The 138,310-nt window shown below is 38.4% G+C and overlaps 1 pseudogene; it reads left to right on the top strand.

Annotated features, from left to right (window-relative positions):
- Window positions 1–24,319: 24,319 nt before the first annotated feature.
- Window positions 24,320–136,564, top strand: LOC143389380 (AT-rich interactive domain-containing protein 1B-like; annotated as a pseudogene).
- The last annotated feature ends 1,746 nt before the right edge of the window (window positions 136,565–138,310 follow it).

The following is a 138,310-nucleotide window of genomic DNA, read 5'->3' as shown; positions in this document are numbered from 1 at the left end:
TGTGCTTAACTATGCTCAGGTGCTCACTTACCTTCATCAGGAATGCCTATGTGAGTCCTATTGTAATGTGAGGTCAACTCGTTTTCTCTACATTTTTGCCCCCTTACTTATTTAGATTTAAATCTACTTTTACTTCCTTGATATCTTCTGAATGTGGATTTAACCCTGAATTCATGGTCTCCCATAACCTACCAGCCCCTCTTTGTAGGTTAATTCTTGGTTCTGATCTACCATGTCCTGTGATATCATCCCCTAGATCCTGGCATGATATGAAGGAACACTGGGAATTTATTCATGGAATTTTAAAGGTTCTCATTTTGTAATGTATAGTGCTCAGTTAAAAGAGCTCTTTTTTCTATATTCTCTGGGCTGTTGGTGTCTATTCTGATATTGCTCTTCTATTATTCTAACCATCTGTCTCACTCATCCAGCTCCTCACTTAGACTCTAACTTCTATAGGTTAGGGGGTCATGTCAGATATCTATGGCTTAGCCTCAGTTCATAATCAATGCATGCACAGAGAAAACGTTCTGTAGGTGTTTGTTGAATGATTGAATGACAAGGTTAATGTTCTCATATCTTTGATAGCCTTTCTTAATATGGTCAGATATTCACCACTAGGATGAATCATAGCCGCCCACCACAGATGTCACATAAAGCTAAATTTATACCTAAGGGAAAAGTTGAATCAATGAATAAAGCAACTTAAGGCAAACCCTCATTTACTGAAAATGTTCCAACTTATTGCTATTAGCTGAAGTTTGTTGAGAGACTGCAGCCCAATAACATGGATAGTGCTTGTTTGCATTTACAAAATGTTTCAAAAATTGCATTGAAATTAAACCTACAACCATGAAAATGTGAAGATCTTAAAAGAAATATTTTCTCAGTGATTTTATTTTTCACACATGCACATGTATACACACACACATGTGCACACACAATGGATATGTTAATTTACTTAATTTTAGTAACCATTGAACTATGTATATGAAAGCATCATGTAGTATATCTTAAATATATACAGTAAAAGGCCCAAGAAAAAAGTTCTTCAAATGTACATAATTCAATTTGTCAATTACTTCTAATGGTTTCTTTATGGCTAATGCTTATTACTTTCAGCTTAGGAAATCTTTTCCTATACCTTGTTCATGAAAGTATCTTTTTTTCTAGAAGTGTATTCTTATACTTATGTCTGCAGTCCATCTGGAATTGTTTTTTCTGTACATGGAGGGAAGTTGAAGATACACCTTTAATCAGATAGATACCAGCTAACCCAGCACTCTTAATTACAAACCACTCTCTTCCCACTGTATGGCCACAGCATGTTTATTGTAAATGAGATAACAATGTGTGTCTGTTTCTGAATTTTGTCTACTTATTAACTCATCAGCTTAACAAATAGTTCTTTTGCTTTATTTTTTATTTGTTTTAATTAGTTATACATGGCAGTAGAATGCATTTATGCACTTTGTTATGTCATACATATATGTAATTTCTCATTTTTCTGAGTGTACATGTTGAAGAATCATATTGGTCATTCATTCACATATATACATGCAGTAATAATGTCAGTTTCATTCAACTATCTTTCCTATCCCCTCATCTCCTCCTGTTCCCTCCCATCACTTCCCTCTACCTAATCTAAGGTAATGCTGTTCTTCCATAGTGCCCCCACCTTATTGTGAATTATTATCCACATATTAGAGAAAACATTCAGCCTTTCATTTTATGAGTTTGACTATTTCACTTAGCATGATATTCTCCAACTCCAACCATTTACTGGCAAATGCCATAATTTTACTCTGTACAGCAGCTCAATTCACAATAGCTCGACTATGGAACCAACCTAGGTGTCCCTCAATAGATGAATGGATAAAGAAAATGGGGTATATATACTCAATGGACTATTATTCAGCTTTAAAGAAGAGTAAACAAACACTTCTTAATTATCATAGAATTACAATAAATCTTGAAACCTGATGTGAAGTGCTCTACTTAGTTTTTCCAGACTGTTTATAATCATCTTGTCAATTTCTGAAAATTCTGAAAATGCTGAACTTGTTAAATGGAATTTCACTGTATCTATATATCAATTAGAACGAAATTAACATTTAAAAATTTGCATCCTCCCATCTATGAATGTATTATTCCTCTGCATTTATTTGTATCTTTAAGTTCTATTAGCCATATCTGCTAGTTTCCAATGTACAAACCCCAAATGTATTTCAATAAATTAACTTTCCGTATTTGGGGTTTTTCAAAGCATTGTGATTATTATCTCTTTATCTTATTTTCCATTTTTTTTTGCTAATATCTGAAACTATTAATTTTTCTATTTATTTTTGTATCTAGTCATGTTGTATTTATTAATTCTAATAACTTCTTAATTCTTTTAGAATTTATATTTATGTAATGATATCCTGTGAACATTAAAATTCTGTTTCTTTTTTTGAAAAAAAATATACCATTGATTATTGTTGTCTAGGAAAAAGCATCTGATGTATTTTGAATGAAAACAGTGACACTGTACAATCTGGTATGGTGGCAGTGGGCTCACATAATCAGGCAAAATGTCTCATTATTTCATTATGAAGTATGTTGCTCACTGGGAATCTTTTTTTAAATGACCATTATATGAACTATTTTTCTTTTACTCTTAATTTGTTGACTATTTAGAAAAATATGAAGCAATTCTGAATTTAATTTTATACTTTTTCTGCATCTTTGAGATGGTCACCTTTTTTATATTCTATTAATACTGCTCATTGAATATTAAGGTTGCATTCCTGAAAAAAATTTCACTTTTAACAAGACTATGATTCTATTATATTGGTGAATTTGATCTTCTTACATTTTGTTAGGATCTTTGCAAGTATAATCATGAGATAGCTTGTTTCTAATTTTCTTTTGTGTAGTATCTTCACCAGATTATGAAATCAAGGTTATTGGCTTCATTAAACAATTTTGTAACTTTCTTTCTTTTAATTAATGATTGCATATTTTTAAAAATATTTCATTCAAAACATTTCAATATCATTTTGTTTCTTATAATGATTATAGATACATCATGGCTTGTTCCCATTTAGAAATTTTTCCTTATAATTGTTGTATTTAGAATATTTACATTCATTATAATTATTAATGCATTAAGGATTAAGTCTGGCATATAATGTTTTGTTTTCTACTTGTATTTGCTATTTTTTCATTTCCTTCTCTTTTCCTTCACTTTGTGGATTACTTGAACACTTTTTGAAGTTTCTTTACTTTTCTGTTATGGTATTTGGTGTATTTCTTTGTGTATCATTTTAGTGGTTCCTTTAGATGTTGCATTATCTATGCATATGTTATTTCAGTCTATTGGTATTATCTGGCACAAGCCATACTGGGTAAATGTTAGAAATAATAACTTCTTTAATGTCTCTTTATCATCCCCAATTTACAATACAATTTTTCTAAATATGTCCTCTACCTACATTTATACCTCATTAGACAGTGTGATAACTATTTTTTCCATCATCAACCATTATTTAAAATACAGAAGGAGAAGGAAATTCTATTGTGTTTAAAAATTTTTATGTGTGACACTCTCTCTGGATTCCAAGGTTCTTATGGAGAGACCTGTTGTCATTTTTCTCTTATTAATTACGTACATTATCTCTCACACCACTTTTAAGAATATTTCCCACACTAAAAATAAAAAGCACTGTTAATTACAAACCATTAGCAATGACATAAAAAATACTTAGGAATAAATAATTACCGAGATAAAAGACATATATTTTATAAAACATGGATGAAAGAAATTAAAAGACAGAAATAAATGGGTGGGGGAATGGAAATTCCCATGTTTATGAATTCAAAGAGTTAATGCCATTAAAATGCCCAAACTACCTAAAGGAATGTACAGATTCAATGCAATCTTTATCAAAGTCCCAAAGGCTTTTTAAATTTTTTTCAGAAAGGGAAAAATTATAAAACTTAGGAGGAAACACAGGGAACATTGAATAGTCAAAACATTCTTGAGAAAGAACAAAGTTGAAAGTGTTAATTGTTTGGTTTTAAAATATATTACAAATATGCAACAATTAAAATACTCTAGCCCTGGCATAAAGCCAGCCATGTAGATCATACATGTGGTTCACTGATTTTTCACAAAGATTCGAAAAACAAGACAAACAAAAAAACCACTGTGATGAAAAAATAATCTCTCAATAAATGGGACGGTGAAAACTGGTTGGCCACATACAAAAGAATTATAGCAGACCCTTGTCTTATACCACACACAATAACCAATTTAAAATGGATTAAAGACTTAAACATAGGGCCTTAAACTGTAAAATTCCTAGAAGAAAAGAGAGAAACAGCTTTATGACATTAATCTAATTTCTTATATATGACACTGAAAGCTCAAACTAGGGAACTTCGAAGCTTCTGCATGGCAAAGGAAGTAATCAACAGAGAGAAAAGGCAACCTACAGAATGAGAGAAAATATTTGCAAACCACAATAACAAAATAAAATAAAGCAGTTGGCTTAAACATTGGCAAAAGACTTGAATAAACAAGTCTTTGAAGAATATAATATAAAGGGTCACCAGGTATTTGAAAAGATCCTCCACATCACAAATTATCAGGGAAATACAAATCAAAATCAAAAAGTAACACCAACTCATACCTGTTGGGATGACTGTTAGGTAAAAAGAAGCATAGGAAAGTGTTGGAAATAAAGTGGAAAGTTTGGAATATAAAATGTTGTTGTCACTATGAGAAACAATAGAAAGGGTCCCCTGACACTTAGAAATAGAACTATTGTATGACCCAGCAATCCTACTATGGGCATTTATCAAGAACAATTGGAATCAGGATCTGGAAGAGATATTTACATTCTCATGCTTAGTTTAGCATTATTCACAATCACTAAGACAAGGAGACAACCATTGAAGGGTGAATGGATAAATAAAATGTGATTCATACATATAATGAACTACTTATTCAGCTTTAAAAAAGAAGGACATCTTGCCATATGTGACAATGTGGGTAAACCTTAAAAACACTAAGTGAAATAAGCCAGTCACATAAATACACTGCATTAGCTCACGTGTGTGTGGTACTTAGGACAATCAAACCCAAAAAATTAGAAAGCAAAATGGTGGTTCTCATGGAATCGGAAAAGGAAAGAGTAGGGGTTTGCTCCTCAATAAGTTTAAATTAACTTAATTTTGCAAGATGAATATATTTTAGAGATCTGCTCTAGAATTGTGCCTATCTCTAACAATATTATTGATTATACTTTTGAAATTTATTAAAAGTACAGATCCCATGTTAAGTGTTCCTTCTGTAATAAAAAGAAACAACAGAAAACAATTTTTAAAAATATTTTAAGTGTATTTAGGTTTTTAGAAGTTTGACTATAATGGATATATTTTCATTTATTCCTTTCAGATTTTTCTCAGTTCTTGAACCTTTAGTTTGCAACCATTATTTCTTTGTATTTTTCAGTCCTTCTTTGTTTTTTCTCTTGTTCTGTAATTCTGATGATTCAAATAGTTGGCTGCTGAAGTTCCCCAGGTCCCTAAAGGTGCTCAATTTTTCCAGACCCCTTACTCTCTTGGTCAGATGGAGTCATTTCAGCTGCTTCTCTTACGGGTTTCTAATTTTTCCTCTGTCCTCTCTGTTCTTCTCTTGAATTCATCCACTGAGCTGTGTTTTAGTTATTGCAGTTTTTAGTTCTAAAATTTCCATTTGGTTGTTATTTGTGTCTTCTTTGTGAAATGTTTCTTTAGTGCATTATAGTTATATATCACATTGAGGTTCATTTTGACATAATCACACATGTGTGGAATATAGTTTGCTCCATTTCAGTCCCCAGTACTTCCCTTTTCTCCCGTCCCCTCTCCCCCCATTCCCCTTCTTCTAGTCTACTGGTCTTCCTTCTATTTAATGTTTGTTTGTTTTTAATCATTGTTTAATAGCTATCCATAAAGGTGGAGTTCACTATGGTATACTCATGTACCTACATAGTATGATTTTGTCAATTTCATTTTGTCAATTCCTTCAGCTTTTCCTGTTCCTCCTTCTTCCCCCTCAATCCCCTTCCTCTATTACATTGATCTCACTATTTTCATTGCCTCTCCCCTGATATCTCTCCCTCCCCCCACCCTTATTTTGCTCCAGCTTCTACATATAACATAAAACATTCTACCCTCAATTTTCAAAGTCTGGTTTATTTCATTGAGCACAATGCTCTCAGTTCCATTGATTTCCCAACAGATGCCATAATCTCATTCTGCTTATGGCAGAGGAAGACTTGATTGTGTACATATGCCATATTTTTATACCTATTGGTGGGCACCTGGGCTGGTTCAATAATTGGCTATTGTGAATTGTGCTGATATAATCACTGATGTGCCTGTATCACTATAACATGCTGATTTTAGTTATTTTGGCTAACTAACTAGAAGTGAGATAGTTGTGTCAAACAGTGGTTCTATTTCTAGTCTTTTGAGGAATCTCCACACTGCTTTCTGTAGTAAGTGTACTAATCTGCAGTCCCAATGACAATGTGTGGGTATACCTTTCCCACCACATTCTCATCAGCATTTACAATGGATATTTAATGAGTGTCATTCTAAGTGGAGTGAAAAGAAATCTCAATGTATTTTTGATTTGTATTTCCCTGGTTGCTAGGGATGCTGAACATTTTTTTTCATATATTTTCTGGCCATTTCTTCTTTTGAGAAATGTCTGTTTAGTTCTTTGGGTTCATTTCTGAGTTCTTCATATATTTTAGATAGTAATCCCTATCAGAGGAGAACCAGGAAAAGTTTTTCTGTGATTCTTTAGGGTCTCTTTTCATACTGTTGTTTCCTTTGCTGTGCATAAACTTTTTAATTTGATGTTGTCCCACTTATTGATTCTTGGTTTTATTTCTTGAGCTTTAGGGGTCTTGTTAAGGAGGTCAGTGCCTGCACCAACATGTTAGAGTTTCAACTTGTTTTCTTCTAGAAGTTGAAACGTTTCTAGTATAATTCCTAGGTCTTTGATACATTTTGAGTTGACTTGAGTACAGGCTGAGAGACAGGGATCTAGTTTCATTTTTCTGTATATGAATATCCAGTCTCCCGAGCACCATTTGTTAAAAGACTACCTTTTCTCCAATGTATGTATGTTTTTTCCATGTATCAGATGACTGTATTTCTGTGAGTTTGTCTCTGTGTCTTCTATTATATTCTATTCCATTGGTCTTAATGTCTGTTTTGATGCCAATGCAATCCTTATTTTGCTACCACAGCTCTGGCGTATAATTTAACATCAGATGTTGTGATGCCTCCAGTGTCGCTCTTCTTGATCAGCATTGCTATGGCTATTCCGGGTCTTTTTTTTTTTTCTTCCACGTGAATTTTAGGTTTCCAATATTCCAATAACAAATCTTTTGAGAAAAAAAATAACATTATCCCATTCACAATAACCTCTGAAAGTAAAATACAAAAATATCTAACCAAGGATGCGAAAGCCCTCCACAATGAAAATTATAGAACACTGAACAAATAAATTGAAGAAGACTTATAGAAGATGGAAAGATGTCCTATGTTCTTGGATAGGCAGAAATAATATTGCAAAAATGCCATATTACCAAAAGCATGATATAGATTTAATTCAATCTCCATTAAATATCAATGACATTCTTCAGAGAACTGGAAAAAAAATCACTCCCAGAATTCATTTGTTGTTAGTATCCTCTGTTTTCTGGTTCTACTTTCCTACTTGTCAAGATTTCTCTTATTACATTTGTTTTCAGGCATGTTCTTAATTGTTCATTGATGTACTTTTCGATGGCTGCTTTATAGACTGTCAGGTACTTCTAAAATTTATATACCTTGATGTGAGCATCTACTGCTTATCTTTTTTCATTGAAATTGAGAACTTACTGATTCTTGGAATGAGATAGATTCTTGATTGAAACTTGGGGGATATGGCATATGATCTTATGTGAATCTGAGTCATATTTAAACCTTCTGTTATAGCTTAATCTTTCTAACAGGAGAAGGAGGGCATTGCCTCATTACTGCCAGATGAACAGAATTTCCATATGCCTCTTTGGCATCCATGTGGTGTTTCCTCTGATAATGCTGGGTGGTATGGGATCTCTGGCTCTCCACTAAGCCTGTACTAATGTTTTCCTGGTTGGGAGAAGAGTATGACTCCCTGCGTAGCTTTTGATAACTCCTGAGTGAGGGTGGCCCGGTTAGCATCAGACAGTGGTGAAAGCCCCAACTCCACTAAACTCCTCTGGTTCAGGACCCCCATGTGGTATCCACTCTAGGGAGAAGAGTTGCTCATTATTGCCTAATAGGGTTAAAAATTCTGCCTCATCCACTCTCTTATCTAACACTGTAAATTGGCTTCCACTCTTTTGGTGGTGAGCTTTGCATCCCATGGTCCAGCCTAACAAAGGGGCATGTTTAGGCTCCCCATTGAGCCTTTGCTGGGTTTAGTGGAAGCAAAGCCTCTTTGTGGCTTGAGCAATGAAATTAGTAATATAAAAATGTGTGCTTTTTTTTTAGTTGAGAAATTCCATAATTTATTTTTATTTGTTCTAATTAGTAATAAATAATAGAGTGCATTTTGACATATCATACATAAATGAAGTGTAACTTCTCATTCTTCTGGTTGTGCATGATATAAAGTTACACAGTTCATATAATCATATAATGCATAGGGATTAATAATGTCTGATTCATTCTACTATTCATCCTACCCCCATACCCTTCTTTCCCCTCATGCCCCTCTGTTTAATCCAAAGTACCTCTATTCTTTTCTAGGCACCGCCCTCCCCATTGTGAATTAGCATCTACATATCAGAGAAAACATTTGGCCTTTTGGTTTTTGGTATTGGCTTATTGTGCTTAGCATGATATTCTTAAGTTCCATCCATTTACCAGCAAATGCCATAATTTCACACTTCTCTAAGGCTGAGTAATATTATATATATATATAAATTTCTTTATCCATTCATCCTTTCAAGGGCTCCTAGGTTGGTTCCATAGTTTAACTATTTTGAATTGAGCTGCTGTAAACATTGATGTGGCCACATTACTGTAGTATGATGAGTTTTAGTCCTTTGGATATAAGCCAAAGAATGAGATAACTGGGTCAAATGATGGTTCCATTACAAGTTTTCTGAGGAATCTCCATAGTGCTTTCCATAGTGGTTGCACCAATTTACAGTCCCAATAGCAATGTATGAGGGTACTTCCCCCCCCCCACATTCTTGCCAACATTTATTGTTGCTTGTATTCTTGATAAATGCCATTTTGACTGTAATTTTGATTTGCATTACTCTAATTGCTAGAGATGTTGAACATTTTTTTAATATATTTATTGATTGATTGCATTTCTTCTGTGAAGTGTGTTCAGTTCCTTAGCCTATGTATTGATTGGGTTATTTGTTTTTTGGTATTAAGCTTTTTGAGTTCTTTATATATCCTGGAGATTAATGTATCTTTCCTAGTACTTGATAGAAATGACTGACTTTTGTTAGGACTTTTTCTTGTATGGGTCTGTGGGCATTTCTAAGTTGCCATTTATTTTTCAACTCCAAATCTGTAATATATGATGCCCAAAGAAAAGCAGGAACTCACTACCACATTATTCTCTAGGCTCCAAGGTCTCCAGCTTGTGCATTTTCTAATTCTTGCCTTTAAAATACATTTCATGTTTGTCTAATACATAAGGCATAGAGGTCTTAAGTGCCCTACTTGCCATCATAAATACAAAATATATTTCTAATCCATCTTCTCAGAAACTAAAGTTTGTCTTTGAATTATAAACTTTAGTATTTAGTCTTTTATATGATTTGCCATTATTGCATAGTAATATGTAAGAAATGCCTCAAATCATTAGCTTAGAGCAAAAATTATAAGCAACAATATTCCTTTACTCTTAGTCATTCACTAGTAAGTTGCCTGGTGATTGGCTAATTTTTGCTGAATCTACATGGCCTGGCTAATAGAGGCAGTTTGTTTACATCAATGATCTACATGTCTGTCCTCCCTCTTGGATCCTCAAGCTATCTGAAGTATGGTGATAACTAAAGAATCAGAGAGCAAGTCCGGCTGAGAAATTGTATTTCAAATCTGGGTCTTAGATGTTCCCATCTCATTGGCCTAAGCAAGTTGCATGACTGAGTTCAAATTCAAGGATGTAAGAAGCTAACTCTGTCTTCCACAATACCACTGCAAGTCATATGAGTAGTGTAAAGAATAGTACCAGAGTAGAAGTTCATGGTGACAAGATCTTAATTTGTTCTTTATGCTTTATTTCACAATTTTTCCAGTTTAGAAAATTATTGGCCAGTATTTCCAAAAATGTTGCTTCTGAAATGTTTCATCTTTTTCTCTTTCTGGACTACTATTAGAAGTGTGTCACAAGTGTTATTCAATTTTCTGTATTTTCATGCTTTTTCTTTGTAAGCATTAATTTGATTACATCATCCTGATAAAATATCCAGCTAAACAATACGGCTATATTTTTGCTGTTGTAGAATTTGCAATTGATTATTTGTTATGGCTTAGAAGATACTTCAATTTTTATCCATCTTTTATATTAATTATATTAATTTTAATAATTTTAGAGTGCTTATCCATGTTCATTATAAATGATCTTTGTGTCTGCTTCTCTTCTCCCTCCCTCTCTCTATATTTCTCTCTCAGTTCGATTTAATTTCTTGCATGCTTTCTACTTTTGTTTTTGTCCAAGACAAAATGCACATACTAGGAGGCTTTGGATGATGCTGTCTTTATCATAATTGCACACATATATGCCCTCTGGATGTACTGGATGGTTGATAGAGTACAAGGACTTCATGTGGGTAAGATTTGCCTTGAGAGTTTGTTAAAGCTGCTCTATGTCAGTTTGGCCCTTACTACGTGGATATAGTAGTATAGTCTCAACCATGAAAAGAACTGCCCCACCTCAATGGGACTTGAACTCCAACTATTTCTTTCCCCATAACTGTGTGGTACTTGGAATCCCCGTGTAGTTCAGCTCTTTCATCTTAGCAGCTGCTCCTTCCCGTTGCTTTTCTTGAAGTTTTATCCTACTCTGTGCAAATCTTTAATTGCAAACAACTCAAGGAAAAATTTATGAATATTTTTACTTTGTGCATTTTCTTCATGATCTGAAATATGTGCCCTTCAAGTCTTACCTGCTTTTCTATTTGCTGAACTTGAGCTCCTGCCTCTTTGGCCGAATGTGTCTGCTACTTTTTATTAGGAAAATATTTCCCCAAACAGGAATTGACAAATGGACTCAGGAATAAAACCCTGGAAATATGGAACTCAATTCATTGTGTGAAGTGTATTCTCTGGAGTCCTGTATGCATAGTTTATTTCCGAAGGCTTTTAAACAGTTATTTTATGTTACTGCCTAAGTTTTATAGTTATTCTCAACAGGGGATTAGTCTGATTCAAGCTATTACATCTTGGCTATTACCAGAAGTCCAAAATATTGCAATTCTCTTTTGTTTTTATGTATCTACTGACCCTTTTAAGCACCTCACTGGATTTTAGTCATTGTCAACAAGAGTATGACATTTTCGTGTGGGGAATTTATTTTTATTGACAAGATGTTAGAAATTCTTGTCCATCACTTTCACCTATAGCCCTGAGCTCTATCTTGAAAGAACTAATTGTAGTAAAATGGATTACAAGAAGAAGAAGATTGCCAATATATCTCTGGACTTTATTTGGAGGTTTTTTTTTTTTTTTTTTTAAAGAAGATATGTTCTACGCTATTAGATGATCACACTTTTCCTTCAGTTGGCAAATAACACAATGATTCAGATGGATATTTTAATTTTAAATAAAGATATTATTAGTCCTACTCTGGAACACTAGAAAAATGAATGAAAATGTGTAATACAGCAAAAGGATTTAGAAGAAGTGCACACTGTACTTGGTCAGAAACCACTGGGAAATTGTTACAGATGTAAATTCTTCTGACCCACCCAGTACTTTCCAGATTAGAAACTCCAGGTTTAGAGCCAGAGTCTGTTTTTTTTTCTGAACAAATTCAAATTTTTAATTATGAATAAACCAAATTTATCACAGGCAATGAATAGTAGACTGTCTTGAGCCAGAAGCTAAACAACAGCAACAACAAACCCCAAACAACTGGAGTACAAGAATGGACTATTAGAGCTAGTAAAAAAGAGTGAGTATTTTTTTAAGAAAATGTGCACTGCTGGGTGTGGTGGTATACCACAGGAGACTGAAGCCTCAAGCAGCTCAGCAAGACTCTATCTCACATTAAAAAATAAAATGGAATGGGGATGCAGCTCAGGGGTTCAGTGCCCCTGGGTTCAATCCTGGTACCAACAAAACAAAACAACGTGCAACAAGGAATCGTCTTGTTAGCAATATTTTCTTGCTTGGGACCTAACTGGCCCCAGAGATCCAGAATCTCTGGCATGTAGAGTCTATAGGTCTTAAGGAAAACAGCCATGTTTCAGTTGCATTTTTACTAAAGTGGCAGGACATTTCTTCTGGTCTTGGATAAGTTAAAACATCAGGTAAAAGTTTTTTTAAAAAAATTTACATAATTTCTAATGAAATTAGAAATTATATAAATTTTAAGGGGCTGGGGATGTGGCTCAAGCGGTAGTGCGCTCGCCTGGCACGCGTGGGGCCCAGGTTCGATCCTCAGCACCACATACAAACAAAGATGTTGTATCCGCCAATAACTAAATAATAAATATTAAAAATTCTCTCTCTCTCTCTCTCTCTCTCTCTCTCTCTCTCTCTCCTCTCTCACTCTCTCTTTAAAAAAATTTAAAAAAAACTTTAGACTGTAGACTTCTTTAGACTTCTTTTTCTTTTCATACAAACAGGTATTTGCACAGTTACAATTTTCAGTGATGTCATGTGATCCTTGATGTTGTATATCAATTTATCCACACAGCACTTCTGTGTTTCAAGAGAATACTGAAAACAGCCCAGTGTTCTAAGTGTTACAGCTAACTGGCTAACTGTTTAGTCTTATAAGCTCTCCAGTTGATGCTAATGCTGGCAAAAGATTGAGAATCATTTTTGTCTATGTTGTTGTTCCAGAGACCAAACTTTGAAAAACACTATCCCAGAGAAACAATACCTGGAATACAGTAAGTGATTAATAGATGCTTAATGAAGAGTTGAAAAATGGGTGGGGTTAATAAATGAAATTTGTTCATGCTGCTGTTTAGAATTGCTTGTGATTTTGTCGTAGTCTCTCCAAATAGGAGTTTTTCAAAGATGATGGGAAGATGGGTCATATTATTGAATCTTATGTGGTAATGTCACAGTTAAAAATGTTTTATATATCCTAAATGTTAAACAACTCCAAAATGGTACTAGAGGATACTCCTGTATCCTGTTGTACTATAGTGATGATTCTCAATGTGTGATCCCCAAAGGAACAGCAGCAGCAGTGCCTGCCCACCTGTTAGTAATTCACATGGTAGCCAAGTGTGGTGGTGCATGCCTGAAATCTCAGTGTGGCTCAGGAGGCTAAGGCAGGAGGATTGTGAATTCAAAGTCAGTCTCAGCAACTTAGTGAGGCCCTAAGCAACTTATCAAGACCCTTTCTCAAAATAAAAAATATAAAGTAAAAAGGGGCTGGGATGTGGCTCACTAGTTAACCACACTTGGGTTCAATCCCTGGTGGCAAAGAGAGAGAGAGAGAGAGAGAGAGAGAGAGAGAGAGAGAGAGAGAGAGAGAGAGAGAATATATGAATATGAAAGAAAGAAATAAAGTAATTCACATGATATACTCACCTAAGCTCACTTAATCAGAAAGTTTACAGACTTTCATGGGATTCTGAAGCACACAAAGTATAATAAACTCTGTTCTAATTGAAGGCTTAATGAACTGTCAATTAATCATAAGAAAATTAGTTAAAGGTTATATATCACTGTCCATCAAGTTTCAAGAGATTGGAAATTTCTGACTTTTCAAAGTGATATAAGCAAAGTTCAAAGGGAACACTTTAAACTAGTTTGACAAATCTTGGAACATCAAGACTTCCTTTGACAGTACCCTAATACATAAACTTTGTGATTAATATTCACAGTATAACTCCTACCAATGAGATAATGATCATTCTGGATGGGTGGCTTTGTGGTTAGCTTGCAATAAACCTGCATTACAAAAATTGGTTAGTACAAAAACTATATAGGTCTTTCTCTTAGATCAGAGATGAGTCATGTGAGAGAATAATATCCAACCTTAAGTCATTTGAAGTCTAGTTTAGTTGTATCATGAAAATATTTTAGAAGCAAGAATTTCAGGTCTTGGCAACAAAAATTAAGTTCCAATGCTGGATATGTAGGAAATGCTGAAGTCAGGGCAAGCCACTCCCCACAACAGGATACCCTGGGTATGGGATCTTTAGACAGAGGAGCCCAGGAAAGAAATTCCAGAGTCTCTGACAATATCCAAAGAAAATAAATCAGTTTCCAATAGTTGACAAACTCAGAGAATGGAAAACTATCTTTTGGAACTACCCTTAAAATAAAAGGTTACAGGGATGAGATGTAGCTTGGTGGTAGAATCCTTGTCTAGCATGTACCAAAGCCCTGGCTTTTATCCCCAGCACTGCAAAAATAAATAATATTACATTTTTCTCTTCCACTCCATCCTTACTTTTGTTTAACTTTGAAATCAGAACGTACCTGGCAAGGCAGGATGGGAAAAATGAATGCACATAGTAATGAAAAGGAAGTCTACCATGCTCCTCTGTTCCACCACAGACTTTCACAAAAGGTGACTTCTACAGGCTGGGGAGATGAGAGCATTTTAACCCTAAATCACAGCCAGCCTAGGCACTAATGTCTTGAACTGGACATTTCGCCCTTCTTCATGGGGACTTCTTGGTTACTTAAAGTGACTCAGGGTATTTTATTACCAAAGGAAGAAGGAAAGATGTCAGGGACCTGAAGTTTTTCCTTTAGGGGCAGAAAAACATTATCAGAACTGAACACATTTGAAAAAGATGGTCAGAAACAAAAATAAACTTGTGTTTTGATTATGTCAGAAGTCGTGCTTGCTCAACATAATGCTTACACACATATTGAGCCTCCAACAATTTGGTTCAAGTCCAAAAATTCTATAAACCAGAGCTGAGCCAGATTTGTGCATGTGAAGCCCATCATACTGTAAGTCCACAGGTGGACACACACCCAGATGCCCAGAGAAACATGGAGGGTGACTTCTATATTTAAAATAATGTGTAAAGGCATGGGAAAATTTTGCAAAAGCAAAGATCTATAATGAATATAAAAGTTTTCATTTTTTGTTTGTGCTATTTCTTGAAGATTTCATTTGCCACACACTGGAACATGATCTAGAGTAAGACACATTCCAAAGGCCTCCATTTCCTTCTCTATGTCATAAAGGACTGAGCTGGTAATTTTAAATGTTTGTAATTATGATACTGTATCATCATTATAAAAATAAATTCATCTTTGGGATCTTTATTTTGTTCAGATTCTTTCGCTTAAGTTGAAATGTGATATTTAGCAAGTTTCCTAATTTTCTATGTTATAGGTGCTTGACCCCATAATGCCTACCTGGCACTCCTGCAGGACGTCTGCAAAGCTCAAAGAGAGAGTTTTAATGATAGTCAGAATGATGGTTCCCAAACTTGTCCATGTCCTAATTCTTAGAAATTGTGCATATATTTCCTTTCATGGGAAACAAGACCTTGTTTGTGCATGTGATTATGTTGAGGACCTAGAGAGGAGCAGATAGTCCTGTATATTCAGGTGACGCTACTATGATGGTTTCTTAAAATAAAGTGACTATTCCTAGCATCGAGAGAGGGAACCTATAGAACAATAGTCAGAAAGAAGTAAACTGTCAGTTATAGGAGAAAAGGAGCCACAATCCGTGAATGGGGATGCCTTCCAGGGCTAAAAATGGCCAGGGAAACAATGTTTCCTAGCGCACAGTGAGGGGAGTGCAGTTCTGCTGTTGTGAAGCAACAATTTTTGAAGCTTCAGTTTTTGAAACCTACCATTTCTGAAGCATGGTTAAGACCTAATCAGACTTTGACCTCCACATAATAAATCTGCACTGCTTAAATCACAAAATGTGTGGTAATTTATTATGTTAGCCACAGGAAACAAATAAAACTATTCACATTATAGAAAGTTCAAAACCCTGCACAAATGATGGCACTTTGTGGTAAAGGTAGATATTCTAAAATGATATGAAAAGAACATTGATTCTTAAGAAACATGCCAGAATGCAACCAAGAATGGAAAAATACTAAAGATTGCACAGTGCCAGCTCCTTCCTCCAAGGCTCACTCTTCTTATCCAGATGGTATATTCTTCTCTTAAATATCCATGCACAGAAATACAGCAAATACTCTTATTCACTGATTTTAGAATACCACGATTTTTATTACAGAAAAATTCATTACATTTTAATTAAGACAGATTTTAAAAAGTGCATATTTACTTTATTCTTAGTAGTGTTACCATGAAGAAAAATGTTCTCTACTCATGACTAGCAACTATTCCCACATTAAATTCTTTCAAGCTTAGAGTCCCAACGAATATTCCTTTATCTTTGTTTTTAGGGGACACCTACAAATCTTTTTGGATATTGGGATTATTTAGATTATTTAATTTGTGAACAGTGTCTAGGCATTGCCTCTCTTTTCAAAAACCACTCTTCTCATTCAGTTATGATTAGAAGTAAGAAGTTCTTACTTAGCTATAGCTTGATAGGAGTAAGACTTCTAGTGCACCATTGCACAGTAGGGTGACTATAGATAACAGCAGCATACTGTACATTTCAAAAAAAAAAAAAGTTGGAAGAAAGGACTTTGAATATTCTCACCATACAAAAATAATAAATTTTGGAGACACATATGTTAAAATAGGTCGAAGCATTATACAATATATCCATTTATTGGAAGATCACATGAGGCCCCATCAATAGGTATAATTTTTTTGTGTTTTTACATATCAGTTAAAATAAACTGAATTTAAATTTAAAAGGAGTCAAAAACCAAACCAAACAAAAACACCCTTCTGTACTCTGCTCTGTAGTTGCTGAATTTGAAGCTGTGCAAATTTCATTTTTCCTTTGCGGGTCAGCTTGCTGGTGGTTTCAATCAACAAAGGTGGTGGGACATGAGAATGACAACAAGCTTACTGTTTACTGTGTGCAGCAGCATGGTATCTGTTCTTCCTCCCACACATGTGGCTATCTTCTGCACCAGTGGGAAATTCCAGTCTGCCTCTTTGAATTCTACAGAACTAATTCCTAGGTGCCCCTCAGGGATATCATCCAATCTTCCTTAGTGGTTTGAGCTTCACCCTGCTGGGTGGCTCCTCTAAGATAGAGGCACCAACCCACTGGCAGCCCACCTCAGAGGGTTGTGTCTACTCTGAGGGACCCCTTTCTTCATTCTTTTGTTCTCCTAGTACTTGGGTTGCAGCTGCCTGATGAGGTTACTGTCTGGCTGATACCACTTTTGTTCACTCATCTCGTAATAATATCAATCTAACAGCTGGACAAACATGCTATATTAAACATATCAACCATCATCAAGTGGATATACTTTTTTCTCAGCAGCACATGGATCCTTCTCAAAAATAGACCATATATTATGCCATAGGGGCAACCCTCAGTAAATAAAAAGGGGTGAAGATAATACCATGCATTTTATCTGATCATAATGGAATGAAACTGGAAATCAATGATAAAAGAAGGAAGGAAAAATCTTACATCACATGGAAAATGAACAATATGTTACTGAATGATCAATGGATTACAGAAGACATAAAGGAGGAAATCAAAAAAATTCTTAGAGATAAATGAAAATACAGACACAACATATCGGAATCTATGGGACACAATGAAAGCAGTTTTAAGAGGGAAATTCATCGCCTGGAGGTCATTCCTCAAAAAAGAAAAAAAACCAACAAATAAATGAGCTCACACTTCTTCTCAAAGCCCTAGAAAAGGAAGAGCAAAACAACAGCAAATGTAGCAGAAGGCAAGAAATAATTAAAATCAGAGCGGAAATCAATGAAATTGTAAGAAAAAAGAAACTATTGAAAAAATTGACAAAACTAAAAGTTGGTTCTTCAAAAAAATAAATAAGATCGATAGAACCTTAGCCATGCTAACGAAGACAAGAAGAGAGAGAACTCAAATTACTAACATACGGGATGAAAAAGGCAATATCACAACAGATGCTACAGAAATACAGAAGACAATTAGAAATTATTTTGAAAACCTATATTCCAATAAAATAAAAGATAGTGAAGACATCGATAAATTGCTTTGTTAAAATTTTGATAACTTGTTCTGTGTCTTGACTGGAACCTGGATGATACAGGAACTGGAAACAAGAATTCTTCCAGGAAACAAACCCTCAAAGATAGGCATCTGGGAATTGGTTTCTCTACGTCTTTGGGCTCACAGTGTTGTGCTTCTTGGTATAGGAATAAAATGCTAAATCCATAGTAGTTAGTGACATGATAATTAATTAAACTATATCCCATGTTTGTGATTAAGTGACCTCTGAGGCAAGGCCTTTGGGATATGAAATGCTTCTTTCATTCAACTGTGATGGCAGGAAAGTTGATAACACAAGGACTTTGCTGTGAAATAACTGCTTCTGAGTGTTGTAAAGTGCTTAAAGAAATAAATCACCAACTGAGATTACACTTAAAGAAGCAAAGGACATCATTGGTGGCCCTAAAAAAGAATGTCTTATAGCTACAGAGTTAGACTCAGCTAATCTAGACATGACTTGTGAAAATTTCAGAATTGCAATTTACATTTGATTCACAGTTTTGCAAATATCACAGGTGAAAGTTAAGACATTTATGGAGAGCCACAAACCCCCATTATTTTGGATCTCCATCCCCAGGGAAAACAATCTAACTCTCTGGTATCTGAGAAGTCTAGATATCCCTTACTTTGAAAACTTTATATTAAAAAAAAAGATCTTATAATAACTGTATTTGGAAGGTTGTCTTACATACTGACACATGTTCTTATGTTCCCTGTTTTTCACCTGTCCTTACTGAAAGAACGAACAAGGCTTGTCGTCGGAGTGAATGCCCACTTATTGAGGAACAGCTCTGCATATTTATAGAGCCAGGGGTGGTTTGACAGTTGTAATGGGGTGCTTTTTGATTAGAGGGTAAGGATCAGGTGAGCCAACAGGACTAGTCTGATTGGTGGGTAGAATCAGGTGAGCCAGCAGGGTTCTGATTGGTGGGTAACGATCATGTGAGCTAGCAGGGTTCACCACTGGATGGCTATTCTTGGGGGTTGGGGAAGTTAGTCTTTGGAGCCCGGGCGACTCCCAACATTCCCCGGTCTTTGTTATTAAATAAGAATGGGCATCAACTCACTCTGGCTGCTTCCTGCTGAAATGGGGCGGTGTGGAAGAAAGAGGAGGGAAGTAAGGAGCCCCCACAGGAGGGCAGAGAAGACTGGTATCAATGAAGGTTCCTTGCCACTACAGATCCATGATGACATCAGTCTATTTGGCATGGGTCTCGACTGGAGGTATCATCAGTAGCCAGGATTTGGTAATTCCTGGGGAGAAGCTGGTTAAAAACTTGATTAGAAATTTTACCCACCTGAGTTTGAATGAACTTTATGATGGGGGAAGGAACAGGCAGAGGGAGTTTTTATAGCCCCATTATAATGGGGTCTCTGGGTCTGTAAGCTGCCTTGTTGGCCCAAGGGGGGTTAGTGTTCAGCCTTGAGTGGGGGCTTGAGTATTTGGGCTTGAAGCAAACAGGTGATATAGAACCAGACAGAGGGTTTGAGAGGCCAGATCATTCTGCAGCTAAGTTTGTTTGGGATGCCCTGCAGGCCCTGCAGACGAGCCTGTCCTACACCTAACACCCTCAATTCCACTCTTCATTCCTAGTCAAATCTAGCTCTCTCCCCTCTCTATTAAGGCTACTCTTTGAATTTTCTCCTACCTGGGTATACCAGCTACCATATTTCCCTTTGAGAGCAGTCAGATCTCTCCAGGTTTTATGTGAAACACCTCAACTTTAAATACTGATACTTGGAATTCTTTTGAAACTGGGAAGCCCTCTGGAGCCCTGTGTAAACTTGAAGGTGGACACACTAAGTGCATGCTATCACACTTGGCATAGATGCCCCAGCTAACCACTGGTCTGAGCAGCGAGTCTCAGTGGTACTTACATACACTCCTGCTGCCGTCAGAAGATGGTGACTTCTTCCCCTTGGAACTTAAAACTGAACTCACACATGCACACACATTCACATAGGAAAAGCGGAAACTCTATCAAAGCCTGTAACTAGCTCATGACACCAAAGCTTCTCGCTCTTCTATTGGCAAACGGGCAGGACCCAAAGAAGCACCTTGGTTTTTCAGAAGCAGGGCATGTGGATCACCATAACAGGGCAACCTCCATGCAGGATGGAGAAATTGAGGAAAGGAATGATTTAGAGAGTACTTCAGACAGGGAAGAAAGAAGATAGAGCAGGTGGGATGGACCAGAGCACATCCAACGCCTCACCCAAGGAGAGCTCAGGTTGCCTCCCAGGACAGTCATGGGCTCACTGAAGGTAACTGGGTAGTGGTAGATGTAAGCAACAGGAAGAAACAACTTCACCAGGAACCCAGGCATGGGAACGCAGTTGGAGGGTGGTGATGGGAACACCAGCGTGTGCACATGCCCAAACTGTGCGTGCCAACAATGTAAAGGGTCCTGCACACCAGTTACACTTACAGCCATAGGGTCATAACTTATAATCCCAGGGGTACAACTTAGAATCCTTGGGGATAAAAAAAAAAGTACAAATTCTGACCCAGAAGAAAATAGCTAATGGTCTAAACAAATTTTAAGATTTAGCTAACTGACACCAGCAGAAATCTAGGTAATAAACATGAAAATGAGTTTTAATAGCTTTACTGGTAGCCCATTAAAGATAAAGCACAGTAGCATACACTGTGGACTGAATATTTGTGCTCCTTCCTTTCATATGCTGAAATTCTAATCCTATGTGATAGTATTTGGAGATGGGCATTTGGGAGGTAATTAGGTCATGTCAGTGGGGACCCCATGATTGATTAGTGCCTTAATAGGAAGAGATAGAGAAAGCTGGCTTTCTCTCCCTCTCTAGACCATGAGAGGATACACTAAAAAGGAGGAAGCAGGGCTTCACCAAATATCTGATCTTGGACTTAAGAGAGAAATGGCTGTCTTTTTGAGCAAATCAGCCTATGGCATTTTTGTTCCCGTAATCCAAGCTGACTAATGGAGAATATAATCTCTGGTTAGGCTAAATATTCTGATGTGGGTACATTTACAGAAATTCTGGATTTCACCTTCACTATTCTAGAAGAGTTCATAGAAGTTTTGTTGATTGACTATAACTTGAATATAATATTTCCTTCATTAAAGTCAGAGATGCTGAACTTCCTTGGAATAATATAAAGGAAAAATAAACATCCAAAGTTTCTAGGAGATGGAAATATGGGATGAAACTAGTATTCACAACTTTGTGTTCATCTCTCCCCCATTTCATCCCCTAGGAGTGCTCAAAAGACAATCATCTCACTAAGGTTCTGAGATCTGCGTTGGTATTGTCATCACTAGCATCCTTGGTGAGCTGGTGGTAGGTTTTCTTTCTGGGCTGGTTGTGAAGATGGAAGATAATTCTCTGATGTGAGAAGGAATGACAGGATCCCAGAGGAACAAAAGTCTACTGCAAGTACATAGCTGACCTAGACAGGAGAGGACATTTACCTTAATTATAAGCAAGGGTATACTGGAATTTATACCATTTCTAGGGGAACTTCTGAGGTTACTTATTGATTATGATGCTTCTAGGAATAAATAAGAGGCTTGTTTAATAAACACTACATGATTAACATAAAACAAACATATACCATTAGTTCTGGTTTAATTTTTATCATAGGGAATCCCAGAGAAAATAGCTTTCATATTATAGTCAATTCACAGACTTATAGACACTTATTTAATGGGCAAGTCTCTCTCTGTCTGTTTCTCTCTCTCTCTCTCTCTCTCTCTCTCTCTCTCTCTCTCTCTCTCTCTCTCTGCAGGTGGGCCCTGCCACATTGCCACAAGTATGTATACAAACATTTACCTAAGCCTTTCCCAAAGAGCACATAGTACCTTTATAATAAGGGAAAATCAAAATACTTGGCCCTTATCAAGGTCAGTATCAGATTATATTTGATCTGACAATAATTTCTGAGGATCCATAATGTGGCACTGTACCCCAATGAAGTTTTTTAAAAATAATTCTTTAGTTACACATGAATGCAGTATCTATATTTTGTTTATTTACTTTTATGTGGTGCTGAGGAATGAACCCAAGGCCTCACACATGGGAGACAAGCGCTCTACTGCTGAGCCCCATGGAATTTAAATAATAAAAAATGGAACACTAGCTGAAGTTTGAATGACAGTATTCCCAGTAGTTTTATCAATACACTCTGTATATTCCCTACTTCCTGAGGGAGTAATTGTAGTAGACAAGTTTGAAAACCACCACAACCCACATGTGGTATCTTGAATCCATAGATTGACCACTTTATTTTCAAAGGATAGGTCAGATGGAAGCCATTAGAACTTTCCTTCACTTAGCAGAATAATAAAACAACAATGCAACATACCTATGACAATTGCAAAAGTCAGTTCACACCCAAATAACTTTGATATTACCCTTCATCTCTTCCTCACAAACTTGCCTCATGGAAACAATAAATCTTTTGCCATAACTCACAATATAGTCTGCAGAAATCATGACTATCTTAATAATGTCCACTCTGTACTGCTCACATTGTGCCTTTTGGACCATAAGATAGGATTAGAAAATGTCAATTATATCAGTTGCTTTAGTTAGATCCTTGCAAGCCAGATGGTGGGAGATGAACTTTATAAAAATACAGTGGTGTACCATCATTGTGAAAACTTTCAAGATTTAGTGGTCTGAAGTACATTGCGCTTGCCTTTCTAAAGGGAAGAATGAGTTGCTTTATCATGCATTATTACTATTAAACGGGAGGCACAGTGCTTAGTGGGCCGTTTTGGTACATTATTGGCAGTTTATACTCATCTTAGTGTGCTACTCTGACCCTTCTACTGAGAAACCCAGGAGGCTAGGGTAACATCAGCTGTGCACTATGTTCTCCTTTGTACTTGAATTTCAGCTCCTTAGTAGTTGACCTCCTTGCTCCTTAGCTACCACCAATATTCTAGCAGCAAATTCTCATCTGTGGTCTCAGGCTTGGCTCTGCAGGAGTTCCTCTGAGTTTCTGAGCCAGGAGACAGGTCCTTCTCAAAGATCTGAGTTTCACCTCTCTGTAGCTACTTCTCCCAACCAGCGCTTTCAGGAATCCCAGCTCCTTCTTCGTGTTCAATCCATTCCTAGGGAGAGTAATCACAATTGCGATTGTCTACTCTGTTATTTTCTTTGTGACACTTCAAATTCATCATTTTATTTTTGTTTTCCATTCTCTAATACCTGGTTAACAATGCATTCTATTAAATCCTCTTCATTAAAATGATGTTGTTCTGTCTTCTGGTTGGAACCTGACTGGCACTTAAATGGATATATGTTTGCAAAGGATTTTATGGCCTTTCCCTACTTTACAAACTGAAGTAGAGAAATATTTCCAAAGATCAGGATACGATGACTTGTTACTTACATTGTTAAAAGAAACAAATACCTACTAATAATATTATATTTATCTAATTCTCTAACATCTTAGATTATGTATATATAATCTTCTCTAAATAAAAATGGCTTAGCTAATTCATTTACATTTTATGTGATGCTATGTTTTACTATAAAATCTCCTGTATTCCTAAACTTTGAAAATCTGAAGTATTCTCCAGAATATTGGCACAGCAGGGTCTCCTTTGTACCCTTGAATCTGTGACTTCAAAAACTTTTAGCCACAAAACCAATATTTTTATCAACAAGGTACTCCTGTAACTTCTAGGCTAGAAAAATAAAATGTGGCAGCAAACGCTTTTATTTTGATGCCTTAGAATTTCTCTCAAAAGTTCTTTGATTTAGTCAATCTGAGGATTTTCTGATCTCAGGGATTGATGATGGTGACTGGAAGTTGTTAATTTTTTAAAGAATATAATTAGTTCTGAAGGCTTTTGAATATTTCTATGATATGATGTTAGAATTATATTTGTTTAGTGCTCTCAATACTTTGACTTATAAAATATGTGAATATTCCTGTTTTCTTACTGTTTCTTTCAGAAAGATCTATTTTGGCTCATGGTCTCGGAGGCTTCAGTCCATGGTGGCCGGCTCCACTGCTTTGGGCGCAATGTGAGTGAGAAAACCCAAGTGGAAGGGCCTAGCAGAGGAATGCTGCTCAGCCCCTGGCAGTCAGAAAGCAGAGCGTGAGAGCCAGGGAAAGAAAGGGGCTGAGACAAGCAACACCTTCCCAAGGCATGCCCCCAGCAACCCACTTCCTTCATCCAGTTTCTACCTTCTACATTTTCCACAGCTTTCTGGTGAAGGGAGGATTAATCCACTGAGAGCTGAACAGAAATCCACTTAACCGTCAATTGATTTATCCACTAATGAGGCCAGATGCCTGATGATTCAATCCCTTCCTATAAGCTCCACCTCTGAATATTGTTGCCCTGGGGACCAAGCCTTCAGAACATGAGTCTTTGGGGAACATTTCTTGTCCAAATGATAACATATGGTTCTCATGATAAGAAGATGCTGCTGACCACCTTAGAGTGTAAAATTGACAGAAAGATAACGTTTCTCAAGATTTTTTTTTTTTTTTTTGCAGACTTGAGCTTCCGTGCTAATAAGACAGTTGTGCTCACTTCTCTTTTTCTCTAGCACTGGAAGTACTTGGGAGTTATTCCTGGGACAGCTACCAGAGCATTCAGGGAATGTGGATTAGCACACTGGGGACCACTGCTTCATGGAGTCACTGTTTAAAAGAGGAGGATATATAATGAGATACACAGTTTCCTAAAAATAAGATCAAATACTCAGAAATGCTTTTCCTTCCTACCAGTTTTGCCTTACAGGACGATGTGTATAATAAAGCATATGAACATTATTTTTTATGGGAGAATTACAGAGGAATGTAGGCAGAGACAAATAATAAGTAATCTAGAAGAATCATTTTATGTACTGTTCACACAATTTATGTTTTCATTTGGTTTCTTGAAAGCCTGTCAATGACTGAGAAATTCTTACTATTTTTACACAGTAAAGAAGGGGAAGAGGAATTTGAAGTTGAGTTGGAGTTATTTAATTAAGGGACTGTGCACCTTCTTTGACAGAAGGCACAGTACACAGAGTGAGCAATGGTAGGAAATGTTATTCATGTCACACGATTTAGGAAAACACAGTCTGGTGGTTCAGAGATAGACTTTTGAGTCACAGAGATTAAAATCAGAATTTCAGCAAAAATTATTAATAAGTTGTCCCTGTTTACCATTTTTTCTAAGCCATATTTTGTTCTGATGATTTTTAAGGGCCTGATAACAAGATACTAGAGCAATCCCAAATTAGTAAATTCCTCTTATATAAATACTTGCATTTATTCCAAGACCAATAACAATAATATGTTTTGCACTGACAAAAATGACCAACTCCACATTCTGCTTTTGAGATTAAAAAAAAACTCTGTTATAATTCTGTTTTATTTATCTGACAAGTGGAGATTACAGTACTATTTATAAGATTTATAAGAGAATTAGCAGGAATCATTCTTTCTAATTCATGATGAACAAGGTACATCATGCCTGACTCATAGTAACAGCTCAGTAGATATTAACTATCACTATTACCACTTTTAGGGAAAAATAGGCCCCCTTTGGGGGCCTTGCTGGCTGGGGAAAGACCACTCCTCTCTGATCTAGCTAATTTCTGGAGTCAGTAAATTACTGGTCAGTGAGCTCATTTTTCATATGCAAACCCATCAGTATGGAGACCTCCTCCCAATCACTTCTTTTGTCTATCTCACATAGGAAGTCAATTATTTCCCCTTCCCTAACTCAAACTCATGACCAGGTTTCAGATAACTAGGGACAGACCCTATGTCCTAAGACCTACTGGAGTTGTTCAAACTAACCTACTCTTATTGTTTAGATACAAGATTCTCCAAAAACCTCATTCATGAGACCATGCAATAAAGTTCAAATGTGAGATGATTGGTTATTTTAAGGCATTATTTTAATGCCTTAAAATAATTAGGGCATTAATCTACTTGAATGGATTAGCTGGCTGGTAACTATAGGCAGGTAGGGTGCAACTACAGGAGGTAGATCACTGGGAGTGTGCCTTTGGGACTTATATTTATCCTTATGGAGAGGAGTTCTCTATTTCCTGGCGCCATTTCCTTAGCTGCTTTTCTCTGCCATTCTCTTCTTCCATGATGTTCTGCCTCACCTCAGTCCTAGAGCAATGGAGCCAGCCATCTATGGACTGAGACCTCTGAAACCATGAACCCCCGAAAAAACTTTTCTTCTTCTAAAATTGTTTTTGTCAGGTCTTTAATCACAACAGTGAAAAAAACTGAATAAAACACCCTTTTTTGACCCTTTTCTGCCTTGTCTTTCTCAAAGAAATTCCAAATAAGGCTGAGCCTACTCCTCCCCTCACTCTTTTCTGCCTCCGGAATGACACTGGTGGTTCTCCCTGTGGCCTGAGAGGCATTTGCAGCTTTTCATTTCTGGAGGAACTGAGAGTAACAGTGAACTTCTTTGAATAACACTGACCTTTCTAGGTCATCACTCAGTCACCTCTATAATCCAAAATCCAGTGGGTATATTTTGAGGATTTCTAGAGTCTTTTTACTCAGGGTTGGATATGTAGCCTACTTTGGGCATGGGGCCATCGGCAAACAAGGTTTGACAAAGACACATTGTGCTTTTCCTGTTATGTTGCTCCAGACCAGCATGATAAATGGAAGCTGGTCTGTTCTACTGGACAATGAGAGGCTTTGTGGAACAGAACCGAGGCATCCTTGCCACCAGGGAACACAGTGATGGATGGGGAATGAGGTCATTTTAGACCTCATAATCTTTCAAGTGCTACCTGACTTCATTGCATATGTGAACCCCATGGAGATCTTCAGAAATACTGCCCAGTAAAACCACCAGAATGGGAAACAACAATAAATAATTAAAGAAGTAAATCATTGCTATTTTAGATAACTCAATTATCAGATGGTTTATTATACACTGAAGAGTAACTGAAGTCAGGCAGAAAGTGAAAGGGTACTGGAGGGAATAGATCTTTGTGTGCCAGGGGGAAGGAAACTACTCTGGATCATAGTTGTGTTTACATATTGACATCCTTTATATTGTGGGACATGATTTAGGGGACATAAAATTGAAGTTTAAAATCCAACCCTAGTGACTTGAAAAACCAGAGACTGGAAGAAACTCAAGAGGGATAGGATGGCACCTCATTAATGCTCCTACCATGAGGTCTATACCTAATCCCTGGAACCTGTGAATGTGTCATAAATGACAAAGAAGGGACTTTAAACTATTTAGGATCTTGAGTCATAGAGATTATTCTGTGTTGTCAGGGTGAACCTTAAATGCAAGTAAAGGTATCTGTATAAGACAAAAATAGAAAGATATTTGATGTCGACATAGAGAAAAAGGTGAAATGAAGGTAGAACATAAAGAGACTTGAAGATGGTGAACTTGAATAGGCTGATGCAGCCATAAGCCCAGGATTTCTGGCTGTCACCAAAAATTGGAAGAGGCAAGAAATGCTTTCAGTAACATCACCCTGCCAATCCCTTGCCCTTATCGCCATGAAACTGATTTTGGATTTATAAGTTCTAGAATTGTGGTAAAATAAATTTCTGTTGTTTAAAGACACTGTGACATGGTAGGGTCTCACAGCACTCAGAAGAAACAAATACAGGTTTCATTTAGCAGAAAGGAAATTAAAAATCTAGCAAAGAGCCACACATTAGTTCTGTTTTGCTGGTAAATGGATGGAGCTGGAGAATATCATGCTAAAGGTAATGAGCCCCTCTCCCAAACCCAAAGGTTGAATGTTTTCTCTGATATGTGGATGCTAATTCACAATGGTTGTTGGGGGCATGCTAGGGAAGAACAGGGGTATTTTGGATTTGGCAGAGAAGGGGGATGGAGAGGAAGGGTATACAGATAGGAAGGATAGTTGAATACTCTACTTGCATATATGACCACATGACAAGTGTGATTCTACACCATGTACAACCAGAAGAATGAGAAATTATACTCCATTCATGTATGATTTGTCAAAATGCAATTTACTGTCATGTATTAATAATTAGAAAAACAAACAAACAAACAAACTAAACAAACAAACAAACAAAAAAACCCAAGGCAGACACTGGGGTGCAAGCCTGTAATAAAGCAGATCTGGATGCTGAGGCAGGAGGATCGAGTTCAAAGCCAGCCTCAGCAAAAGCAAGGCAGTCCTGTCTCTAAATAAAATACAAAATTGAGTTGGGCATGTGGCTCAGTGTTCGAGTGCCCTGAGTTCAATCCTCAGTATCCAAAACAAAAAACAACAACAAAACAAAATATATCATACCTGAAAAATACATGAGGTTATACAGATGCTATTAATTTAGCCACTTTACAATTATACATATTTTAAAACATCATGTATGTCATAAATCTGTACAATTTAAATTGTGGCATTTGCCAGTAAATAGCTGGAGTTGGAGAATATCATGCTAAGCGAAATAAGCCAATTCCACAAAACCAAAAACCAAATGTTTTCTCTAATATGTGGATGCTAATTCACAATGAGGCAGGGGCACTAGGAAAAAAATAGCATTACCTTAGATGAGGTAGAGGGAAGGGAAGGGGATGTGGGGATAGGAAAGACAGATAGTAGAAGGAAACAGACATTATTACTGTATGTATATATGTGACTACATGATTACTATGATTCTGCAACATGTACACTCAGAAAAATGAGAAATTATATCCCATCTATGTATGATATATCAAAGTACATAAATGCATTCTACTGTCCTGTATAACTAATTAAATTAAAAAACCACTTCAATATAAAAAGAAGAAAGCCACAAATGGGTAAACCTTGGATATATATAAAGTTTTCTCAAGTTCTTAGCTAATCTCTGAGTTAATCAGGAGAACAACTTCAACTTCACGGAATATAGCAAAAAGTGTCAGTTTGAAATTACTAAGCAGGGAAAAATTTTCTACCCTCTAGAGGCTAGATAGAAAAACAATATTCACAGGAAAGTAATAGATGCACATTTTTAAATAATTCATTAGGAATGCAAAGAAACAGGATAACTGTAGAAATAGTCAAGAGAGAAATAGTTAATTGAAAACAATCTCAAGATTATTAATACCTTGGCAATAGTAGAAAGAATCTCAAGAAAGCAACAAACATAAAAATATTTATAGAAAAATATGATAATAATAAATAAATACATGGAGATTAGCATCAGATGAATGAAAACTATTAAGAACCAAATGGAAACTGGGTTGGAGTGGCACATGAGTGTAATATCACCTCCTGGGGAAAGGAAGATTGCAAGTTCAAGATCAGCTTAGACAAATTAGTGATACCCTGAATCAAAAAAAAAAAAAAAAAATGTCGGGGAGATGAAGCATATTGGTAGAGTGTCCTTGGGTTTAATCCTCATTTAAAAAACAATCAAAGACAGCTCATTTGTTATCCAAAAGAATAAGGCTATAAAATTATGGAATTAAACTAATGGAATGATATTAAGTGGGAAAAAAACTCCAAATCCCTGCAATTTATAGTCATCAAAAGTTCCTGCAAAAATTAACATGGGACAAAGATTCTTTGTATAAAATGCTTACAGCATAATCACATGAGAGAAAAGGAATTATGCTTTGGACATCATTATAGAGACTATTAAGAAAACAATTAGATAATTCAGACCCTGAAAAATTAAGCAAATTACTTCTACTGATAATATTTTAAAAATGCCTACAGATCAACAATAAGAAGGCAAACAACCCAAATAAAATGTAGACAATTTTAATAATATTTCACAAAAGTAGATTTCCATCTTAGTCAACTTTGTCTTCCATAAAAAAACACCACAGACTGGGTGGCCCACACGCAGTGGCCACAGACCTGCAGGCTCCCGGTTGGCCTCCAATCCAGGCCAGCTCTCTAGAGGATGGTCTATTGCTTGATCAGCCATTTCAGACCAGCTTCAGCTTGGCTAGATCATGACCTTGCCTGCTCCTGGGGAGCTGAGACACACCTTTCCTAGGAACTCTGAACTCCTCCCAAGTTGTGCTTCTTTGGGTACCCCATGATATTTCCATGTATCTTATAGCTGTACTTTCATTCTAGTTAGTTCTTTATATTAAACCTCTTCTGCTTAATCTCCAGATATTTTGTGTCTCAAATGAGAACAAATGTGTTCTGGAGAAAGATGTGAGGATAAACACATGCACATAGAGCAAGGAGCACATGTGACAATGTGTTAAAAATTGAAGCGTTCGATTTTATCATATATGTATGTAATACATAAAATTTAAATAAGAATGAAACAGTAGCCTAGGTCTGTTGGCAGTGATGACAGCATATATGGGCTCCCCTACTCACCCTGGACAGTCCCCTCTGCCCTTGGCCTCTACATGGTCATCTCTTAACTAGCCACAAAGCTCGGCCCTGCTCCTGCCTTTCCTGAACCCCTATATCTTGCTTTCTTTCTCTCCCTGCTATAAAGTTCTCTTTCCCTCTGATGGTCTAATCCTTATTTTCAAAACCACATTCAAGTCCATATTATTGATACCTGTCAAGGGGCCTCCCCATTTCATAGGTCATGCTGATTTCCCACCCCTATTTTTTTTTTTTACATTCTCTCTTTCATGCCTTGAAGTGATAATTCTAAAATATATCACAAGTAATTTTGTCTCCTTTATTCTGGAAGATCTGATGCTTTGTAATGTCATGTAGCAGAATTCTCGGGTTTGTGAGATTTCATGGCTCACTTTACAATTAATTGTCTTTATGGCCATCTGGGAGTTACCTGGCCTACCTGTACCTTGGTTTGTTCTACAAAAACGGGAGCAATAATTGACTTGAACTCAAAGTGATATTAGAATATTAAAAAGTTTGAGTTTCCGGGTGATATACATAAAGGGCCTAGAAATGACCATTTACATAGTAAGTGCTGTAGAAATAATTGCATTTTTAAAACTGATCACAGGGCTTGGTACTGGAAAGAGTTGTCCATTATATCCTTGTTAATGGGTGGATTAATTTAAGATTAATCCACGCTTATTACACCCTTGTTGATTGGTTGATGAAGACAATTTCTATTTTTCTCCATATGGTAAAATGTGAAAGTCCACATCACAACCCTTATATTAGCTCTTTGAAACAACTATATTACAAGGGAGTTAAAGATTTTCTTAAGAAAATAATAAAATACACTAACCAATAAACAATCAACTAAAGCAAGCACTCCTCCTTTCCTATTGGGGCTCTCTCAAACACACTGACAGCTGGAAAAGAAAGAAGAGATGAAAAAAGAAATCCCTCATATACATACAGTAACTAATACATTTCTTGTATTTTTGTCTATTTTCACAATTTGAACATGTGGAATTGAAATCCTTTCAGCTAAAATCCTCCCTCAGTGAAGAGCCTTGAGTTCAGGTTTATAATCCGCTTGGTGGCTAAGAGATCAAGAAGTGTGTTTTCTCAGAGTCAAGGCCATGTGCGAGGATCCTGCCTCCAATTTAAGGATCTTGTGAAATTTGTCAACTCCATTGTAGTAGGCAGGTAGGACACCCTGCAGTAAATACATTGTGAAGCCAAAATCTTTGCCTTTGTGTAACTGCACACCTAATATGTGTGGGTGAAGGTCACAGAGGACAATGCGTGGCATAATTCATAAGACAGACACCGAAGGATGTGTGAATTCAGAGGAGACAGCCCTCACAGCCACCTGATGAGCAATATTCAGCAATGACTCAACAGATGTGGTTCTGAGGGAAGCTGACCTTGGGGGTTGGGTAGAATTTTTAACTGAAGGAAAGAGTGAGGAAAAAACTAATGAACTGTTTGGATTTATGAATATGTTAGAGCTGGCAAACAATGAGACCCCATTCTCAGGAGACAGTGTGTTCAGTTTAATTAGGAAGACAGAAATTAAGAGTAATAGGCTCAAATATTAATTAGAAAGCCGTGGGTACATAGAGAGTACTCATAACTAAATAATAATCCAAACGTCCATCTCATAAACTCTGAGAAGGTAATTAAAAATCACAAGTAGGTAAGAGTCTTATTTATCAATGATATAATAGATAGTTCTGTCTCATGAATTGGACGTTTAGAGCTGCATTGAGGATCTTTGGCAATATTGCCCCAGATAGTGAGCAAATGGGTAATTCTTCCTTTGAAAAAGTAATGCTATTGCATTCTGTTCAACAAATCACATGCTCAGAGATTCTGTAGGGTTGGTAGCCGTCAGCCAGCTGCCCTCTTATGACAATGACCCACATTCAATAATGGCCATCATAGAAGGAATCTGGAGCACAGAAACAATGTAAAGCTAGTCCAGCCCATGAGGCCACCAAGCTGTCTACCAGATGGCCTCTGAGCTCCAAGTCTCCAGCTGTAGCTGAACGAAACAAGTAATGGCCACTGACATGAGCAGCATCTTTTCAAATAACTAGCAACAATGATGACTTTTTCTTCATTATTTTTTTTCTTTGTTATTTTTTTCTGAAGAGATTATAACCCTGAAGATCAAAAGGCCAGTACAAGAGGTTGATCCGGCAAGAATAAATGTGAGATAAACTTGAAATGATCTCTTCTTTTAGGATTAGATATGACAGTTTATCATGATGGTTGGCGCATAGAGAAAAATAAATAAGCCAGGTGCAGTGGCACACACCTGTAACCAGTGGCCATGTTTATTTTCAAAATTTTCTGTGTTCCCAGGAGGATCATGAGTTTAAAGCTAGCCTCTACAAAAGCAAGGTGCTAAGCAACTCTATGAGACCTGTCTCTAAATAAAATACAAAATAGGGCTAGGGATGTAGCTCAGTGATTGAGTGCTTCTGAGTTCAATCCCTGGTACCCCCCCCAAAATAAAGAGACTGTATTAATATTAATATTAATATTTTCTTTGGGGCTTGGGTTGTGGCTCACTGGTAGAACACTTGCCTAGCATGTCTAAGTCACTGGGTTCAATCCTTAGCACCACATAAAAATAAATAAAAATTTTTAAAAAGTGATTGTGTACATCTACAACTATAAAAACAAAAATTAAAAAAAATAAATTTCCTTCTTCTGACTATGCAATTATGCAATGCATGTGTGTGTGTGTGTTTGTGTGTGTGTATAATGGAATACTACATATATAATATTTATTATATATGTAATATATATATTACATATATAATTAATTAGAAAGAAAAAGGAGGAAATCCTATCATTTGTGAACATGAATAGAACTATAGTATATTATGTTAAGTGAAATGAGCCAGACATAGAAAGACAAATATTTTCTCACTCGTTTTTGAAGCTAACAAATTTGACCCCATAGAAGTAGAGAGTAGAATAGAAGTCACTAGAGACTAGTAAGGGAAAGGAAGAGAGAGAGCAGTGAGAAGATGAACAATGGATCCACAAAATGGTTGGGGAGTGGCATAGCCATATAGCACAATGAGACAACTGTAGTCTTCAACAATTAATTTTAGATTTCAAAATAACTAGAGGAAAAAATTTGAAGGTTCTCATCACATAGAAGTGATACTATTTCTTTAATAAAAATTGAAAAAAGGAAATGACAGTATTTGAGGAAATGAAAATGTGAATTACCTTTTTTTGGTTTTCACACGTTTTATAATGCATATAAATGCCACATTTTATCTCACAAATATATATATATATATATATATATATATATATATATATATATATATATATGACAAAGGAGGAGGAGAAGGAGGAAGGAAAGAAGAAAAAAGAAAGCTACTTCCATAATGGCTTTGACACCTGAGACATTCATTTTGAAATCTAAACTAAACATGTCACTCTACTGCTTTTCTTATATGACTCATTTTGACTCATTTTTTTCCTTTTCTGGTATGATTTTCAAGTGTTTGTGCTTATTTTCATAATTTTCTGTCTTCCAGAGACTACATAGTAATCATGAAACCAGAACTACTTTTGATAAAGCAAAACAGTAGTGAAGAGTCATTTATACCTATGGGAAAATCATATTAAGAAAAATAATTTTTATATTTCTTCAAGATAATTAAATATATAGTATAACTTCATATAGTAAAGGACAGCTGATCACCTAGTCTGTATAGAAATGATACAATCAAAAGACCAAATGTTCTGAAAGAAATTTTTATAGGCGAGGATTATTTATGTCATTTTAGAAGAGTCTGGAAAACAGCATGTTTTAGAATGAAAAACTAAAATTTTTCAAACAAAAACTAACTTTTAAGGAAAGGTTTGTTTTCCCTAACATGCTTAAAAGCATCAATTTGAGTGTTTGTATCCATAATTTACTGAACTGTGGAACAAATATGCTATATGACATCTGCCTGAGGCATTGGCTTGTAAATATTTCACAGCTTCATAAATGTACCATGATTAAGTATATTTTAGTAGTCAACTGAATAAGGTTTTACTGCATCAAAATGAAAAAGGTTTCTTTTTTTGGCTTTATCTGGGCACTTTACAAATGCATCCTAATTTCATTTTATTTCTTATGTATCAGGTTCAAACAAAAGTTATTTTAGTGATACAAAAGAGACAGGGAAAACTATCTCAAATCCCAAAACACAACTTTCTCCTTTTCACAAAGAAAAATTATGATCTTTTTCTATGTAAAAGATATGAATACATATACTCATCTAGGGCACAGCATTTTATTTTTTGATATTCAATACATACAGAATAACAGCCCACAAGGAGACCTACATCCCAATCCCTAGACCTGTGAAAGTATGTTGCTTACATAGGGGAGAGTTTGCACATATGATTCAATTAAGGATTTTGTAACGGGATGTGAAGATGGAAACGTGGATCAAAATCAGACAGAGTTTGGAAGATAATATACTGCTGGTTTAAAATGGAAGAAGAATAGGGGCTCGGTGGATCGTAGCTCTATGGTATAGCGTTTGCCTATCCTCCGCAAGGCCCTGAGTTCCATCACTACCTCCCACTCCTCTCCCACCTCTAACACCCCTCACCCCTGCAAAAAAATAAATAATTAAATAGAGCAAAAACAGAGGAAGATGCCACATGCTAATCAATGCCGGTAATTTTCACAAGCTGGGAAAGGCAATGAATGAATAAATGGGATTCTCTGGAGACTCCAGGAGACCCATCGCCCTTATAATACCTTGATTTTAGTTGAGTGAAACCCATTTCATACAGTGAAATAGACCATAGACCTCCAGAACTATACATAAGTTTTCTTTTTTTAAGCCACTAATTTTATGACAATTAGTGGCAGTATTAATAATAAACTAATAAGAGTATCAAATGACATATAGTTGGTACTCTGTTAATTAAACAATTAATAAGGAGTGAAAGAATTTTAATGCAAAAGCAACCTCAAGCATCAATTAACCAAACATAAAACTCAACAAATGTTTCCAAGCACTTATTATAATCTTACTGTGTTTTCAGTAGTTAAGCACACACATTTAATCAGCATGTCACTTGGGATTCTGGGAACTTGGATATATAGATAAGTTTGTCATGTACCTCTAACTCCTATGTCCCATGGAAGTCTAAGTTCTAGGAAGGAATACAGCATTTAATAAGCATTAAAGCAAGTTCAGGAATTATTGTAATACAGGAGAGAAATAATAAGGCCACAGACGTTTAGAGTGGGAGGAGAAGGAGAGAGAAATATCCCATCTAGTTGTTATAAACCAGTGATTGGTTGTTAGAAAGAAGGCAATTTTAGACATGTCAAGGTGGACAAAGGAAATAGTCTGAGTAAATATACGATGTTAGGAATCCATGAGACCATGAAACAGGAACAAAGAATTCATAGCTGTGTGCATAAGATTGACAAAGCAAAGAAAGTTCAGCCAATGGAAGGTTCTGGAAGCCAAGTTCGGGATTTTATCTTTTTATTCTGCAGGCAGTGGGGGAAATTCTCCAAAGTCATGTGACATCCTCACTCCCTGATGTTGAAACAAGCATGAGTGACTGGAAGTAGATGACCCTGCGGAAAAAGACTATGGACTACCCTGAATGTGACCCAACCCTCACCATTAGGTACAGCCTTGGGTTAGTCATGGAATGAAAACAGTGATGCAGGCTATTTCTAGAAATGGAGTTCAAGGACTCTCTCACACTTGCTCCCACAGGTTCTTTCCTCTGCTTTGGCTGGATGGGATCTACAAAACCCAGGATGACCTAAAAACACCAGTGTTGGAGATGGCAATGCCTTCAACTCAGCTGTGTTCAAGAAGGACCTGGAAACGTGTATTTGTTGGGCATTTAGCAGGCCATGGCACAGGAAATAAGATATTAGTAACCATTTCCAACTCCCATGGCTGCAGATTCCTTGTGTAGCAGAGGACAAAAGGAGGCCTTGGCTTAAATAATCTCTTATTGAGTCCTGAAACAAATGCTTCCAAATTTCTGCAACTATGTGCATAAAAGCTCATGATTGGGTTGTGGAACCTAGAACGTTCATTGATCTATGGCCAGTTACACACCATTGACCTAGGCTAGCTTCAGTTTATTCCATTATAAAACTGTGATAATAATAATGTACTTTTTATTGTTTCCACACTGTGAATGGTCAACTGGTGTGGTCAGGTTTGGCCACAGTATTAAGGATTTGCTGAGAGAAACCTATACATTTTGGGAGGGTTTTAGAAATTATTTTTTTCAGTGTTATTATTTTACACATCAGAAAAAAACAGAACCAAAAAGTCTCTGAAGCCCAGGGACTTGAGCGACTTGTCCAAGGTCACCTGAATCTCAGAAATTGGATCAGAACCTCCAGGTATCTTGATTTTGGATCTGGACATTTTCAATTAATTTTCCCCAAGCCCATATTCTGAGTGTTAATGTAAACCTTTGCTCTTTCTCCTCTTACTAGGAAACAACTAACAGCAAAATCTGTACCTTGGAGTTACTCACTGAGTCACTCAGTTCGGATTTACCTCAAAGGCTTGCTGCTTTATGACTTCTTCATTCCATTCTCCAGGCACTGAAGGGAAGCCATTCCTTCTCAGCCCCAGTGGTTCAAATCACTGTGAGCACTCTTATTTGTATTCCTGTCAATGTCACTTTGAACGCATTGTAGCCTACATTTAGGATAATAACCAGTCTGAAGTTTATGAAACAAAAGATTGATATCAGCTTCATAAAACTCTGGAGAAAGCAATATCTTTTCTATATCTTGCTATGCCTTTAATTCTAAGAAACCTCATACTCAATGGCTATTGGAAAATCTAATTAGTAATAGTCAAGGCAAAAACACAAATAACAACTGGAAATATCCTCCAAGAGCCATATTTTCTATTAATGTTCTTAGCTTCTCTACTGATTTAATGGCAATGAAGGATCACTTAAACTTTTTCTAGGTCACAAGGATATTTTCTCTTTTTTAAGGAGAGGAAACACTTCCAAGTATATGGCTTACATGTTAGCACGTTGTTTAAAAGTCACCTGACTTGTTCATGCATTGGACCCTTGGAGAGCTAAAATGGACAACCACATCTAACTCATTCCTCAAAACCAGGGGTTCTGAGAAAAATGAAATTTTTATGAAATATGATCTTCTGGAAAGTAAGTCAGTCCCAAAACTTACTAAGATTCTGCCCTACTTCATCTATATATTATTGCTCAAGAAGCATGAAGATTTGGTATTTAAAGACAAACCACCTCCCCTGTGACTTAGTACCACAATAAAATTTGGCTGCTTCTCTCAATTCTCTATTTAACAAACACAATATGTTAAAATCAAGATGAACAGGGCCTCAATTTTCACACTCACTTCCTATTTTCTTTAAGAAAAAAAATATTGAGAACCTATTATATGTGAAGTCCAAGTTTAGGCTTTTGAGTTGGGAATGATACCATTTCATTTATCTTGGTTAAATTATGGTCCAGATCAACAAAAAGGTTATTGATGGCCTACTGTCACCCAGATGATCCAGGCCATGCAACAGTGAAGGAGTATATAATTCCTGGCCTGTGTCCTTGCAGTGCTCACATATAGCTGGTTATGGATTTGACAAGGTCAATGTTGTGATGGACACATGCAGAGATGGGTTATAAGGTAGACTGACAAGAGATGGTTTTCTGGAGGAAATAGTCATTAATTGACTCTTTAAAATGGCAGGATTGAAATATCTATAAAAGACACACATATACATATGCACATACACATGTGGAGAGAGCGATAGAGAAAGAGAGAATGAACAGAGATGGAAACTTGATCGGCTTGGAGGGGTGGAGAAGAGAGTTTGGTGGTGCTTGATGGAGGACAAAACTTCACTCACAGACCAACTCCTCTCTCAAGTGTCTTCCAACCTTAAATCCTGATTTCCCCATATGCTATTCCTTACCCTCCAAAGTTTATTAAAGTACTTGATTAAAATATTACTACTCAAAGAAACATTTTCTGATGTTAAAAGTAAAAACTTAATAATTTTTCTGTAGTGAATTAAATGTCTCTAACTAGACTGGAGTGACTTTGAATTGTACCCACATCAATGTCTAACACTTCTACTATATTTAATACTTTGCACACATCCATCAAGTCTTTCAATATCAATTTTATTTTATTCCTTCAAACTCAAGTACCATTTCACTAGGTTTGGGTTAGCCTCACAAACGTTTCTCCAAATTTATTAGGTTTGCCAAAATATCTATTTATTTCCTATCATTATCACTGACCACTTTCAGTTTAAACAATAATTTTCATTTAATCACATTCTAATTATTATTATTTTGTATCTAGAAAACCTAGGCCTGACAAAGAGCTTTAAAAGCATCTAGATTATTAATTCTCAGCCTTAGTCATGTGTTTAAGTATGAAATGAGCCACTGAAATGCAGTGTGAAAACAATAGTCTATATTAATAAGTGGCTGTTTTGATTAGATCCTCATGTTAGAAAAGGAAGGAACTTTGACCCTTTCCTCATACCATGTACCAAACTTTGACAGATTATAAGACCCAAATATGAAAGATAAATTTTCAAACATCTGGAAGAAATCATAGAGAAATAAAAATCATAGTCAAGTGGGCGAAATTTCTTAACTACAACACAAAAAGCACCAACCATAAAAGAGAAATGATTTTAAGCATTGGACTGGAACCCTTTCAAGAAAGGACTTTTTACCTCAGATGCTGAGAGGGCTGCAACAAATCAGTCATCCTCTGGATTTAGGGATAGCCTTGGGTGCAGAACCACTTTACCCAAGGCCTTACTCTTCCAGGGACTGCTGCAACCATTACCTGGTAACATGCTGCCATTTTGGTCCAGTGTGAGGCAACTGTAAGAGCATATACATGCTCTAGAGCTTGCCAGGGTTGGTTGAGACTAAGCCTGCATTGCTACCTGACTTTTCTCTTAGTTCCCTTTCTTTCCATGGCTTTGATCCAAAGAGTAATCTCTGAAACATCAGGTATGCTAGCCTCTTACAGAGCCTGCTGTCTGCAGAGCCTAAATTTTGATAGAAGCCATTCAAATAAGATGTTGTTCTTTGGGGCTGGTTTTGTGGTTCAGTGGTAGAGCACTTGCCTTGCACTGAGTTCATTCCTCAGCACCACATTAAAATAAGTAAATAAAATAAAGGTATTGTGTCATCTACAACTAAAATTTTTTAAAAACTTGTTCATTAATAGATTAAGATTATGAAAGAGCAAATGACTGCTTCAGAAAAGCTATTTGTAACATATATATCTGGAAACTGTCTTACATCTAGAATAGATGAAGAAAATCTACAAATCTGCAAGAAGCTGACACTTGTATTAAAAAGGGAGAGAGAACTTTCAGTAATTCAGAGGCAGGATAGTCATGTGCACATAGGCATGATAAAGGTGCTGAATCCTCCACTTATCAACAAGATTCCAAAATAAGTAAGTAACAGAAAAACCAATGTAATACCATTCTCCATTTGCTAGAAGGTTAAAAAAATCATGGTTGACAGTAATAAATGTGGATAAAGATAGTGACAAGTGGATAAGTCACACACTGCTGGTAGGAGGAAAATTCATTCAACTACTTGGAAATATGTTTTGGTACTAGCAACTAAGGTGAATAAACAGTTTACCCTATACTTGACAATATTACTATTAGGTATATGCCCAAGAGAAGACTGTGTTTATCTTCCAAATGACCTGTGCAAGAATATTTACAGTGGTACTGTTTCAGTGTTGAGAATTTTGGGGACAAACATAGTTCATATCTACCATAAGTGGAATTTTTAAACATGATATCTTCATGTAAGGGAATAACGTGCATCAATTATAAATGAATGACCTACAAAAAATATTGTGGTTAAATTGGACATGTAATTACTTAATATGGAGTGAAACAAATCAGATATTGATATGCACATGAGTCATATAAAAAGATATATGTTTATAAACACAAAATTATGAGATATATAAGCAATGCATGCATAAATTTATTTTCTCATACTCCACTCTGTAGAGAGTGATTTCATTGATCTGCTTTGTTCCCTGGTGCCACCTTACTTTGGAAAGTACCCATAGTGATTCCTGTGTTAAGAAACACACTGGAAACTGGGTGTAGTGACCCATACCTGTAATCCCAGCTACCCATGAGGCTGAGGCAGGAGGATTCCAAGTTTGAAATCAGTGTCAGAAACTTTGAAAGCCTGTTTCAAAAGAAGAACGAAAAAGGGTTGGGGATGTAGCTTGGCAAGAGAAGCAGTAGAGTGACCCTGGGTATTTCAATCCTCGGTGCTGTGGGGTGGCAGGGAACTACAGATAGTGGTTTTTTGTTGTGGTGGTTTGGTTGGTTGGTTTTCACATTATCGAGAAAGTCAGCCCTGAGAGTAGAATGACTTACCCAAGGAGCAACAACAAATGTGATTAGTGCTCAGGCCAGTTCGGTAATCACGCCTCATGGTTTATCCTCACTTTAACCATGACTTTCTTATACTGCCTCTTTCCTCATGTCACCAAGTAAAGACATCATCATTCATTGATTTCTGGACCCTTCTCCAATCCCCACTTCACATGAGAGCAAAGTATATCTTCCTGAGTCCCCTGCCATTGTTTCCACCAAGTTCATCCTGATGTGCTTAGGTTTGTTAAGGGAAAGAATTTGTTTTTAAGCAGAATTAAACCACATTTTATAACAGAAATGCTTTCACTTGTCTGGATTCGATAATCAGCTGGCTGAGATCCCAGAAACATCCACACTGGAAATTCTCCTTACAAGGACAGATCCCTGTTGGATTGTCTCCCTATTGGGGCTTTGTGAGGAAGGAAGAAAGTAAAACATAAAGCTTTTAAACACAGTGTGTGTTCAATGAATAGTAAGAATCGTGATAAGGACAATTATAATTCAAATATGATTTTAACATGACCACAATACAGTTATCAGTTTCAGTAAATTTAATGTGCCATATTTTTTATCCCATACTGTTTGTATTCCAATTTTGTCATTTAAACCAAAGAGTACACTGTAGGTCACCCCCCCCCCTCCAAACAGTCATGTATTGCATTTAGTTCTCAGCACTTTTTAGCATCTTCTCCTCTGGAACATTTCACAGCCAGTGTTGGTGGTTGTTTATAACATTAATGCTTTGAAAAAATAGAGTTGACCTCTCCCCTTGTTAATCAATTGTTACTCATTTTGTGTTTTTCTAATGCAGGCTCATCATTCAATTAGGATATGCATTCTGTGCCAGAATACTGTGTAGGCAGAGTTATGCTTCTCTCAAGGGATCACATCTAAGGGCTTATGATGTCTATATTACTTTTACTGATAATACAACTTTTTATTATTGAGTTTCAATACTGTCTTATATTTGTACTGTATAATTAATTATTTCCCATCCATCACAAGTAATAAATACTTGGTAGAGGTCCCTTTAAGATGATGCAAATATCCTAGTTCTCAGTCAAAATTCCTTCCTGGGTTTAGTATCCACTGATAATTCTTGCCTAATCTTAACTTTACTATGAGGGTTGCAAAATGAAGGCTTCCAAACTCAAATACTACTTCTAGACTTAGTCCTTGACATTTGGCATTAATAAACAAGAGCTTTCCTTTCTCCACCCTCTATTAACCTAATTTTTACCTGTACTAATACACAAGCTCCTAGTCTCCCAGTGCTTTATAATTCATCCATGTATTTATTTTAGTAATCACACTTCAAACTGTCACCTTGGTCATTCTCATACCCTTATATATTTTTTCTTAGTACTTTCTTATAGTACTATCCTTTCCCAGCCTAAGAGTCAAGTATTTCTTTGAGGAGCTATTTGACCTTTTAGAGGACACCATTTAGAAGTATCATTGATCTTGTGAAGTCAATAACCACAAGGGGCAGGAATCATGGTCATCCACAAAAATAAATATTTCTGTAGCACTTGCCAGATGTGTCCAAGGCTCACAGCATGACCCCTCTGTGTGAATCACGTTGCTCCCTTGGCATTGCACGTGTATTAAGTCTGATCCTGCCTCTCTGCATAGATCATGCTGTTCTAAGCACCTGTGATACCCTCTTCAGAGAGGAAGAAATCATAGCTAAGTATTCCTTGCTCCTTTATGCCATAAGTCCTAACAAAGTTCTCTCTTCCCTTGTGAAACCATATTTCAGTGTTGCAGAAGGCTGTGGAGACGTCTGACAGCTTATTCTGAACCACAGCATTTAGCATTATGTTTTCTCTGTACTTTTTTGGGGTAAAAACTTCAGATACTTAGACTAGCTTAGCAAACGAGGATGACTACTAGCTATCTCCTAGAATATAAGGACTGATCTTTCATCTGGACCTAAGGAACAATATCAGCTGGAATTTTGAAGCCTCGAGAACCAGATCTACTATTCTGTCTTCTTTCTCCACTTCTCCATTTTCCTATGCACACTTCCTTTGTTCCATATTCATGGATATGTCTTTTGAGCATGTAATCCATTCAGCAGCCTCTTATTTCTTACATGTTATTCCCATTCAAGGGCTTAAGGAAAACTTTTGGAAATCAGTTTTGAGAGAGATTTTTATTGGCTCAGTTTCATTCAGCTATCTATTTTTTACCCAAAGTGACCCAAATGTGATATCGGACCACAATTACCTAAATGTGATATTCGTGGGTGGTATTGCAGATATTTTAGGCCTTGGGGGTGGGGTGGAGTGGGTAGCATGGGCTGTGTCCTCAATCCTTAAACTAGCCTATTTTAGATTTGGATAGAATGGTGCTTGAATCAGTTTCAAATTTTGTCAAGTATAGTAAGTAATGTTGATTGACCATGAAATTCTAAACTCTACCATGACAGGAATGTTCTCTTTTATTTCTATTATTCCTCTCACAATAGTCAAATCCCTAAGGCTGATCAATTTTTGGACAGATTAGCTGTAGGATCAGGGAAAATGTTAATATGAGACATGCGTAGATCTTAGTAAATGAAAGTATATGTGGCCAGGTCTGCGAACTTTCCCTATGTGGAGGTGAAGTCACCATGAAAGAGAAAAGCTTTGCGTGAAGAGAATGATCCTGCTTACCCAGAACACCATGGGACTCAGTGAACAGGAGGTAGACAAAACTGTTAACCTTGACTGAGTGGAGAAACTTCAGTGGAGGTCATATCAATTCTGCAGTCAGGAGTAAAGTATAATAAAGTTTTCAAAAAGCTATTCAGATCAGAATCAGCTAGCAATATGCATATCAGTACCTCCACAAGGCTTTGTCATAAAAGATTTGAATTGGTGGGTGAGACCTTCATCAGAAGATTTTCTTTCTAAGGGAACTTCTACTTTCCCAGTGAAGCCTTAGTGCTTCTCTGAGGAGAATATTGCCACTGACATATTAAACACACCCTGGGAAAAGAGTTCTACATGTTAGTATTTATGAGGGCCACCAGAATGCTGGATCCAAAGGTGTTTTTGTCTTTTAAAGTTTGTTTGTATATTAGAAACTCTTATTTCACTTAGATCTGAAATTCATTTAATAAACACTCTTTTTCTACAGCTGAAAAACTACTTGTGCAAGGTCAGGCCCAAGGCTTCATTTTAAGATAATTCTAGATGGAGTCAAATCTTCAGTCTCTACAAGCTGTAATTTGAAAGAAAACCCGTACAAGGAAGGGATCTGATGTTGAAATGTATGATAGAGACCTAAGGGTAAATGCAATTGAAAATTTTGTATGGTTTTATTTCATTGAATGCAATCATTCTGCAGAATGGACCAATTCCTTTGTCTTGGTCAATTTTGTAGCAAAACTGTATACTACAGACCAGCCAATCTACATATATTAAAGGTTTATTTAACTTAAGGTTCTGGAGGCTCAAGATCAAGGGACCACATCTAGTTATGGACTTCTTACTGCTTGGAAATCTAATCAAAGTACTGAAATAACACAAGACATCACATGAAGAAAGTGGCACAGGGAAGGGACACAGCAAACTCAGGTTTTCCAACAGACCCACTCTTAAGATAACCCATTGACCCATGAAGGGCTTAATCCACCCATGAATTCAGACCTCTTCTGACCTAATCATCTCTTAAAGATGCCACCTCATTCTACATCTTAATATCTCACAATAGAGATTAAACTTCGACAAGAATTTTGGTGGGGACAAACCATAGCATCCCTCTTGGTAGAAGATAGTGTGGCCTCATCAGTTTTTAGAAAATACTATGAAAAGCAGGGCTTGTTTCCCTCAATATCTGTTCCTAATTCTCCTCTAGACCAGGCTACTTCACCAAGGCTGATTAGCACGCTGCTTACGGAAAGCCAGACGGTCAGCTTCCAAAGTAAACCCTGAGCACTGGATGCGAGGCTCTCTCTCAAGGATATCAAATAACTACTTGAAGTCTGGCTCCTTATGTGTGTCCTTTTCGACCTTACAAAGAGCATCTGTTTATTCTAAACAGGATTCACATATTCTTGGTTGTAGTGTCTTATGGTATCAGGCAAATGTTCATGCACTGTTTAAATCAACAACATTATTATGTACTGGATAGCATCACTTCATAAAGTGGTCACTATATGACATGCAAGGTCTGTCTGTAGGCACTGACCACGGGGTCCACTGCTTCTACTATACACTGCAACATGCCTTTTTTCCCTATGTATTTCCTGAGGATGTTGCAACAGTGCATTATTTTGTTTATTCAGGAAATAAACAGCATTTTCATTTTATTTCACCTTCATAAATTGTAACTGAAACTCGATATCAAATTTATGGCATACTTTCTTCCAGTATTTTTCTTTAAAAAAGCAAATAATGTACCGGTTGTGATACTGTCTGTTTTCATTCCATTATAATCTGCATCAGAAGTGTGTCTACATCTTAGCTGTAAAAGTGTGTCATACTGATTTTTTAAAACTTGAAAACTAATTTAATTATATCCTGACAAAAATAAGAATTTCAATTTAATTACCAATTATGATTCACATAGGTGTCTTTGTAATTCATGCTATCTGCATAAAATATTCAAATAAGAACATTGAAATGCATTTATCAGTGCATAGAAAAAAAATCCGTCCAGTTAAATTAGTCTGTTGATATTGCCTAGATTGGTAATGTTCATGTGTAATACTAGAAAACACACACACTCACCTTCAATGAGCACTGAAACACAGGAAAAATAAGTGAAATAAAAACTCTTTCAATATTAAAGTGAAATGCAACTGGCCCCAAACAATGGGATTGTGTTTAACTACAACAAAAATAGGTAAAATTGTTTTTTTCTACTTTTTAAATTTAATTTTTAACTTAACTCTAAGTAGAGTTAAATTAAATGAATGGTCACATTCATCCCATTTCAAGTGCTCAGAAGTCACATGTGGCTAGGGGCTACCATATTGGACAGTACAAGAGAGGTCCTGAATCCATGACTAAGGGATACGTAACACCACGAGACACATTATGTGTTTCATCTTATTTAGAAGCCCATCTTGCTAAAATATCCTCTTAAAATTTTTTCTCAGAATTTGTACTCAATCATAGTCTTGAAAATGTATCATAGGATACAGACAATCTGATATGAAAAGTGAGTGGATTTTAGCAAAGCTAGTGGTGACATCCATCTGCACTGGTGGTTCTTTCTCCTGCTCCCTCAGAGCCAGGCTATCTGAGTCCCTGAACTCAAATTGAGTGTTTTGCTTCACAGTGACTCACCTGTGGCCTTCTCCAGTAATTGGTTAGCTCGAGAAAATCATGGTCATCTTGATAATAACTCCTTGGTTAGTTTAGGCATTTCCCAGTGTGTTATGAAATGAAAACTGATAAACCCCAGAATTACCATTTTAATATTTATTCGTTGCCCATTACTTACCTAATCTATGGTCATGTTGTTCAGGTATTTTTTATTTACCTCTTTAATCAATACTATCAGTATAATGTCTATGTCATATGTTTTAAAAAACATTCCCAGAAATTTCTAGAGAGCACTCACTGACCACTATTTCTCCCTTGTTGTAGGCACAATGGAACTTTCTCCTTGATTGGAGCACTTTTGACATAGTACTCTGGATTAGAATTACCACATGTTTTCTATGTGTTCTCCTTTAGATCACAACTTTTCAGAATGTATTGAGTGACTGATTTATCATTTCCCCACATACATGTTGAGGGTCAACAAATATGTGTCAAAAGACATCAAAATAACAAATGTAGTAAGCATGTCCCTTTCTGATTGATGTGCTCACATTCTCTCTCTCCCTTTTTTGCCCCCTTTTCTTTCTGTATATATACACACATACATACACATGCACACATACAAACACATGCAGAGGACACTATTGCCTCTCACCATGTCTATCATGAAGAAGGAATCACACTGCCAATTGAGACCTCTTTGGAATATCCTACCCTTGGGAATACTGCACTGACATACATATTGGTCTCATGAAAAGCATTATTAAAGGGAGCTGAAGCCGAACCAAGCAATAATGCAAACAGTTCTGTATATTAGGGGTGATTTTAGTAAGAAAATATTCAGGAGGAATTTCTTGTAAGCCAAAGAATGAGATTCACAGCATGGCAATGCAAGGAGATAGAGAAAATCTATGCAATCTGCAGTCATGTATTAACATTTAAAATTAATCTTAGGAAGGCTACTGGACACCCAGAGATGGGGGGTCTAATGATGGAGCATTGAAGCCACGCAGGCTGGAGTGTTTCTCATGAGCTGGGTTCAGATGGGTTTTCCAAGTCATAAAAGCAGTAAGGCCTAGTAATAATGCATTCTAAGATGGAGGTAGTACACACAGGATTGGGCATAAGCAAGATTAAAGTGTGAAAGTAAACTGTAAAAGCAAGTGATTGAGACTCTTGTATGATCTGCTATTTCATCTTACCAGTCCCCACCTGAGGCTTCATGATGTTCCACCATGATTAGTAGACAACAGAAGCATGAAATTCTAGCTTCTTAGATTGGCATGTTGTGTGGTTGCAAACTGAAAATCGATTGTAGTTTCATTACAACTTAATGAAAGAGGCTACCCGAATCCTTCTGGAATGTTTAGGAAACAAATAAATCTTAATGATTTATGGGGAAAACTCTTGGATGCTGCATGGCCCCTGTGATAATCCCACTGTAGGACCAAAGCCCTTACTGCTCTAGTGCTGATGGTTTGGGAAACAACGAGTTTGCTGCTGAGTACCCTCCAGATCTTGCCATTGTCTGAATAGAAACATCATGCCCCAAATGACACCCTCTTTCCTGGGGGACATGTGGAGATATAAAGGGTCCAGTGCACTCTCATCTCAATTTAGAACAATTCTGTAAGTTCCTTCCAGACTCAGAGCTCCCTATAAAATCAGCTGAGTCCTTGGTTGTGACTGCATCTGAACCTAGTTTTTCCCTGATATTTCTGCTTCCTTTACTTCTTCTGTAGATGTTGTTCCTTAGTTTACTCCTTCAAAAATGTACTACAGACTCTACTTTCTGCATGCCTTCCCGAGTTGAGCAATTATTTTTGACAGCTCTCCTCTGTGAACTGCACAATCACCATCTTTAAATCCATTCTACTGCTCTCCTCTTACTTGTGTACAGATTGACTTACCTGAAATTCCTGGTTTTACCATTACCTCCCCACCATGTGGAGGCTAGTTTTCTACCCGTAGTGCTGGTCCTGCTTTCTTAGTTCAGTATACTTGCCCTCTGCAATTAATTCCAAGATTACAGTTCCTGTGTCCAAGTAAAAACATAATATGTATTATTTGCCTATTCCAATAATGTCAGCCTACTTGTGCCTGATGAGTATGACTGATTCTAAATTGTGAAGCATCTGAATGAAGAAGACCTGAACCTGGTAAGTGTACTGTCACTGCTGAGCCATCATCTCCAATGACTGAGGCTACATAGACGGCATACTGACTGAGAGAGATGAACATGATGAGGCATTTGGAATTGTGTTTTAAGCACTGATATGTAAATAAGCCCAGTTCAGCCTATATGGGGGAGATCCAGGAAAAAATGGGAAAATATAGACTCAAGTCCTCCCTGAGAAAATCCTATGTAAAATTTTGAAAATATTAAAAAATGAGTATTAATGCTCTGCAGCATAGTCAATTACTGTCACCTAGAGCAGGACTACCAGTCACTGTGGCTGACATCTTTTCTCTTACACTATTTAGCAAAATTAAACTGTCAGTCTTCATTTCTCCTGATGACTTTAGTACAGTACCCTTTTCTAAGAGATTTTTTTTCTCTTTCATTAATTTTAAAGAAGGGCTTGTGGATTCAAAGTCCTATTTTCAGATTGACATCTTGAGATGAGACCCAGGATATTTGGAGGCAAAGACATAAGGACAAATGAAGCCTGGCAGCTTTAAAGGAAGAAGAGAGCATTTTTCCTCTTTACTGATTTGAAATTCTCTAAGCAGAAATCTTGGGAGTGTTCCAAGGTTTAGAGATGGACTTGCTATTGTTAAAGTGGTGTGTGGATACTTGGAGGGGACAGACTTGTGAACTGTGACCCACAGTGGTTTCAAACACACTAGGGATGAGGAGGGATCTTCCTACCAGAGAAGCAGGGCTGATGGTAAGATGAAGACTCACTCAGGTGGTTGTCCCCAACCTTCTCTACCAGGTTTGGATCAACCCTGCTCATTTTTATTGCCTGAGCTAGATTAGCATGTGCTTCACAAATTCAGGTCCTGACACAGCCCTCTAATCATCTGGACTTTCCAAATATAACAAGAAAGTAGAAATCTCTCAAACTGCCCATGCACTCATTTTCTCACCCCAGATTACCCATCTGGTTCCATTAAATCACCTAATGGGTAATTTACTCCAAATTTGCTATGGAGGAATTTCTGTTCCATTTCTTGGTCTTCTCTTACCCTCAATTTTATCATTTACACAAACTTGCAGAATACTCATCCTGCATTCCACAAACCTAGCCAAGATACACAATCTGTTCTTCTACTAATATTGTGATCCTTAATCATATTCCTTCAATTCCCTAAAAGCCAAATTTATATTCCCTAAGTATGTTCAGAAAGTGCTGTAGCTATCAGTCAGTTACACCTTCAGAGAAACCAGTTTATTTAGCTATAAGTTAGAGGAAAAAGTCATACAAAGAGATTCAACTGGAGGAAGCAATGAACTTGCATCACTTATGGAATATTAACTTTTTAAAGAAACTACCTACTAACCCAAGATCAAGCTCCCCAAAGACATACCTGTGTGTCTGATTTGTAGTTGTGCATCCCTTGGAATTTACCACAGGGCCTTGAGTAAGTGGGGGGTTCAAAACATGTTGGATTAGCTCCAATCAAAAGAAATTAAAGTTATTCAACAGCTCTCTGTGGATCATACTTCATCTAGCTGCTTAGCATTGTAGTTTAAATCATAAGCTTTTGGGTCAAAAATACTCAGTCTCTGGTTTTGGCCATTACATAATTTCAAGAGTGTGTGTTTTGGCAAGTTGTATAACATTGTTGAACTTCAATTTCCTTGTTAAGTGGACGTAATAAAAATACCTATATTGTAGACAATGTAGAGCCCCTTACATACATCTTACATAATACCTCTAATAATCCTTTGTGTTAAGAATAAGAATAGCACTAAAATAAATAATCCTTTTCTATCTCCTATGACATTGGATTTAGGGTTTCTTTAGTGTATTAGTTCTGAAATATTTATTTGATTTTTCTGAACTGCAAGGACAATAGAATTTCTAATATTTAAACTCCTCTTATTATTATATTTCTATCAATAATGCAAAGATTTGAAATCATTGTGCCTGAAGGTTATTAGAATAGAGCAGGAATTGGAAAATTTTTTTCTATAGAGGACTATATAGTGCATGTTTTGGGTTTTGATGACAGCAGATGACCTATGTCATAACTATTAACTCTGTCATTGAGTAACAATTGAATGGCTATGACTCTATTCCAATAAATGTTTGTTTAAAAAACAGGAAGTAAATCAAAGGTGTCAAAACCCGAAGAAAGCACCAAGTTGGTGAAAGTCACCACTGAGTTCATTTGTATGCCTTTCAAAGATTTATGTTCTATCTAGCATCCATGATATGCTACCCTATCCTTATAATAAGTCATACATATATGATTAGTAAAAAACAGTACATGCACCCACACACACAGAGGTGGCTGGCAAAATTTGTTCCTTGAGCTATTTTACATAGAGAGTGTGGTCACCATGAAACAAGTGAATTATCATAGGTTCACTATTTCCATGAAGAATTGACCTACTAAGCTCTAGAGAAGCCCATCCCTGCCCCAGCCAGTGGTGACTTAGTTATATCAAGAAATATATGCTTAGTACAAAGGTTAGCTAGTAAGTTATAAATTGCTAAAGATTCCTAGGACATTTAGCCAAGGCAAATGAAGTCAATAACTAACTTCAGCTCGTCAATCTAGTTTCAGATTGTTTCTTTGTCAAGAACATCGTTGGTTAGAAAATCAGTTACTGAGGCAGTTTTCCAGTTTCAGTCCATTGGATCTTAAATGGAAATGAGAGAAGAGACTTGTTCTTTTCTCTATGCATAAAAACAAATGAGAAGTCAGGGAGAGAAATATTAAGTCTTCATTTTCTGATATGAGCTTTGGTGCCTCCAGAGTGTCTTCCCTCCTTGGGTTATTTTACAGCATGTGTCCACTGCTGACTCCCTTAAGACACTCAGCTGGCCATCAGGAGGGTCTCACTCCATTCACAATGGAAGAGTAGAAAACCTGGGCTGCACTAAATGGCTTGTGACTTGGGAGATTTCTGGATGTGCCACCAAACTCCCTCCATTTTCCCTCCATTCAGTTTTTCAATCTAAGACAAAGCAATGCAAGTTCAAAAACAAGTCTGGTAACTCCACTTCCAGTCACATTTCACCTTAAAAATTTCTATGGCAGAAACTGTCACCAACTGAAAATATTAAAATGGAGAGAGCAACCAGAATGGAACCATAAAGAATGGACACAATTCTCTAATCTTTGATCAGCCTCAGAAAAGTGACAAAGGACCAAGATGTTAAACAAATTGCTTCTCAAGGGTTATTTATACACAAATTTACATTAGTTCATTGAATCTGATGATGCTAATCGATTGAATATAATTATCAACTGCCTTTTATTGCCCTAGCGGTAGCTTGTATATAACCGGATGAGAGGATGTGGATTGATTCTATTTTTAAAATTTGAGGTTGTGGTTGGAAACACAAACTGTCAGGCAAAGCCAAATTGCAGACACTAGTCTATCACAGCTTTCAGAAAAATCATATAGGACATTAAACTTGAATGAACATTACAAGAGCTAAAATCCAGTATGAATTGATGCACTTTCATTTCAATTGTATTTGATTATTCTTGTTATGTCATTACTGTATTCATCACTGTTGCAATTTATTTGTGCAGGCTGATTTTTCCCTAAAACTAACATGGCTAAAAAATCAAGAAATCCAACAATGGTTTGCTCTGAGCACTCATATTAGAAGCAATTCATCAGAAAATATTTCATTCAGGAAACTCAAAGTAGTTAACTTTGAATGTTGCTAGGACTTTGCACATAGTCTCCCCTCTGTTGAAAATGCTTTCCTTGCCTCCAAGGTCTTCCTGGTGTATTCTTCCTCTTTCTCTAAGCTTTGCCTTTAATTTACCTCCTCTTTGATTCTCCCTTGTAATGTCATTTGTAAAAAAGTTTACAAATAATAACAATAATTTATAAGATTTGCTATTCTCATGCAAGTAAAATTGTTTGGTGTTATTAGGGTTCCTATAATATGAAGGATTTTAATTTTATGTTTATGGACCTACCATCTGTAAAAAAAAACTATAAAATTTGTAAGGGGGGAAATGTTCTTGCTCAACTTTGTATTTGCACTATTTGGAACAGTGACAACACAGAACAGAAACAATAAATATGAATTAAGTTTCTGCCTCTGTAGAATGAGGATAATGGTATCTGTGCTTTGGAACAATTAGAAAGAAAGCACAAGTGTTGTCGGGATCAAGGGAAATAATGTCTTTGAAAATTCTGTGTCAATTAAAGTGTAGTCTTCACATATTAAAAATTATGATGAACTCCCAAATAGAGAAGTGTAATCTATATGGGAAATTATGAAGGTGCCAATCAATACAATTGAGATAAGGTGTGTTAAGGATTCAGGCTCCAGGCTCACTCTTTCTAAGCTGCTCATCTAGAACAGAAAGTCTAACTTAGCCTACATTAAAAGAAGGAAGAAGCATGCATACATGGTTTTTAATAAGATATAAGTTATTAAATAAGATCAATAAATGAAGATGTGAGTGAATAAATGCACTTAAAATGATCTAGACATAGAGGAAAAGACATGACATTTTAAAAATATTTTTAAAGGGACACTAGTAATATACATATTTATATAGTACAGTGTGATAATTCAATTCATGTATACAATATATAATGATCAGATTAGGGAAACTAGCAATCCATCTCCTCATTTCTTTATATTTGGAATCTCTATCTCCTCTCTTCTGCTTATTCATAAAATATACAATAGGCTATTGTAAAATAAGGTCACTGACTGCTGTAGAAAGCCAGGACTAGTTCCTCCTATCTAACTGTAGTTGAGTCTGGAGAGTGTTGCAAGAGGGTTGAGACAGGATAGAAGACATTAGGACTGGCTTGTAAAGGACTACTCAGCAAAATTCACTCAGGGGCTGCTTTCAACCAGAAAGAACATCAGGAGAAACTTTCTTTAATTTAATTTCTTCTAATTAGTTATACATGATAGCAGAATGCATTTCAATTCATTGTACACAAATGAAGCACACTTTTCATTTCTCTGGTTGTGCACAATGTAGAGTCACACCATTCATGCAATCATACATGTACTTAAGGTAATGATGTCCATCTCATTCCACCATCTTTCCTATCCCCAAGCCCCTCCCCTTTCCTCCTACCCCTTTGCCCAATCCAAAGTTTCTCCATTCTTCCCATGCCCCACTCCCATTATGCATCAGCATCTACCTATCAGAGACAGTATTTTGTTTTATGGGATTGGCTTACTTCACTTAGCATGATATTCTCTAGCTCTATCTATTTACCTGCAAATGCCACAATTTTATTCTCTGTTAATACTGAGTAATATTCCCTTGTGTATTATACCACAGTTTCTTTATTCATTCATATATTGCAGGGCATCTAGTTTGATTCCGTAGTTTAGCTATTGTGAATTCATCTGATATAAACATTGATGTAGCAGCGTTGTTACAGTATGCTGATTTTAAGTCCTTTAGATATAGACCTAGCAGTGGGATAGCTGGTGGCTCTAGTCCCAGTTTTCTAAGGAATCTCCATACTGAATTCCATAGTAGTTGCACCAATTTGCAGTCCCATCAGCAATGTATGAGTGTACCTATTCCCCACATTGTCGACAACACTTACTGTTGCTTGTGTTCTTTGTAACTGCAATTCTGACTGGAGTGAGATAAAATCTTTGAGTAACTTTGATTTGCATTTCTCTAATTACTGGAAATGTTAAACATGTTTTCATATATTTGTTTATCAATTGTATATCTTCTTCTGAGAAGTGTCTGTTCAGTTCCTTAGCACATTTATTGATTGGATTATTTATGGAACTCATTTAGAAAATTAAGAGACCCAGAAGAGCCAAAACAATCCTTAGCAAGAAGAGAGAAGCAGGAGGCATCACAATACTAGACTAGTAATCTCATACTAGACAAAGGCACCAAAAACAAACATTAGAGAAAATATAGCCTCTGGGAAAGCTGGGAATCCATATGCAGCAAAATGAAATTAAACCCCTTCCTCTAACCATGCACAAAACTCAACTCAAAGTGGACCAAGGACCTAAGAATTAGACCAGAGACCCCATGCCTAACAGAAGAAAAAGTAGGCCTAAATCTTCATCATGTCAGAGTAGGTCCTGACTTCCTTAACAAGACTCCTAAAGCGCAAGAAATGAAATCAAGAATTAAAAAATGGGATGGATTCAAACTAAAAAGCTTCTTCTCAGCAATGGAGAATCTTTCTTTACCCCAAGTTACAGGTGAGAGCAAGTAGGATCAGGCACTCTGCTACATGGATCTGCCCAGTAACTGCTGATACAGTCCCCTTACCTCTGAGTCTAATTCCTAAATCTTTGATCCAATTCAATTTGACTTTAGTGCAGGGTGAGAGATGAGGATCTGATTTAATTTTTCTACATGTAGCTTTGCAGTTTTCCCAGCATCATTATTAAAAACACTCTTTTCTACAAAATATATTTTAGTACCTTTGTCAAGTGTCAGATGGATGCAAATATTTGGTTTTGCTTCTGTATCTTCTATTCTGTTCCATTGGTCTTCATGTCTGTTTTGATACCAATACCATGCTGTTTTTGCTACTATAGCTCTATAGCTTAATTTGAGGTTGGGTATTGTAATGCCTCCTGTATCAACATTTCTTGCTCAGAATTGCTTTGGCTATTCTGGGTCTCTTATTTTTACAAATGAATTTTAGGACTGTTTTTTTTTTTTGTTAGTTCTTTGAAGAATATATATTTTGATGAGAAGTGCATTGAATCTGTATATTGCTTTTGGTAGTATGGCCATTTTAACTCTATTCTGCCTATCCAAGAACAAGATTGGCTTTCGTTTTAGGAATTTTTTTTCCCATTTCTATGAGCTGAAGCTATGTTTAGCCTCAGGTAGGGTTATATCTTATGTTGGGTGAAATTCACTGTTGTTTTGCTAGGTTGTAAGAAATTCTCAGCAGCAGGGTATCTACCGTAATCTTGTAATCTTGAATTGTCCCAATCCAGCCCCTCTTAGAGGGAGAGGGGAGTTAGGAGTAGCACTAATGCCAATAAATGATGTATAAAGATAAATGTCTGGAGTCTACTTTGACATCTATAACATAAATTGCTACCTATATGGGAATGGTGGGGTCAAATATTAACATCAATACCAGTGATACAAAACTGAATTTTATCTGGCATTTGACATCAAGTATTTACTGTGTCATCAACTGTATAATTATTTCAACATGCATGGGGTATGAATTGCATTAATTATATAATTCTATTATTCAGTGGGATGATAGTTTTATAAATTTAGAGAAAATAGGTTGGAAAGATGAAATAAAGATTGAAATGTTTAAGAAAAGAGGACAGAAGCAGGAGGAGAAGCAGGAGATAGGTAGCAGATGTCAACTGTAAAGAAGAAGTAATAAAAGAGTAACTGAAAGTGATAAATAAAGAGAGAAAGTGGGAACAGGAAAATGTGGCTATCAATGGGGGAAGTGAGTAAAGAAGGAGAGAGAAGAGGCCAGAACAAGGTAAGAACAAACTGGCAACTGTGAGACCTAATCCACTCAAACCCACGCATACTTGAACCCGACATAAGACAAATCAAATCTAAATAATAAACAAGTGCAGAGGGAAGCAACTAATGTGAAGGTAAAATTATAAGAATATACATACATTTTAAAAACTATACACAGCTAACACATCCACACCCATACACGTACATACATATACATCAAATCATGCACAATAGAAAAAGCAAAATGTAATACAATGAAATTATATTTGGAAAAATATTTTTTAAATAGTTAAAATTTTTAAAAAGAAGAAGAAAAAAGTAGAATAAAATGGGAGTATTGTTAAAAGAATAAAAACAGAAGTGAGAAAAAAAAGAAAAAAGCAATTAAAAAGATAAGAGAAAAATCTTCCTGAGAAATAAGGAGCTTGTTTCTGAAGAGGTGGTCAAAACTCTTGGCAGGGATGGGATTTTAATATTCATAGTTGTTTTTGGCTCTGTACTTGGGGTGAGGGTTGCTGCCTGCCTTTGTGGTTGGGAGGCACAGCTGGCTGTTAGAGAGCTCTGCTCCCCCTCTCCAGGTATAAGATGGAGGATCACAATTAGAGAGTTAACAAATTATGTTTTTCTGTGATGGGAGTGGAGAAGGGTTCTAAGTTGAGAGATTCCAGCAATTTGGGTTTTAGTCTTAACTGACTTTTGGGAACTTAAGAATTGGTCCACACACCCTGTTGTTACTGGGGGATGTCAGTCACCTCAGGAAGTCTGTATTTCTAGGGTTTTTAGTAAAATCCACTTTTAGGGCATAGGGACAAAACCTCCACAGGTTTCACCTTCCCCAGTACACATATGAAATGCAAGGTATCTGGCTTGGAGTGCAAATGCTGCTGTCTATCCCCATACAGTGGCAGCACAATGAAGGTACCTTTCTCCCTTGCCAACCAGATCCTAAATGCTTCAGGGACAGTTTTCTTTGTGCCTATGTCAGTCTCTCTGGCTCAGGTGTCTTCTCTGAGTTTTGCTTGGTTTTAAGTTGATTGCAGGTGTTCCCAATTTCTTATCAGTGCTAGCAGTTGACCTGGGTGTGCTCACAGCTGTCCCCTGCCTGGCACGCAGGTGGCAGGGGAGCATGTGAGAGTCGCCTCCCCCCACACACCGCCATATAGTGCATGGATTGAGGCAAAGGCAGTGGCAGCAGTGACAGCGGCAGGGACAGTGCCACCTTTTCCCATTGAACACGTGCGCACGGTGGGTGGGGACTTCTCCTGTGGCCTGGCGTGTGGAATGGGTGGTGGTGCCGGTGCAGCTGTAGATTTCCCTGTGGGAGGCCACGAGGAGGAGCGGGTACAGGTTTTCCCTCTCTGGATGGGCAGTGGGCAGATCTCAGCTACAACCCTGGTGGCCTTTCGCAGGGCGAGCTTGGAGCGCTGCTTCCTTTCCCCTTTCAATGCACGTTTTCTGCGCTTTTCCACCTGGGGAGGCACTAATTGTGAAGTTGCTTACACTAAGCTGCTTCCCCTCTTGACTGTGTCCATTAAAATCCATCACACAGGTTTCCCCAAGCCAACTTTTCTTTCTTTCTGTTTTTATCCGCCAGCGGTCTCCTTGGCCTGTCTGCACCGTCCTCCCATTCGCTGGCCCCTCGGCTCAACTTTCTAACTTATTCTTTCTTACATTCAAGTTTCTGACCTTGTGCGTCTCTATATTTTGATTTAAAAAAAAAAAACAGTTCAGTATTAAATTCCATTGCGTTCCCTTTGGCTACTCACCTCGCAGGGAGTTCATGCTCTTGCTTCACAGAGTGCATGGAGGCGGGGCAGGCTGTGAGTGAGGTGTTTCTTTTCTCTGATGGGCCATCTTCCTCTCTCAGGCCTGTCCAAAATCTGCAGTCCCTGTCTGCTCAACGGGCGCCCAGAGCTGTGGGTTTCATGTTCAAATTAACAACTTTTTGTAGCTCAATGAATTTTTTTCTTTCTTTTCTTTTCTTTCTTTTTCTTTTTTTTTTTTTTTTTGTAACAGCCCAGTATTGTGTTTTGTGAGGTTCTTGTTACCTCTTTAAGGAGCATTCCTCCTTCCCGGGGTTGGAGTCTGGTGCTGATGGACTGCTAGGCTATGCTACCTTTTTCTACTCCACCATCTTGTCCCTTCTCATCCTTATTCTTTCTTCCATGAGCATAGATTAAGTTTGCCTCTTTTGGAATTTATATGGATGAATTATAGAGTAACTACTCTCTTGTAACTATCCTTTTTTCCTTCAACATTATGTTTATGGAATTCAGCCACGCTAATGCATGAAGTTGTAGTTTATTTGTATATAATATGCATTTTGTAAATATACTGAAATGCATTTTTCTGTGATTGGCATTTGAGTAGTTTACACACATTCATTTTAAATAGTGTCTGAATAAACTTTTTATAACTATGATGTTAAAATGCATATTATGTGAGACACACACACACACAATAAAAAAAAACAGTATGTCAGACCATAATTTGAGGGAAAGAACTAATATATGTCAAAGAAAAATTGCGCCAAACAGAATTAAACAGTCAAGGAAGACTTCAATTAGAATTGTTGCAATAAGCAAAGGAGATGGAATTTAACTTCACTGGAGCAATAGGCAGGTGACATTTTAAGCCTTTGAATGAGCTAGTGAAAAAGTACTAGAAGACATTGAGGGGAGGCTGGTTTATGTGATGAGGCCATCACATAATGGCTAATAGCTTTTATTGAAGTTAGACTCTGCCTTTCCCTTGGAGTTAGGGATATAGATAGAGACCTTATCTTCCTGTCTTTCTTTCTGGTTACATTACAAAGATAAATGTCTCAGCTCCTTAACAAACATCCTGACTGCAAAGCTGGAAAGAGTCTAGAAGAAGATGTGCATCTCAAAAGGGAGGTGAAAGATATAATTGCAATCTTTCTAAATAAAGGAAAAAAGAAGGCAAAGACCAAAAGTCTGGAAGAAACCTGTGTAACATTTAGTCAAGCTGAAGGGAACATAGAGGTCACCTTGGTCATAGGAGACATTGAAATATAGCCTGATAACACTATTGTTGTTTGATTTTTTTCATTGTCTTTATTTTATTCTCTGGTTATATTCTATTCTTAAAATCTTCCTATCTGCAGATGTCAGCAAATAACTTGAATTTTTTTAAAGCACTGTATAGGTCTAACAAAATTACCTGCCAACTAGTTTCAACCCACAATCTGCCAATTTACAACCTTTAAATAACATGCATCTGCCACTTTGTGATATCTTTTTTATAACACTCTATTATGATGACATTTAAATCACACATTTTATTATGTAATCTTTTATGTGCATAAATAAAACAATATTAATTCTTTTATTGAGCATTGCTTATCAGGAAATGTGTTGAGCACTCAAATCCATAATATTTTATATAACCTTTACTCTCAGAAACTATACACGGTTATCACCAATTTTCAGACCACCAAATAGAAGCCCTAAAATAGGTAAATAAGCATGCCCAACATTGAAAAATTAGCAAGTCGGAGAGGTAAAATTCAAGGTGTGCTTAAGGTTGAGCTGGATACTGCACCACTAATGCTAGTATAACAACCACTCTCTTCTATGAGTTCGGGTATGCAAAATCCATGCTCAATTAATTCTCCTTGCTTTATAAGGTTAGAATATGAACTTATTGATGACAGGCACTATGCTCCATATAGTTTTTCTAACTAACTTAAAATTTTCTTACACAAATAATATTTTAGCAAATATTTATTCAATTTTTGATGTTTGAATATGGATTCTTTTTTCTTCCTCTACAATAGGAAAGAATACATAGATCTGAGCATATTATTGGCTCTCCATAACTAAATCAACTATATTTGAAAAGTAATATAGAGTGGTGGGTAATGCACTGGTTTCCCTATCAATATCCTTGAATTTGATGTAATTTTATCCTAATGAGCTGCTATAGATTCTAGTCTTTTCATTTCTAAATTAACACATTGGATTCAAAACTCCTAATTACAGTTCTTTTATGATTAATTTATTATGTCTGGAGATGAAGCCTAAAAATTAGCTTTTGGTCCAAGTTCTCATGGTACTTCATCACTTCACACATTTTCCATTGCAAAGATTCTAGTGTGAATCCTGGCTTGGCAGCCCAGGTCTGATAATTTAGCATTCAACCCTGGAGTCTGGACTAGGGCATGCCCATTTCAAACTATAAGTTTAGCTCAGGTAAAAGGTGATTCTGTACATGAATTGGGGCAATTCTTTATCAGAAGATATTTCATGAGTACTGAATATTAATGATGTTGGACTCCACTATTTTGAACCAAATTTGGACTCCTCTTTCTTCCTATAATGCTAGCTTTTTCATTTTTGTATTGACATAAATTGAGAAAGAAGACTTCCACGGGCTTGTACAGTTATGTGGTCTGGTGGGTCAAATAGCCTGAGGTCTGAAAGTTAAAACATCAGAACATTTGGTAGTTACACTCCTCCCTCTTCCTCTCTCTCTCTCAAGAAGTTATTGCCTGCTCACTGGCCATCAGTGAAGGCAGTAAGGCCTTTCCCAGATTTGGATGCTTAAAACATTGTGCTATCTTGCAGATTTACCTATCTGTGACCTTCACGAATAATATTCACATCATACTATGTTCTCTTGAGATTTATTTATTTAGTTACACATGACAGTACAATGATCCTGACAACTCATACATTTGAATCAAATGGGGTATAATTTCTCATTTTTCTGATTGTATAGGTTGCAGAATCACATTGGTCATGCAGTCACCTATATACATACAACAACAATAATCTCTATTTTATTCTGCTGCCCTTTCTATCCCCCCTTCCCCTCCCCTCCCCTCCCATCACATCTCTCTACCCAATCTAATGTGACACACTATTTTTTTTTCTCCTCACAACATCATACATGTATTCTGTATAAGGATGAGGGTCTCCTTCCACCTTCCTTGCAAATCCCCTTCTCCCTCCCTTTTCCTCCCACCTCTCTTTCCTATTTAGTGGTAATCTTCTTCTCATGCTCTTCCTCCCTATCCCATTTTGAGTCACCGCCCCCCCCCATATCAGAGAAGACATTTGGCATTTGTTTTTTAGAGATTGGCTAACTTCACTTAGCATAATCTGCTCTAATGCCATCCATTTACCTGCAAATGCCTTGATCTTGTTATTTATTTTTACAAATAACTGATATGCTCTCCTGAAGAAAATTGCATCCTTAGTTTCATGATAATGCAAATTAGGATTTTTACTTCAAGCTTCAAAGGCTGGAGTCATTCTATGGTGATAAAGCATTTCAGAGCAATATAAAGTATCTATAAAATAAACAATCTGAACCTTAAAACCATACTCAGTACATGATGGCATCTTCCAGAAAATAAGAACTCTAGCCAAGGCCCATGATTAAGGGTCACAGAAATTCTGAAATGCTCTTGGTTTTGAGGAACCACTTTGTTATTTGTTATCCTTTCAGTGCCATAGCAGGTGTTGTCTATGTGAAATAAGTAACTTCACACCTGAAAAGTTAAATGTATTTGTATCTGAAACCCCACCCAGGTTTGGACCCCTAGGCATTTTCACTTGTGGCTTCTCTGATGTTCCTATGCAAAGATCTATCCTCTTTATCATGTCCTCTAGGAAGACTTTTAGAGATATAGTAATGAATGCTATATAATATGAACTCATACCTATGTTATGGCAGACAATGCTCCAGTTCCTCATAGTAAATGATTTCACTACAGTTGTATGAGTTGAGTGGCATCCTAATTCACTTCTAAAAGTAAAGAGTCTGACACAGGGAGAAGTTAAGTAATTGGTTTTGATTTTATATGCCTACCAAGTTGGAAAGTTAGGGTTAGAAATGGGGACATTTAATTATACCAACCTATCCAGAAATCTAATTTCCACATGTATAATCAGTGTATAAAGTTTAGAACTTTATGATAGGAGTGGCTTATTCATCGTAGAGTTCCTTGGACAAGCTCCAGTAGTCAATACACACTAGGTAAATGTTAAAGAATGGATGGGTGAAAAACATGGGCAGGTGGGTGGTGAGGATAGTTTTTGTTATGGAAGAATGTTTGGGCCCCCTACTATTTTAACTCATACTCAAATCTGACAGCTCATGGATCAATGGCTTCTGGATCAACACCAGGGAATTATAAATACCCACATTCCTCTGATGGTATGGGAATACCAGATCATTTTCTTCCCTAGTTCAGCATGGTGCACCACTCTGGATGGATTTACTAAAGAAGACAATACTGCCTTTTTCCTCACTTATCAAAGGATATGGTGTTTTAATTCGTTTATCAGGCCTGCAGAACTTTATACCATTCCTCAACTGCAAATGTCAGAACTAAGTGCCTGGAAAGTATGAGTGAGAGGTCAGGGTAACCCTCCCTTCACTTAAGTCCCAAGTATGAGTTTGGGTTCTGTCTTAGGTGCAAGAGGTTGAGAATACTTGGACTTTTGTTGATTTTACATCAGCTTACTTGAAAATCAGAGGTTGATTTGGAAGGGAAGTCAAGAAGATCAAAAGCTACTAGTCTTGCACAGTTCCCAGTTCTTAAAGCAGGAGTATTATTTTGAAAGAAGCAGACCACTGTCATTATTAGGCCACAGCATTAGAAATTTGACTCAATATTTTTTTTCCCAAGGAGAGAAGCAGTAGGAAAGAATGGAGAAATCTAAATCTCCTCAAAGTGACTGACTTTATTTGAAAAAGTGTGGGGAAGTTGAAGCCTAATCTTCTCTTGAAGATTATAGAAAATTTGATGATAAGTAACAAACATTTGGAAGAAATCATTCCCAAACTGGAACATAGATCAATAGAGACTATGTAAGAACATAAGAAGAACAGGAAGAAAAATGGATGAATAAAAACAGAAAGAAAAAGAAACATGGAGATAAAGAAGAAACAAAAAATAATCAAAGAAATCATATATGAAATTTTCTGATTTTGATAAAGAATTAATCTAATCCAATAAGCTCAATGAGCTTCAACTAAAATTAATACAGAGATTCACACCAAGATTCTTCAACATGGTAAAGGGTAAAAATGTTGAAAGCAAAAGAGAAAGAGAAAAATCCTTAAAGCAGCAAGAACAAAAGCAACTGGTCATACACAACAAATCAGTATAATATGAATAGCTGACTTCTCCCCAGAAACAATTGGAGTCAGAAGACAGTGGGGTGAACTGTTCAAAATGCATGAAGAACAATGTCAAAAATGAATCTTATCTACAACAAAATTAGCATTATTAAAAGGTAAGATAAAGCATTCCAGATAAACAATAACCGAGAGAATAAATAGCTCACAGTCTTTCTTTACAAGAAATAAGAAGTTCTTCACATTGAAATAAAAGTACACACTAGAAAGTAAGTCAAATCTACATGGAAAACAAACATAAATAAAAAATAAAAATAAAAAAAGCAAAAGAACACCAGTGAGTTAGCAATGTCATTTCAACAGAGAGTAAAAGTGCATGTTTATTCTCATATCTTAAATGATTTAAAAATCATTTATGTAAAGAAATGTTTTGTTGGGCCAACAACAGGTTGAAATATAATATATTTGACAATAATAGCACAAAGGAAGTAAAGAAAATTAAAGTGTTCTGAGTAAGAAATTGACATCATTTAGTAACTTAAATCAAAATATTTAAAGGAGAACAAAAGCTGTAAATAAAAAAGTTGGTATAAAAACTCTATAAACATGATTGCTCTTTTTTCTTTCATTAATTTATTTAGTTGACATAAAATTACATGAAGTTATAACAATGTACTTTTGGGTTTGTAACATTTTTAATATAATTTATATTACAAAAATAGCACACAAGTGGAAAAAATGGAATAGAGCTATACAGGAGTAATTTTTCTGGGTATCATTGTAGTTGATTAATTATAAATTTGAAATAGTTGTTGATAAGTTAAAATATTTATGGTAAGCCCTATAACAAATATTAAGAAAACAATTAAAAATGAGAACAAAAGGTAGCATTACCAGAATGCTTGCTGACTTCAAGAGACTTAGAAAAGCAAAAATGATCCTGATGAAAAAGAAAAAGTATGGAGAACTTGCTTGAATTTCAAATCCTACTACAAAGCTGGAGTAAGCAAGATGATTTGGTTCTTACATTAGGATTGACATGTAGATTTATGTAATGTAATTGACAGTTCAGAAATAACGTATATATGTGATCATACTTGTGTATGGTCATGGATTTTTTCAGCAAGAATGCCAAAACCATTCAATAGGAAAAAGAATTGTCTCGCCAATAAATGCTACTGAAATACTTGGATATTTTAATAAAAATGGATGATTCTGGATCTCTGCTATATAAAAAATTAACTCAGAATGAATCAAAGACCCAAAGTTAAGACCTAATATACAAGATGTCTTAGAAGAAAACATAAGCATACATCTTTATGACTTGGATCAAGCAATGGTTTCTTAGTTGTGGCAACAAAAGTACAAGCAATGATGACAAACAGACAAATTTGACTTCATCAGAGTTAAAATCTTCTGTGCTTCATAGGATATCAGAAAATGTTGGCAGACGATCTACCTAATGGGATATAGTATTTGAAAATTATATAATTGTTAAAGGATAGGTATATATAATATATAAGAAGTCATCATGAATCAAAAATAAAAAGACACATCACTCAAAAGAAATGAGCAAAGTATTTGAATATTCAAATCTACAAAGAAAACACATAGTCATCCAGAAAGAAAATTAAAAATTTTACAAGATCATTAACTACAATGAGTTATCACTTTATACCTACTATGATGGTTAAAATAAAATTTAAGATAACAAGTATAAGATGTGGAGGAATTGGAACCCTCATACACTGCTGGTAGAAAAAAAAATATTCAGTCACTTGGTAAAAATGTTTCCTCAAAAGATTAAATACAGAGCTAAAATATGATTCAGAAATTTCATTTGCAGGTTTATAGCCAAGAAAATTCAAAATATAAGTCAATACTAAAATGTGCTCAAGGTTGTTAATGGCATTCATAATAGCTAAAATATATACAGCCCAAATGTCAATAAACTCAATACTGGATAAGTAAAAATCATATATTTATAGAATGGAATATAGTTCAGCAATTTAAAAAAAGAAGTTCTTGTACATGGTATAATGTAGATAAATCTTGAAAACATTATGCCATGTAAAAGAAGAAGGTCACAAGAGACCACATATTTCATGACTTCATTGTATGAAATATTCAGAGTAGAAAAATAACATAGAAAATACATTAGTGGTTGCCTAGAGTATGGGTTGGTAGGGAGACAGGAGAAATATCTCATGATGGGTATTGTTTTTAAATGGGGAGAAGCTGATGAAAGATGTCCTAAAACTTAATATGACCCTGAATGAAAAGATCCTAATATAATTTTTAAAAAGTAAATCTTGAATTATGCATTACATAGGGATGAATTTTAATGGCATGTGAAATGTACCTCAATAAAATTTTAATTTAAACAGAAGAATATGTGCATGTTGTTAAAAAACAACAAGCCAATAGATTCCACAAGTTGATTTAAATGTAGTGATTCATAAAGACACAAATGAGGAAAACTAGGACAAATAGAAAAACAAATCCAAATAGCCCAAAATACAGTAAATGCAATAAATTAATAATTCATTCACTTAAAAAAAACTATAGGTGAAGTTAGCTTTACTGGTCAATCCTGTCAAAAATGTAAGGGAAAAATATTTAGGAAATATAAGGGAAAAATAGTGTAGTATTCACTACACTAACTCATTCAGAGCGCAGAGGAGAAATAAACATTCTCCACCACATTTTATGAGCTAAAATTTATCTGGAGAGTAAACTAACCATAAGGAATAAAAGTTACCAACTATTTTCCTCATGAATATAGAAAAAAACTCCTTTAAGATGGTATTAGAAAATCAAATATGAAGTGTGTAAAGTGTATAATATAATGACTGATGGAATTTATACCAAGAACGTGAGTTGGTTTCAACATTTGAGCAATAATCAATTTTATTTGCCACACCAACAAAATGAGAAAACAAATGATTATTGAAATAAATGCTGAAATAGCATTTGACAAAAGTCAACATACATTCATTACAAACCAAAAAGGAAAATAACTTCCACAAATTGATTTTTATGCGATTTTTATAAAAACTCACAGCTAAAATAATATTTAAAAGTGAAATAATGGATATTGTCTGCCTAAGATGGAAATTATATAAGGTTATGTACTCTCTTCTATCTACTATTGTACTAAAGGTCCTAGTCTTTTAATGGTGGAAGAATAAATTGAAGGCATACAGATTAGAAAAGAAGAAAGAAAAATGCCTTAATTCACAGATGATATGCAAAGGAATATTAAGAATTACTGGACTAAGAAGTTAATGTAGCAAGATCACATGTTATGAATTTTGTAATATCCAACCAATTTTATATCAATCTCTGAATAATAAGAAATTACAAATAAAATTACAAAAGCAATAGCATTTATAATAACATTAAAACATAACATATTTAGAAGTAGGGTGAGTAGAGCAAGTTATTGCATTGTCTGTAGATTGAAAACTATTAACTAAAACTAAGTGTGAGGACATTTAGAAAGGCTTAAGTAAACGGAGCTATATGCCATAGGCATGAATTGGGAGACTTACTATTGCTAAAATGTCAGTTCTGTCAAAATGTATCTATTGATTCAACACAATCCTTGTCAAAAGTCTGAGCAGCTTAAAAAAATATCTGATACTAACATTTTATAAAAGCACAAAGGATTTAAGATATATAAAATAATTTTGAAAAGAACAAGGTGGAGGAACAGCACTACCTGATTTCCATATTCTCTAACTATACAGTTGTCAAGGTGCTATCATATTTGCATTTAAATAGATATATAAAGCAATTAAATAGAACAATGAGGGCAGAGATCAGAGATATGTGGGTGTGTGCATATAGGATTTTTAGTAAAAGTGTCAAGGTAATTAAATGCATAAAAAATCTTTTCACAAAACAGAGCTGAAACAACTGGACATATACATTGGGGAGAAAAATGATATTTGATACTTATACAATGTGCAAAAATTTACCTAAAATGTATTGGAGAACTGATAACGTTCAGTTTGAACAAAGAATAGGAACAAATCTTCTTTACTCTTGAGAATCACAGATTTGGTGGATTAGACATAAAAAAGCAAGAATCTCAAAAGAAAAAAAAAACATGGGTTTATGAGACTTCAGAACATTTATGTTTTATAAAATGTTTAAAAAGCAGCACAGACCATCGTTGAAGGAGGGTAGTAGCTACACTGCAGGGTGTTATGACTGATTTTTTTGCTCCCTGTGGCTCTACAATGCTTCAACAAAAGTGAACACATTTGGGCTCCCATTGTTCAATTCTTTCCAATGCATCTATGGTAATGATAAATTTAAACATTAAACCCCCATTTATTTTGCTGTATTTAGGAGGGCCAGGTGTTTAGAACTCAGTGTTTTCACAATTCTATTTTATGAGGGATGATTAGTGAAGGGGAACAGAGGGACATTCAAACATTCTTCCTTATCTTTGTAAACATGGGTATTAGTTTAGTTCCAATAATTACAATTCATAATTAATTAATTAATTTTAATTTGTATAATTGCAATATGGTTGTGTTCAAACTGAAGAAGGGTATCAATTTACACTGAAAATCTAATATTCTTAGACACTGTGAAAGAGAATTTATACATATAATTTCATGTATTATTTATGGAAAACCTTTGAGGTAGGTAATAGTCTTTAAAGATATTGAAGCTGAAGTTTGACTAGAGCCATTTACCTGTTACATGTCTCACACTATATTTGATCCAATGTTGCCCTTTTCAATACTTTTTTCATCATATCATGATTGTGAAATTAGCCGACTAAATTTACTCAACTTCATTCATGAATCAATAATTAAAATCTGACTCAGTGAGCAATCACATGACAAAAGTCACACAATAAACCAGGACTATCTTATTCTTAGAAAGTTTCAAGGTTAGATAAAAGATCTTTCTCTTTGAAACTTTTTAGGCAAATTAAAATCCCAGAAATATCTTTGATCATAGAGTCATAAAATTAGTTAGCTGGAAGGGAAATTGAAAACATTTTAATTCAGTTCCTCCCTGCTAGAGATGAGGGACCTGATGTTCTGAAGTACAAAATGCCTGCGGTCATTTTGGAAGACTAGAGAATTAATGTTACCAAGTTCCAAATTCTGTCCTTTTGCAGTTATCTCAACTGTCTCTAATAATATGCTCTATCCAAAATTCATGGGGGAGGGGAAGGCACAGTGATTCCAAGGACAGCAGGCAGTCCTGGTGGCTTTCCTCATCCTGGACCAAGGACAGCAGCAAAGAGGTAATGAGAGTCAACAGCACATTTTCAGGAGTCCACAGGGAAGAGGAGTTGGGCAAACCAGAAGGCAAATGTCATTATCATCAGATGTTAGAGGGACAGCTTATTAATTTTCTTTTAACTTTTGTCATGAGGAACAATGGTAAATAGCAGATCATGTCATGGGAGCCAAGCTGGAACTTGGCAACTTCAGGAAGAAGCAAAGCCTTGAAAGAAAGGCTGATTCTCGAGGCAGACATCTCACATCCCTTGGTCTCTCATGTGTAGTTGCTCAGATGAGAGAAGGTAACTTTTTCTGGGATTCTATCAATTGATTCTATCAATTACTGCAAATACTGCAAATACCTCCTCTCTGTAGTTGTATGGTTCTTTCTAATGGTCATAGTTGAATTTAGAGGAATGGGAAAGCTGGTTTTTTTTTCCTTTTCTTTTCTGAATAGAAAAAAAACATGGGGATTATGTGGCAGACAGAGATATAGGATTCTTCCAGTCCCTACCATGACATCAACCCCACAAACTCCAGTGCCTACTGAGAGAAACCAATATTCTGGGTGCTCTAAGTCCAGGGGTCTTAACTTCCAGGCAGCAAGAGTGCTACTAAATTGCCAACGGTATTTTCACCCCAACATTTCAAGCATCTCAAGCCCCCAGGCAAGGAAAGGTGTCATAGGCTATGATCACCTGGAAAAATAAGGCTCCTGTGATAAATGGTGCAGGAGAGCATATTTTTGGCTCCTAAATGACTTACATGGGAATCTCCTGAGTAAGTTGGTGACAAATGAAGAAACCCAGCAATCTCATCTAGAGAAAGGCCTGAAACCACGAAGAGGGTTTGTGTCATTATCTCCACTCCACCCCCGTGAAATGCACCTATAACATAGGAGTCCCTAGGAAGAAGGCCATGTAAAATCAATGGCAGATAAAGATGATGATCACAATCAATTTAGGCTAAAAATCAACTGCAGTCCTAAGGGTTCCAATAATAGCATAAATCTCCTTACAACAACCCTTATCCAGGTGAAAAAAAATAGCCCACCAAAATACTAAAGAAGCTTCTCCCAGAACTGATATAAGTAGATCCAAGTGCCCAAAGGGTAGATTGCAGGAGACCAATGGTGCACTTCCCAGATCTAACCCCTTTGGGGTTGGGATACTCTCTCAGCTGCTGGTAGTAACTGCTGCCAATGATTCAACAATCCAGAGCTTAGTTTCCCTTGTGGCATTTGCCCTGGCTGGAGAGACCCATCTGGATTTCACCCACTTCTTCGGCAGGCCTCATCCAGTGAGTGGAAGACATGAGGGTCTAAAGTCTGTTGCTACTGTCAGCCAGCCTGATTTCTTTTTATGGCTGATCCTGCCTCATTGACTCCCCAAAACATGTGGATTCTGAAAGAGCTCCCAGTGTTCTTCCTGCCCACTTGCTGGGAAAGCTCACCTGACATTGTTATATTTCCCTTCCCTATGCCCTTTGTTCTCTCATGTAGTTCCATACTGTAGGTGGGATGAGTGTTCCTCAGCCTTTAGTATATATTTTAGGAAAATATGTGGGCAATAGACTTTCCAGATTAGTGAATGCATCAATGCCTATAAATTGTTGTGAACTATGGGACATATCCTCCCTAGAACTGAATTTTTAGGATGACAGATTGCCAGCCCCCAAACCTGAAACACTTCAAACACATTATTTAATTGGTTTCTGTTTTTAATCATTTGCATAATTAAATCAGGCATTATCAATGCTTTCTTGAAAGTAATACATCCCCATCTACAGCCCTGCTCCACCTCTGGTCACTTATAAATGATCATTTTCTTTGGTATTTAATTGTCTGTATATGTTGTGTCTAGATGGTGTTATCTTTGCATTTTTCCTCCTTGGGGTTTTTAGAGCTTATTGAATTTTGTCTGTTAAAAAATGGCTTGTTTTTTTTTCTCCTGAGATATCTGAATCCATATTTTGTGGTATCTTTTAAACATATTTCATATTTCTAATAGGTTTCTTTTTTCTATCCAAATCTTAGTTTTAGTGATTTTTCACCTCTAAGAATATAGGGTTGTTACATTTTCATGTATTAAGCCTTTGCTTAAAAATTTCCCTCCTTCCCTCTGATTTTTGAATATATACATTATTATTATTTTGAAGTTCTGTCTAGAAAGTCTAATTTATTTTACTGTTTTCATCTTTCTTTTATTCATTGATATGTTTCTTTGATATCAGTTTTGTCATGTATCATACTCTATTGATTGGAAGCTGAATTTTTGAATGAAAAAAAAATCAGGAATCGTGATGATGTTTTCTTCTTGCACAGATGCTTAAATTTTCTTGTCAGGCAAGTATTGTTGCAGCAAATAAGCTTTATCCTTTCAAAATTGGTTTTTGGCTATTTCATTTTTGTGTTTAGTCCTCAGGAATGGTCCTTATTCCTAAGGCCAGACCCTTCTGGGGTATCAACAGGAATCCCCAGGTGCTTTATTAAGGCCCCTCTTGGCAATATTTGAACTCCAACTACCATCTCCCCAGCACTGAGCAGCTGCTGATATCACTTGCTTGGGTTATTCACTTCCTAGCTGGATTCCACAGAGTTTTCTCAGTGCATAAAAAATTTGGTGATTATTCAATGACTTGAGAATTTGCTATGTAGATTTTTGGACTTGTTTTTCTGTAATTCTCTCTCCCCTCAAATTTTTTCCTAATTCTTTTCCTGTCCTGTGATCCTGAACTTTGTTTGGTTTCTGTCTAATAAGATTTTTAAGTCTACCCAAACTGGCACTTTCTGCATAGGGATCTTTTCCTTGCACTGTAAAGGCTGAAAAAATGCCCTCAAAAGCTTGGAGTGGTGGTGCATGCCTGTAATGCCAGTGGCTTGGGAGGCTGAGACAGGAGAATCTCAAATTTAAAGTCAACCTCAGCAACTGTGAGGTGCTGAGAAACTCAGTGAGACCCTGTCTCTAAATAAAATACAAAATAAATCTGGGGTTGTGGCTCAGTGGTTGAGTACCCTTGAGTTCAATGCCCTGTACCAAATTAAAAAAAAAAAAGGACTAATGTGTGACTCACTTTGCATATTTTCCCTAGTCCATGTATTGTGTCCTCTCAGGTATTGTTTGGGTTGCTCTTAAATGCAAACGTGTAAACATGTAAAATCTTATATGTATGTATGTTCATATGTGTGTATTTATAATCACTTTCTGTGAAAGTGTTAATCTAACCCACATTTGTAGCTGGATCCCTGCCTCTCCTGCTAGCTCTATTCTTTTATTTTCCACTTCAATGCTGCCTACATTTCAGTGTCCTGAAATATTTATTATTCTCTAACACTATTCTTTCTTATGCCCCTGTTTTCACATATGATATTCGCTCACTTCTCATGTCTTTCCTGCCTTATCAACTTCATAAAGGTCTACTTGTCCTTCAAATTAGTACTCAATCATCTTTACCTGTCTCTTTCCCCCACCACTTGGATAAATTGATGGATTTCCCAATATAATATCTCAAAAGTCTATCATTGACTATCTCCATTCCATTTTCATGCTCTATTATAATCAAATGTTTATTTATTTGTCTTTCTCTCTAGATTATGTTTTCTGCCTTTTTTTAAAAACTTTCTTTGTTTTTTGATTTTTTTTAGTTGCAGATGGACACAATACCTTTATTTTGTTTATTTCTTTTTTTCTTTATTTTATATTTTGTTATTGTTGTAGTTGGACATAATACCTTTATTTTATTTTTATGTGGTGCTGAGGATTGAACCCAGCACCCCTCATGTGCTAGGCGAGTGCTCTACCACTGAGCCACAACCCCAGCCCCTATTTCTTTTTTTATGTGGTGCTGAAGATCAAATCCAGTGCGTCACACATGCTAGGCAAGCGCTCTATCACTGAACCACAACCCAACCTCTGTTTTTTGCTTTTTAATTAGGAGGATCCCTGTTTTGTACAATCCCGTAACCTCAGAGACTACTTGGGGGTGCCTGACACATAGTATGAGCTAGGTCATTTCTTGATACACTTATCAATGAATGCTTTTGATCCATCACTATAGAAATCTTCAGTGAGATTGGAAGTGAACTTTAGCCTTTTCACACACCAAGAGAAAGACTTGGTGAGATTGGAATTTTCTTTGACACTATCATTCAGCCAATTTCCCACAAGGTAGCAGGCACTAAGCCCAGGGCTTTGTTGCTTGAATTACTTAGATACACAAATTATTATTAGATTACTTGATCCTAATTTCTACCACTTCCCTTGTTACTTACACATCCTCATAAAAAAAACCACACTCATTTCACCTTAACTAACTTGAGTTAACCTTCCATATTGCTTTCCCTGATACTTCAGCAAATTCAAGGCCCAGGCTATCCCTTTACCATATCACGAAACACCCCTAACTACTTCATGCCTCATCATATGCTCGTGTCTCAGAATATGTCATACCATCTTCTCATATTCACACTCTCTTGAGTTTTACCAATTTTTTTTATGTGTTTTCTCTTTCCCTCTCTACAGATGTGTTTTGAGGACAGGTAGTTGGCATTTTATCTTTTTCATGTTTTGCCAAGAATAAAGAAATCAGCATGTTCGTGAGCTTAAATGGAATCATGAGAAATATTTTTCAATTAAAAGTTTATTGGTCTGAATTTCTTGGTTGGGAATGTTGCAATTATATTACTTACTAAAGGATTTTCCTTGCTTTAAGCAATATTATCATAAGAGCTCAATATTTTTTTACCTTATCCAATTAGCCTTATCTTTACTACTTATTTTATTTACTTGTTGTCATTGCTTTAATCCACATTAAATTCTTTCATCTCTCCATCCATCTATCCATTCATTTATCTATCACCTATCTGTCCCTATCTACCCATCTATCATCTGTCCATCATCAATCATCTCTATCTTCTATCTGCCTATCCATGCTTAGTCTCATCCTAAACATGAAGTTATTGAACATATAACTTGGAGCTTATTTTTCCGTGAAAAACACTTTGTTTGTGTCCATGAAAATAATTTTAAAGAATCTCTTTCTCCATATCACTCAAGTTTTCCTGCATGACACCAGAGCTGTACTGTCCCTAGTAGATAGAAACAGTCTCACTTCCATTCCAGTGGGTCTTCTTAAGTCCTACAGACACTGTTCACTGTAACTAGACACCATTGCTGGTGCCAGTCAACTTGAGGAACTTATCCAGATATTTAGATTTTTTCCTCAACCTCAGCTCTTTACTAGTTGGGCTTATTTTTATATTAGTAGCTTCAAATCCAGATTTTTATACTATTAGCTTTGAATCCAGAATCTTCCTCTTTGTCCAAAACTGTTATACTGATAACTCAGCTTTGCTATCTACCTGGCCTTTTGATTGGGCTTCTCCATTTTGTCCATGAATCTCCATCCACTTTCCAATAGCCCAGTCCTTATGCATCACCACAGTGGTGATCGGGTGGGATGGAATCAGATATGGATAACTCAAAGAAGTCACCAGCAATGAAAGGCAGTCACACATCCTAACTCTTCCCAGCAGCAGTAGAAAAACACTTGATTGTGAATCAAACTCAGCTCTCTGTGCATCTGTTCCTGAGATACATAGTTAATTTCTAAAATGTTCAATGTTCTTATCTGAAAATAAGAGAATGTTAATATTGAATGTTGGGGTTTATGAGATGACTAAGTAAGACTATGAATTAAATGTTTTTATGGATGCATTGCAATAAATATGTACAGTTATTTCATTCTTGCTATCTCAATGTTACTGTTATACTTATTTCTATCACTGGATCACTATTCACAGTAGATCCAAGCAACTGGAGCAACTCCCAAAACTTCACTTCTTGGCAACCCCAGAGAATCCAAGGACTGCTGACTGATGCCTCCTTTCACCTCTCGCATCTGGCCTTCAGCTCTGTAGGCTGTCTGCGCAGAAGGCTTTTTTCCTATGAAGAGAAGTCTTTTCTCAGGGAACCAAAAAAGCAAAAATTGAGAGGAGAAATTATTTTTGGTTAAATTTTTGAAGAAATATTTTCTAAGAATCAGAAGGCATGACACAATAATATGGGGATTATTTAAATGGAAAAAAAAGATATAGAATCTGTATTTCAGATACAGATTTTATGCAGGCAGATTATGAGAATACTTCCTTTTGGGGATAAAAGAGGACTGAATGTGGAGTAGTTCATTATTTAATGGTGACTGAGTAGAGGGCTGGTTAACTATTTTAATAGGTGCATTTTGCTCTAAGCACTACTCATGATGTTCAGAATATTCACTACAGTTGTCATTCTTTAGAATAGAGTTTGAGGTTTTGGTGATTATTTCCAATTGGTAAAAGGGACCACTTAGCTGCAGGAGACAGCAAGCTCTTGCTCTGAACAGTAGTACAATAAACATTTTTAAAACTTTTTGTTAATTTTAAGTTTTGCTACACCCAGATGCTACCTTCACAAAGCCCATGGAAAGGTCTGTAAATGCGCTGGCCTAGCTGATGGAGGCTGAGTTATAAAATAACCAGGGAACACAGAGTTCTGCATAGAGATCACAGTGATGACTAGGTTCAGGGTTCATTTCTTCATCCCAGGAGCATATACCCAAAGTAATTTCCCTGAGAGAGAGTTTTCTTGTGCATGCAAATGACCTGAAAATAGACAAGAAGCTGTTGTGTCTGCGGTAGTGATTGAAACATGGTTATTTTGTTTGGCTATCTGGTCAGGTATCTTAGTCCATTCTGGGTGGCTTCTTAAGAATAGAGTTACAATTCTGGAGGCTGGGAAGTACAAAGTCAAGGTCCTTGCAGACTTATTGCCTGTAGAGGATCTACCTCCTGATTCTTAGATGTTCATTTTCTGGTAGTGTCCTCATGGCAGAATAGAAGCAAATTCTCTGGGGTCCCTTTTATAAGAATGATAATCTCATTCAAGAGTGCTCTAGTCTCATGGCCTAATTACCTCCCAAAGGCCCTCTCTCCAAATATCACCATATTGGGGATTGGGTTTGAACATGTGAATTGGAGGATGGATATGAATAATCATTCAGTCTGCAACCCCAGGCATATGTAGAATACTAGGGTGAGAAACACTGGGTATTTAGCAAACAAACTCATTGGAATTTTGTGAAACCTGAGGTCTCAAAAAGACTTGAAAAGGCCAGATGATGTAACAGGAACAATACATGGCTCTGAGTCCCATTTATATTGGAGTTCTAACTCTGCCTCTTAAGAGCTGAGGAACATCAACAAATTATTTACCCTTTCTGAGCTTCAGGTAAAATGGACAATCTAAAGTTCAGAAAGGGGAAATAATTTTTCAATAACAATAATTATAATAATAATATTAATCTCATGAAGCTGTTTGCAGGATCCAATGGAAGGACACGTGAAAACATTGTTACATTAGCAAGGCTGCTGCAAACACCACAAATGTGTTGGCTTAATACATCAATTTATGGTCTACATCATTGTCGGTAAATATCTGACTCCTGTCAGCTGGCTGAAATCCTGAAGTTAGAGTAGCCGCCTCCTTTCTGAAGCTCTAGATCTGGGTCTTTCTTCTTGCCCTTTCCATTTCCTAGAGGCCCTCAGAATTCCTTGGCCCCTCCTTCTAACTTCAAAACTAAATAATTGGTTTCTTCCTTCTTCAAAATACACTGTGTCCCTCCTCTTCTTCTTCCTTCCATTTTTTAAAAACCCTTGTGATTATATTAGGCCTACCTCAGTCATTCAGGAGAAACTCCCATCTTCAGGTCCTTAATCATATTGGGGAGGTTCAGAATTAGACTGTAGGCATTTTTAGGAGGACATTGTTCTATCCCAGGGTCTCCTCAGGCCACAGGTATGGCCATGGTACTGAAGCATTATTGGAACACAGTGACTTTTAACTGAAAACCCAAAGAAGTGTGAGGGCTATGTGTATCTCACTTTCACTTTTGTCATAGAAAGCCACTTTGCTTTCCTTTAGGCCCAGAGGACAAAGTGATAGGACAGTTGATCTATCTCCATGCCTTGACATGTTTATTTAAAATTCGTTGGGTTAAAAAAAGATTTCTATAACAAATTAATTTTAATTGGTATATATTTTCTCTCTATATATACATATATATATTTATATATTTATATATATTAATATATATAGAAAATATATATTATATATTAATATATATAGAAAATATATATATATATTAATATATATAGAAAATATATAGTGGGTGTCAAGTTGCTGCGTGCAGGGAGAGTGACACAAACTGAAAGTCAGCAATCAAGCCTGGCTTCTGACTGGGATAAGCAAGAAGCAGAAGCAAAATCTGCTACTCCCCTCTTTTCCCAAATGGCAAAGGCTAGCATGAGATGACAGGCAGGGCAGGTGTGGGAACCATCGCACTACTGAGGAGCCCTGGAGGAAAGGCTTCTGCCTCTGTGTAGACCCAGGGAGTGGGAAAGAGATGGGAATTGGAGAGATGTTGTTTTAGTTTTAGTTGACAAATAATGATTTAAATGTTTATGGTATACAATGTAATGGTTTAATGAATGTATAATTGTGGAATAATCAAATAAGGCTATTCAACTTTTCCATCACATTAAATACTTATATCATTGTGCTGAGAATAATTATTTTAATAATTAAATAACTATTATTATTAATGATTGTCATGCTGTTCAATAAATCACCAGAAGTTTATTTCTGCTATATAACTGCAACTTTGTACCCTTTACTTAACATTTCCTCTTACCTGTCCGGCCCTCATACCTACTCCAGCCTCTGGTAACCTCCAGCTACTTTCCACTTCTAGGAGAAGGACTTTTAAAATTTCCACATATAGATAAGATCATATGATGTTTTTCCTCTGTGCCTTGCTTGTTTCAGTTAGTCAAATATCCTATAGATTCTTCCACGTTGTTGTAAATGACACAAGTTGCTGCTTTGTGACGGCAGAATAGTATTCCATTATGTATACATCCCACATTTAAAAAACCCATTCCATTCTTCATGGGTGCTTTAGTTGATTCCATGTCTTGAATATTGTAAATAATGCTGCGTTGTATATGGAGATGCAGATATCTTTTCCACACACTGATTTCAATTCCTTTAATTTCTGAATCATGCCGTCATTTCATCTTTAGTTTTCTGAGGAACTTCCATACTCTTTTCCAAAAGAACTGCACTAATTTATCATGTTACCAAAGTGTACAGGGGTTAATTTTTCTCCAAAAGAATCAGGAAAATATCAAGTCAGAGTGGAGAAAAGTGCCTCAGTAAAGCCCTGGCTCTGGAGGTCTTGGCAGAAGCATCTGGGAAGTTCTTAGAGTGGAGTAGCCAGGGCCAGTGTTCCCGACTGCCTGAAGGACACAGACTTCACCAAGTATATCTCAGGAGGACAGGTTTTCTTCCTGAAGCTTGTCAGGCAAAGGCTTGATTTTGCCTATGGTCAGGCCTGAAGGACCATATGTAGGATTTTGTCTTGGAGTCAGATTCCTATGCTGGTATGTATTAAAAAGTGAATAAACAAATATATATATAAAATATGTATATATTTCAGAGTAGTTACAATACTATTTTACAGTCAGAAAATAGGTACTTTCTTGTTGGAAGAAAGAATTACTCATTTGTGGATAGACATGACATGACCTTGGAATTACAAGAAGTGATGTATTAGGAAAGGCATTTTCATGAAATGTTACATGCCGACCTCTTCCCCTATAATTTGGTTGGGATTGCTGTAGAATCAGGAACAGGCCTCGAAATAGAACTTGTATTCTAGAATCCAGCTACAGGTTTTTGCCTGTAAGTCCAGTCTGATTCTTGATAATTGAAAGAGGACTCTTTTTCTTCTATGATGCAGCTGATGTCAGCAGAAACCAGAGATTTCAGCCTAGAGACAAATTGAACTGAGGACAAAAAATACGTCATTTATGTTTTTTTTCTTCTTTCCTATTTGGCTCAAATTGTCACATTCCTGGTAGCACGTCCTCCACGGCTTTGTCCATTTGGGTTTTAAATAATTCGGATGATTGCCCTCATACTACTTCTCCTGGGATTCCATTCCACATATTGTGGAGCTGACTGTTAAGGAGTTTGGGATACTATATTAATGTGTTCAATTCTGGGGAAATTTTCCTTTACTCAGTTTTATGTCTCTTGATCAATAAGACTTGAAGACAAAGTATAGGATCTTTTTTGTTTGTTTATTTGTTTGTTTTTGTTTTTGATTTTGTTTCTTTCCTAAAGCAAGAAAGAAAATAAAATTGACAGGAGAAAAGGAGTGGGATTTTATTTGTTTTTTTTTTTTTTTTTTGGTTTGTTTGTTTTGCTTTGTTTCACTTGGGCTGGATGGGAGGACGCAAAGGAAGCAGATTGTGACAGGAATACTAAAAGGATGAGCTGAGGAAAAATAAAACCAAGGCATGTCCCTCAGAAAGTACCTTAGGAGACAGTAGTAGTCAAGAATCAACAGTAAATTTCCTGTCTGATTTCTTGTACTTTCTGTGTGCAATGAACCTCAAGGTGTTATTTTAGTAAATTCTATGGATCTGGTTAAGTTTCAGGTTGTTAACTTCAGATTGATATTAAACCATTTAAAAAATGTTAGGAATTTTGATTATAATGTATATTGGAGTTAATCTGTTGTTATTTTTTTATATTTGGAGTTGTATATGTCTCCTGTTAATTTCCATTTCATTCTTAAGGTTTGAAAATTTTTCTGATATTATTTCATTGAAAAGATTGTGCATTCCTTTAGTTTCTGTCTTAGAGACTTCATCTATTCCAAATGAATCTTAAGTTTCTTGGCTTTTACTGTTATCCCATATTTCTTGAATATTCTGTTCATGATCCCTTAACCTCTTTTCTCTATGATCAATGTTATTTTCAAGATTTTATACTTTGTCTTCAAGGCCTGAAAATCTGTCCTCAAAGTGATCTAATCTAGTGGTGAAACTTTTCATTTAATTTTTAATTTGATTGATTGATTCCTTCATGTTGAATATTTCCATTAGATTCTTTTGTAGAATCTCTATCTCTTTATGGTAGAATGAGATGGACATCATTACTCTAGGTACATGTATGACTGCAGGTATGGTATGACGCTACATTGTGTACAACCACTGAAATGAAAAGTTGTGCTGTAATTATGTACAATGAATCAAAATGCATCCTGCTGTCATATATACCAATTAAAATTGATTAATTAATTTTAAAAAGCAAAACAAAATAAAAAAATTTAAATCTACTTCTATCTAGATTAACCTGCATGGCAAATTTGAACATTAGTGCTGGAAGGATTGGGGAACCTGGGTGAGGGTGATAATTTCATCCCAATCTCTTTCAAAACGTCAAATTATATTTATGGCTTTTCCCACTGATAACCACATCACTCCTCATCCTCACCCCAGCAGACATCCCCTCGTCCATCAGTTTGGGAGCTCTGAGTTCTTCAAATACTGAATATCTGCAAATGATAAGAGGCTGGCAGGTAGCACTCCAGAAGGTTCTATCATCCACAGAGATAATAAAGCACCAGATTTGTCTCTACCCAACCTGTCAGGGCAGTTGAGAACATTTTCCAGATTGGTACCGCACAGATAAAAACATCTGAATAATTTTTAGAGATTAAACACACACACACACACACACACACACACACACACACACTCACTCTCACACACACATACACACACATGAAAAAAAGTAAAAACCTAGGAATAGGAAAGATGTTCAAAGAAAACTTTCTCTCTCTCTCTCTTTCTCTTTCTTTCTTCCTTTCTTTCTCTTCCTTCCTTCTTTCCTCCCCTTTTCCTCCCTCCCTTCCTCTCCCTCCTTTTTTCTCTCTCTGTCTCTTTCTTTCTTTCTTTCTTTCTTTCTTTCTTTCTTTCTTTCTTTCTTTCTTTCTTTCTTTCTTTCTTTCTTTCTTTCTTTCTCTATTTTTGTACCAGACATTTATCCCAGCTGCACTTTATCACTGAGACACATTCTCAACTCTTTTGTTTCTTAATTTGAGACAGGGTCTCACTAAGTTGCTCAGGGCCATGCTAAGTTGCCAAGGCAGGTGTTAAACTTATGGTCCTCCTGTCTCAGTCTCCCAAACCACTGTGATTACAGGTGTGCTCTACTGCACCTGGCAGGAATATATTTTTAGAACACCAAAAAGCAGGAAAGTGTAAGTGGAATCCAGACATTCTCCATCTCAGACACATTTAATATCATCATTTTGAGTCCTTTACAATATTAATCTCCTGTGAAATCTCCCCTCAAACCCCCAGTCTAATGACTATCTATCTTAGTATTTGAAATGAAATTCAAAATCCTGAACACCACTCACCACACCCTATCTTATCTGGTTCTGCAAATGTCCTCAGTCTCAGGTTTGGCCATCTTCCCTGTGGCCTGTCCACACTGGCCATCTGAGCTGCTGAGGTGTGCCACACATTTCAATGCTGCAGAGCCCTCCACACAAAATAGCTTGGCTTTTACTGCACAGGCCTATCCCAGCCTCTTTCCTAAGTACACCCCACCACTTTTTGTAGTATTGCTTCAGAGTAAAGATCTCCCATCACCTCACTCCCATGCCAGACCAGCTCTCCTATCACAAGCGCTCACAGTGACCTTCATGTTCCCTCAAAGCATGTTAAGGTCTGTAAACAAGTCAGGATGGCACCTGGTATTATGCCAAAAAAATGTTAGAGTCTGTAAACAAGTCTGGATGGCACCTGGCAAAATGCCAGAGGGAGTGGTTTGTGAAGTAACAAAAGCGAGCCATTAAGTGTGGAGATTCCTTATTGGTTGACTGCTGTATCTATTTTATGCTAATTAGATAAGCTGTGTAGAATGTATAAATACCACTCTTATTCTACAATAAACGGCTTCCACTCCTGCTGTATCAAGATACACAAGTCATTTGTCACTCCCCGGTTATTTTGTTGCAGCCGGACTGCGGCACAAAAGCACAGAACTCTGTAGGTATGCATGCAGGGGCATCTTGTTCCTCTTGAGGGCAGGACCTAGTCCTTTTCTCTCTATTGTACACTGGTCTTTACCTCAGTGTGGGTGCAGAGTATGTAGCAAGTAGCTTTTCCATGAAGAAAGGACTGTTACTAACTGTGATACAATGGAAATACTCCTGTGGAGGTGCAGACTGGATGAGAAAAGGAAGGAGACTTCCTATGAGAGACAAGCCAAGATCCTTAACTCTCTGAAGCTGAGTCTTTGAGAGAGATGAATAAATGGGAATTCGTAAATTTAAAATCCAGTGTTTGCAGGTGTTGATGTAAAAAAGGAACAATGTAAATAATTTTGAGAAATCTATTTCATAGTTATTGCTGGGGTGGAAGGACATGGATATTTGTAAAACTATGAAGGAATAAATAGTATTTGGTGGTATTTTCAGTAAGACTTTGAAGTTTGAAATTATGTCAACAGAAACATAAAAGTAGCCATTGTACTAAGTCTGGATTAGTAATATCCTTTCACATACAGTGGTACATTTGGCTAAAAATACAACCTGAGAAATGAGGCCTCATGGTCACAATTGTTGGAAAACTTTGGACTTTGCATTAAGATTTTAGAAAAGCATGATAACAACAACTGTGACTGGACAGTCCAAATCAGGACCCAATGACCTAATGAAAGATGGCCAAAGAGGAAGTTCAGAGCCCGGCTTGGCTTTGCAGAGCCTGGGTGAATGGACACCACCCCGCTGCCTGTGTGAAACCCTCCTTTGCCCCTGAACCCCGTTACCTCTTCTCTCCACTGTACTCGTTGGCTTTCTGCTCACAAGGCACTATGGTTTTGATGTTTCTGGCGGTCATTGTCATCAAACCATATCATGTTAAGCCATTCTCTGGGCTGCCCTATGCATGGCAGAAAACATTGTTCTAAAGATGCCTCAAGTTTGAAAACAGCCACTCTGTGTCTCTAAGCCATGTTTCTCCACCTGTGTGCTCCTAGCCACAAGGCACATTCTACCAACTGCTCTATTGTATTTTGGTCCTAATGCTGAACTCCTACCTGCATTAGGACTTAGCAGGCCTTGCTACTTCAAGCAGCCTGTCATGGAACCCTGGGGGCTAACTAAAGCCATGGGGTTTCTTTTCTTCTTTCTTTTTTCTTTCATGCAGTTTTTGAACAAACACCAGGTCTCATTGATGCAGGTGGTCTGCTTTGTTCACTGCTGTGTGTTTTATTTAAGTGTGTTTCTAGGTCATACTGTTGGTTCCCTGCTGAGTGTTCCTGCATCCTAAGCTTCACGGGTGTTCTGGTAGAACCCTTATTGGACCCTGCAGTGAACTCTTCAAAGAAACCTATTGATTTGGGGAGATGTGTAAACTAAACATAATGTAAACTAAACTTTATTCAACAGTTTAGTTTACACTATTTTCTGAAATAGTGTAAAGTAACCTACAGTTACTTGTGCTTCTGAAACTTCAGACTTAGTGTATACATACTTAATCTGGACCCAAGAATAAGTGGGAAAAAATAGATCTTGTTCTATTTCATTATTAATATAATTTATTTCTGTTGTAGTTTTGTCTAAAACATTCATAGGAAGTTAACCATAGAAACTTATGACTTTATTTTCAGACCTTAGGTTGGAAGAGAGGGAATAGTCTCATTTCAGGATCATCATGACAGAGCAGATTAATCTATTACCTCATCTTCTTAGGTGTCTGTTTCTTCATCTGTAGAATGAATAAGTCTAAGTTTTCTTCTGGTTCTAATAGTCTCTGAAGACATAGCACAGAAGCCAGGAAGCCCTGGAGAGGGGGGACAACTGCTATAGTCCAGTTAACACTTGGTCAAGACAGAAGCAACTATCAAAATATATTTAAGTGTTGAGAGATAATTCCTTTATTTTTTTCTAAAAAAGTCTACTGTACATAGCATATACATGCAATTTTACTGCAACAACGCTTGATCAGAGAAAATAGCAAGAACGATATAAACAAATCTTACTATTTCTCAGACAAAGGACAGAGCACTCTGCACCTGTCATCTTCTTATAATACACGAGCTATGTGTGATAGGCATTATTATCTCTACCATGTTCATGAGGTTAACTGGCTTAATGTCAGGTCACTGGTTAAAAAAAATAATGTAGACTTATTTCAACCAAAATCTTCCTGAAGTTACTAACACTGCCAACATAAAAGGGGAGAAGACTTTTGCTATCCCATATTTTTTTTCAAATGATTAGATTTAATATCTGGATGCATTCTGGAAAACTCTATAGTCAAACTGTGGAGACTATAGAAATCTGGAGCTGGGTGTGGTGGGTGTGGTTATACCTATAACCCCAGAGACATGGGAGGCTGAGGCAGCAAGTTTGTGAACCCAAAACTAGCCTCAGAAACTTAGTGTGGCCCTAAGCAACATAATGAGACCCTGTCTCTAAATAAAACAAAAAGAGCTAGGGACATGGCTCAGTGGTTAAGTGTCCTGGATTCATTCCCTGATACTAAAAAAATAAAAAATTAAATTAAATTAAAAAATAAAGAAAAAGGGAAAAAAAGAAAGAAAAGAAAAGAAATCTGGAGCATGCCTATTTTTGTCACCAGTGTAGCTCTGACTAAGAGCTACTGTTTGCCTCTTTGCAGGAGGTAGCTGCTGTACCATGCCTACCAGTACTAGCTCCAAAGACATGACTATCCAACTTGTCAACCAGTTGAACCATCCTATGCCCATAGATAAAAGTAACTTCACCCCAAACAGTACTGTACATATGACCATTTCTATCCTGCAAAGATTTCCATCTATAAAGCCAACTTGTTTAACTTTTATTTTTCCATATATCCATTTTAAAAGGCAATAATTATGTAGTTAAAGTACTTTCCCTGGGGCCAGAAAGAAGACACTCAATGGATGCTTTGATAGTCTTTATACTGTAACAGGAGAGTATATACACATTGCATTGTTTGTGAAACATTGGAGTATTCTGAGTTATCTACCAATTTTGGGATGATCTCCACTGACCTTGGCAGCACTTACTAATGTGATGAATATATAAATCTGTCTTGAAGGCCAGATCTCCCAGGGAAACCTCTTCTAGAGCTTCCAAGCTCCCTTTCTTAGGGACAGTCTAGCCATTTTACACTGGCTGGGGCTGGGGTATATTCAGTGGTGATCCAATATAGGATTTTGATCTAAGTAACATCCTTCTGTAGTCATTGGTAAAATTTAGTTTAAATTATATGAAAAACTCTTGAGCTAAGTTTAGAATAAATATATTTAAATGATAAGAGGAGTCTAAAAGAGGCAGAAGACAGCTTATAAGTCTCAGGAAAGAACAGAGTTGAAAAGGAAAAGTAATAGGAATCTAGAAGACCCCTGTGCATCTCACATTTCTGCAGTATGGGTTTATTCTTCTTTATTTTTCTCTTTCTGTAGACTAACTCTTTTCCTCTCCCTACACTCAGTTCAAGAAAGAACTGTTCTCTGGTTGGTTAGATCAGGAGTAGCTGTTCAATGTTTTATTATTGGTCCTGTATGTGTTGGATGCTGGGATATATTAAATCAATGCCTCTAATTTGTTATTCTTCTCCCTGAAGAAGAATAGTAACATTAACACTCTTATATGGCTTTAAGGTGGGTATATACTTTTGGGGCTTTAGCAACAGTTTAAACTGGTCAGGCATGATGGCACATGCCTATAATCCTAGCAACTTGAGAGAATCTCAAGTTTGAGACAAGCCTTAGCTACTTATCAAGACCCTAGGCAACTTATTAAGAACCTGTCTCCCCCCCACACACACACACACATACACAAGCAATGACTGGGGATTTAGTTCAGCTGTAAAGTGCCCCTGGGTTCAATCCCCAGTGAGTGCAAAAACAAAAGAAAACAAAAATTAATAAATACATAAAAATAGAAGTTTGTTCTTTTATATGCCAGTGATCTGCCATTAACAGTACATATCATGGGTAGCTACTGTTCCTTTAGCTTGGACCTTGGTGTAAATATACATGAGTCATACCTGCAGCCAGGAGCTGAACCAATTTAGATAACCCAAACTTCAGCTAATATGCAATATAAGAATAAGTCCTTCTTATAAACTGGAAATTTTGAGATATTGCATTATATGGTAGTATTCTACAATAATTGACTAATAGAAAAATGGGTAATAAAAAGGGAGTACTACCTAAGAGGTGTCTAAAATCTGGTCATTGGGACTGAGGACAGATAGGGGAGAAGGCATTTAGAGGATGATAGGCAACTCATAATGTGTAGTGGCCAAATATTTGGTAAGTCTGCCACTTATTAGGGTTAACGTGGAAGATAGAAAATATTCTTAATGAAACTTGAACATTCAGCTGAGTATTTGTAGAAATAAAGTAGAAAATGTGATCTGATAGCTATTAGGTGAATTGTCAAGTTATTATTAGAAAAAAATGAGCTCAGGAGAAAGATTTGCAAATCTATAGGGAATATATATATATAGCCAGGACATTCCAAAATTTACAAAATTAAAAAAATAAATATTTTTAATCATTTAAATATGTAGTCACAGGCTAGGGTTGTGGCTCAGTGGCAGAGTGCTTGCTTGGCACATGTGAGGCACGGGTTCAATCCTCAGCACCACATGAAAATAAATAAACCTACTGTGTCTATCTACAACTAAAAATTTTATAAAAAATATGAGAGGGAACAAGCTGCTTGAAACTGCTTCCTTCATTACTTTTCAAAGTGTCACAAGCAAAACTGGCACACATCCATCTGCTGACAGTTATGAGGTACACAACTTCTACGTGGATACTGGCCTATTTGGAGAAGTTCCCTTCCTCAAGAGGGTGTATATTTAGGCTTCCTGTTAGAATCATACAGAACCTTGTTGAAAATGCAGATTCCTGGGCCCCATATAGGAACTACTGAGTAAGTAGCATGAGGGCCAGGAATCTGCATTTTTCAACAAGTAACACAAAATATCTGCATTGCGTAGTCTTTCTTATGAAACATCCCCACTCTGCACTGGAAAGTTGTGTTGTCTGAGGAAAGTTGTTTGTCATTTATCAGCCTCAATGTCACAGAACTAAAGGAATGAAGCAATTATCACTCTCTTGAAGGTGCATGTTGATTGCTCAGATGAGGTGGGACCTGACCCAGAGACAACACTTATTAAGTATTATTTATTCCTGTTAGTGGATGTAACTGAATTCATTTCAAGGATTTGAAGGAAATCCAGGGGAAAGTGTGTTCTTTCACTTGCAGAAGGGGCTGGTCTTTAAAATACCATCTCAGTGCTCTTTCCCATCCTCCCTGCTTGTCTCCATTCTTTTCAGAATCCAAACTCTGCAAACTTTAATCTTCCTGGGATCCCCCTTAGAGGATTCAAATTCAGGGGCTTCCAAAAACTCTCTCTGAATGGAATCAAAAGAAGATTCACTGTCCCCAGGAACAATAAGCAAAGTCCTCTGTTTGCAAAGTGATCCAAAATGAGTCATTTCATTTGGGGAAAATGAATACATCTTATCTTGCCAATCTTTCACCTCAGGAAAAAGTAGCATTCATGAATGCAAAAGCAGGCTTCTTCTGAGGAAAAAAAAAATGAGTTCCCAACTACAGATGGAGGCTAAGAAAGCCAACCAGAGAGATGGTAGTTCACATCATTGGAGTCTCAAGAAAAATAACCTCTCTGAGCAGGGAGTAGAGCAGTGGTCCTGTGAGGGTCACATAGGATTTGTGACATTCACATTGAGTGAAAAAGATCAGCTCTCAGTGTCCTTTAGTAACTTCCTTAGGCTGATGATAGCTAGAAAGTTCCTGCAGAATTTCAGTGCAGCCTGACTGCTAGTTTTAGTGAGTTTTTTTAATGTATGGGTCTCCACTGAATAGCGGGAAGGAGAACTTTCCTCTTTTCCTTTCAGTTAATGACCTGAGGACATTGTTGAGTGAGTCCTAAATCCAATGAAACACATGGTACCTGTGCTGTCCAGGGAGCTCATGTACCAAGATGAGGATAATCCAAGAATGCTGCCTCAGAGCCTGCCGGGTGCCTGGTGGGTGCTGAAACCCTTGGCCATGACCCAGGGCCCTCATCTTTGTCCTGGGCACCGTACTCCGTCCTGGATGACAAGTTGGGTTTTCAAGTCACTAGAATACAAAGCAGAAGCAACTGGGATATGAAAAGCATGCACAAAATGCCATGGGCACAACCTGGCACATGAAGCCCAGCACTCTTCATGGCCACAGAGAAGCCGCCCCACTGGGGACTCTGAGAAAGCTGCGGACATGCAGGGTGGAGGATGGAGTTTGATTCAGTTAGAGGAATCATCCTAAGTCACAGACACTGGCCAGGAAGAGGGCTGTAATCACTGGATGCATTTGGAAGGGCATGTGTCACTGTTTGGAAAGAGCATGAGGCGCTGCAGGAAGGAGGTGGAAACCTTGCTGCACAGCTGGTGGTGTTGGGAGTATCACAGGTACAGCATGCATGTGATAGGGTGTCCCTGATGCTCTGGGACCACCTTTCTCCTTTGGACATGATAAAGGAGGCTGAGAGTTCCCATGATCCTCCTGGAGGAGGCTCCAGGAAGCAGGTGATGTCCTCGCAGTCCAACTCCAAAGGCTGGGAGAGAAAGGCAAGGTCAGAGTTATAAGCTCTGCATGCCTATGATCCAAGTGTGAAAATACAGTGATGCCCTCCCCACCCTGCAGGTGTGAATTTAGAACTTCTATTTTCTACACGGCCTTTCAAAGTGGAATTTAGTTAAATAAACTTTTATGATCATCTATGAGTTATTGCATTGCTTATTTATAGTATCTTCATAATGATAAGAAATTTTCAGGTATTTTTGTGCTGTCTTACTAACAGATGATTATTTTAATAAAAATATATTAAATGTCAGGTACGTTGAGAGATGCAGATCTGATTAGGACCCAGTCAATGCTGTCATAGAGATTTTAGATAAAGGAACATCATGCAAGAAAAAAAAAAGATTCATAACATATGTCAAGTTATTTATTTTGTTTGAAGCTGCTTACAGTGGCCAAGTTTGCACACACAAATCTGAGAACTCAATAATAGTAAATACAGCATCTTCACCATCTTTGTAATCTCCCTCATCAAGAGCAGTGCTCCTCAGAGTGTGATTTTGGAAACTTTCAGTAAGCCACTTCTACATCCACGCCTGAGATGCTGGTATAATGGTGGTGCTGGCAACATAAAATGAATTTGGAAGTCTTCCCTGATCTTCTATTATTTGGAAGACTTTGTAAAGAAAATGATACTAATTATTCTTTAAGTGTTTGGTAGAATTCAGCTGTGAAGCCATATGGTCCTGGGAAATTTTTTTTCTATTATTACCACTTTAATCTCTTTATTTTTATTGGTCTGTCCAGGCTTTCTATTTATTCTTGATCCATTCTTAGAAGGTATGTGCTTCTAAAAATTTATCTGTTTCTTCCAGAATCTTCATTTTTTTGGCATACTGTTCATAATTATCCTTTTTATTTATAAGATGTTCTCTATAAGGTCTCTTCTTTAATTTCTTATTTTATCACCTGAGTCTTCACCCTATTTTGTTAATCTAGTTAAACTTTTACCAATATTATTTGTTTATTCAAATGACCAAATTTTAGTTTAGTTTTTTTTTTTCCTATACGTTTTCTATTTGACTTACTTCTGTTCTTGTCTTGATTACCTGATTCCATCTGTTAACTTTGGTTTAGGATTTTTTTCCCTTATTTCTCTAGTTCCTAGAGGTAAAAGTTGGATGTTTATTTAAGAGATCTTTATTCTTTTAATATAGTGTTTATTGCTATAAACTTTTCTTCTGTTATTGCTTTTTCCTCTTCTCATAAAAGTTTTGCAAATTAATTTTTTGTTTATTACTAGTTAATTTTTTTAAAAATTCTCTTTGGTTTCCTCTTTGATCTAGAGGTTGGTCAAGAGTATGTTGTTCAATTTTTACATACTTAAAATTTTCCCATGTTCTTGCTGATACCTAGTTTTATTCCACTGATTAAAGACCTCAACATAAGATGTGAAACTAAAACTTCCAGAAGAAAGCATAACCAAAGTTTCCCTCATTCCCCTGGTAGTTATTTTTTAGACACGAACAAACAAAACCCCTCAGGCTATAAAAGTAAAAGTGAACCTTTGAGACTATATCAAACTAAAAAGCTCATGCACAGCAAGAAAACAGTCAACAAAATTTAAAAAAGCCTTTGGAATGGGAGTAAATATTTTTAAAGCCATGTAGGGTTAATATCCAAACTATGTAAGAAATTTCTAAAACTCATTGGTAAAAAAGAAAACAAAAAAATTAAACTTATTTTTAAAAAATGGGCAAAGAAGTTGGACATGATTTTCTAAAACAAATATACAAATGGCCAAGAGGTATATGAAAAGGTGCTCAACATCATTAAACCAGGAAAATGAAAATGAAAACCACAATAAGATATTTCCTTATACCTGTTAGGAGAGTGATTATGAAAAAGATAAAGAGTTGAGCATTGGCCAGGATGTGGAACATTTGAGCAGCTGATATGGAAAATAGTTTGGAGGTTCTTCAAAAAAAATTAAAAATAGAACACCATATAACCTGCAACTTCTCTGTTGAGTGTATGTTATCATCTATGGGTCTTGGGTTTGTTATTTCCATTCAGCAAAGAATTGAAGAACAGGACACAGAGATAGCAAGCAAACAGTAGGTTTATTGCAAAAATGACTGTAACAGACTTCTCAGAAGAAAAGTGGGGGTTGTGAGTCTGGTGGGGAAGTTTTGTCTTGTTCTTTTTATGGTCTCTGGAATCTCCTTTCTTATCTTCTCCTCTTTCCATGTTCCCCTCACTATTGTTCATTGGTCTCCCCTGTGTCCACTCATCTATTTTAATTTTTCGATTGGATTTCCTGCTTAGGAGCACTAGTACAGAAGTGTCTAGCTAATTGGGTCCCCCATTTGTGTCGACAGCACTTTCCTTAATTCAGAGTTGACCTCATTGGAAGACTCTCTCCAGACTCCTTTAATCTGGTCCTGTCCTGAACTTCCTCACTCACCATCTTGCCCTGGCTACCTATGCCTTTGTACATCCCCTTCACACACATCTAAAGGAAGTGCAATCAGTTTTTCTGTGGTGATATCTGTATTCCTGTTTTCATTGTAGAATTATTCTCAAGATATGAACACATCCTAAGTTTCCATCGATGAAAGAATGAATAATTGTTGTATATACATGTATGCAATAGAACATAATTCAGCCCTAAAAAAAAGAAGATATTACCATTTGAAACACCCTGGATAAACCCGGAGGACTTTAGCTAAGTGAGCTAAGCCAGACACAAAAAAGAAAAATTCTCTATTATCTTTCTCATACTTGCATTAAAAAAAAAAGAAAAATCAAATAAAAAGAAACAGATTTGAACAGTGGTTGTTTGGAGCAGGAAGAGGAAGGAAAGGGTGAAAAATAGATCAAAGAGTAAAAATTTGCATTAAGACAGAAGGAATCAGTCTAGAGATTTAGTGTGCAGCATGAGAACAATAGTTAATAATACTGCATTGTTTACCAAAAACTTACTAAGGGAGTAGATTTTAGGTATTCTTACCATAAGTAAAAGGTTAACTAAAAAAGATTATAAATATGTTTATTTGTTTGACTATCCTTATAGTTTTACTATGTAAAAATACAGTAAAACATCATACTGTATATCTTAATATACATAATAAAGATACATTTTGAAAAGCTGCACAAGTCAGAGTCACTTAATTCATTGGAGGTGGTGAGATGACTCATAATACATAACAATGTAAGACTTTTAAATAAATAGGTCTTTAAAAATATTGCTGAGTAATAGCCTGGACAGTAATCTTGTCTTTTAATCTACATGACATTATGCAGTGTTTTTATGCAAATTCTTGTCAATCATACCAAGTTTGGAAGAAGCAGTCAAAGTTTAAAGAGAAAGGTAAGACTTCTATTTACACCACAGGGTTGATGGACATGAAATTCAGTCTCAATTTACAGATTTTAAAATTTATATTTTAATGATGCTGTATGCTTAGTTGTTTTTTTTTTTAATAGAGCTACCTGAATTTTAACATCTTTACAGATGTGCAGGCATATAAAAATAATATGTGAGTCACACGCATTTTCCTTTACACTTGTTTTCCCTGATGCATTTGCTTTGTTGAATAAGAATGGGGAAAATACCAAAAGTTACAGTGTTCTAAGAGACATAACAAAACCAACTCATAAAGTCTCCAGGGCTGTATTAAAATATAGCTGATATAAGAAGCAAAGAAATGGAGTCATTATTGCCACAATATCTTCACCTGTGCATATTATGGACCCTTTGAAGCAGGATTCTAAAAACTATAAAAGATAATATGGCTTTCTAAAGAATGTGCTTTCCAGTTTCAAACTAAAGTAGCACTTCTCTTTCGTTTTGGATTATGCCACCTGGTGCCAGGGCACCCATACCCACTCTTCCCAGAAACAATGAGTCATTCTTCTTATTATTTCTTCATCAGGGGCTGTCCTCTCCTAGGTTTACTCTCCAGCCTCACAGTCTGGATTCTCTATTCGTTGCGTACCACTTGGATTCCAGCTATGGTTAAGATTCAACTGATCCATGCATTCTTTTGATATATCCTATTCTCCATGCTCTTGCTCTTGGACTTAGTGTCAGTGAATAATTCAGAGCCCAAGACTGTAAGACCTAATTTACACTAATGAGTTCTCTTATCATTTTTTTGTGCACACCTTGCAAAACTTTGATGCCCTCTCATAGAAGCCAAAGTCATGCCTATGTTTTACAATGTTCTTTCACAGATCCCTGTTGACCCTTCTCAGTTCATGGTTTTCTCTTAATTTGGAAGTCCCTGGACACACTGTCCTTCCTTCATTTTCTCATGAGCTAAGCATCAGGATTTATGATGGTTCCATTTTCTCAACATGGAACTAGCACAGACTGTCTTCCTATTCTCCACCTCTTCATTTTCTGTTTTCCCTGGGGTTAAAAGCAGCTGATGAAAATATCCAGTAATTCATACTCTTGAAAAAAATTGATAATTTTATATCTGAACTTTTACTAGAGGTTTGACCTTAAAATACTGCCTAATCCCTAAAGCCCAACCTTCCCTTCCACAAAGTGAGAATAATAATATGAAATAGCTAGAATAGTGAAGAATAATAAATAACTCAAGGACTTTCTCAAAAATGGAAATAAAAGTATAATTTGAAAATCTTTCTCAAGCCCTGTCTAAGCAGCAAGAAAGACACAAATAATATAATTACACCAGAAAATATTTGTATTCACACTGTTTAATATTATTAAAAACATAGACCACAAAATACAGCAATGTGAGGACAAGATTTCACCAGCCACAATACCCATGATGCTGTGAAATCTGCAGGGTGATACCATGGGAAATGACCAGATAGCTAATGGTCAGGATAATTCCTTTAGCAAAACAGAGGGACACCGGCTCACTGGAAACCTCAGAAAGCCAACTTAAAACTGCAGGCTGATTTTGGAAAGGACCTGCAAGCTCTAAAAGTGAGTGAATGCAGAGCGTCGGTACAAGCCCTAAAGAGAATGAAAAGTTTGAGACACATAACTAGGACACCAAAGTTTTCTTTCAGAAAAATCCTCACACTGAGGAACTGTGCATTACAGATAAAACAAGAAGAAATCCTGGAGGAAAGGGAAGGAGAAAAACAGGAGCCATCCGAAAGAAAGAAAACATATTTTGAATATCACACTGAAACAATAGAAGTGGGTATTCTAGAAATACAAAATGAAAAGAAATAACAAAATCCCCTAATTTCTTATATAATAACAGAAATATTAAGATAGAATTTTATATCATCTTATAAGAAAAATATGTGACAGAATATACTTCTCCATCAAAGGAAACATGCTAGAAAAAAGATGACCACAAAAAGATGAGAACTATAACATATTTCAAAGAAAGAGAAACTATATAAAGATAATGATGCAAGGTATTAATTATAACAAGTCATAATTGGACATGTGTTAGATCTCAATATAGCATTATGAATAAAATTCAAAAATAATTTCAGAAATTAAAATTAAGTAGGAAGACACAGAAGAGTGGATAAAATAGCCAAAAAGAGATGAAAAACATAAAAATGATTTGTGAGAAAGTTGTAAATTTAAAGATATGCAAGGAGATTTAGCATGATATAATAAGTGTCTCAAAAGAAGTACAAAACTATAGAATTATAGTGAATAGTAAATTCTAACTATTTTTCCTGAAGAAAAGAGGTTAAAATTACATTTTTAAAAATAGTTTATTACATACTTAAGAAAAATTGTTCCACATAGACCAATTTTTAGACATATTTAATGAAATTTGTAGACTTCAAAGAAAAAAGACACAACCAAACACTTCAGTACAGTTACCACACTGTTCTTAAGTGAAAAAGGTCAATTAATCATCAATATTTTCTTTACTTCATTGCAGATAAAATTGTGGTGATACTTTCAATATCCCCTAGAAAAGAAAATAGAATCCAAGGATTTTATATCCATCCATATGGACTTTCAAGTATAAAGATGGAAAATATATTGGTATATTTAACTCATAACTAAGGGCATATTGTTCCCATGAGTTCTTCTGGAGACTTCTACTACAAACAAGCTTTAGATCATCAAAACAAATATATAAATATACATTAGTATAAAAACATGGATACAGAAAAATAATTTTATTTATTTTTATAAGCAATGTTCACTATTGGGTGTGTGTATGTGTGTGTAACTATGTTTAATTCTTCTGTAGGTGGGGAGAACTTTTAGGCACTTCCTTAGTGTGAGCACTTCCTAAGTGTGTGCCTTTTGTCAAAGGCAAAGTCGAATTGCTGGAGACGCTGGCAGGAGCAGAGTCTGTGGGTACTAGGGATGGCACCAAGTTTGAAGGGAAAATAACAAACAGAGTAACCAGAATAGCCACAAAGAACCATATTTTCAAGTGTTAGGAGAAGACAGGGGGTCATAGGGTCAATCAGAGATTTTCTGTAGGAGACCCAAAGGCCTACTTTCCCCATTTGGGTGCCCTATCAGTCATTTGTTGAGATCCCAGGGGATGACTGGAGTAGAGAATCCAAAATATAGGCAGAAAGCCAAATGGATAGTGGAACAAAGAATATCCAGCAGAGTTTAGGAACTGGGCAAACCAGAAGAGATCTGGTAAGAGTTTCATAAGCAGGTTTGAAGGGTTCTTGATACCCCTTTTCTTTGTGTAAGTGTGCAGAATACCAAGCTGCTTGCAAGTTTCAGAATTAGCTCCAAAATTCTGAATTGATTGGTGTCTAAAAAGAATTGAAGGCATCTGTATTGGCACAGGGTTCTTTAGAGAATCAGAACCAATAGATTTTGTATATATGGAGGGAGGTTTATTGTAAAGAATTGGCTTGTGCTTTCGTGGAGGCTGGCCAGTTCTAAATCTGCAGAGCAGGCCACCAGCCTGGAGACCCAGAGGAAAGCTGCCATCTGGGTCTGAGGGCAGTCAGCTGGCAGTGCACAGTCCTGGGAGGGAGGTCCTGTCTGTTTCTATTAAGACTTTCAAATGATTGGATGAATCCACTCCAGGATATAGAGTGTGATCTGCTTTTTCCAAAGTACACTGATTTAAATGTTAATCTTATCCTTGCCCATCTCCCTCCTAATCTCCTCTCCTGCTGCTTTTCCCTATTGTTCACAGTTGGTGGGTCCTTCTGTTAGCTGCAGTGTACCACACTTGTACCTGAGACCTGGGATAGCTCTTCTTTATATCCAGAGGATTTTCCTTCTAGACATTAAGTTGGAACTTGGACAATAACAAACATCAATCAATCATACCAACTTCAAACTTCCATACTCAAATAACCGATCAAATGATGTCAGTAATAAACAAATGGTCAATGCCATAGGGGAGTGGCACATGGTTCTGTGAGCACCCATCATAGGGAGACCCGACTTGGTTTGAGGTGGCGGGGGAAGATATCAGGAAGGAACTTTGAATGACACCTGAGCTGAAGATGTCCAACTGAGATGGGTCAACTCTGAAAAGAGCAGCAGAAGAGTCTCAAATGGAACATGCGCACTGATGAGGTGGTGGTGTTAGTAGTGTCCCAAGCAGTAAAACCAAAGTCAGGGACCTGAGTTCCGCAGAGGACCCCATAAGAAACGGAGCACCAGCTGTTCTCTGTGCTACCTGGAGCCTCCGGCCCCAAGCCAGGGTCACCTCTGCCAGGCAGAGCTGGAGCCTTCTGTGGCTGTGCACTGGCTTTGCCGGGCCTCAAAGCACCAGGAACCTCTTCCCGTCCCACCCTGACCTCTTATCAGGTGATGTTGGCCTGCCTGAGCCAGGACCCAGGGGGTGCAGGGTAGCCAGAGCCCACCCTCTACTGCGGGGCAAGTCCCCGCCAGCCGCCAAGGAAGGCGCCTCTGTGTGGCAGCGGGCGCTGAGTGGCGTGGCGTGGCGAGAAGCATTGGCGGCTAAAGCCAGAGAGCTGCCAAAAGCTCAGACACTAGGTGGGACAATGGAGCCCTGCAGGTGCGCAGCTCTGGGTCATAGGGTGACAGCTCCATGCCAGTTGGGTGAGACCTCACCTTATCCTGATAACATGGAACTGAGGCTTTAAGGAGCCCACAAGGTGAGCAAAACCCTGTTGACAATGGGTGGACGGTTTGCCACCTTTGGGCCAGTGGTCTTGATTCCATGAAGGAGAGAAAAGAGGGATTCGTGCCACATTTGGCCAATTGAAGATGACCACCACCCTAAGGAGGCACTTACTGGCCATTAATAGAAGGCCTGTGTCTTGAGCAAGCTATGCCTTAACAAAGACCTTGTTAGGTCTTTGTGCCAACTTTCCACACTGTCAGAATTTCCTGAATAACAATCAGTTCACAAGCTACACCACTTTCAGGAGATGCAATTCACTGAATACTGGTGGGTCACTGGGCAATCTCAAATTCTATTATTCTATTCCAATTACAATTTCTGATATCTGTAACACTCAAATTACACATTGTACTTCACACACACACATACGATATATATATATATATCGTAGAAAGATTAAGAAAGGGTTAAGGGAGCCACAGAATGCTGTACCAAAAGCACAGGCAGCTGGCAGATATGAATGCAAAGACCACGTAGGTAGTCAGATAGGGTTTTAATGAACCAGTTCTTCTGAGTTGTTAAGACAGAGGATCTGGACTGAAGGGAATTTCAGAAGATCAGCTTAAAGGGTCAGCTTGATGTGCAGGCTTGGAGTGAGCCATGAATCTTCCTCACAGGCAGGAGAAACCTTACTGTGCTGAACCCTGCAGGGACAGAACCAAAGGATCATTGCTGACACGTTTTTTCTTTCCTTGAGCAAGACTCAGGAGGGATAACCAGGTGACACGATCAGGGAGCCCTCATGTCCAGTTTTGGGGACTTCCTTCTTTCATGAGTCTCAGGTGAGTGGGTTGTATCCAGTGAGGTTGATAAGCTCCTGTGTTTTAGTTCCTGATATGATTTGGGATGTCCATGTAGCCAGGTGCTCCTGATTTAGTTTGATAAATTGGCATGAATAAGTTGTTCATCAGTTTGTACCATATGGTTTTCAGGGCAGATGGTGGTTGTTTACTTGAACAAACAAGGTGTGGAGTTATCCTTCTTTGGCATTTGGATTCAAAGTGGAGTAACTCAGGGCAACCTACTGAGTTTACAAAAATGGCGTAAAGCAGGGTTAGACACAGCCTGAAAACTCCTGTTCTATACCTCCTGGAGGAACTCAGAGCTCTGCTCTCCATAGCCTATGTATATAACATGTAAAAGTTGTTTTTAACTTTACTCCCCACCTTTTAAGAGAAAACTTCCTGTATCTGGACATTGCAGATGTAAAGATGCCTATGTATGATAGAAGTGACACTAGCAGTGTTACTGGCCCACATTTGTTGACTGGATCAGAGGACATGGATTAGAAGCCCTAGAGAAGAATGAAAAAACTGTCCTGTGCCAAGCTGGTCACATGTAAAAGATGTTTTTCATATTAAAACCATTGTTTGTGTGTGTGTGTGTGTGTGTGTGTGTATGTGTGCATTTTATTCCTCATTATCGAATTTATAGTTGACAATGCTAAGTACTCTTTTGGAAATATCAAGCCTTCCTAGATGTTCTGAAGTGCCTGATCTTCATGTTGAAAGTAGAAGTTGTAAATATATAACACATTTTATAAATTTTCTTTTGTTAAAATTCATTTGAAATGTTGTTTCAAGGGTGCATACACATTGTGCACTGGTTCTCTGAAGAGGACGAAATGCAGAGTTCTATGCCAGTGTGCTTATGAGAAAAGAGTAACCATTGTTTCTTATGTCTGTGCATTTTGTTTTATTTTGATTTGTATATAATGTGCACAAGGGACAAATGAGTAATAATCTATGCTATGTACTTTTTCTAGATGTTAATGAGATTGCCAGTGTATGGCAAGTGATAGTTAACTAGTAAATTTTTACATTTTGTATTAAAATTCCTAGAAAAGATTGTTTTCTGAAAATGTGAGTATGAAAGCCCACTGGGTTGGTGAAGTATGGGAATGTTCATAGGTAGACCCTTTAAAATTAAAAGTATTATTACATGTGTACAGTTTTTCAAGATAGTTGTGTGCACATTGAACCAATTTGAGTTCTTGCTTGAAATACCTGGTCTTTCTAGATGTTTAGAAGTGCCTGATGTACGTTAAACTTGAAGGTAGTAAAATGTCACCCTTAAAATATCTTTTTTTCTAAAATTTACATGAAATATTATCTTTTTTGAATGGAATTATTAAACCACTGTTGTGAGCAGTATTGTACCATCTGTACTTGTTTAGTATTTTGAAGAAGGTTGGAAGGAAGCCATTGCAAAAGGTTTTATGCTAGTGTGTTCATTTTCAGACAACATTTTTCTGTATGTTTTATGCATTTTGTTTTGTTGTGATATAAAGGAAAAATGAGTCCCAAATTTGCAACAAGTAGTCTACATATTAAAGAGGTTGCTAGTATTTGACAAAGTAGAAAAATTAGAACTTTTTTTACATTTCTTGTTGAAATTCACAAGAAAGCTTGTCCTCTGAAGACCACTTTTAGATATGAATTTGTTCAACCATCTCTAAGCATCACATATGTCCACTAGACTGGAGGTGGAGATAAGGAAGTAAGGAGGGAATGATTCAAGGTCAAAATGTTCAGATTAGAAGATAACTCATATTGTAACTATTAATATGCATGCTGTATGCATAGCAGACAAGTTCTTATATGAAGTATCAAGTCCTTCTAAATATTTAGAAGTGCTTGATATATTTAAAAGTAGAAGAAGTATAAGAAAATTTTTTGTAAATAGCTTTAAAAACTGGAGTCACTAAATCCACTCCGTAAAAGAGTATATTATCTATGCTTGTTCTTTAGGGGCCACTTCTCATTTTAGTCTCCATAAAGTGATTGCAAGAGAGAAGAAAGGCAAAATTTCTCCCAATTGCTCCTATTTCCCAAAAGTTTCCCAATTGCTCCTATTTCCCAAAGTCTTTCTCCTGTCTGAAGAGCAAAGAACTCACTGGTCAGACCTGCAGGTCAGGAGGCAGCATATAATCACCTCAGACCTGCCTTGATGTGGTCAGGAGAAAAAGTAGGTTTTCAGGCCAGTGTGTCAGGGAATGTCTGCAGAGGCAGGCTGTTCACAAACTACAGGATATAGAAAACAGCTGTTGCTTAAAGTTCCACAATATTTGAAAATAAAAATGATTGTAGATTTGACCCAAGTTAACCAGACTACAATATTATTTTATGATTCTAGATTTAACTTCCTCTAACTTTTGGGTTCTGTTTTAGTCAGCTCTTTTGCTGCTGCAACTAAAAGACCCAACAAGAACAATTGCAGAGGAGGAAAAGTTGGGGATTCACAATTTCAGAGGCCTCAAGGCAGGGACAGTAGGTTCCATTCCTCTAGGCTCAAGGTGAGGCCGAACATCATGGCAGAAGGTTGTCGCAGAGGGAGGCAGCTCACATGATGATCAGAAAGCAAAGAGAGACTCTGCTTGCCATATACAAATATGTACCCTAAAGCCAGGCCCCAGTGTCCCACTTCCTTCAGCCACACTGCACCTGCTTCCAGCTACCACCTAATTAATCCCATCAAGGGATAAATTTGCTGATTGGATTAAAGCTCTCACAACCTAAGCATTTCCCCTCTGAATCCTCTTGTATTTTCTTACATGTGAGCTTTTGGGGGATACCACACATCTAAACCATGACAAGTTCCTTGGTTAGAAGTACAACATTTAAATTTTTTCTTCAATTCCTCCTGTCCTTATTTTACCCTTCTGTTTCCTTCAGTCTGCCTTCTGTTTTTTTTCCATATTCTGAAAAGAAAAGGGATGGGTACTTGATGCTCACTGTGCATTTTACAGTCCCTGAACTAACCATTGACATCATGTTTCCAAATCGTTTTTTAAAAAGTCATTCTTGTTTATCCTTTGTAAATTTATTTTGTTTATTTTTTATATGGTGCTAAAGATCAAATACAGTGCCTCACATGTGTTAGGGAAGCACTGTACCACTGAGCCACAACCCCAGCCCACATTTCCAAATTTTATAGACTATCATTATCTACACGGATAAGGGTCAATTATGTGCTCAGAAATGGCTAGAAGATTCTTTACTCCAGTTATTCCTAGGAAATAGAAACCTCCTTTTACTTCATTTAATCACCTCAGACACTTTTCCAAAACCGTGCTCCTTTGGGCTTTAGGATCATTGATACAATAACAAAACTTATAATCGTGCTCTGAAAGCCAATGGCAGAGAGAAACCATCCCATGCACGCCCTTGGTACAGACCCTCTAGTTCAACTGGATGATCTGGAAGGAGGCCAAGGGCTCACTTTAATGGGTAGGATGTATCTTCTGGTGATTGATCACCATCACCTCCTCTGTAAATTAAGAAGATGACCAATGACTTATTGAGAAGTTTTTCAAGCAGTAAATCCTCTCATTCCCCATTCTCTTGGGCAGTAATGGCATTTCTTAAGACACAGAGAAATACAGCTGAGGTTACACATTCCTAAGAAGCAAAACTTGACTTGCAAAAGGAACAACTGGTAGGATTTTGGGCAATGTCAGCAATGCTGATCAGCAGCCATGCCTTCCTCAGTTCTCATTTATCAGGCAATGCAATTTTTGACAGATATCTTACTTGCACATTCAAAATGCCCATTTTAAAATGTATAATAGAGAATGAAGAAATTTGAGGAGTTTCAAACCAACATATGCTTATAGTCATGTAAGTCTGGTTTTTAAGTCAGTAATTATCACTGATTATCATAATACATATTAGCCCAGTTCTTTATGATTCGAAATTGCTTATGTGTACTTTAACACCTTTAATGCATAAAATATGATATTACTATTCCTATTTTCAAAATAATATTCAGGCATGACTTAGAAATACTGTCAACTGTGAGTAAGCCGTCACCAGTGGAGAAGCAGGCCTTAGCAAAGCCACGTGCCATGGCCTCCTGGCGTTCTCTGGAGCTGGGTGCTGTTGTTCTTGCGACCCTCATGAGAGACAGAGCAGGGTTGTGCAGCTGTGGTGCACAGGGCCCTCTCCTCACCTTGTGCCGGATTTTGACCCTTCTGTTCTTCTGGAAGGAGTGTTTTTCAATGTACAGGTTCTTTCTTTGTTAGACCTCAGAGATGAAACTGCATGAAATCACTCCAGCACTTTGAACAAGGCTGTCTTCCTGGTGTAATATCTCTCAGCTGCTTTTTTGAGGTTTCACACATTCACAAAAATAACAGCATTTTTAGCTGATCCCTGCTGGGAGCCATCAGCCAAGTAGGTATGACAATCTTCTTGCCAGCTTACTCCCATGCTGTCTAGTGGAAGGACTTCTGAAAGGTGACCTTGCTCAAGGACCAGGGCGGTTTAGCATAATAGGAGATTAGGGTGTTCTCCCTTTAGAATAGGGCAGTTTAGCATAATAGGAGATTAGGGTGTTCCCCCTTTAGAATAGGGCAGTTTAGCATAATAGGAGATTAGGGTGTTCCCCCTTTAGAATAGGGCGTATCCTGCTGCTGAGTTCCTCTTGAGTTCTTAGGGTCAGACAGTATATTTTGGGAGACAGAAGCCCATGTGTAGTGGATTTGGGCAAAGTAGTGGATTTGGGCAGAGTGTGGATTTGGGCAGAGAACGTGGATTTCCCCAGAACGTGTTTGTAGACGGCCAGTGTGAGTTCGGGAATAAAGAATTGCTGTTTGAATCTACAAGCTGTGTGGAGACTCGTGATTTGTGCCCAGCCAGAGACTGCGGCAGATCCCAATAGATTTTTCTCTGCAGCTGCATCACTTGAAAAAGCTTTTTGTTCCAGTTCTTAAAGTCTTAAGTATTGAAAGTAATTTGAAAAAAAAAGAAAAACATCCCAATTATGATTTGTGTGTGTTGTGATGACTTTAAGGGCTGACAGACTGACAGAGCTTCGAATGGGCTTTGAAAAACCAGCCAGTGTTTCCATGGTGGAAAATACAGGATTTCAGAGTGCATTATTGAGTGTGCTGTTGTAAACTCGTGGGCACATGGCACGGTAGGCTTTTTTTGGCAGGACCTATGGTCTCAACCTGCAGCGATGCTAATGATATTAGCAAATTAGCAACACGGAGCTTGCCAGCTAATTCACCAGAGCTTGCTCACTCTCTGCTATAATTAAAACTAATTATTTTCTAAAACATAGTAATATATGAATATGTGCAATAATCATTTTGTAGTGGGCAATCTGTGGAGTCTTTTTTTAAAGCTGCCACCCCCACCCTTGGCACATGGTGCCCTGTGTGTACGGCCTGGCTGAACCAGCACTCTTGCCTTTGCAGCATGTGAACCGGGTCCTGCCCATCAGACCTCGGGTTCATGTGATTCTGACAGGGATCATTTTCTGTTTTCCCCTCCTTTATAAGGCTCATGCTCTCTCCCACCCCCTCGCCTCCCCGCCTCACTGTACTCTCCAAGCATCTGTTTGATGTCTCACTTGAAGCCCCTCCAGTCAGGGTTGTACAGATGGTTTTCACAGCGGGTTTCTTTGGAAGTTCAGCTGTGATTCCCTGGATAGTTATACCAATTCCCTGCTGAATCCTTGTTCTTCCTTTAGAAAGAAATCAAAACCCATAGTTTTAACCTGAAGATGTCCGTTAGTATCTGTGATAAAGGTGTGCAAATTAAGTGTTCTCTGGTGAAGCTGTGAGGCCTAGAAGGAGCCCATTGCATGGGTGGCTTTCCCCCTGCGGTGGTGATCTGAGCTGGCTGTCAAGGGGCTGAGGATTGGAAGTAGTGTGCCAGGCTGCAGGGACACCCCAGCACCTTGCAAAGAAATGCACAGCCTTCCCTGCAAAAGGTCTTTTCCAATTATTGTTTTTGAAGTCATTTGGCTAATCATCTTCCCTTATTATAGACTAGACCGTGTGCAATAAATAAAAAATTTGAATGAAGCAATAAGAAGTTTCAGATAATTTCCCAAACTATAGATTATTTGAACTGAGGATATCAGAAGTCACTAAGCCCTCTGGCACCCAGGTAATAGATGGATATACATACCTAGTGTTTGCTTCCAAACCCTGATGAGCATGTAAACAGTTGCTTATTCCATTTGTCACCTACTCTGTTATAACTAAATAATATTGATAATAAGTTGGCCTTCGGTGGGTAGGTCTTCAACACACAGAATGGTTGTCACTTTTCTTTTTTTTTTGTGGACTTATCCAGCATCCAGCAAACTTACCAAATCATACTAATTAAGAATGTTGTTTTAATACCTTATACATGTGTTTGTGTGTGTGTTTGTACATGTATGTATATATATATATATATATATATATATATATATATATATATATATGTAAATTAGTCTGTTAAACTGGATATACTTTTTGTTATTTTAAATAAAGTTTGCCCTACCTTTGTTATTTTTTTTATTCCTCTACCACAGGATAGCTACAGCTCTCAGGGTATTTCTCAGCCCCCAACCCCCAGCAACCTGCCAGTCCCTTCCCCAATGTTCCCCAGCTCTGCTGGCATCTCCTCCTTTCATGGAGATGAGAGCGATAGCATTAGCAGCCCAGGCTGGCCAAAGACTCCATCAAGCCCTGTAAGTGGCTCTGGTTGTTTGTTATTTTTGTTTTTTGGGGGTTTTTGGATAATTAATTAATTCTACGTTAATGCTTCCTTGTTGGTTTGTTTTATAAGACTTTTTCTTTATTATTGATCCGTGAAAAGGTTTTCTTTATAAATGATTGCATTGGTAATAAAATGAGTACTGTTTATGTGCATTGTAAAAGTTGGTTTCTGGTAACAGCTGTTTTGTGAAGTGCCCCCGCACAAAACGTGCTGGGTCTGAACTCAGGGGGCATTCTCCAAACAAGCTGTTTCTCCATTTACATGGGAACTGATGACAGCTATGGACTAAGTGATACATTTGGCCCAGCTAAGTCTGTCCGGGGCTGTTCCATCTGAAATATTTCAAAACTGCCTACCTAAATAAATAAATATACAACCTGGGTATGGTGTGGCATAACATCAGCCTTGCTTCATTTTAAAATCATATGTCTGAATTAACAAACTTACAGAAATGTTAGTGCATGTGAATTTTTAGATTTATAATGTGTACCTATATTGCAATCAGTTGAGGTTGAAAAATGGTGTTCTGCACAAGACTGCTGATAATCTTGAAATATGTGTGATTTCCATATGATATATAAATAACAAATGGTATTGTGTGTATCAGGGACTTCTTTTAGCCTTAATGTCCTTAGAGTTGGGCCTACTAAAGAAATTAATTCAATGTCATTAAAAAAAAAGAGAGAGAGTAATGTGCTGTAGTAACCTTTGTTTTACATTCATATAGGGAATCAAAAGATCTTTTTGAAATATCTTTAACATGTAATTAGTTGCCAAGAAGGCTTAATTAACAGACTAATTTTGTAAGACAACGAATTGAAGAGCACAGCCCAAGCAAAGTGAGTCAGAGGGAAGACCATTCTGGCTATGAGGGATCTGGCAATCTAGTCAAAACCCAGAAGGAGTCTGCTATTGATTATCCACTCACTGGGTTAAATAAATAGAGCTTGACGGGTTGAAGAGTTAGTCTTTCTAGTAAATGTTTGTGAAATTCACACGGGGCTGTGGTACAACCAGCGTTTCCCTTTTCAGAGGAAGAAAGGGCACTTTGTTCTTGCCTTCCCTGGAGATGTGTTTCCATTGCAACCTGAGATGAGACATGCAATGCTTCCAGGATGTGTGAAGCAGGGCTGAAGAACAGGGAGAGTTGATTCCTTAGTTTTGGTGTCTCTACGTTATTTGCTTTGAGTCTCAGAAGGCAGCAACATTGTGTGGGGTTTTTTTTCCCCATAATCCACCCTGGTTATTTTTTCTTCCTCCCTCCCTCCCTCCCTCCCTCCCTCTCTCCCCTTTTCTTTCTTTCTTCCTTCTTTCCTCTCTTTATATAGGAAACGGCATTTTCGATCAGTAATGCTTTTAAATGAAAAGGTAAAATTCAAATAACGTTCCAAACACACTCGCACATTGACTCAGAGGAAAAATTTCAGAGGTAGAAAATAAAAACCTTTAAAACTTCAGACAATAATTAAGAATAATAATTTACTGAAAGCAGACTGCAAAGCTGGGTTTGTGGCTCAGTGGCAGACCACTGCCTAGCAAATGTGTGGCCCTGGGTTCCATCCTCAGCACCACATAGAAATAAATAAATAAAAGGTATTGTTTCCATCTACAACTAAAAAAAAAAAGACACTACAAACAGACCTCGATAATCTCAGAATTACAAAGAATGACTGAGGGTGGGTACTGGCTTCTAGCTTACTGGTCAGATTGTCTCCATCCAGCAAGTCTGTAGGAAGAGCTCATCAAAATCCCACTTTCTACTTAAATGTAAGAAAATCAAATAATCCTTGACCCCATTTTCTGTTTCTAATACAATTACACTTGAAATTGTATATTAACTTTTACTATATATTTCTACATTCCTTAGTCTTCTAAATTGTTTTATGTTTAAAATTTTACAAGCAAACTTTTGGCTCTGGTGCTAGAGAAGCTGTTTGCTAAAGTGAAAGTTGTCATACTCTTGCTCTATATTGTGCAATAACCACTTTTTTAATGAGTTGGTAATTCAGGAAGGGGGACCAAAGGAGGGCATCATGAAGGACCACATGTCATTTTCACTATCCAGTCACTGCAAATATATGCAATTCAGGAATATTTAACTGCTCTGTCTGAGGTACCACTTCAATTTGTGCTTGCAATTGTTCTTAATAATGTCCCTAATAAAGCCCATCTAACAGCAGGACTGAAAGAGGCAAAATAATAAGCCTGCTGTTGCTTTGACAGTGTACTGTGGACCAACATTGTTTTGTTACAAAACATTCTAAAATAAAAATAAACATTTGTCCATACACATGCACATATACATATCACCAAACATATGGTAAAGACTGTGAAAATGTAAATCTGCCTAAAAGGCTTGAGGGAAATGTACTTTTAGGCTTAATTAAAGTATATGCAATGAAAACATTTGTGGCACCATAAGAATGTCTTGCTGTAGTTTTTTAACAATTTGCATTCCTTTCTTTGCCTCCACAACAGTTTCAGAACAGTAAGATGTAATTTTTACAGCACCCAAGCAGCATTAGATGGTCCTTGTTGACCTGGAAAAGTTACCTGGTCTTTCTGAAGGGCCATAGCTTGTCCATTGTTGGGGGCATGGTGAGGGGAGCCTATGGTAAAGACCTTTATCTAGAGGTTTCCTTTTAGACTATTAATTTTTTTCTTTTGGTTTTCTTCAGTCCTAGGGAAGGAACCCAGGGCCTTATACATGGTAGGCAAGTTCTCTACCACTGAGCTGCATCCTTAGCCCATGGCTAACGCCTACAGTCAAGAAGAGGTGTGTTGAGCCTGGTCAGTGGAGAGAGTGATGACACATGTGCTCTTTATCTACTGACCCTTGTTTCTCCTCCTGTCCTTTTTCTATATTCAGACACCCAGATCCTAGCTCTGGTAATAATTTGGCTAGTGAGCAGGCCTTTCAGCCTGCAGTCTTGCTGACTGCATCCACATTCACTTCACACCTTTCTCACTGAAATCCTGTGGACAGGCAGTTTGAATTGGTTCTTGGTTCTTATTTGAATGCTGCCAGACTTTTCACACTTTTTCCTTCCATTGGAACCTTTATACACAAATGTCTATAAGGACCATCAATGTTATGGCCATTGTGCTAAGTGCTATGGATTCAACCTAAAGTCTAGTCAAGAGTGCAGTCAGACCAACAAGCACACGCCAAACAATTTTACCAACTGTGTAATGAAGGACTGCAAAGGAAACATGAAGTGCTGGCAGATTGAAATAGTCCCCCAGGATTGTTGTCACACAGATGGAGGCCCGACTGTGCAGTGCAGTGTCCTTTGTTATGGTGCCATAAAAGTACTTTGGGGGAAGATCTTAATATTAAAAATAAACCTTTTGTCTTTATACATTTTTCTAATTTTAGGAGAACAAATTGAGATAGCACAAGTTAACAAAGAAAGGTGACAAGAGTTAAAATACATATATGCAAACTAAGCAGCTAATCGTACCTCAGGCCTGCTCCAAGTTATAGGCATCACTGCCTTCCGATAGCAGGAGCAACCTGTCTACACCCCAGTCATGATTAGCCACTCCCCAGTTTAGAAAGGACCAATGGCAGGTGGAGGGGCTGGGGTTGTGCCCCAGGGGTAGAGTACTTGCCTAGCACATGCTAGATACTGAGTTCAATCCTCAGCACCACTTAAGTATAAATAAGTAAATAAAATAGAGGTATTATATCCAACTACAACTAAAAAAATTGTTTTTAAAACTAAATAGGTGGCAAATGGATCTTAAATTTAGGGTAAGGATAAAATTGGTCATTTTAAATTGAAATGATTGCTTTTATTTCTCATATCTTTAATCTCAAACTTTACCTCTCAGTTTTTCACAAGTGACATGAAAGAAGGAAGACGTTTTTTAATTTAACTGATTAAAGGAGGTAATACTTTCTTCCTCATTTTCTTATTATTTCAAAACTTCACTTGTGGAAAACACAGGACTTATTTTTTCTAGTGTGTCTAGTACTCAGTACTAGCATGTACCTGGCAGCAGCATCCTGCTGATAACACCCATGTCCTGCATTGCAGTCAATCTGAGAGTCCAGTGTGAGCTGTGTAGACACTTTGTCTTCCACCTCCAATAATCCTGGGGTACAATAGCACAGAAGGAAGGACATATGTGTACATAACCTGGATGCATGTGGGCATACAATATATGGATGGATATGGATGTATGTTTTAAGTTCTTACCTAAAATAATTTCTTGCCACAAGTGGTGGCATATGCCTATAATCCCAGCAGTTTGGGAGACTGAGGCAGGAGTATTGCAAATTCAAGGCTAGCTTCAGCAACTTAGCGAGACCCTATTTCAAAAATTTTTAAAAAGGACTTCAGATTGGCTCAGTGGTAGTGAGCCAACAGGTTAAATTCCTAGTACCACAAAGTAGCAATGATCATGGTAATTTCTAAGTGAGTTGAAGTTTTAACATCAACAGCAAAGTCAGTTCTCAAAAGCTCACACTATTTTTTATCCTATCATTCTACATTTTAATCTACATCAACTGCGTCACCCATAATTATATATTTTATGTAAAGATTTTATGCCTCAGTAATTCTAAAGGTCAAGGCTTAATACTGCAGCCAGATGGCTTTCGACAGTGGCATGGCAGATGGGAGCTGCCACTCTAGAGGCTCTGAGGGTTCCGTTCTCAGGCATTCTTTTTCAGCGCCTGACTTATTACTAAGGGTCATGTCAAGAAATAAGGTGTAACAGCCAAGCACAGTGTCAGTCATGTTATTGACCACCCCCCCACACACCAAATTTCAGCTATATATTTTAAACCATGTTAATGCTAAAAAAATTAAAAGGAAAAAAAAAACAGGACTGTTTCAAATAGTGACTATATTGCCAGTGACAGCCTAGTAAATACTCAGGAAAGAATGAAATAAATTATTTGTTCCAGGAAAATCTTTTTTTTTCTTTTAATTTTTTTAGTTGTAGATGGACACAATACCCTTCTTTTATTTATTTATTTTTATGTGGTTCTGAGGAGCAAACCCAGTGCCTCACACATGCCAGGCCCTCCCTCTACCACTGAGCCACAGCCCCGGCCCCCAGGGAAATCATTATTGAAAACTTAGCAGTGGTTTTACACAATAACCCTAGCATTACAGATATTATAAATACATATACATTATTACAAGGATAGAGACAAAAGATAAGAAGGAATGTAGTAGGGCTACATAGAACTGAAAGAGCCACCTGGCCAGATCCACGATCCAGAGGGAAGGTGAACATTTTTACAGAAGTGCTGAAGGTGAGGCCCACGTGTGGCTGGAGCAGGAGTTGAGAGCTATTAAAAGAAGAACCTGAGAGCCCCTTTGCCTGAGAGCAGCTCAGGCAGTGTTGAGTGGGGAGAGCCAGGAAGAGCTGATCCCTGGCCCGGCACATGCGCCAGCTCAGGGCCAGACTTTGTGTTTCTCAGCAAGTGCCGCTGTCACTCCTCTGAGTGATTCAGGGTTTTCATGAGACACACACTAGCCATTCTTTTATTATTATTGTTTCTTAATTTTTTTTAGTTGTAGATGGACAGGATATCTTTATTTATTTTTATGTGGTGCTGAGGATCGAACCCAGTGCCTCAAAGATGCCAGGTGAGGACTCTGCCACTGAGCCACAGCCCCACACTAGCCATTCTTGGTGTGACAAGGAAAAGTAGGAATAGATTTAGTTTGGGGGCTCTGCAATATGACAGGTAATATTTTTAATTCACTGTGATCCTTCTCTGAGCTAGAACCTTTTCTTTTAAAAAATGCAATGACACTTCATTGGAATATTGCCTTCTGGGATTCAATGCTTATAAGTTAAAGCAGGTTTCTGTTTATTTTGGTTTAGTTTTTTAAGTGTCTAAAAGGGAAAGTTTGGGCCCTTTTATTTAAAGTCAAAGTAAAATCTTAACTAAGAGAATGTGTAGTCTGTGCCTGAACTAGTAGCCTTCATTCCTGACTGTCATGTGATAGCAATAGTTTTTACTCTCGTCTCTTCTTGTTGGTGGGCTCACAACTGTTTCCTCACCTTCTTCCCTCCACCTCCCTGCCCATCTCCACATGCTGTCTCTGGCACTAGAAGTCCAGTTCATCCACCACCACTGGGGAGAAGATCACAAAGGTCTACGAGCTGGGGAACGAGCCAGAGAGGAAGCTGTGGGTGGACCGGTATCTGACGTTAATGGAAGAGAGGGGCTCCCCGGTCTCCAGTCTGCCTGCAGTGGGCAAGAAGCCCCTGGACCTGTTCCGGCTCTATGTCTGTGTCAAAGAGATTGGAGGTTTGGCCCAGGTAAGAATGAGTAAATGAATTAGAAGTGATTGCAAGCAGAATCTTACAGAAGCTTTCATTGAATATGTGAACTCAGGGTGTTTTTTGTTTGTTTTTCTTTTTTGGGGTACCAGGAATTGAATTCAGAGGCACTCGACCACTAGCCACATCCCCAGCACTATTTTGTATTTTATTTAGAGACAGGGTCTCACTGTCTCACTACATGCTTCACATGTAGCTTTTGCTGAGGCTGGATTTGAACTCATCATTCTCCTGCCTCAGTCTACCAAGCCACTGTGATTACAGGAGTGCACCACTACACCTGGTTGGAATCAGGTTTTTCTCTCACAAAGGAAATGCTAAACCTGTTGGAAGGTCACCTTCTGGTTGGGGAAAGGGGTGGCTCTACCACAATCCAGTGTGACCTCAGTAGCTCTAGAATTCTCTGGAATCTGCCATGAGTTCATATAAACACTTTAGAAATGTTTTGTGAATGGCTGAATTACTTATCTGGATCAGATATAAATCACATTCACTGTTTCCCTCTGTCCAGAGCAACTTATCACAGAAATTAAGTCATCCTGGTAAAGCCACGTCCATGACCTCTGGGCAGTGAGGAGGCTGCTGTGTGGTTTGTAGTAGAGCTGGGCTAGAGCGGAACAGGCGAGGTGGCCTGGGTACAGAGCTCCAGGAGGTGCTCATTGTCCTGGTGAGCTACTGCCTAACTCTCAAAATAAGTGTCCCCTAAATCTTATGACCTGGGCACCTACTTTGCTCACCCCAGCCCTACCATTTTTTCAGTAAGGAGCCTAGTTGGTTGGATGTATCCTGTCATAGAAACATGTGAGGGTACTAAATCATGAGCTAGTGTCACACTGTTGCCTTTGTCTTTCTATATGCCCACAAGGTAGAGGATCAACAGACCCAAAGCCTAGATGAGGAGGCCATGTGTCAAGACTGTAATCCCAGCAGCTCAGCTAAGGCAAAAGGATCACAGGCCCAATTTAGGGAAACCCTATCTCAAAATTAAAAATAAAAAAAAAAAAACTGGGGAAGTAGCTTAGTGGTAGAATGCTTACCTAGCACAGGTAAGGCCCTGGGTTCAATACCTAGTACAGGGGATGGGGTAGAATAGATGAAGAAACTCTAATAACAGGATAAAGTACAATAATATAGTGGCCCAGGGACATTCCCACAGTAGGTAGCAGAGCCAGATCTATCTGACTCCAAAACATGCCTTTTTGATCCCCCAATAGTTCTCCACCCCAGCTGTGTGTGAAAATCTCCTGGGTCCCACCCAGGAGACAGCCTCCAATCCTGGTGACCAAGGTGACCAGATCACTATCCAAGGGCAAGTCTTCATTCATAAGTGTCACTGAGGGCCTGCTGTGTCTCATGCTACCACTTTGGGGGACACAGAGGGGACTTTTGTTCTTGGCCTTCCCACTGGACACCCTTTCACCTAGACACCTGACTAAGGCCTATGACAGAAACAATTAAAGCTTTTTCCAAGACTCTGCATCCTTGGATATTAGTTAAGTGACACAGACCCATGTGAGTGATGGTCATCAGAGAGAGTGATCCAGATACCTCTTCCCACCACCTTCTCCCACTCCCCACGTTCCTACACCTAGACTTTTTCCAACAGAGACTTCAGAATCACCAAGACCATCAAACTGGTATCATGTAGCAGTTGTCGGGCTACCTTATTGTGACTCTCTCAGCAGTGCATACCCAGATTGGATCTGCAGACATGAATCTTTGCTAGCTTACTAATGAGAGGGTTACTCACATGTAGCTGGGGACAGCTGCACCTGTGCACCGACCAGCTCAAACTCACCCGCTCAGGCTGCCCCAAACAGCATGCTGACTGGTTTTGAGGCAGCCACAGGCCTGCTGTTTGCAGTCTTGTGTTAAGTGGCAGAAGAGGCTTTTCCTTTAGCATTCCACAGTTGGTTTATTCTGCATCATTTAGTACTAGATGCATGGACGTAAAGAGCCTGTAAGAAAGATGGACTCTAGAAATTCAACATTTCATGAAAAGCTGCTGTCTCCTTGACCCTTCAGCGCTACTTAGCACAGCAGACACCAAAGGCACATCCTGCTCCAAGTCATTTGTAGATCTCCACGTTTCACTGTGTGTCTGACCTTTCATAACCTGCTCCCAGGAGGGAATGAGGTGAAATAGTGCCCTGAATCTTTATGTTGTACCTCAGGACCTCCTTATCATTTGCTCTGTCTGCCACTGCACTTGTCCCCGTCCCTTCTGCAGTGGAGATGTCTCCAGCCTGAGTGGGCTCATCCTGTGCAGTACTTACAAATGTTGGTCCCCACCCAGCCTCTGAGCTGGGGGCAAAGTGGTCAGCCAGAGAGCCACGGCACCATGACGTGTTTTTAAGTTGGGGGCATTTGGTGACAAGGACTCACCACCTTTGCACAGGTGCTGCTTCTGCCCACATCACAAGAATCCTCCAGTGAGAGGTCAGTGGACAGATGGACATGGCCAGAGTTACAGTCTCAGTTTGGGAAGTACTGGCTGTTGGAGAAAAGCACACTTAAATTGAAAAACTGCTATTACTTTTAAAGCCATTCTTTGATGCCCTTTTTGCTTAATTGGCCATGGGGTGGGATGGGTGTAAGCAGGAGTACCCTTCACTGGAGAACCCTGTGCAAGGCCTCAGGAGCTGGAGCCAGTAGAAGGCCTCTGTGAGCGTGCCTTTATGTCAGTATTAGCAGGTTGCTTAATGGCTTCATAACTCTGAACGCTGTCTGCGCTGCAAGTGGGAGTAATGAGCATTAGTTAAAAGAGGCAAAGAAAAAAAGTCAACCAAGATATTAAGTGCTTTTTTTGTCTCCTGGCTTTAAACAAGCCACTTTGCTGCAAACCAGTGATCCTGCTGTTTCTTCTCTTTTTCTTTTTCTGCTAGGTAAATAAAAACAAGAAGTGGCGTGAGCTGGCAACCAACCTAAATGTTGGCACTTCAAGAAGTGCAGCAAGCTCCCTGAAAAAGCAGTATATCAAGTACCTGTTTGCTTTTGAGTGCAAGATCGAGCAAGGGGAGGAGCCCCCACCTGAATTCTTCAGCACCGGGGACACGAAGAAGCAGCCCAAACTCCAGCCACCATCTCCTGGTAGGTGGCAGTGCTACAGCTGGCCGAGGAAAGCCCAGGGTGCTAGAGGCCAGAACTGGAGGCTGCACAGCTGTGGGGACAGGGAGAGAGGAGAGGAGGGGCGTTCCAGACCTTTGAGAGGAAGTGGTGTCTCCTTTTGTTTTATTGTTTAATTGTACCCACTGGCAGTGCTTAGGAAAGTGAGCGTAAGATTTGGGGTGTTGTCCTCTGTGGTCGGCACCTGAAAGGCCTCACTCTTTTGCTTTTACCTAATTTAGTCAAAATGGACTTTGCAATTCTGAGATATATATCTTTATTTCTTATACAAGAATTTTTAAATTTGCCACATAACTGCATAAAATAAACATCACATTCACCTGTTCCGAAATTTAGCCCTGCTGCACCAGGTCACCTGTAGGTATAACAGCTGGCTAGTGCCAACCCTTCCTCTTCCCAGGGTTTAGGTTTGTTTATTAGCAAAATGAAATTCATTCTTGGTTTCTGAAGTCCCCTACCCAGCAGGTTCTCACTTTGCAGGAATCCCGTGAACCACCATCAAGATCCGTCCATCTCTACTTCTGAAAGGGGTTGAGTGGTGAGCTTAGACGGAGTCCAGAGTCAGGACCCTGCATGCGTGTGGCTCTCCAGGCAGATAGGATGCCTGTGGCTGCCTCTCCAGCCCCTGGGAGAGCCTACCCTTCTTTGTAGCTCTCCCACTGGCCTTCATTCTCCCACTTAGGATTCAGATTTGAAGTTACCAAGTCTCTTACTCTGATAGTAAATGCAGTACTTGAGGCAGGAAGAAGCTGGCAGCATGCTCTGCTCTAGGTGACCTTCCCACCAGAGAAAATCCTACCAATTCTGTTTTTGGCCACTCGTCATTACAGAGGACATTTCCAAGCCCAGTGACTTTCAGCAGTGACTTTGCTGTGCTGTTCCCTGTCCCTACACAGGAGACAGAGGCTACACACACTGCTGGTATAAGCACAGCCTACGCTGAGCAAAGCTGTCGCTCTGTTCTGGTTGTATACAGTGGGCCAAGAGCTTTCAGCATGCTCATCACTTTGCCTTCATATCAATCCTGGCTCTTGATGCTGTTAGATACCCCTGAGAAAGCAAAGGCAGGAAGAATCTAAGTTCCTCATAGCCACGCAGCAGGGCCACAGGAGGTCAGATTTGGGGTGTTTGACTCTAGCTCATTCACTGAACCCACCAAATGCCTCAGCTTGTATGACAATGTCTTTGTAGCAGATAAATGGTTGTTACCTAGAAGGCAGAGAAAGGAGTTGTTCCCTTTTGATGATTGCCTCCAGCTCCTGTCTTGCTGGCAAAGCTGGTATCTAAGGTTGCCAGTCAAGCCGTCTCACGTACACACTTTTCAGCCTGGAGTACACTTGTAGAAAATACACCTAGATTTAGACCTGTAGGTTCCAAGTATAAGGAGGAATCCTCCTCTTTGACCCCACCCTTAAAAATCTTGAGCCTTTGTCACTTAGGGTGTTTCTGAAAAACTGGGAAATCTAATTTTTTAAATTGCATGTTACATTGAGTTCACAGAATGAAAGAAGCTTGCCACAAACAGCTCTGAAACTATTTTTCCAAAATAAAAACTCAGTGGGGTGCAGGGAACAAAGTGGTGATGTCTGCAAAGATCCAAGGGAAGGAGCATGTCCCTGAACAGTCTGTGCTTGTGTGAGGATTGCTCTCCCAGCATGCCTCAGCCAAGCACTGAGGCCTCACCACAGTCCAGATCCTCCAGAAAGTGGAGGCCTGTTCTAACCACTGGCTCTTTCCTTCCCCTTTTCTAAAACTGCTGCCTTTAGGATGGCATTACATTTGAGCTAAACAAAAGAGGTTAGATTGTGCATGCACCCTTTGGATCAGATGGAGCTGGGGTCCTGCCTGTGACACAGGAGACAGTGAAAACAGAGCTTCCTGGCCTTGATTGTGAAGTCAGTGGCCAGCCAGGAGAGCACCATGCTGAGTTCTGTGGACCCCACAAAGACTGGCCAGAGGGTAGTGAGCAGTGGCGTCCTCACATCCGAAGTCAGACCTTGCATCAGTTGTCCATGCACCTGTCTGGTGGCCTGTCTGGGCCTAATGCCACCACTAAGGAGAGTATCTCTGAAACATTTATATTGCCAAAGAAGGAAATTAAAAAATCTTCCTAACTATTCTCCATGTCAGTATCTCATAAAAGATTATTCCATAATCTTTCATCTAATTTTCAGCAAAAAAAGTGTTCTTTGAAGTCATTAAGAACACAATTATAGGACTGGGGTTGTGGCTCAGTGGTAGAGCATTTTCTAGCATGCATGAGGCAATGGGTTAGATTCTCAGCACCCCATACAAATAAATAAAATAAAAATCCATCAAATATTTTAATATATTTTTTAAAAATACTTAAAAAAAACCACAATTATAGAAGGATGCAGTAGCGCCACCTGTAATCTTAGAGGTTCAGGAAACTGATGCAGGAGGATCACAAGTTCACAACCAGCCTCAACAACTTGGCAAGCCCTAAGCAACTCAGAGAGACCCTATCTCTAAATAAAATATAAAAAAGGGCTGGGGATGTGGTTCAGTGGGTAAGCCGCATTTGGTTCAATGCCCAGTACCAAATAAAGAAGAACATGATTCCAGTTTATTCCTATCAGCACATCCAGGTAAACTAAACTAAATGATTCCCAAGAAACATTCTAGATTTTTGTCCAAATAGTCTCTGAACCAAATGAAAAAGCTAAATCACAGCCATATGCCTGTAATCCCAGCGTCTGGGGAGGCTGAGACAGGAGGTTCACAAATTCAGAGCCAGCCTCAGCAGTTTAGCAAGGCCTTAAGCAAATCAAAGAGATCCTGCCTCTAAATAGAAACATATAAAAGGGCTGGGGATGTGGCTCAATGGTGGAGTGCCCCTGGGATTAATCCCCAGTACCAAGAAAAAGAAATGAAAAGAAAAAGCTAAATCACTTGGCTGTATTCTAAGAGCATTGCATTGGTACAGCTTTGATTTGATGTGGCTTCTGTGTCTCAAGATATCCGTATAGTCGGTCACTGGAGGCATGACCTCTTCGCCTCTGGGGCTACATTGCATAGGCACACCAGACACCCAGGTGTGCCCACAGGAACCTGGACAAGGCCTTGAACTGTGGTCTGCATCTCTAAAGGCACCAAGGGGTCTCCATTACTGAACCTATAGAGTATCGCAGAGCAGTTCCAGACATCAGCCAGGCACAATGAACCACCAACCAGGTGGCCCCAGCAGGCCAGAGGGTGGAGGGAGCTGAAGGGCTCTATGGAGAACCAGGCACAGAAGCTGTACATTCAATTAGTAAGGCTGTAACCAAAAACCCATCCATTTTTGCTGGCAGGTGGCTGACTGAATTTCTATTATTAGTTGACAGGTGATGTCACAAAACCTGTCACAGATCCAACTAGGGAATCCTCAGTGAAAGATAAATGAGAAAGGGGCTGGGGTATAAACAAAGGTGCCCTCTGGTTGACCTCCAGTCACCAGACCTGGGACACATCAGCTGCTGTTCTCCTCATCCTCCTCCCCACGTCCCTCCCATCAGAACTAGGTTCAGTGCTGTGTAAATTATCTTCCCAGCTAGGAGCCTGGCTGTTCTGTGTGAAGCTGTGAATGTACTTAACCTTCAGTAACCTTTCCATTGTTTACTTTAGAGTGTACATTTGTAGCTTCTGGCAAAGGTAGTGACGTCCTAGAGAGCTAGACCTGCCTCCTCCTAAAGGCTGCTTTTTTCCCCCTAGAAAGGAAAGGGGAAAACCCTGGCAAGAGAGAATTCTTCCTTTTTATTTCTAATTTTATTAGCTGTAAATGTGAGTACTTGTACATAAGGGTCATTCTGTAATCACAGCCTGTGCGCCTGGTTTCAGGAAGGCTGTGGGGAACCTGCTTGCTTTAAGGAGCAGGCGGTTTCTCATCTGAAGCCCTGGGGGCGGCTGGTCTGCAGGACTGCCCTCGTTTGTTTGTTTATTTATTTATTTATTTATTTATTTATTCTATTTCTTTTTTTTATTGTTGGTTGTTCAAAACATTACATAGTTCTTGATATATCATATTTCACACTTTGATTCAAGTGGGTTATGAGCTCCCATTTTTACCCCGTATACAGATTGCACAATCACATCAGTTACACATCCATTGATTTACATATTGCCATACTGGTGTCTGTTGTATTCTGCTGCCTTTCCTATTCTTTACTATCCCCCCTCCCCTCCCCTCCCCTCCCCTCTTCTCTCTCTACCCCCTCTACTGCAGTTCATATCTCCCCCTTGTAAAGGGAAAAATAATGCCCTCGTATATTTATAAGACTGCCTTACCCCTTTTATTATTATGACCTACCTGCTCAATATGCATATCCCGGTTTTGCCAAAATTTTGTTTGTAAGCAGTCATTAATTTTTTTCCTCAAAATGCCTGTGTTAGGGGCTGGGGTTGTAACTTAGCGGTCGAGAGTGCACCTAGTGCGTGTGAGGCCCTGGGTTCGAGCCTCAGCACCACATAAAAATAAATAAAATAAATCCCTGTGTTAGTAGAGATAGTCCAAAAAAAAGTAGAGATAGTCTTCTCTCATGTCCGAGAAATCTCGAGTCTCTGTGTGCCAGGCATGCAGGGTGGATGGCACATAGAGCACAACCTGTGACCAGTCCAACCAAGGGCCAGGCAGGTCTGTAATCCGGCCAGAAGGTCTGTGCTTAGAGAGAGTCTTTCTAACAAGAAATCATCTACTCGATCCCATTTCTGCCTCCTTCACAGTGTGCCCTGTAATCTGGGTACTTGTTTCACCTCCGTTTTCTCGGCAGGGACATGTGAATAATGCTAATCATAGTGAGCCCTGAGTATTTCATTGGAAAGGAAGCAGAAACAGTAACAGCAAATGTTCTCCTTTCCAGTCAGCTCCACCCTGCCTGCCCTCGGTTCCAGTTGTGAACGCCCTGATTGTGGACTCCGAGAGGGCAGGGCTGTTGCCTGCCTGTCAGTTTGCTACACTCTGTACCCAGGTGTAGAAAAGACCGGAGTTCAGTAGGCACCTCACCCGTGCCCAGTCAATATGTGGAACCAATATCTGCTGAACATCCAGCATGTTAAGGACCATGATGCCCGATAGAGCTGGAGCCTTTAAAGTAAAATCTCAGAAGTGCAGCAGCAACATTAAAGAGCTCCAAACCAGAATAACTTGTGTTTTTTCGTGATGAATCTGATTTTATAATTCTAAAAACAACTGAGTTGTTAAGGGCTGTGCTTAGACACCCAGGTGTTGAGAGGGTGTTAAAATAACAGAAGGCTCATTGATACTTTGTATCATTTCTTATTTCTTTTCCTGTTAAAAAATTTCTCATTCCCCAAGACTCTCCACTGTTTTCTAATTTGTTTTTTTTAAAACAACACAATAGTGTGCCAATTGTTGTACTAAAAATTTTATCCTGTTTTCCTTTATTTACATTTAGACTAGATAGATAACACTGGAATAAACATTGCTCTGCCTAAAGCCTTCTTTTTTATTATTTTCTTGGGATAAATGCTTAGGAAAGCAATTACCCAGTCAAAAGGTATAAATGTTTTATGCCTCAAAAATGAAGTATATTCCCACATATTTTACTAAAAAATAATCTTATCAAGGATCAGTATAATTTTCACTATAAACAATGTGAAGCAACTAATTTTACTGACTGTTTTCAGTGGATATTGGTACTGTTTCTTTTTATTGTCCTTTTTTTATTGGTACATTATAACTATACATAATAGGGGATTTGTTGTTACATATCCATACATGGACATTATTGATACTATTTCAATCAATGTGCATTATTTTAAATTGTTTCTTTTATGTACATAAAAAGCAAAAACCAGCCACTTGGCAACCTTTGCTTTCTTTCTCCATTTTCCCTTGCCCACCGCCAGCTAACTCAGGATCTTTGCAAGGCCCACAGACCCCCCAGTCAACTGGCAGCAATTCCATGGCAGAGATTCCAGGCTACCTGAAGCCACCCACCCCAAACTCCACTCCTCATGGACAGATGACCCCAATGCAAGGTGGAAGGTATGTTCAGAGAACTATGACCCATCCAGAATCAGATTTATCTTTTTGATTTTTCAGGAGCAAACTTCACCAAATGAAGAAATAGTATTTCTAGTGAGTTTTATTTTATTTATTTATTTTTTTCTAGTGAGTTTTTAGATGTTGATTATTATTAGCTTTTTTCATGTAATTTATTTTGGATGGTTTTGCATTGGTAAATTTCAAGATTGGTTTAGTAACTCCTACTATTATCATTAAGCTTTCACTTTTTGTTTTCTTTCCACTTTTTTATTGGTACATTATTGTTGTACATAATAGTGGGATTTGTTGTTACATATTCATACATGTACACAATGGCAACATAATTTGGCCAGTATCACTCCCCAGCACTTCACTCCTCCCTGCATACCTCCCATCCCAGTCTCTCTCCTTTACTGATTTCACTTTAATTTACATGAGATCCCCTTCAGCTTTCTTTTCCTTTTTCCTCTCTAACTTCTACACATTAGAAAAAAATTTCATCCTTGGCCTTCTAAGTTTGGTTTATTTCACCAGTGGTCTCTGGTTCCATCCATTTTCCTGCAGATGACATAATTTCATTTTTCTTTGTGGTTGAATAAAACTCCATTGTGTACATATACCACATTTTACATATACCACATTTTCCCTATCTATTCATCCATTGATGGACACCTAGTCTGGTTCCATAGTTCAGCTATAAACATGGGTATGCATATATCACTGTAGTAAGATGACTTGCACCAACTTGTGAAAGTGTTTCTTTTTTACTACATCCTTGCCAGCTTTTATTATTATTTGTATTTTTGATGGCTGCCATTCTGACTGATGTGAGATGAAATCTCAGTGTAGTTTTGTTTTGCATTTACCTGTGCCTGATTTTAGCTTTCATTGTTTGCATCTCTTCAGAAGCAGTACAATCAGTGTGCACGACCCTTTCTCCGACGTGAGTGATTCATCATTCCCAAAACGGAACTCCATGACTCCAAACGCCCCATACCAGCAGGGCATGAGCATGCCAAACACGATGGTAAGAATGCCCTATGAACCCAACAAGGAGCCCTTTGGTGGAATGAGAAGAGGTACATGCAGAGGGGCCTCTGCCCATAAGCAGGCCTAAGGACACTCTTCGCACTGCTATTCCATTGCCAACTTACCTGTCCATTCAGAACAGGTAGAAGCGCGTGCTCTCTGGGTTTGGCAGCCCCCAGATTTCCCACCCTTCTGTTTGTGGGAAACATGTTAAGCATCTTAGTGCCTTATTTTCCTCATCTAAAAATTGGGAAAGTAATAGGACCTGCCTCAGAGGTGTCATGAGGATTACTTGAGTTCCCGTTCATAAGCCTGTAGAGGAATAAGGGACGCCTGGTAAGCAAGCACGATCAGTACTACCTAGCAGCAGTGGTGCTGTTCTGTTAGTTTGAGCCAGGCACAGTGCTAGGTGCTAGGTAGGATAAATCATGCATAGCCCTACCCTCAAGGAACTGACACTCCTAAGAGGGGGGAGATTAGGCCTCAAATGGCTTATAAGATTATGATTGGTAGAAGAAAGGGGAAAAAAAGAAAGGATAGCAAGAGGTTGGGGCAATGAAAGGGAGGGAAAGGTACTGAGATTGTGTGGTTCTGAGGGCTCTGAGATGTCAGATATCTGAGGACAAGGAAGGAGCCCCCTCAGGACATTGCTGGGCATATTTGTAGAGGTGGCAGCTGCCTGGGGCATAGTGAATGTGGGCAGGTTGAGGCATCCAGGTCAGACAGGGACAGGCCCTCCACCTTCATGGCAGATGGAAAGATTTAGTTCTTTTCCATGTAAGGGGTGTTCAATGGGGAAGTGAAATGACTAGATTTTTTTGGTAAAAGTAAATTATACATAAATAACTGACCATCTCATGGTGCATGTATCGAGAGAAGTGAGTGGAGTCAGAAGTCCGTTAGGAGGATGGGGTTGAGAGTCAAAGGCTGGTGGCTGGAGGCACTGGTAGAGGAACAGGACAGTGAGGGAAATCCAGCATCACTGTGACTGTGTCCAGGTGGTGAAGAATGGGTGGTGTGTGCAGGGTGTGACTTTGGAATCCCGAGCACAGGGACAGTCTGTAGCTGTGGGACTGAGAGTAGGAGAGCGGGAAGGTTGGGTGAACCCCTGGAGGAGTCCAGGAGTGCTAGGCGGGTTTCTCCCAGGCTGCGTCCACATAAAGTCCTGGCTCTCCCCCAGCATGTCAGCCCCAAGCAGAAAACCTGGAAGTTTGCTTTTTGTCATCCTTCCAAATACAGCTGGGTCCTGTGAAATTGAGACATGATGCAAACATGAGTGAAAAACATTTCAGAAATAGTGAATAATATTTTTATGGAAGCACTTAACTCTGGGATCCCTTAATAAGGAAATCTGTGCTGTTATATTGTCTAAATAGAGAGAAACATAAACCTTGAAGCTTTATGTTTATGGTTTTCACAAGTATTATGGAAACTGCGCTGAATAGGGATAGGGCTGTAAAAAAAATCTATTTCCTGTGGATTTCCATTTAACGGTTTTAATTTGGGATTAAAGTACAAATTTTTTAGTATTGAACTAGTGAAAGGAAAAATGAAGAATCCCCAAAATTTAAATATTGGGTATATACCATTAAACAACTGAGATTTATGATATTTCATAAAACATAAAGCAAAGATAATTTCTACTTTTTCCTTTCAAAGGTTTCAGGGCTACTTATTCCAAGTAAACATTTTGCAGACCATACAATAATCTGTAGGCTCAGAAATTCAAAAGCTTGGTGCATGTTAAAGGTAGATATGTTTCATAGTGATACAAAAGGCTAGATATAACATTTTGTCAGTGTTTTTGTGTCCGTATCACATTTTTAGACTCTGAAAATATGAGAACAATATGGGGAAAAATTAGTATTGCCAGCAGCTGCGGAGGCTGAAGCAAGAGGATTGCAAATTTGAAGCCAGCCTTAGCAAATTACCAAAGCCCTCAGCAAATTATTCAGACCCTGTCTCAGAATTTTAAAAAGTACTAAGGATGGAAAGTGTACCTGGGTTCAATCCCTAGTATTAAAATAATAATAGTAGTAGGAGTGATAGTAGGAGTGACAGTTAATAGTACTCAATAGTATTCAAAATCTGGCCTCAAAATCTACTGTGGACCATTTCACTCTCCTATCTATCTGCTGTTAGCTAAAGTAGTATTTGTCTTGTTCCTTATACCTATAACTTTTCATGCTTTAAAAATGAATTTGGGGGTTGGGGTAGTGATTTTGGGGTTACCTTGCCAGGCACTAGGTAGATATATAGTGTGCTTCATCAGCTATGTAGACAATGACTAGAACAATCCCTAGTATATTTCAGCTCACTTGCTGAAATTTTGGTGTCCGTATCCCACTTTTAGACTTTGAAAATATGACAATAATATGGAAAAATTTGTATTTTAATCCCAAAGTAAAACAGATATATAGAAAGCCACAGGAAATAGATTTTTTTTTACAGCCTGATTCCTATTCAGTGCAGTTTACATTCTTTACTTGCCTCATTCTGTGAGGGAACTTGGCAGTGAGATGACCAGACCACTCTCAGTGGAAAACATGCTCTTTGTTGTGGCTGCCACCCGGAGACAGCTCCTGTGGGAGTTGCCAACCCATAGTGTGGCAGCATGGTGAACCCAAGTACCAGGCTTTTGCCTTATTCCTGAGGTACCGATCCCGAACAAGTGATCATGGTGTTTGTATGTGGCTTAAGTAGTTATTTTGAGTATCTGTAATATCTGAATACATAGCTCTACTTGCTTTTTGTAATGGAATAGATACACCTAATGCTCTAGAGCTGGATGGGTTAGTTCCTAATATTTTCTGTTGTGAACAGTGATGCAGTGGCTGTTGAATTCGAAGCACTTGTGACAGTGTTTCTGCAAATCTGTCCCTCACTCAGATTGTTCAAAGGACAGGAAGTTTTATTTTGTTTGTTTTGTTTTGTTCCTTGACTAAGTATCTCAGTAATCTATGATCCAACAAACCACCCCCAAACTTAGTGGCTTCAACAGCACCACTTTGCAGTGTCTTCACTGTCTCGTGGCTGTGTTAGGCTGGCTTGCTCTTGGCTCCATATGTTGTCAGCCAGGACACTGAGGTGGCTTCCAGCATCTGACAGCTAGATTGGGAGCTCTGTGAGTGGTGTCTCCTGAATGGCCAGTTTCTACAGAAGACTCCTGAAGCTTTGGGCTTGGGACTCCTCCATAGGAAATTTTTGCCTAACTTCTTGGTCCCCGTGACATGATAGATGGGGCTCAAGAAGATAAGACTCCAAAGGGAGCTTCCAAAAGAACATGTCCCAGTTGCAAGAATTTGCTTGTACCCATTGGCCAGAGTCCCACTGGTCAATACTAATCACGTGATCCAGCTCAAAGTCACTAGGGAGGAGACTTCACAGGCTGAATATCGGCAGATGTGCTTCTTGGGGTTGTGGAAGAGTAGCCTCCCTTAGCAGGTATTGAGAACTCCGGGTACTTCCAGCACGTGTGTAAGAGAGTGGTTCCCCACCCCCACCAGGGATGATTAATATCAGTCATTCTAATGTTTGCCAGTCAGACTGTGGGGAAAAGGCCTTGTGATCGTTTTGACTTGGATTTCTTTAATTATTAGTGAGCTCCCACATCTTTTCACATGTCACTTGTTGATTGTTCATTTGTTTTTCCCTTTTCTTTGAATGGGTTTGTCCAGTTTTGTCTTTTTTCCTATTGGTTTTTAAGAATTTTTTTTTGTGTATCTGGGAATTAAGCTATTTAATTTTAATTATGCTACTTGATTTTTTTGTTTTCACATCTACAAAATGGAAAGTAATCTCAAAACTGGTTCTGCCAGGCTTGAAGTGCAATCTTCCATCAAGTAGGAGGAAGTGCACGGTGCGTGAAGGCCTTGGTCCCGAGGCGGCCTCGGGTTCGCCTCAGTGCCGGCCTAACAGATGTCTGAGCTCACAAACTTAGTCAGTGTCTGCCTCTCCCAGCATAAAAGCAACCATCATAGAATGAAGAAAGTATGATGTATCAGTTAAAGTTTGCATTAGAATGTTTAATTTGCCTGAAGGCTCGTTTCTGGACTTGGTCCCATTTCCTCAGCTGAGCTGATGCAGATTTGCATGCAGGGGCTTATTGGCAGGCTACCTCTGTTAGAAATAGCCAGGGCCCAGCCCATCTGGAGCTATTCTTAACTCTGGTGATTTTCTCTGTTCTGATTTTGGAAGAGTCTGTGCATGGGTGTTCAAGTTGAGGTCTTCAAGTCTTCTCCCTCATAGTGGAACTCACTGAGTATACACATTTCATTGTCTTCCTCACAGCTATGCCATGAGATGTTGAGTGGCCTCTTGTATAGATAAGACTTAGACCTCACTGGTATGGACCTGGGCCCCGAGTGGGTTGCTGGTTGCTGGAGTCAAGGTGTCGCCAGGACTCCCTCTGAGTCAGGCTCTGGGTCCTTTTCAAATTAATTCAGGTTGTTGACAGAATTCAGTTCCTGTGGTTAAAGCCTGCTTGACCACTGGCTTGTTGACTGATCCCTGCCTCCTCTCTTTATGGCAGTCCTCCCCACAGCAGGGCAGTGGCTTCAGGACAACTGAAGGTCTCAGACTGGCTCCATCTCCAGCCTCTAGCCAGGGATTTGAAGGGCTACCTGGATACTCTCCTTCATGGTTAACTCACAGCTGATTAGTTACTTTAATTACACCTGTGAAATTCCTCTTAGCACCTAATACACCATAATCAGGGGCAGCATAAGCCATGCTGTTTCAAGGCTCCGTCATGTTCCAAGCAAGGCAGTCATTTAAGGTACACATTGGGGTGGCAGAGGTGTCTTTGGGGACATCTTAGGGTTCTGCCTCGCCAGGACCCACCTGACTTCAGACCCTGGGTTCTCTCATTAGTATTGTGGTGTGCCATGTGGACATGGGGCAGACTCCTAGAAGGAGTTAACTTGCAGATGCCTCATTTTATACCTTTTCTTCAAATATTGCAGTGCCTGGAAGTAGCGAGCCTTTTATGATGCAAGGCCAGATGCCCAACAGCAGCATGCAGGACGTGTACAGCAAGAGTCCCGAAGGGGCCATGTCCAACCTGAGCATGGTTCAGCAGCAGCAGTTTCCCTATGGGGCCAGTTGCGACCGGAGGTGAGTATTTTTCAAAAGGAAGATGAGAAGAATCAGGAGAAATGCTGTTCTAACTTACTCTCCTGAGCCCTGGCGCTGAGCCACTGGGGGCAGCCCAGTGGCCCTTCCTGTCTAGTTGCCACTGATCCCCAGGTGAGTGTCAGCTGGCTGCCTTCAGGGACAGCCACAGCAGGACCACAAAGAAGGACCTTGTCCCCAGGCAACCAGATGGCTTTGTACTTTTGTAAGCAAATTCATAGCATAAATAAGATATTTGGGGCTTTTCTGGCTGCTGCTAGAGGCTTCTCCTGTGAACTCAAGACCCAAGGCCACTCCTCAGCACACCATGCCACACTGCTGCACCCAGCATGTCCTTCCCTCTCTCAGGTGGTCACTGTCACCACAGTGAGGTGGCCCAGCTGCAGCAAGTGTGACTTCTCTGGGTGCTACCAGACTCCTGGATTTCGCAGAACCAGCTCTCTCCTCCCCCCTCTGTTTCTTAAGGAATGTCTGAGGGTTGTAGTGTCACGCTTCGGGCATTCTGGAAAGGTCTTTCAGATGTTGCTCCTTCTGATGTTTCCACTCTTCCTTCTAAAAAGAGAGTGCATATTACTCCTTGATAAACAGTTCTAAGAAGGCCTGCCACGTGGCCTGCATGAGCCTCTCTAAAGGAAGCCATCTTGTCACTGAAGTGGCCAGTTAGGCCACAGGACCAGCCCAGAAGGAAGAGCGCCATTGAGATGTCAGAGAGAGGTCATCATAAACTGCCCTACAGCAGTGGCACGGGGGAGCTTTCTTTGTGACGAGACCCCTCCCCTGTGCCCCTGGTTCAATATGCCCTCCCCTTTGTGGGAGTGTTCGCTCCCTCCCATCCAGGGAAGCACTCAGGCTTTAATGTCATATTTGATCTTCAAAGGAAAAAAAGAGGAGAGACTGGAAGCAACGAAAGAGTGTGAGTGGAGTGCCACTCACAGAGCAGAGCTGGCTCTCAGGCCACTTCCTCCAGGATCTGGGGGTGCATATGCCCAGGGACCACCTGCTGAGATGGCCCCTCTCGCCCTCCACACACGGGGTGCTCTTTAGTTTAATCAGAGGGAGGAAGTTGGGAAGATCGCTGTTTTACTAGGTAAGGTTTCTCCCTGACATTTTCTGCACATGGGTTCTTGAGAGTATATAGCTATATTGTGCCCAAGTAGCAAAACACTGTCTCATAGTGGCTGAAGAATTTGTTCTTCTAGTTGTTAACCCTGGCCATATATATATGCCTCAGTCAGTTGGCCATTATAATTTTTAGTGTGCCAGATCAGGATTTTCGTTTGAGTTTAAGACCCAGTTAAAACTGACTGACTGATTTTATTAACAAGATTACAAGAACATTTTCATATATTATTAGAAGATTTCCAGTACATATGCTTTTCTGGTTCAACCACATGAGATTTACTTCATTAAGTTTGCTTTTCTGAAAAATGTTACTTAGATTTTTATCCATGTCAATTACATTTCTTTATTTCTAGATAATCATAGTAGTTTAAAAAAATCTGTCGTTTTTACCTGTTGATATTTTAAAATTTATTTTTTTCTTATTCCTTGATTATGTTAGGAATATATTCAATTTTGTTACTCTCTTTCTTATAAGATTCAATTTATTAATTTAAACCAACTTATTTTTCAAGAGTTCAAATCTGTTGCCCTTGAGAACATACTATTTTTATGGTATTCACAATTTCTCTGTATAGTTGCAGTTGGAAATAAATGTATTACTTATTTCCAGGTTATGACTTAATAGGAGTACATTTCAGTCATTGTTGTTTTTTTTTCCGTAGACTTTCAGGTCATAGAACTATGAAATTTTGTGACTGTATCAGCATCATTGGAATTAGGTTTGACCTTTAAAAACTTAAACATTTTTATTCATAATGAGAAAGTAAAAAGTAGACCATTTTGCATGTGGCAGCACTTCTACCAACACTGCTTGAGACCCAGGTTCCTCTGCTTCTTGCTGTCATGGTGCCTCACATGGCGTCCGTGACACTTCCTGGGTGAGCTTCAGTGGGAGGCGGAGCTTCTCCCTCAAAGGCTTGGGCAGGTACCCACAGGTGCTGCCTGTTCAACTGGTATTTCTCTCACACCTATTAGCAACATCCCAAGCCAGGAGTTTGGCAGCACTCCCGAAATGGGTGTTCCCATTCTTCTTGCTAAAAGCTACAGCAGCCGCTGCCCAGGAAGGCTGTGGGGAGCAGTGTGTGACAGAGGAACGGCAGCACCACTGGGGGAAGAGTATCCAAAATGGACTGTTCATGCTGTGCTCATCCCAAGTCCTTTGTGCATTAAGTTTCCTTTTAATGCCTTGTTCCAGGCATGAACCTTATGGGCAGCAGTATCCAGGCCAAGGTCCTCCAGCAGGACAGCCACCATATGGAGGACACCAGCCTGGCCTGTATCCCCAGCAGCTGGTGAGTTGGCAAGTGGGTGTGGGGTCTTGTGTTCTCTATTCCTCTTTGAGAATCTGAAACTCAACTTGTGTTACTTCTGAAGATTTTTAGGAATTATAACCAAAATTATTAGCATTTATTGAACATTCAGGATGTATTTAATACTAAAAAGTACTTCTGGAATTTGGGAGTCAGTAATTAAACATGGCTCTTATTTTATAATATTTTGAAATAAATATAACATGTTAAATGAAGTTAAATACATTAATTCTTACAAACGATGACAAGACCAATGGAGAGTGAGGTGTGTTGTGAAGAGGTTCCATAATGTACAGTTGGCTTTTTGTCTGTGGGTTCCAAATCCATGGATTCCGCCAGCCACAGACCAAAAATGTTTGAAAGTATCTTTAAAAAAATTGTATCTGTACAGAACATGTACATGCTTCTTTGTCATTATTCCCCAAACAATAGAGATAGCAATTTATAAAGCATTCATTAACATTGTATAGGTATTAGAAATAATCTAAAGATGAATTGAAGTATACAGGAGGCAGTATATAGGTTATTTGCAAAGACTGCACCATATTCAGACTTGAGCGTTCTTGGATTTCGGTGTCCACAGGGGTCATGGAACCAATCCCCTGCAGATACCATGGGACAACTGTATACTCTTGTGTCAAAAGCTGTTGTAAAACAGAAATTTGTCAGTGTTTTGAAGAATATATAGAAAAGGAAACTCAAAATGTTATATAGTAAAAGTTAATTTGTCTTTAAAAAACTAAGATATTAATGCCCCATAATCAAGTTGACGGTGGCCATTGCTGTTTAGCTGTACAAAACCCATGCAGCTGTTAGAGTTGATGCTAAGGCTTGGGCCTCTGGGTGGCTTTTCAAAAACATAGGACCTCGCTATTTCTAAACAACCTTTCAGATGGAAGACCTCTTGCAAAATAGAGGATTTTTTAAAAAAATTTTATCACAAAGCAGCTTTTAAACATTTAGGGTTTTTTGGAGAGATATATGTAATAATAATAGAATATATATGTGTGTGTATTTTATATATGCGCGCACACACACACACATACATACAGTGACTTGTATTATTGAGCCATCTGATCTTAAACAGTTTTCAGGTAAAACAAGTACTAATTAAAATCTCAGCATCTCACTCCCTCCCAACCAGAGATTCCCACCCACCCTGACTAGCACTGGTCCCCAGAGTTCCCAGCTTAGTGACAGGTACTGCTGGGGCTGGACACTGGGTGACATGATGTCACAGCCTGGGGAGCTGAATTCTGTCTGGAGACTTTTCTGTAAGACATCTCTTTGGCCCTGGAACTTCTAGTGGCCCTGGGCTCCTCAGTGCTCTCCTGTGGGCCAGCCTTTTGTTTCTCAGTGTGGCTTCAAGCCCCACCCAGCACCCGCCTGTGTGCTGAGGCTGCACTGTCACCATGCTTCAAGGAGAGGAGGCTTTTGTTTCTGCCACAGAAAATTTCCAACGTGTAAAACCAAACTTTGGAAACCCTCTCTGGAGTGTGTGACACAAGGCATTATGTGACATTGAAACAGCCCCAAATTGTTAGTTCTCATTATGTAGGAGCTTCCCATGTTCATCTTGAAATGAACATTACCACCAGGTAATAACTATTTTGCATAATTTGAGCTTGGGTGATTATACCTCTAAGAGCACACCAGCATGATTTGACTTTATATAAATTTCAGAATTAAAAATGCCACATGGATGCACTTGGATGCACTCCAGCCAAGTGCCACAAGGGAGACATGTATAACATGCAGTATGGCAATCAGCAGCAAGAGATGTACAACCAGTATGGAAGTTCTTACTCTGGCCCGGACCGGAGGCCCCTTCAGGGCCAGTATCCATACCCCTACAACAGAGAGAGAATGCAGGGCCCAGGCCAGATGCAGCCCCACGGAATCCCACTTTAGGTGCTGGGCGGCCCCCATGCAGGCATCCTCCGGTGAAGGGCCTCAGCAGAACATATGGGCAGCATGTAACGATATGCCTTACCCCTACCCAAACAGGCAGGGCCCCAGCGGCCCTGCACAGGCTCCCCCTTATCCAGGCATGAGCCGCACGGATGACTTGATGGTACTTGATCAGAGGATAAATCACGAGAGCCAGTGGCCTTCTCACGTCAGCCAATGCCAGCCTTATATGTCATCTTTGCTTCCATGCAGCCCATCACGCGCCCACCTCAGTCATCCTACCAGACACCACCATCACTGCCAAACCATATCTCCAGGGCGCCCAGCCTGGCTTCCTTCCAGCGCTTTCTGGAGAATCGCATGTCTCTAAGCAAGTCCCCCTTTCTGCCCACCATGAAGATGCAGAAGGTCATGCCTACAGTCCCCACGTCCCAGGTCACTGGGCCACCCCCCCAGCCACCCCCAATCAGAAGGAAGATCACCCTTCCTCCTGGCTCAGTGGAAGCATCACAACCAGTCCTGAAGCAAAGGCGAAAGATTACCTCCAAAGATATTGGTAAGAATTACAGAGATTTGTTCTGGAAATGAATTTCAGTTGAAGTCTAGAATTTTTTTTTCCACATTGTTTTTATGAGTGCATTATAATTGAACATAATGGTGGGATTATTGCTACACATTCATATATGCACTCAATATAACCATATAATTTGGCCTAGAATTTTAATTTTAATTGATGTAATTTTTGCTGATATTAGTAAGATAAGTTTTCTTTAAAATATTTTTGTTTTAGGTGGACACAGTATCTTTATTATTTATTTTTATGTGGTGCTGAGGATCGAACCCAGTGCCTCGCACATGCCAGGCCAGCACACAACCACTTGAGCCACAATCCCCAGCCTCATAAGATAAGTACTTATGAGGGCAAATTATCAGAATGCTTTTATGTAAGAGCAATAGTTGGAAACCATACAAATTAAGATGGTGCTGGAGAAGAACTTGAGTTGATGTCGTGTTTTTAGGTGTGAATGTTGTGTGGAGATTAGAGCTTCAAATAGGAGGTCAGGGGCTGAAGTTGTGACTCAGTGGCAGAGTGCATGCCTTGCACATGTGAGCAAGGCACTGGGTTCGATCCTCAGCACCACATAAAAATAAACCTTAAAAAATAAAGATTTTTATAAATATAATATTTATTTAATAAGAGGTCAGGGAATCCTCAGTAAGTCTATACGTGTTTCAGGCTTAAGGATTTGACATTAACCAAGCCACTTAATCCCTACATCATGTGCTAACAAACCCCCACTGTGAGGTCATGGAAATGCTAAGGGTGACCCTGAGAATTTGAAGGCATGCCACTCTGATTTTGTAACAACACTGTGAATTGCCATGGGAAAAAGTGGAGATTTGGCCGGCATCCGTAGATATGGTACCTGGATCCGGCTGCTGTGTGCTCCGTGGATTTGACATAATCTGCCCAGCACTGGCAGATGTGGCCCAGGGAGCTACTTCAGTTGAAGCGGATGTCACTTGTTCAGCCTTCAAGAGAGTGTAAATGCTCATTAGAGATCTGGAATGTCTGGGAGTACACAGTTTTTTTGCATTTACTTAACACAAGGGAAATAATAGATGTTGGTTGAATAAGAAAAAAATTTCAGAATCACTTGACTTAAATTATTTGTAACAATTAGAAAATTGAAGATTCTAAATTAATGCATTAAAGATGTTTTTAGTCATGGACATGAAGAAGATATATATGTAGAGAGAAAAAAGTAAGGCATTTTGATATCTAAGGGCATCACATGGGGAGAGAAAATACAGACACTTTCACACCATTTTTTATATAGAAATATATATAAAAACAATGTGTACATATGTATGTTTAAATAAATATTTATTATTGTTTAACAATTCTTAGTATATGTTATATAAGTACTTGTCTGAAGCCTAGGGAAAAATGTTCTTTTTTTTTTTTTTTTGGATAACAGGGATTGAACCCAGGGGGCTATACCAGCTATATCCCCTGTCCTGGTGGTTTGTTAGTTTGTTTGTTTGTTTTTGGTTTGGGGGGGTTGTGTTTGTGTGTGTGTGTGTGTGTGTGTGAGAGAGAGAGAGAGAGAGAGAGAGAGAGAGAGAGAGAGAGAGAGAGAGAAAGAGACACACAGACAGACATGGTATTGCTGAGTTGCTTAGGGCCTTGCTAAGTGGCTGAGGCTATCCTTAGAACTCATGATCCTCCTGTCTCAGCTTCCTGAGTTGCTTGTTCCTTATTAAAAAAAAGTTTGACTTTTCTAATGTAAAAGTACTATATGACTATCTATCTTAGAAAGTTTGAAAAATAGAATTAAAATAAAGGAGGAAGGTTGGGGTTGTAGCTCAGTGGTAGTAGTACGCTCTTGCCTAGCACATGTGAAGCACTGGCTTCACTCTTTGGCACTGCATAAAAATAAAGGTATTTTGTCCATCTACAGCTTAAAACATTTTTTAAAATAAAACAAAGGAGGAACGAGTTCAGTGCCCTCCCCCATGACACAGTACTATGGGTGCCCAGAAACCCCCTCCTACCCTCCTAGCTTTGGCTCAGGCACATCAAGTAGAACAGGTCTCCTCCTCAGTCCTGGTCTCCCACCATGCTCTCCTGCAGGGCCTCCTGAGCAGCTCCCATTGAAAAGTAATGGGTCCATTCCAGCCCCATCATAGGCAAATCTTATAATTCTTTATCTAATCACTTTATTTCTTCAGGAACAGGAATTAGGAAAACAAGAAAAAATACAGCCCATTCCTTGGTTCAGACCACACTCTGAAATCTAACCATCAGAGTGCTTATATTTGTCAGCAGCATGTTCTTGAGCAGGAGCTCAAAAATAGAAGAAGACAGCATGGGGAAATCAAGACTTTGTATCTGAGGATGTGCCATTTGGGATTTAAATTTTCCTTTTGTGTCCTGCATACTTACCAGCCTTCCAGAGACATTTGTGAGTGAAGAATGCAAAAGAAGACAGGAGCACTTCTGGGCCCATTCTTACTAGAAACCAATGCATCCTTACAGACTATTAGGTGGTAAAATACCCGAGATGAGAAAGGACCCTGTGCCTAGCCCAGCCATCTCGGCTAGCAGTGGTCCATGTTTCACCAGCAAAACAACAAAAAGATCTTAGACAACAGACGTTTCTTAGCAAAACTTGTCACCTCCATTTAATCTTAGAAGAGGGGCATGTTCGGCTCTCAGAGCATCTGTTTAACCCGGTGCTCCACTTCTTTCCTCTCATTCTTTTGTTTCTTTCTGCCCTTTCATTCATAGAGTTCATTTTACTGATATCCTTATTCTTTCCTGTTTTCAGTTACCCCTGAGGCATGGCATGTGATGATGTCCCCTAAATCAGGGCTTTTGGCTGAAAGTACTTGGGCTCTGTACACTATCAACATCCTTCTCTATGATGACAGCACGGTTGCTACTTTCAATCTCTCCCAGGTGAGCAAGCTGGCACCAGACTAGCCAGTGGCCAGATTAGAGTGTTAGGAAATGAAATCCAGTCGTGCAACACACCTGATCTGATGCCCAGGTTGATTGGTAGTGATCAGCTAACCTCTCTAATCATTGTAGTCATAAATCGACATTGATCAGTATGTAGCTGCCTGAGAATGTGATCTGCGGTGATACTCATTTCAGTCAGGTGACACATACACATATCTGTGCTTCTCAGGAAAACAGTGACTGTGGGTGGGGGGTGTGGCCAAGTTAAATCTTTAGATGAATGTTAGCAGGCCAAAGGGAATATTAGTCAAAATGTAACATAAAGTTAAGAGTGAATCAGGGTTGGAAATATGGTTAGTTCCAATGGAACATTGCCCTACTTTTCAGGGGGATGTGATGTCTTTCAGTTAATTAAAAACAAATAGGGGCTGAGATTGTGGCTCAGTAGTAGAGCGCTTGCCTAGGGGGCCTGGATTCAATTTTCAGCACCAAACATATATAAATGAATAAAATAAAGGCTCATCAAAACATATATAACAACAAATGGTATGTTACAGAAAATGTATGAAGTATATAGAAGTAGAGAGGAGGTCAGTGAACCTCACCACCCCACCCTACCTCCAGCTGGAAATGTCCTGGTCTTGTGGCCAAACCTCTGTCTAGGTCTACGCCTTTATTCTGCCTCTTCCCAGGTTATTCTGAAGCAGTTATTTCACCTTTAAGAATGAGCCTCGCCAGCCGGTGCGCTGCTAGTAGCTGGGCGGAAGGCAGCTGGATGGGGGGAGCTGAGGATGGGCCCTTCTCCCTGGAGCACATGAGCAATGCTCTGCTTTCTGTTAAAAACAGAGCACTTTCCATGCTTCCACTGAAATAAGACCATCCTCTCCCACCTCCCCTTTCTTCTTTCATATATTCCTCAGTGTAATATGCCCCAGAAGGGTGATTTTCAGTTGATAGAAAGCAGATTAATAAGGTCTTAAATGTCACACAAAGTCTCTTTTAAAAGAAAATAAATATTTTAAAATGTATCTGGCCTTCACTAGAGTAATTAACTTTCATCCTTATAATAGGTGAACTGTGCTGGTCACATGTTCTCACACTCAGGATCATTTTTTAACTTCCCCTTTTCCCCAGGGGAAAAGTATGCTTCAGTTATCCAGACTCCTACCTGGAAACGGTTTCTTTGGGACCCTGAAACAAGTACTGTGCCAGAGTCAGTGCTTCTCACTTTCCAAAAGACACTGCCGGAAAACAGGACAGTGTGGTGATGCCGGTGTCTGTCATGAGAAAACCCTTTTTATGACCTATTTCTTGAAGGGCCCTCATGTGGCAGCTTGCTCTTGCAATTGGTGGCTCTCTCCTAGTGGCTTTTGTCTTTCAGCTTGAGCTGTGACTAACTGAAATGTAAAATTGCATTTTAGGAAACATTTTAATTCATTTATCAAAGACTAAATTGATTTGTTTCTAATTTTCAGTGTTTATGAGCTACCACATAGTTGAAATTATCTTCTCTAAAGAATATATAGTGAATATAAATTAGGGTAACCTATGGCACCTGAGACAAAAATAACCATAAAAACCTAAGAATAATAACCATAAAAATCCCAGCAAGCAAGTCTCAGATAAGTAATAGAAGAGAACGAGTCACTTTGGGTGAAAGAGTCTATAAAATCCACATTCCTACTCTTCTAATAATGAGTGTGCTGTATCTAAACCAGGTGGATAAAGAAGAGCAGAGCCCTCCCTCATTGATGACATTAGCAATGTGGAGCAAGAAGTCAGGTTCAGGTTGGGGGAGTTGAAAGTCAGCAGCAACGGGAGGCGTGCCTATGTTGGCTTGGTTCATGATGTGGGCTTTGGGAAGTTCACCCAGCACACGTGTGGCCCTACCCAGCCAGAAAGGTGGTCCCAGGGTGATGTCATGACTGTATCTCTTCTCTCTCCTCTCCTGTAGTTGTCTGGATTTCTTGAACTTTTAGTAGAATACTTTAGAAAATGCCTGATTGACATTTTTGGAATTCTCATGGGGTATGAAGTGGGAGACCCCAGCCAGAAAGCACTCTGTCACAGTGCAGTAAAGGGAGAGGACAGCCAGTCCCTGGCAGAAGATTCTGGGAAAGAGGAAGAAGACACTGAGGGTCTCGAGGAGGAGGAGGAGGATGAGGAGGAAGAGGAGGAAGACATGGAAAAGGTGGAGTCGGAGGCAAAGAGCAGTGCCACCCTCGTTGCCCCAGACACCACTACAGCCCCCAAAGAGAAGCCCAGACAGGCCAGTAAATTTGACAAGCTGCCCATAAAGATTGTCAAGAAGAACAACCTGTTTGTGGTGGACCGCTCTGACTGGCTGGGCCGAGTGCAGGAGTTCAGCAGCGGGCTTCTGCACTGGCAGCTGGGGGGCGGTGACACCACGGAGCACATCCAGACTCACTTTGAGAGTAAGATGGAGATTACTCCTCGCAGGCGCCCACCTCCCCATTTAATCTCCACAGGTAGAAAGAAAGAGCCAGAAGGCAAAGGTGATTCTGAAGAGCAGCCAGAGAAAAGCATCATAGCCACCATCGATGATGTCCTGTCTGCTCGGCTGGGGGCCTTGCCTGAAGAAGCAAACCCTGGACCCCAGACCGAAAGCAGCAAGTTTCCCTTTGGTATACAGCAGGCCAAAAGCCACCGGAACATCAGGCTGCTGGAAGATGAGCCCAGGAGCCGGGATGAGAGACCCCGCTGTGCACCATCGCACACTGGCAAGACTCGCTGGCCAGGCGCTGCATCTGCGTGTCCAACATCGTGCGCAGCTTGTCTTTCGTGCCTGGCAACGACGCCGAGATGTCCAAACATCCGGGCTTGGTGCTGATCCTGGGGAAGCTGATTCTTCTTCACCACGAGCATCCAGAGAGAAAACGAGTGCCGCAGACCTACGAGAAGGAGGAGGACGAGGACAAGGGGGTGGCCTGCAGCAAAGATGAGTGGTGGTGGGACTGCCAGGAGGTCTTGCGGGACAACACACTGGTCACATTGGCCAACATCTCGGGGCAGCTAGACTTGTCCGCTTACACGGAAAGCATCTGCTTGCCGATCCTGGATGGCTTGATGCACTGGATGGTGTGCCCATCCGCAGAGGCACAAGACCCCTTTCCCACAGAGGGACCTAACTCGGTCCTGTCGCCTCAAAGACTTGTGCTGGAGACCCTCTGTAAGCTCAGCATGCAGGACAATAACGTGGACCTCATCTTGGCCATGCCTCCATTTAGTCGTCAGGAGAAATTCTATGCTACGTTAGTTAGGTACGTTGGGGATCGCAAAACCAGTCTGTCAAGAAATGTCCATGGCGCTTTTATCGAACCTTGCCCAGGGGGATGCGCTAGCAGCAAGGGCAATAGCTGTGCAGAAGGGAAGCATTGGGAACTTGATAAGCTTCCTGGAGGATGGGGTCACGATGGCGCAGTACCAGCAGAGCCAGCATAACCTCATACACATGAAGCCCCCACCTCTGGAACCACCTAGCGTAGACATGATGTTCAGGGCGGCCAAGGCTTTACTGGCCATGGCCAGAGTGGACAAGAATCGCTCAGAATTCCTTTTGAACGAGGGTCGGTTGCTGGATATCTCGATATCAGCTGTCCTGAACTCTCTGGTTGCATCTGTCATCTGTGATGTACTATTTCAGATTGGGCAGTTATGACATAGTGAGAAGGCAAGCATGTGTGTGTGAAGATTAGAGCGTCACATATAACTGGCTGTTTTCTGTTCTTGTTTATCCAGTGTAGGAAGAAGGAAAAGAAAATCTTTGCTCCTCTGCCCCGTTCACTATTTACCAATTGGGAATTAAATAATTAATTTGAACAGTTATAAAATTAATATTTGCTGTCTGTGTGTATAAGTACATTTTGGGGGGTTTTTTATTTATTTTTCTTTTTTTTTAACCAAAGTTGCTGTCTAGTGCATTCAAAGGTCACATTTTGTTTTTCACAGATTCTCTCTTTAATATTCTTTTTTTCCATGTTGTATTGCATTTTGGGGGAAGCAAATTGACTTTAAAGAAAAAAGTTTTGGCAAAACATGCTAAGATGGGAAAATTTCACCACACTGAGTCAAAAGGGTGAAAAATTATTAGTTTCCTATGTATTTTATTCTTCAGAGAATGTTAAAAAAAAGTTGCATCCCATCACCTAAAGCTCTGTGCAATAGAAACTTCTAGAGATATAGGTATAGGGGCTCAAGGAGGTGTGTCAGTCAGTAGTCAGAACTATGAATGATACTGGTTTCTCCACAGGAAGATGGTTACATTAGGCTAGGAACAAAAACAATGTCTTTTAAGTTAGGATTGAAAATACATACCTGATAGCGATCAATGAAAATTGCTTCCTCACCACTACCGCCTTGTCTGCTGTCTGTCGTTTGGCCCCCCACATGACAGTTCTTCACAATTCCTTTAATCATTTTTTAAATATTTTTTTTTACTGCCTATGGGCTGTGATGTATATAGAAGTTGTACATTAAACATACCCTCACTTTTTTTCTTTTCTTTTTTTTTCTTGTTTTTAGTACAAATTTTTTAGTTTCTTTTTCATGATGTGGTAACTACAAAGTGATAGTAGATTTAAATAATTTTTTATTTTTATTTTATATATTTTTTCATTAGGGCCATATCTCCAAAAATAAAAAAGAAACAAAAAACACAAAAACCAAAAACAAACAAAAAAAAAAGAGGGTAATGTACACGTTTCTGTATGTATAAAGCCATGCTCTGTTTCGAGAGAGCAGCTGATCACAATTTGCTTCATGAATCAAGGTGTGGAAATGGTTGCATATGGATTGATTTAGAAATGGTTACCAGTACAGACAAAAGAAAAAATACAATTAAAAGAAAGAAACACAACTTCAAAGATTTTTCAGTGATGAGAGTCCACATTTGTATTTCAAGATAATATAGTTAAAAAAAAAAGAAAAAAACTTGATGTAAATTCCTCCTTTTCCTCTGGCTTAATGAATATCATTTATTCAGTATAAAATCTTTATATGTTCCACATGTTAAGAATAAATGTACATTAAATCTTGTTAAGCACTGTGATGGGTGTTCTTGAATACTGTTCTAGTTTCCTTAAAGTGGCTTTATAGTGACGAGTTATTTACAAGAAATAGGGGAAATACAGCAGCATCCTCAAATTACAAAGCCCTGAGGTGTGAAGGCACCTTTCGAGGGTTACCTACTCTAGAGTGGGGATCAACACTTCGATTTTCTCAAATTTTTTAGCTAATTAGTCTTTCTTTGAAGCAATTAACTCTGACATTGAGGTATGATCATTTTCAATGTAGATGGGAAGTGGCCGCCAACCTACTGGAGGTGAGAACTCCGAAGCTGACTAGCCTGAAATGTAACACTCTGTCTTTCTCTGGTCCATCGTAATTTTAATCAAAGTTCAGTCTATCCCATGTTTTTTCT

The sequence above is a fragment of the Callospermophilus lateralis genome, unplaced genomic scaffold, assembly GCF_048772815.1.
Source record: "Callospermophilus lateralis isolate mCalLat2 unplaced genomic scaffold, mCalLat2.hap1 Scaffold_73, whole genome shotgun sequence".
Classification (NCBI taxonomy): Eukaryota; Metazoa; Chordata; class Mammalia; order Rodentia; family Sciuridae; genus Callospermophilus; species Callospermophilus lateralis.
This window is presented reverse-complemented; position numbering and strand designations above follow the sequence as displayed.